The sequence below is a fragment of the Musa acuminata genome, chromosome BXJ1-7, assembly GCF_036884655.1.
Source record: "Musa acuminata AAA Group cultivar baxijiao chromosome BXJ1-7, Cavendish_Baxijiao_AAA, whole genome shotgun sequence".
Classification (NCBI taxonomy): Eukaryota; Viridiplantae; Streptophyta; class Magnoliopsida; order Zingiberales; family Musaceae; genus Musa; species Musa acuminata.
In genome coordinates, this window is record NC_088333.1 from 9897782 (window position 1) to 10008694 (window position 110913).

General features: G+C 39.2%; 15 protein-coding genes and 1 long non-coding RNA gene across 22 annotated transcripts in view; 5 read left to right on the plus strand and 11 right to left on the minus strand.

Moving 5' to 3' along the window:
• The window catches only part of LOC135583406 (uncharacterized), a 5658-nt gene extending 2428 nt beyond the window's left edge, over window positions 1-3230 (minus strand). For both annotated transcript variants that reach the window (XM_065191818.1, XM_065191817.1), the window contains exons 1-5: window positions 2617-3230; window positions 1449-1655; window positions 1031-1273; window positions 158-224; window positions 1-73 (exon numbers count right to left, since the gene is read on the minus strand). The exon at window positions 1-73 is cut by the window's left edge and continues 110 nt beyond it. In XM_065191818.1, the coding sequence (XP_065047890.1) occupies window positions 1-73; window positions 158-224; window positions 1031-1273; window positions 1449-1655; window positions 2617-3141 (1115 nt within the window). In that variant the 5' untranslated portion in view covers window positions 3142-3230. The remainder of the gene's footprint in view (window positions 74-157; window positions 225-1030; window positions 1274-1448; window positions 1656-2616) is intronic.
• A 6461-nt stretch (window positions 3231-9691) lies between these two features.
• LOC103991520 (homeobox-leucine zipper protein HOX4) lies at window positions 9692-11594 on the minus strand. Its single transcript, XM_009411008.3, has 3 exons — window positions 10885-11594; window positions 10406-10770; window positions 9692-10318 (listed from the first exon to the last, which is right to left on the minus strand). Exons 1-3 carry the CDS (start codon window positions 10928-10930, stop codon window positions 9902-9904), a joined length of 828 nt encoding a protein of 275 aa, XP_009409283.2. The 5' UTR covers window positions 10931-11594; the 3' UTR covers window positions 9692-9901.
• An 8957-nt stretch (window positions 11595-20551) lies between these two features.
• On the plus strand, window positions 20552-26097 carry LOC103991521 (probable bifunctional riboflavin biosynthesis protein RIBA 1, chloroplastic). Of its 3 annotated transcripts, none has more exons than XM_009411010.3 (8): window positions 20552-20640; window positions 20786-20894; window positions 21459-21825; window positions 21935-22156; window positions 22771-23093; window positions 24217-24346; window positions 24572-24868; window positions 25663-26097. In XM_009411010.3, exons 2-8 carry the CDS (start codon window positions 20845-20847, stop codon window positions 25909-25911), a joined length of 1638 nt encoding a protein of 545 aa, XP_009409285.2. In that variant the 5' UTR covers window positions 20552-20640; window positions 20786-20844; the 3' UTR covers window positions 25912-26097. The 3 variants fall into 3 exon arrangements, with proteins under 3 accessions (XP_009409285.2, XP_018684299.2, XP_065049972.1); XM_018828754.2 differs by having other exon boundaries at window positions 20558-20683; XM_065193900.1 differs by having other exon boundaries at window positions 20558-20894.
• A 387-nt stretch (window positions 26098-26484) lies between these two features.
• Window positions 26485-42988, minus strand: LOC103991522 (uncharacterized). The gene is made up of 16 exons (XM_065191819.1): window positions 42830-42988; window positions 42433-42481; window positions 40499-40592; window positions 39146-39324; window positions 36050-36100; window positions 35163-35219; window positions 34238-34358; window positions 31793-31859; window positions 31646-31687; window positions 29959-30064; window positions 29025-29135; window positions 27574-27645; window positions 27390-27491; window positions 27194-27240; window positions 27068-27095; window positions 26485-26869 (listed from the first exon to the last, which is right to left on the minus strand). Exons 2-16 carry the CDS (start codon window positions 42448-42450, stop codon window positions 26777-26779), a joined length of 1188 nt encoding a protein of 395 aa, XP_065047891.1. The 5' UTR covers window positions 42451-42481; window positions 42830-42988; the 3' UTR covers window positions 26485-26776.
• A 2385-nt stretch (window positions 42989-45373) lies between these two features.
• On the minus strand, window positions 45374-48553 carry LOC135680142 (disease resistance protein RGA2-like). Its single transcript, XM_065194129.1, has one exon. The coding sequence runs from the start codon at window positions 48551-48553 to the stop codon at window positions 45374-45376; it is 3180 nt and encodes a 1059-aa protein (XP_065050201.1).
• A 5047-nt stretch (window positions 48554-53600) lies between these two features.
• Window positions 53601-55045, minus strand: LOC135678716 (uncharacterized). 2 transcript variants are annotated; one of them, XM_065191821.1, is made up of 5 exons: window positions 54862-55045; window positions 54687-54758; window positions 54543-54613; window positions 54226-54419; window positions 53601-53887 (listed from the first exon to the last, which is right to left on the minus strand). In XM_065191821.1, the coding sequence occupies exons 1-5, from the start codon at window positions 54909-54911 to the stop codon at window positions 53753-53755; spliced, it is 522 nt and encodes a 173-aa protein (XP_065047893.1). In that variant the 5' UTR covers window positions 54912-55045; the 3' UTR covers window positions 53601-53752. The 2 variants fall into 2 exon arrangements, with proteins under 2 accessions (XP_065047893.1, XP_065047894.1); XM_065191822.1 differs by having other exon boundaries at window positions 53601-53884; window positions 54862-55038.
• A 1166-nt stretch (window positions 55046-56211) lies between these two features.
• On the minus strand, window positions 56212-58357 carry LOC135678715 (transcription factor bHLH94-like). Its single transcript, XM_065191820.1, has 3 exons — window positions 57317-58357; window positions 56590-56997; window positions 56212-56484 (listed from the first exon to the last, which is right to left on the minus strand). Exons 1-3 carry the CDS (start codon window positions 57785-57787, stop codon window positions 56380-56382), a joined length of 984 nt encoding a protein of 327 aa, XP_065047892.1. The 5' UTR covers window positions 57788-58357; the 3' UTR covers window positions 56212-56379.
• A 1746-nt stretch (window positions 58358-60103) lies between these two features.
• On the plus strand, window positions 60104-61596 carry LOC103991852 (E3 ubiquitin-protein ligase ATL6). The gene has a single exon (XM_018828700.2). It carries the CDS (start codon window positions 60299-60301, stop codon window positions 61517-61519), a length of 1221 nt encoding a protein of 406 aa, XP_018684245.2. The 5' UTR covers window positions 60104-60298; the 3' UTR covers window positions 61520-61596.
• A 1173-nt stretch (window positions 61597-62769) lies between these two features.
• Window positions 62770-67678, plus strand: LOC135678718 (uncharacterized). Its single transcript, XR_010515056.1, has 2 exons — window positions 62770-62977; window positions 67024-67678. It is a non-coding gene; the product is annotated as an uncharacterized LOC135678718 (long non-coding RNA).
• Window positions 65285-71553, minus strand: LOC135678717 (protein DETOXIFICATION 27-like). Its single transcript, XM_065191823.1, has 8 exons — window positions 71181-71553; window positions 69855-70396; window positions 68977-69063; window positions 68275-68331; window positions 67067-67305; window positions 66686-66804; window positions 65694-65780; window positions 65285-65604 (listed from the first exon to the last, which is right to left on the minus strand). Exons 1-8 carry the CDS (start codon window positions 71418-71420, stop codon window positions 65536-65538), a joined length of 1440 nt encoding a protein of 479 aa, XP_065047895.1. The 5' UTR covers window positions 71421-71553; the 3' UTR covers window positions 65285-65535.
• Window positions 71554-72810: 1257 nt separating this feature from the next.
• LOC135678719 (pentatricopeptide repeat-containing protein At5g27460-like) lies at window positions 72811-76502 on the plus strand. The gene is made up of 2 exons (XM_065191824.1): window positions 72811-73165; window positions 74299-76502. The coding sequence occupies exons 1-2, from the start codon at window positions 72830-72832 to the stop codon at window positions 75571-75573; spliced, it is 1611 nt and encodes a 536-aa protein (XP_065047896.1). The 5' UTR covers window positions 72811-72829; the 3' UTR covers window positions 75574-76502.
• Window positions 76503-77870: 1368 nt separating this feature from the next.
• LOC135583433 (uncharacterized) lies at window positions 77871-81461 on the minus strand. 2 transcript variants are annotated; one of them, XM_065191825.1, is made up of 6 exons: window positions 81127-81461; window positions 80924-81022; window positions 80763-80804; window positions 80470-80599; window positions 78734-78835; window positions 77871-78226 (listed from the first exon to the last, which is right to left on the minus strand). In XM_065191825.1, the coding sequence occupies exons 1-6, from the start codon at window positions 81361-81363 to the stop codon at window positions 78120-78122; spliced, it is 717 nt and encodes a 238-aa protein (XP_065047897.1). In that variant the 5' UTR covers window positions 81364-81461; the 3' UTR covers window positions 77871-78119. The 2 variants fall into 2 exon arrangements, with proteins under 2 accessions (XP_065047897.1, XP_065047898.1); XM_065191826.1 differs by having other exon boundaries at window positions 78182-78297.
• A 7326-nt stretch (window positions 81462-88787) lies between these two features.
• Window positions 88788-91647, minus strand: LOC103991531 (cyclin-D4-1-like). The gene is made up of 6 exons (XM_009411021.3): window positions 91161-91647; window positions 90574-90660; window positions 90351-90449; window positions 90066-90267; window positions 89869-89990; window positions 88788-89773 (listed from the first exon to the last, which is right to left on the minus strand). The coding sequence occupies exons 1-6, from the start codon at window positions 91470-91472 to the stop codon at window positions 89549-89551; spliced, it is 1047 nt and encodes a 348-aa protein (XP_009409296.2). The 5' UTR covers window positions 91473-91647; the 3' UTR covers window positions 88788-89548.
• A 6052-nt stretch (window positions 91648-97699) lies between these two features.
• On the plus strand, window positions 97700-100851 carry LOC135678720 (uncharacterized). The gene is made up of 5 exons (XM_065191827.1): window positions 97700-97938; window positions 98076-98671; window positions 100159-100263; window positions 100350-100421; window positions 100506-100851. The coding sequence occupies exons 1-5, from the start codon at window positions 97794-97796 to the stop codon at window positions 100575-100577; spliced, it is 990 nt and encodes a 329-aa protein (XP_065047899.1). The 5' UTR covers window positions 97700-97793; the 3' UTR covers window positions 100578-100851.
• Window positions 100852-101151: 300 nt separating this feature from the next.
• LOC135678722 (uncharacterized) lies at window positions 101152-106493 on the minus strand. 2 transcript variants are annotated; one of them, XR_010515057.1, is made up of 6 exons: window positions 106286-106493; window positions 103995-104072; window positions 103564-103636; window positions 102249-102322; window positions 101305-101477; window positions 101152-101208 (listed from the first exon to the last, which is right to left on the minus strand). XR_010515057.1 is itself a non-coding variant. In XM_065191829.1 (5 exons), the coding sequence occupies exons 1-5, from the start codon at window positions 106394-106396 to the stop codon at window positions 101406-101408; spliced, it is 408 nt and encodes a 135-aa protein (XP_065047901.1). In that variant the 5' UTR covers window positions 106397-106493; the 3' UTR covers window positions 101221-101405. The 2 variants fall into 2 exon arrangements, 1 of the variants encoding a protein (XP_065047901.1); XM_065191829.1 differs by lacking the exon at window positions 101152-101208 and having other exon boundaries at window positions 101221-101477.
• A 218-nt stretch (window positions 106494-106711) lies between these two features.
• On the minus strand, window positions 106712-108473 carry LOC135678721 (mitochondrial uncoupling protein 5-like). Its single transcript, XM_065191828.1, has one exon. The coding sequence runs from the start codon at window positions 108169-108171 to the stop codon at window positions 107200-107202; it is 972 nt and encodes a 323-aa protein (XP_065047900.1). The 5' UTR covers window positions 108172-108473; the 3' UTR covers window positions 106712-107199.
• Window positions 108474-110913: the final 2440 nt, after the last annotated feature.

The following is a 110913-nucleotide window of genomic DNA, read 5'->3' on the forward strand; positions in this document are numbered from 1 at the left end:
TGATTTGCTTTTGAGGAATTTGACGACTTTCCATGAAAATCTTTTTGAGAAGCAACACTACAGTCTGTCTTTCCTGCATATATTTCACTTGAGATAAGATGGAATGGTCTAAGCACATGACATATAGTTAATATAATACCAGCAGCACAAAGGAGACCTGAAGCTGATATATAGACTAGCAAAATGCTGTCTGAAGACAATTCTTCACATATTGTAGCAGTTACCTGCAAATAAATCATATAAGCCACCAAAAAATTGGTCAGAATATGGAAGTACAGCATGATGTACACATATACCTAGCAGATACACACCAAGGATGTTATTAACTTATTGTATTTTAAAACTCAACAAATTAGCGAGCTGACGATAACAGTCAGACTACTAATTTAACCCCCTCCATTCTTCTCCGTCTTCATATAGAATATCCATCCATGCATATAAATCATAATTGTGTTCTGATTTAATTGACACTCTAGTTGTTCAACTATTGTAAGACGTACAAGGATAACTGGCTTTCTTTAGAGAATTTAACTGGAAAGGTTCTTGTATCACTCATTGGGTACTAGAGGTACCAGTCCTTTGCAATTGTAAATGCACACAAAGTTTTAATAGAATGGTTGCACATGCAACAATATAAAATAGTTACTGATCTTTCCTAAATATCCTGCAAACAGAGCACCAGATCCAGACCTTAGTTTTAGAAATGAACTACATTGTTATTATTGAGTTCTAATCAGTATGCAAGATCCAGCAATGCTTTTTAGCTCTGGTTTCAGATCCACTAGTGATAGATTGAGTAGCAATCCCATTCATTGGCTTCTTTTTAAGGTCTAGATTCAATCCAATATCATTGTAACATGAATACCCATAAAATGAAACACCAAGCAATCTGAAGCGATTGTTTTAGGTCATACAAACAGTAATAACCAGAGATGATGACATTTGCAATAAAAATGGATGCATTAAAAATGGATGCATTAAAGATGGAATGGAAAAAACAATTAAAACTGGTAGCACCCTTAATACTCACTGCAAGCAAATGTGAGACGGAAGGGTGATAAATAACTGCTTTCCGTGGGTTTGGAGGCAAATCTGGATCCATCAGATCAGCAGCAAGATTTATGTCAATTAATCCAGATGTTCCACTCTGATCGCTAAAAGCACCATTTTCACACGATTCTTTTTTAGGAAGTTGATAGGAGGATCCACTGGGTTCCCATTCCAAACATTGTAGCATTCTGAAAGTGTCCAGAGTAAGTTCTGCAAGCTTAATCTGAAAGCATGGACAAGGAATTTTACACTTTGTAAGTATCAATGCTCTATAATTAGATCCAAAAATAGTTTGCACTTTCCTCTAATGTAAGATGTAAATATCAAATGATCCAAGTAGGTAAGTTATTGACGAGCGAACACTTGTTCACTCTGCTGAATCATAAACACCAACAAACCTCATTTCGGCAATAGCTTGTCAGCAAAGCGTCTTGCAGTCTCAACACTCTATTTGCATGAAATCTTGCAATATGCGGCACGGAAGATGGATGGGCATCAAACATGACATTGTACCTCAAAGGCCTGGAAATTTTTGAAGATGCATCAGCTTTCAGAAACCTGGATATTTCTTGTGCCACTTGCTTCCATTCTTTAAAGTTTGTCGCCTGGGAAGTAAAAAGGACACAAATATGAGAAAAACACATAAAAGGAAAGTGAATTATATCACTTAATAAACAAAAAGAATGACTCAAATCTCATTGATATAGCTAATATTATGTATATAGCTTAAATATTCAACAGAAGGTACATTTTTGGTACATAAAAAAATTTAAAATATTATAAATGCATAAATGACATATGTACAATTTCTCTTATTAAATAAACTTCAAAGAAAATAAAGCTGTCAAAAAATCTACCATTTGGAAGAAAGAGAACTTTAAAGGAGTTTGGCACCAGGAACATGTGACTTCTTTAAGAAAATGAGTTTGTCAAATTCATTGGCATCAAGTTTGTCGCCAGACCATTTCTCTAGCATGTAAAGCTTAAGCATGCACTGTAAGAATCATGGATGATTTATGCATAAACATTCAGCCGAGTCGACAACCAAATGGCCATGTGGTCGTCAGGTTGACCTATATCAAGGCTTTTGGTTTCAAATTTCAGAACAGAGAGGTAATGAAGGGAGTAGAATACTAGGCTGGAACTATTTCTCCCTGCCTCGAAATATGACGAACCACCTGACGAGAACGAAGATGCTTCAAGAATTAATTGAAAAATGCATGAAAAAGAACTTTTCCATCTCGAAAACAAAATCAAACACTATTTGGAAAAGCACCACGAAGAGGCAATTATCAGAGAGAGAGAGAGAGAGAGAGAGAGAGGAGACAGAGGCAACGAATTATGAGCTGATGTCTTGGATTAAATGAAAAATTCAGCGTAAGTAATTGGCTGTTTCTCTAGAAACAGTAAAGACTGTCTAAATGCTAAACCTTTTATTACTGGTCTATCAGAAAAAGGAAAAGAAGGTTTTTGTATATCTATAAACTACAAAATTGGAAGCAAAATTCAAAAGAGATACTATATAGAAAACAGAAGGAACATCACAAGAACCAATCTTTTAAATACCGGGAAGGCGGCCTTTGACTCCTCCACCAGAGCCCTAAACCGGTCGGCGAGCTGCCTGACCTCATCAGTCCGATTCAACAGCAACGCCACGATAAGGAACCGCACGTAGAACCTCAGCTCCTTGTACCTTAGCTTGAGATCGGGCGCCGAAGCCGCCCTCTCCGCCTCGAAGTACCCTCTGCTCACGATCGCCTCGTAGAAGACGTAGGCCTCTAGGAGGAAGCGGACCTCGCTGGTCCGCTGATACTGGCCGTAGTAGAGCTGCCCAATCCGGGAGGCGATGTCGCCGATCTCCCATCGACGGAGGCCACCGGCGAGCAACTCGCGACGGCGCTGCTGCTGGAACTGCCAGAGTCGGGTATAGGCCTTGAAGGCCTTGCGGCAGTGAAGGACGTGTAGGGGCCCGCGGGCCCAGGGAGGCAGGTCGCGGACGCGGGCGAACTTCCGGTCCGCGGCATGCACCAGCGACAGGAACTGGGCGAGGTCATCCGAAGCCACGGCGCCTCTGTCGGCCTCCTCAGCCATGGCGGTGGCTCGGTCGCGGCGAAGCAACAGTAGTAGAAGGAGAAGAAGGCGTTCTCGTGCAGTCTTTTTTAGAGGCGTTATAAAAGAGAGGTGTCATAAAAAGACGGGAGACGACGGAAAAGAAATCCGGTTACGGTGCCCCGCGGTTCACTTCAAGGAAGGATGAATACTTACTTTCATGTGGAACCTTGCTATTGGGGACCACTGCTTCCTCCACTTGCTTTTAGAGTTGCATTGCTTTCGTAAGCCTCTTTATTTTGTGTTCGTTGAATAGAGTTGCGAGTCTTCCGCTGAACCCCCAAAAATATTTCTCACCTGTTTATCTCGCCAGTCTCTTCTACCAACTTCCTTGGAGTGTGGATAAAACCATGGGACCCTTCCAATTCCGAAGCCGGTAACCACGCGGGTACCAAGCGATTGGTGGGAAAAGTAATGTTCTTTATTCAATCGGAAGCTTTGCGTGCTTCCTTTACTTTAATGGTGGATTAGAGTACCTACTCCTCAGAAAGAGCAACTTCGTGTTAATATTTTAATGGATGCTTGCATCCAAGTAATGGATCCCAAAACTATTCCAAAATTGAAATCATAGGATTCAGCTCATGGAATAAGTGATAATTACCATGCAAATGCAATCATTAGAGTTCCGCTCTTGATTAAGTGCCTAATATTGTAACCTACTTTTAATGTTATTGAGGGGGAAATCATTAATGAATCGATATATTAATAAACAAAAATATAAAAGCATATACTTTGAAGATTCAATTAAGAGCATACAATGTTATAAATCGATGACGTAAATTCTGATTAATGTCACAATTCGCGTTGATGATTGCCTGAGAAAATGTCACATCACATTTATTATGATGAAGAGACTTATATAATCCACCTCATATAACTGAGACTTCAATCGGACGAATGGCACAAACAATTGTAACGAAGTTTACAATGGATTTGTCTGTTGACCTATAAACAATGATGGAAAAAAAAAATTCAAATCAAAAGTTTTTATCTTTCCTCTTCCAATTTTAGTATGGTCAAGAAATCAGTATATTTAAATATTTAAAATTAGGGATTCTATAAATTAGAAAGGATACTATTATTATTTTTTTTTTTTTGAGAAATCGTCTAACATAAAATATTTAAAATATTGCTGATATTTTCTTTAGGTTAAGAAAAAAACAAAGAGTAGGTGGAGAATGGCGATGGGTTGTAAGGTGGCAAGGCACGTGGGCGGTGGGATGAAGCGCTTGCAGAGTTGATGACACCTCCGTTGGAGTCTGTGATGATTTGGATTCTCCCTTGTCTTTATTTTATCTATTATTTTATTTTATTTGGTTTTTCCTTTGACTTTGGTCGCTGTCTCATGCCTCCTCTCTTTTTGTTCCCCCCCGTGGGGCCCGAGGAGTTCATGTGAGACACATCGGCCTCGGGCGGGTGCGAAACACCCGTACACCTTTCCACGTGGACTTGCCGTGCTTAGTTTCTTCTGATGTCGCCGAGGGAGCCACGTAGCGTGGGGCAGAGGAGCCCAGGGAGAGACGTAGCCGCGCAGTTATCGGGTCGGATCTGTTGGGACCCGTAACCGAGTCCGATGGCGCAACGTAGGACCCAATAATTGACATGTCATCCGTCACTACCACACACCATGTACCAAATACATTAGATCTGTGTGCCACATTTTCCAATAGTGAGTTAAAATCGGGACACAGAGCAGAGATCACGTCCATTTAACCGTTCCTATCAACCATGCACTTGTCTCAATTTGGTCTATCTGTCTCATCAATGTGGATGTCAATCTCAAAGCAACGCTCCATCCTTATGAATCGTCGACGGAACCTTTTCCAGATCAAGCGTCTTAAGCAACCACCCGAACTTTGATATGAATCATCAATAAATCGGTGGTTGGAGAGTATCCGTTACATCTCGTTGGGTCAACCTCGACATCAAGGTCAATGTCGATGGACTCGTGTCGTTGACCACAACGCCCAACTACTCTCAACTTATTTCCTTCATGCTTCCGACACGGACCAAAGTAGGTCTTCTTGCTTAGTCAAGAAACGCTGTTATAAGTCAATCTCACATCAGAAACCTTACGATGATTCAGCATGATCATTTTGGCCGGTCCAAAAGTAAAAGCCGCATTGGCACGAGCTTGACTCGTGCCCCTTAATGCCACTGGTCAAAGTAGCTGCCAAAGGTCAACAGACACGGGGCAAATATTCAAACCGTAGGTCAGCTGACATCAGGATGGATATGTATTCCCAGGAAGTCAACTCGAATGTTCAATTTTTTTAATGTAGATATACTTACTTTAACATTCATCCAAATACTCACATCGATCACTTATAACCGTGATTAATATGAGCTAATTTGAATTGTTTTAAAAAATATAGAATAATATTTTGACATTACAATAAAATTCGAAGGATATAAATATTAATCATAATGTTTTCAGAGGGGTATACGTGTGTTTGTGTGAATTAATCCCTCAAAACAAAATAGATAAAGTGATGGAGGGTCTGCCATATGATGAGGATCCGACGGCAGTGATGAAGGGAATAGAACACCTGACAGCTTTCACACCTGCCCCTGTTCTTCGGTTGACTTGGCATTTCTGCTACGTGGCCGACGACGACGAAGACAGCCAAACACCATACGCCAAAAGCCACGTCTTCGTCGCATCCGTCCAACATCTTCTCGGGTGGCTTCTAAAGTGGTTCCAGCGGACCAACACAAACGCCATCATCACGGAGTCTCTCTCCAGGCTCGATCATGATCGAGTGGGTGTGTCATCGCTGTGTTTCTTACAGCCCAGAAAAAGGATTGGTGGGTCAGTGGAGTTAGTGGAAGGCACTGGGGTAGGAGAAGGTCTCTCCCACAAACGAAGCCAAAAGCAGACATGGCCAACCTAAAGGAGATGGGGGAGATGGTGGCACTTTGAGACCTTCATGTCTCTTTAACCTTTTTGCAGGTCAAAGAGAAGTGATGAAAGATGTTACAGCAGTTCAACCATTCATACTATATTATCATTTTTTTTTCTCCTCTCCACCTGAATTCAATGAAAAGAAGAACTTTCGTGGGTTCATAACTTCAATGATACTCAAGGGGACACAGAGATGTCAACGACGATGTCAGTGGTGTTGTGGTGGCCACGACGATGGTGGTGGCAACCAACAAGGTGTATGAGTGTGATGGAGAGTAACGATTGCTTCTTCATGTCATCTTTTCTTTCTTCCCTCCTTTGTCTCGGTAATTTTATAATCATATCCTGTTCCTGTGCTCGTTGGTCCCTCTTCTCGATCGACGGTCATTATACCACCTGTTTTTCGCATGCGAGGCTGATCGCTGCTGCTGCTTAAGTTCACGATTGGCGTGACAACCTAATTCCCGGCACCATCTCTCTCTTCATTGATTCTCATCTCCAGCAATCGTGAGGTCACTCTCCCTCACCTTGTTATTGTTGGGTAGAAGTGCCCAGGTGAAGAATTAGCCCAATGCATTGCCTCTTATAATCTATCTAACTCTGTTCGATCATCGCATTCAGGATAAAGAATTACGGAATTAAGACAGTAAACATCATGATGTGAGCAAACATCACCCATACTAACATCGATCTGTTCGAAGTTTATTCTTCTTCGATTTGTATCATCGATCTGTATCACCCATACGGAATTATTTTGTCAATTGAATCTCAAAATGATAAGCAAAGCCATTTTAATTCTTGTATTATTTGTTTGATTTTTTTCTTCCTCCGTCTGGATCAACAATATCCTTAATCGGACTCTTTTTTGTCGAAATAAAGAGAAAGATTCCCACTGAATGCAAGTCTGGAGAGGGTCTTAGTTCCTCTATATATTCAATATAAAATTAGTTCCTTAGTATGGTACTTTGAAAACTATTTTTTAGTCTATTATCAAGCAAACCTGCAGTTGTTTTATATATAATAAATTTCAAACTCTCTACATTCACAGCTTCTTCTGATAACAAATTTGAATGGTTAGACCCCATTTCACCATTGCAATCTCATGATTGCCAGTGCAGTTTTTGACCTGACTCCCTGCAGCAAGCAAATTGCAATTATGAACACTATAGCAATCCAATTTGAAAATCTTTAGCAGACCCATCAAGTTTCTCATTTTATATAAGATGAATAATGGACACACTTCACATCACCTGTTTCATGACTTGCATCATTTCATTGATTATTTATAGGAAAACATTAGAAAAGAATTGTTAGCACTAAAATCTAAAGTATTTTTGGAACACTTCACTGTTGATTTACAAAAACCTGGCGCAAGTTCAGCTCCTTGAGATTAATAGAGTAGATTCTTCTAGTTTGCATGCTACTTCATGGTCAGATGATGTTTTTTCTACAGAATTAAGTTCAGAAAGTTTTTGGTTTGGTAAATTCGTGGAGAAGGTGCATGTCTAATCACACCCATAGATCTTGTCTGTCTTAACGATCTAAGGGGATTGAAATCAGGTCAATTGTTGTTTGATTAAGATGAATGATTGACGGTGCTGGGACCCTGTCGGGGACTCCATTTTGACAAGAACGGGAAGCTCCTCATAGCTACTTGGGAATCAGTATCATGTTTCGGCTGCAGGGAGTATCCATTTCTCCTGTCATTATATGTTTGTACCTTTTCTAAAGCAATTAGAAGACGAATTTGAAAGCTTTGAGGTACACTGGAATGATGCCAAAAGCCATGCATTATTACAGAAGCTGCAATCTACATGCTCAATCTTGCTCTTGGATGCAATAGGCAAAACCACAGTGCGTTCCCTGAGACACCACGATTTCATCAAAGCAGGCATGCACAAGAAGAAGCAGAAGAAGGCAACTGAGACGTGGCCCGGGGAGGGAGGCGCTTGGCGGAGACGAGGAGCTGTGCTACGTACGATGGCTCTCCTGTCCCATCCTCGCCGTGCGTGTCCCGTTGCTTTCCGCCAGTTTTTCCCCGCTTGTTAATATGCCAAGGGGATCCCACCCTGCTTTGTTCTCTCCCCTTGGTACGACGGGTGACGGTCTCGTGTCCATCGGCGATGTTTGGAGTCGGACAAGGTAAGCGGCGAAAGCCAACGACGCGTCCTTTGTGAGGGGAGGGCCCGGCCATGACCCGAGACAGTCCACCTACCGCGGACCAGAAAGCTCTTCTCTCTCATAAGAGCTGCTCGTAGGGGCGTCGGTGAGCCCGGCCGTCGTTGTCGTTGCTCTCTTGGCGTTGGTTGCGTGGCGCAAGACTAATAGATTGTAGCATATCGGGGTGGGGTGTTGGTGGTTCTCTTCCACGAAAGCCATCGCTTTCTCTCTCCCTATTCTCGCTGCCTGTTGCTGACTTTTCTTTTCTCTTAAAGGATCATGTTTCCATGGCACAGAACTTACTGAGGAATTATTGCAGGGCGGGTTTCAATCAAGTTGGATTTGCATAAATCTTACGATTCTACAAAGATGTTGGTTCACTAGTAGAACGTCTGTTTGTGTCAAGTCCAGTGTTCCCAATATCTATGAATGGTGGACTTGTGGGGTTGGTTCTTTTAGCTAGAAGAGGAGATTTGCGACAAGGGATCCTTCTCTCTGTAGCGTGCATCAGAAGACGGGTTGAATTGACAGCTGAAAGGAATCTTGATTTCAGCCGAAAAAGCAATCAGTGAGTAGTATTTAATATCTGCCAAACAAGTGGGATACAACTGCAGTTACCAAGGAAGGATCTGTGGCTTTTTTACATCAAATAAGAATCTGATTGGTGCAATGGGTCCATAAGAGTGTCAGTCGAAACAAACATTACTTCGGATCATGAGATTACCAAAGTAAAATCATCAAAATTGGATCTTTAATGAGCCTTACTGTCACCCAGGACCTCGAAGATCGAGAGAAAAGCTCGTAAATTAGTGTGGTCCGAGTACTGTACACCAAAGCAATGTCTTGTTCTACGGCTGGCCACTCGAAATTGACTTCTGACACAGGACAAATTTTGAGAAATAAAAATGTTTTGTCACCGAAAAGTAAGACACGATTCTAAACTTGCATTCTGATGTTAAGAATGTGAAAACATACGGAAGAACTTGGGAGATTTGAAACAAGGGTTGTTTTGTCAGGCCAAGTTTTCTTCGAAGACTGACCCTCAGAAGAGGGAGCTGCTTGAAGCATGAAATCCTATTAATTTTGTTCCTTAAGAACTTGTGTTTGATTGTTTTTGAGCTGTAGATGGATGAAGTGACTTGTTTTGAGCCTGATATGTAAGCATTTTCTATGCAGTTCATGTACACACCAATTCAATTTGCAGCCCATGAGGATTTTCTCTTAGTATTGTATATTTTAGAAATCATTAAAAGTATCTTTTTGTGGATTTTGTAATGGATACTCAGTGAGAGACCAAAGTAAATAAACTCATTTAGTTGCATAAATAAATGAGACTATCTATAGTATTTATCATACTGATCCAAGATGATTTAATCATGTAGCCCAAAGTAAAATGTGCCATCTAACATATTCTTCACGAAGTAGCAAATACGTCAATAGATTAACTCACAGATGGCTAAATTTCGATTAGAAAGTAAAAGATTGCTCGCTTAATTTTTATTCAGATAGAAATAGATCAAACTCTTCTCTTCTTTTGGGTTCTAACAGTCGCCTCCCTCCCTCTTTCTTCGGTAGAACATTAGGAAACCTGCATACATGTTCTATATACAAACATTTTTCCATTAGACTCCCACCATTTCAATCTTATTATCATCCCCGTCCACCGTCGTCGCCACCTCAGGTCCAGTAGTACCAATTGGGGAATGGAGTTTGGTCGTAAGAGAAGAAGCTACTGCCGCATGGCTCGTCCCCGCCAAGAAGCTCTTCCGTCTTCATGGCATGGTTCTGATGATCAAGTCCTCCAACTGTTTTCATCGTCCTCGAGTCCAGGTTCAGCAGAGGTGGCGGAGAATCCGGGAAGGACGAGGAGTTTCCATGTCCGATGCCTGCCGCTGGCAGGATGTTGGAGACCGACGCCGACGACGACCGCCCTCGGGGGCTGTCCTGGTCGTTCAGCAGGACGGCGCTCGAGTCGCTGTCCGAAGACCCGTCCTTGGCCAGCGGCTCCTCCGGGGCCGCGGCCTTTTCCTCGGCCTTGGAGGTCATCGCTTCCTCCTTGTCGGAGGCGGTCAACTTGGTCTTCAGCTCCTTGATCTGCGCCGCCATCAACATCATCAGAGAATTCAACCGATCGTTAGTTTGCCTGTAAGTGCTTAAAGATCCTTTGATCGGCCAGCTCACCTCTGCAATCAAGGACTCGTTGTCACGGCGGAGGGCGTCGTAGTCGAGGCGGAGCGCGTCGTAGCTGGCCTTGAGGGCGGCGTAGTCGTGCTCCAGCTGCTTGGTTTTCCACCGGGCGCGGCGGTTCTGGAACCAGACGGCGACCTGCCGGGGCTGGAGCCCGAGCTCCTGCGCCAGCCTCACCTTCCGCTCCGGCTCCAATTTGTTGTCCACCTCAAAGTTCTTCTCCAGCGCTCTCACCTGCTCTACGCTCAGCCGGCGCTTCTTTGACCCCCGCTCCCCGCCGTTGCACATCTCCTCCTGCTCCACGCCGTCGTCGTCCTCCAGCCCGTCCATGAACGACTGGAACATGCCCCGCTCGTCTCCTAGATCAATTCCACATCAGAAACAAGAAAACCAAGATGAACTTACATCTACAAGCAAGCACGCTTCCAGGTCACACAACAAAGAATTGCGATCAGAAGAAACATGTCAAGTACCAGCGGGCATCGACGGATGATCCGAGTAACTGAGCGACCTCTTCATACTCGCTCACCGGTTGATGGTTCACAAGAAATTCTAGTCCTCAAGAAGCAAACACAATCACTTCACACTAATCACCTTGCGTTTGCGTTCTAAGGGAAGCGGGGAGGTAAGATTACACACAGCAGCAGCGGTGGGAGCAGCCGTGTGAAGAACCGACAAAGAGCAGAGGAGGGGGAGAAGGGTCTCTTCCATATCCCCTCTTCTTTCTCCTTCTGGCCCATCTCCTCTCCTTCAGAGCCCATCAGTGGAGATGCATCTCCCTGAGGTCTGAACTAATGGAAGTTGTCATAGATCAACCGGAGAGGAAGGAGTGGAAGGGAAGAGAGAGAGGAGATGAAGTTGACAGGGATAGCTGAGGAAGGTGGCAGAACAGAAAGCAATAGATTCCCTGCCACCATAAATAGAAGAGTAGCAACCTGGGGTCCGACGGATGACTTGCGCTAGAGCTGAAAACAAAAATGAAATGAGCCGCGAAACGAAACGAGGCTCAAATGCATATTCCCTTTCTTTTTCTCTCCCCCCATCTCTCGCCTGCTGCTGCATCCAAAAAACCATGGCATGGGTCAGCTAGCTTTTTCGCTTGACCTGCTTGTCATGAAAAAAAGCCTCTACTGTTAATCTTCGCAAAATGGTACTCTTTATGATCTTAAAACGTCATTTCCGCACGAACTTGCTGTGAATGATAATGGCATTCCAAGTCTCTTGCGTTTCTTCTTTGGGCGTGTCGATGAAGGCTTAAAGCCAGCAACTGCGGTAATCCCCTCATCACCGTCGTCGAAGCAGCAGCACGCGCAGAGCACCTCGCATTGAATTCGGTCTTTACGCCACTGGGTCCCGCCCCTCACCTAACGTGGGCCATCGAGGTGGATTCGTGCCTCTTCCTGATTGGGAAACACGCCTATCATCACCCATGCCGCCTCTTATCTTCTTCGCTCGGCCCCCATGCCGTGCACAGAGATAAGGAGGCCGGGCGAGGTGCATGCATGGCTACCTCCAAAGACTCCAACTCAATCATTGTCCATCGACTTATTGTACCGTCCAGCGGTGCAGAGGCTCCCAAGTCCTCACGGAGGTGAAATGGGAATGCATGCATGTGAATGTAATGTTGCATTAGAACTGAGACATGCAAACACCGAAGGTTTTTTGAGTGTCATGGAGCAGACAAATGGTAATGGCCACATTGGCCCTATCTTTTGTTGGCCACTGATGTGGTGACACTTCCTTTCTGATCCTATCCGCCTGCGATGACTTTGGATCTTCAAAAGGAGAAGTGAAAACGAACGAAAGGAATAAAACTGTCTAAGCTTTTACTCCTTTCACAAAAGATGAGTCAAAAAAACACACAAGTAGAATACATGTTTCGGTCAGCAACAAATATTCACCAAAACAGAGGCCAGCATAGTCATCATCTGCGAGCAAATCGAGTTTCACATATTTCCTAGCATTAATAGTTTACTGTCCACTTCCTTTCTAATAAGTCAATATCATCTGATGAGTTGTCGACATTGTCAACTATACATTGCTGAGAACTATATGAGCTATGAGTTAAAGAAACACTTTTAACACTACGAAGGTTGTCTATTTTGAGAACCGTAAGATTTCGTCTACTCAAATTAGAATAATCAAGCTGACTTAGAAATGTAGGCAATTCATTAATTCCCATGAAGATTCGGATGCCGTCAGCGTATCGAAGAAGAAGAAGAAGAAGAAGAAGCAGTCAGCAGTTTTGGTTGGACGGTGGAAATCGTGATTAATTAAGAAAATTGTTTTATTATTTATTTATAATGTTAATATTCTGAAGGATAACGACATTGTGATGTCAAAATGTGCGGAAACAGAAAGAAAGATTATTTCTAGTGACATATTATTGATCTAATATCAAATCAAATAGAAAAAAAAAATCAAGATAGAAGGTAAAAAAAAAAACTTAAAAGATCTTGAATTATTTTTTGACTTGAAATGAATACTTAGACTTAGATGTATTGTATATGTCATCTATTTATAGATATAGAATAATAATTTAAATCAAGAGACTCTTATCTCTAAAATTTTATCTAATCAACAGCCACCCATGGCTGATGAGGTAGATTCATCTGGTCGGAGACTAGCCAATTATGTAGAGATGGCCAAGTTCTTCAAATTGTAGTTTGTAGAACGCTATAATACGCCAAAGTTCATCATTTTATTGCCCCACCAGCTTTATCTATACTTCTTTTTCATAGCCCTACAAACTCTATCTATAGTTCGTTTTTCGGGACGGACAATCTGTCTGACATAAGTGTATCTCTAACTAGCGACAATCATCGAAGATAAAAATTTAAAATTTTCAAAAGATAATATTTTTAATCTTAATATTCCATTACTCTATACTCTTAGAGATAAGTCCCTATTTACTATGAAGATCTTTAAACAATTATTTTGAAAAAGATTTGATAAAAATATATATGATATTATCTTTACTCTTAGATCTCTATAATATATATGATAAATATATATTTGATAAAAAGATAATATTTTTAATCTTTACTCTTGATCTCCGTAATCTCAATGACTCCTTGAAACACTTGTTTTGGATAAGATGATGTTTAATTTCAATATGCTTAATTATTACATGACAGATTAGATTTGTGACCAATGTTAAGACACTTTGATTATCATATTATAAAATAATTAATTTATTAATTTTATAATAAATATCATTGATTAAATAAAATCTTATAATTTACTTTGGTTGTAAAAAAAAGGATCTCATGATGTTTTTTATTACATCATGAGATATAAATAATAAAATTCAAGATGTACATGTGATTTTCTTGGGGATTACATAAAATGACTTATAAGACTAATTGACAATGTAATATTTGATCATATAATTATTAAGTAGATAAAAATATCAATAAGAGCACAAAAGGATTAAGGGTTAGAAAGAACCTTACCATTATTACAACTTAACTTTATATTGGCATCAAGTGGAGTAGAAACCTTTTTTACTTTTGTTAATTTCAAATATTTCAATCATTTTTTTTACATAACTTGTTTGAGAGATAAATATAAATTCTTTTGTATTCAAGATCAAGAAAAATATTAAGTTCCTCCAAGACTTTCATAAGATGTTCATATCATCTATATATAGAAAAACAATAATTTGTATGCTTGTTTACTTTTTAATAAACAAGTTAGAATTTGAATAATAAAAAAATATAAGCATTGGCTAATTTTTCCATACCAGCTTTGAGTGCTTGTATTAACCCATAGAGAATCTCTTTGAGCTTATAAATATAATTTAGTTTGAAAATAGAAGTGTACCCAAGTGGTTATTTCACATAAATATTCTTGTTAATTTCACCATATAAGTTAGTTTTCTTCGCATTAAGTTATCAAAGCTTCTATTTAAGATTACCTACTAAAATAATCACTATCATAGCAGGTGTCACCTTGGTCATAGGATTAGAGGTTTTCTCAAAATCTTCTTCATAATTTTTATAAAACCCCTTGCAACAATTCTTACGATCTATACTTTCATTTAACTTATGTTTCATCTTATAGACATATTTGTAAGTAATTAGGTTTACATTTGTAGGCTTTGGCACAATATCTTAAATTTTATTTTTATGAAAAGCTTTTATTTGTTCATCCATGGCATTCTCCCATTCCTTAACACCTTTGTCTTTAAGAAAGTAGGTTTAAGATGATCAATTTGTTCAGAAAAGAAATAGCAATACATACTTTATTGGTTTGACAATTGTTTTTTCTTATTTTCTCAATGTTGAAAATTTCTTTTTATGAAGATTATTATTCAATAAAAAAAATAGAAGTAGATATATATGAGAAAGAAGATTGAGCTAAAAATCATAAAAGCACAAGATAACAAAAGAAACTCAACCATAGTTTTGAACATATATTACTTTCACTATTACGATTGATATTTTTCAAAAGAAAATTACTTATGAAAGATAATAAATTTTTTTTTTATCAAGCACAACATCTCAAGTTACCACATACCTATATGTTTATGGATCCATATTTTTTAGCATTTTTTTCTTGTTATTGTAGCCAATAAAAATGTATTTCTTAACTTAACATCAAGCTTGCTTCTCTTTATATCTATGAAAGAGAACTAAATACTCTAAAATATTTAATATTTAGTTTTTTTAATCAAAATAAGCTCATATAGAGACTACATATTGATTGGATTAAAAAAAAATTGATTAATAACATAAATTACACATATAATATCTTCTACCTTTAAGCTTTGGATAAATTCTTTACATAAAATCAATATTTATAAATCTTCACGAGATATCAAGTCTTTTATTTTTTCATATCATTTTGTTATGGTGTATTCGTCTTTATGAGTTTCATTTTGATGTCATCCTCTTCACAAAAGGAAAAGTATATATTAGAAGTGAACTTCCTACCATTATCAATATGTAATTTTTTAAATTTTTTTAAAGAATACTTTCAACTATTAACTGGAACCTTTTGAAGTTTAAAAAAAAACTTTTAATTTTTAATTTATAAAGTAGACCCAAGTGAATCTTGTAAATCATCAATAAAGAGATATATATAACAAGAACTTGAATAAGATAAAGTTTGAGCATAGCCCATTAGAGCATGATGAATAAGCTCTGAGAAAAACTTACACCAGTGATATATTAAAAGATTGTTTATATGCTTTGCCATATTGATAACCTTCACAACCTTTATTACTACCAAAAGTTAGTAAGATTGAAAAGTCTATTAATTAGGCTTTTTCATATTATGATCTTTAATTTTAAAAAAATTATAGGATCAAATCTACTAGATTGATGTATAATCATTTATACTCATGCTATCAATATAAGGGTTAGATGCTAATTATATATATAAATATTTAACAATTTTACTAGTATATACTATATCTGTATTTAATTCTTTAATATTGTAAAAAAACTTAACTTCATTAGGATTAAAAAGAACATAATCTCTAGCATTAACTATAAAGATTTTTCTTCATATTTGGAATATAATATACACTCTTCAATGTAATATAATTATTATTTTTAATATTATGATGATGTCTTTCTTCTCCACTTGGTGAATAGTATGTATTATTAGCATGATAATTATATTGTTACCTTCATATTATCGAAAATTGATAAATTTGATATCATCACCAATGAGATGATGATCACATCCTGAATCAACTAACTTATCATGCTTAAAATTGATAGATATCATAGCCTTGGTAGTTTTAGTTATAAAATATTTATCCCAATTTTTATATGTAACATTGGAATAATCTTCTTTATTTATAATATTTTCTTCTTTGATTTGATAATTTTTCTTGATGTGACCTAACTTGTCACGTCTATAGCCTTTAATTTTTCTTTCGATTTATATCATTGTTCGAAGAAGACTCTAGCTTGCTGTTAATATATTTATTTTTTATTATATTTATCATTATTTTTTTATTTATAAAAAGGTTATCTCCATCTCTCATTTGAAACAAAAACTCCCTTGATGATCTAAGCATTTTTTATAAGCAAAAAAATATTTCAATTTTATTAAGGGTGGTTATTGAACTCATCCTTGAATAATTGTATGATATTTTTTTGAAGACTATGAATAATATAATATTTCATTAAGTATATCTAGATTTAAGAATGATATATCTAAATATAAATTTTTAATATTAAAAAATAACTAAAAATTTGATAGATCACCTTAGATTAAAAAATAACTAAAAAATATAAATTTTTAATATTAAAAAATAACTAAAAATTCAAACTAAACTATATTCTTTTTATTGATCAAGGCATCAAGAATTATTCAAATCTCTAAGCCTGATTTGCAACCAGTGTTTAAAGAGATTATGAGAAATATATCTCTTTAATATAAATTCAGTTTTTGCATTTAATATCCTCTATCTCTTTGTGACGTCTCTACCTATAGCATCTATTGTATCGTCATCAACTACATCACATACATCTTCCCCTATGAGATAAGACTTTAAATAAGTTTTTCAAATATTGAAGTTAGACTGATTAAAAAGTTTCAGTACCAAATTTACTAACTCAACTATTATAATCCCCGATAGAAAAAGATTATCTTCTTTATCAAGGTGATCTTGAAATACAGATTATCGCTTGTGTAATTTTGATATCAGAGAAAGATCACATGTAAATACAATCCTTTCTCAAATTATAATAACAAGGTATTACCATATGAAACTAAATAAGAAAGGAAGAAACTAAAACAAAAGTAAAAAAAGAAATTAGTTTAAACTTCTAAAAAAAATGTTGTTGAACTACTATTTCACTTTGAGCCTTATAGTCTAAACACTTAGATTTAGATAAATTTATAAATATAGATATCATTAGGTGTAGAATAATAATTTAAACTAAAAGGTCTTTATCTTTAGAATTTTATCTAATTTATTTATTTTAAAAAATAAAAAAAATTTAAATTTAAATCTTTCAAAAAATAATACTTAAATATTTTTAAATATTAATAGCTAACTCCGCGTTTAAGAAGTTATGTCTTCATATTAAAAAAAAAAAAAAAAGACATGGATTGATCCATGCACATTTAATTAACATAAGAAACCTGCCCTGGTCACATCTAGAGAAGGATCAAGTAGATCAAATCTTTATGTTTCCTTACCTTAGTGATGTTTAATTAGGAACATTAATAATTAATGACAAGCACAGCTATCAGATCAGAACCATTGCAGCCATTTCAGAAGCTTGCTTCAACCCTCAGTACAAGTTCTAATTAAATGCTCATGTCTTCTCTTTTTTTCCAAGCCAAAGTAGTTTATCATAGCATGTGACTGAGATTTCCTGTGTCTCTTTCTGCAAATATTGTGTTGAAGAGAGTTGAATCACTAGAGCAAGCTTTCCTACATGTTCTATCTCATACTTATTTCACATGTTGCACTGCAGGTTTCAACTTCAGAAGAAGCAGAAGTGAGAGGAATTGGATGACAGGATCATCTTGTGAAGTGTCTGTATCAAGGGTGACCACTAAAAAATTCATGTTGACTTCCAAGATCAGATAGGTGGAGTCTAACTAAAGGCCACACTATGCATGAGTCATTATGCTCAGTTTCCGGCATATAATATCATACGATGTTATATTATAATTCATGCATAGCATGCGCTTCATTTAATTATATAATTCTACCACTTATTTAAATATTTTATGGTGGTCATCAAAACCCAAGAACTGCAACCACAGGTGCAGCATCTCAAGGTGTTTGCATCTGTGCCTCGACACTCGCATGCATCTCCATGATCTACTTCCAGTGGAGCAGACTCTGTCTCAAGCTTTCCATTGGCCAAGTGAGACGTGATTAGAATCTACTAGTTGATCCCCGACCCACCCACAGTGTTTGTCCATCAAAATGTTCCTTCTCTACAGCATCTAAATCTGTTCATCACTGCTGCTACCATGCAGCAGTTCCTATATTGTAGCAGACCCACACCAGTTCACAATTTCCCCATGCCCTTAAAGTGAATTCATCAACACCAGATAATTTACCTATTATCTTGATAAATCTTAATTATCTTTCCAAAATATTGAAGTTTGCATCATTATCGATGATGATAGATCCATTATAATCCTGTAAACAAACTTGATTGACTTCACACGTCTGATCTGGAACTAGCTCTCGAGTGTCACAAGGCTAACCATATGACTGAGTTCATGAAGATGAAGAGTGTTGCATAAGCACTTGTAGTTATGACAAAGGATCATCGATTGTTTTCTTGGTAGCTTTAAACTTAAATCTTATATACTCGGTTCTTACTATAATAGTATAAAACACTTAATGTTTATTTCCATTACTGAAGCTTGACATTGAACTCGACAAAATTCTCATCGATCAATGATCATTATGGAAGTTCATCTAAATACTACCGTGAATTCATTCATCGATTCAGGAGATCCTACAACCAATCTAAAAGAAATGTGTTCATGGAAGAGAAGAATCGAGAGGAAAGTAATGCACACTCCTTTCATGTCCATACGTTTCCAAGGTGGGCAACCAACGGGACCAAAGTTCACATCTTCCGGCCACCCACAAGCGATCATTCACAGTCGAGCTTTGGAGCCACGTACAAAAGCTTTCTCCCAAGGTCCAAAGCCATGGCTCTTTTCTGCTCACCTATTGATGGACCCCATGGGACCACCCTACCTAGCTAGTGGACTCCTGCACAATAGGAAGAGCCAGGCAAAGTAGAACGGAGAGGAAAGAAAGGAAAGGTGGGGATGTCAAATGGTGTTCCCAGTAATAAATAGACTGGAAGATAAAAAAAGATATTACTTTCTTATCTCTCTTGGACTGGAAGATAAAAAGTTCCATCTAGCTATGTCTTCTTACACGCACAATTTCCTTGGAAAAGATATTACTTTCCTCGAACTATAAGGTTCTTCTGTAGCCTAGAAACTTTTGGCACTTAAGAACACAGTCCACACCAATTTTTCATGACACACACACAAACTTCTTGCAGTAAGAACTCCACTTCCTTCATTATTACTTTGATTTTCTTCTTTAATTTGCAGCAGACAATTCACTGCACAGTGCATGAGAGAGTGTACAGAGACTTGCTAGGCAGGAATATAAAGTAAAATAAGCATCAGGAGTCAAGAACAGAAAATAAAAAGACCAAGTTAAAATCGACAACATTGTGCATGCAGTGTGACCAACCAAGTGTGTCGGACCAATATTTTCCCATATGCTATCTCAAAATCACCAACTAGGGAAGACCATGTGACTCATTATCACCATGGCAATAACCAAATTAAGGGTCATTAGCATTCATTCTTGTCAAAGACATGATGAATAAAAGAGTTGTCTGAATATAATATTGTTGTTTTCGTCAGGATCCTCGTTTCTGATGAGATGATTCAGGAACACTATGGTGTGGGCAGATTGTTCACCAGCCACTGCAATCTGCACTCATAACTAAGCTTTGTTTTTTTATTCTTTTATTTTAATTGCCCACAAAAGATTTCTATCTTTTGGTTTTTTTTTTTATGAATTCAAAAAATAAAAAAAAAGATTTCTATGAATTCATTCTATCATTAGCAGATATTCTTGTAGTAGAAGACTTCTAGAATGCATTTCTGACTTAAAAATATTTTTTTTTTTTGCCTTTCTCATATGTAATTTATAATTATTTTTTACATATTCTTTATGGCTTGACAGTTATTATTATTATTATTTTGAAAACTTAATAATTTATTTAAGAAAAAAAAAAAAAAACCTATCGCGTGGAAATGGAACCTTTTAATTTAGTGCAGATCATGATCCGGCGATACTGCAACAAGTGTTAAATCATCCGAAAGATCATGATCCGAATCACACTGTGGTGGATTGCTACCACATCGTACATACCAAATACGTTGCCGCAATATCGGTCTTATGGGTCGGGCCCACCATCAGATAAGGTGACCCTCACAAACGTGGTCGAACTCACCGTGTTGTTAAGCCAGGAAAGGTTCGCGGGGCCCACTGATGCAACCTCTATGAGCTGCGATAGGTAATAATATATTACGTAGAGGTAACGCGTGGGCCGTATGGACGGACGCTATATATACGTTATGTACTCTGCCATTTTCGAACCCCGTGAAAGTTGCCGCCCTCTCTTACGAGCCGTGGGTTCTCGATCGCCACCGCCTCGCCGCCGGTTCTGCGATTGAGCCAGAGAGGCGAGGTGTACTTGGTAGGGATTCTTGTGATTGATGTATTTGGAAGCGTCCAAGATGGTTAGGTCTTTGATTTTTGGCGGTTTTGGTTCTGAGGTTTGATGGATGTTTGAAAGATATTGAACGGATTGTGGAGCTGAACGTTTAGATTTGGTTTTGCAGGAGGAGGAACGGGACAAACGCTTTAGGGAGCCGCTGGTCAAACGAGGTGACGCTCGGGAATGGCTTCTGTCGCTTCTTCTTCTTCTGTCCTTGTCTTCTTTCGTCCACGGTAAGATCTGCTCCCGTCTCTCTCCGTCTCCCTCTCACATTTTCTCTTTTTATGTTTATTATTGCATTTAATTCAAGAATCTTGTGAATTAGCAAGAAATCCCATGTTAATATCCTTTTTTGAACTTGTGGAGGGTTGTGTATGAAATTTGGTGACTATATTTAGTTATGTGTAATGATTTCTGTATTTTTGTGACCTATTAGAAGCTTAATTTATTATGTCATCCAAGATATTCTTGCATTGTGAAGTTGTAAGGCATACATCTTGCATTGTTGAGGCCAATTTCCGTTGATACAAACAAACAGCGGAACAAGCATGAGAAAATGGCAAAAATAAGGTAGCTTGTAGCTTGTAGCATATACAGTCTAAGTGCCAAATCAGTTAAGCCCATTGGTACCGGAAAACAAAGGGTCATTTGAATTCTTATCTTGTTATTCTTTTTTTTTTTTTTGAAATGCATGCATGGACTCAGAACTTTTTTGATAGAACTCATGAAGCAAAACTGTGAGAAATTGTCCCCAGTGGTTCGCTGATTCATTATTTTCTTGTCCTCACCATAAACAGGGTGCATTGTATTTCAAGAGGATCCAGCTCTTTCAAAGAGTTTAGAGGGTTTTACTATAGTGAATTTGCAGTAAATCAAAGGACTTCAAATGGTTTCAGGAAAGCTTCATGCTTTGCTTTAAATGCAGCTGTACAAAGATCTAGTGAGGGCAACATGCTGCCAGGACAAATTACCATTATTGAACAGGGTTGTTTAACTGCTAATGCCATGCTTCGAGGAGATGCAAGTGCCCATGGAACAATTGCTTCTGATATGACTCCAGCTGTTGATGAATTTTCAATTGGAAATGGTGAACTTGATTTAGATTGTCCTACTGAAGGGTTCTCCCCTATTTCAGAGGCCATCGAGGACATCCTTCAAGGCAAGGTTTGTCTTTATGATCATATTGTTGATCAAATATATTGTTTTCTTTCAATTTGGCTCCAGCTATTTGTTCTCCTTATGATTTATGGCTTATGTTTGTTTCTTTTTGCAGTTTGTGATTGTTGTCGATGATGAAAGCAGAGAAAATGAAGGAGATCTTATAATGGCTGCACCTTTGGTAACACCAGAGGCCATGGCTTTTATAGTCAAGCATGGGACTGGAATTGTATGTGTGAGCATGAAAACAGAAGACCTTGAGAGATTAGAGCTTCCTCTTATGGTTTCAAATAAAGAAAATGAGGAGAAGTTGTGCACTGCATTCACTGTCTCTGTGGTATGTTATTTTTTTCATTTGATGGTTGATGGTGCTTTTCATTAATAAGGATGAAATGCAGGTACTCATAGAAACTAATTATTCACTTAAGCTTGCTACAGTGACACCCATTTGTATAATCATTACCTTCAATGTTAGTATCCTTTTAGAACTGATGGCAGGAATGATTATAGACTGCCTCTGACTTTTATATTCAATTTAAGGAGTCAGATCTTCCTCTCCTTTTACGTCTTGGGAAACACATTTCATGGCTTTTGAAGTTTCAACTATTCTATTCTCTCTCTCTTTTTACTCTCAGGTTGCATAATCAATACATCTGTCTAGTTGTCTTCTAGTTTTATTTAATGATTCCGAGGTGTATTTTTCTACTCTGTCAAGTAATTGGTTGTACTATCTCCATTAACAAGGGTTGTGTAGGTAAAAGTGTCTGATTTAAGTTTCTTAATCTGGGGTTGGTGAGTAGGTTATATTCACCTTTAAAGATGCTAATGCCTGCAGACAACTACTTTTGATTTGCTTATAATAATTGATTCTTGAGTTATAAGTTCCAATTATTCATTATCATGCTTTGGTTTGTTACAATTTTACATTCTGGTGGAACTTGTTATTTTTAGGATGCTAAAGAAGGTACAACCACTGGTGTCTCTGCTAGAGATAGGGCAAAGACGGTTAAGATGCTTGCATCAGCTGATTCAAATCCTGAAGACTTCAATCGTCCTGGCCATATTTTTCCATTGAAATACAGGGAGGGTGGGGTCCTAAGAAGAGCTGGGCATACAGAAGCATCAGTTGATCTGGCTATGCTGGCTGAGTTACCCCCTATTGGAGTTCTGTGTGAGATTGTTGATGAAGATGGTTCCATGGCTCGGTTACCAAAGCTACGTGAATTTGCAAAGAAAGAGAATTTAAAGATAATCTCAATTGCAGATTTGATTAGGTACGCTATCTTTTTGTCACTTGCAAGATGTCATCATTATCACCATTGGTGTTGAACTTTGCTGGAACATAGCAACAATAAAGATTAATGCATTGCATCTTAGGTCCATGTTGGTAATGAACGGACACCTTGCAGGCAAAATGTTACTGATCCATGCTGCCTATTATGAGCTATCATGGCCTAATGTGCATGGAAGCAAACCCTGGTTACCAAAGTAGTTGTCCATTGAGCAGCATAAACATGTATGATCTTTATATGTCTCTAGCTGATGTTTTCTTTAATCTAAAATTTCAAAGTATTTTTAGTTAGGAATACTTTCCATAAGAAGTATCAGAAAACAGCTTTGATCATTTATTGGAAATTCTTCTGTTAAATAATATCTCTAGCATCAGCTGTTTTTTTTAATTGCATTTTAATGGATTATATTGAAGACTAAAATGCTTCTTGCCCTGTCTTGCTGTTTATTCACTAAATAATATATATTCTGCCGTTCCATCTTAGTAAATGCTAGGTCATTTGCTGAGTAAACAGCTGCTTTTGATGTGTGTCATGTTCTAGTGCTGTTTGTCATGACACACATCAATGGAGTTGTGAGGCTGGGATCTCGGGGAGAAACAACTGATATTTTAGCAGGTAAATTAATGCCTCATATAGCAAAGGAATCGTCGTATGCTCCAGAGGATAGATTATTACGAGCCATACTTGGAATTCAGGTATCCACTGTAAAAGAAACTTATCTAAAAGTATCTATAGGTAGAAGAGGTTGCCTTAATATTGGAGGTGAAATGGATTAACATTAGAAGTTGGAATCTCATTCTTGATTACTCAAGAATGATCATAACTCCTACAGATATATTTCATTTGATGTTGGAACCCTCCATCTTTATAACTGAAAAATATTGTATACTATAGTCAATAAAACTCTTTTTTGACTTATACCGAGTGGAGTATTAGGAACAATAATTGGACATACGTTGTCATGCTGGATTCATATTAACTGTTGATGATCTATGTGCCATGAATGTAGGTGCTTCAACAACCCTTTTTCAGTTTGTCATCTTTTCTTCTTTTAATTAAAACCTGTGATAAATTTTAGTGTTCTGACCATGGGATAATATGACAGATATAGGAGGAAAAGAGACAAGTTGGTCGAACGTGCTTCTGTTGCACATTTACCCTTGAAGTGGGGCTCTGTTCAGGCCTATTGCTATCGATCTCTGCTTGATGGAATGGAGCATATTGCTATGGTGAAAGTAAGCATCCTTAATAATATAATCTTAGCACCAGTTGTATTTGTTCTTATTGCTGCTTTGTGAAACATCAGAATGGAATACATTCGGAGCTGAACCTTTAAGTCCAAATAACACTGAACTGTCATCCTCTTATCATTATAGTGCTCATGTTTAGCTGCTTGTGCAAACTTACTAATATTTCCTATATTAATTGACATGTAAGCACTAGATTTTCAATTTAAACAGGGAGATATTGGAGATGGCCAAGATATCCTTGTAAGGGTGCATTCTGAGTGCCTTACTGGTGACATATTTGGATCAGCTAGATGTGACTGTGGCAATCAGCTTGAACTGGCCTTGGCAATGATTGAAAAAGCTGGCAGAGGTGTGCTGGTATACCTTCATGGGCATGAAGGAAGGGGCATTGGCCTTGGTCACAAGCTTCGTGCATACAACTTGCAGGATGATGGGCGTGACACTGTGGAAGCCAATGAGGAGTTACATTTGCCTGTAGATTCACGGGAATATGGCATTGGTGCACTGGTAAGACAGAAAATAGGCTAAGCTTTTTTATCGTGAAAACGTAGTAGTTTCATTTTATGCCCTCTAGATTACTAAGTTACCACATAAGGACTTGTTCTACACTTTTGAAATCTATTCAACCTCATGATTGTTATAGTTTCATATCTCTATGTCGAGCAATTTCACTATCTCATCAGTATTGTTATAGTATTTTTCACTTTGCCACATATATGGTGGAGCAAATCAGCATGGGGGAATTCTGCTGATTTGCATGGGCAATGTGCCAGCCGGCACATCTCCGTTGGATTCTCTCATACCATAATAGTGCTGTATCTGTCTCGTGACAGCATGGCCGGCATGTGGATTCCTTGCATTTATATTTTCTTACACTAAAAAAGATGTGTCTTTGTTGCTTGAATTTATGAGTCCCTTTAAACTTTTAGTGTCAACTATATACCATGTCTTTTGCCTTTTTTTTTTCTTTTCTGAAGTATTGCATGCACCTGATTTGCTTACTAATATCCAGTGCCCTCCGGCATTCCTTATCTTTTACCTATACAATGATGTCAGTTTTAGCTGTATGACTAAAACCTAATGTTTTGTGTTAATTCTTTCTAGTTGTTCTGTAAATCTCTATAGCAGTTTTGTGGTAGAACCATATACATTTGAAATGGATGTTTCCCTGAGACCTGATTATGTTGACGACGATCTATTGTTGAGCTCTCACATTGATTTCCATGTGGACTTACTATCTATTGATCTCTTGTTCTATGGCTTTCGACTAGTGCTTTCCAAAAATTCATTCCTTTCTACAGATATTACGAGACCTAGGTGTTCGAACAATGATACTGATGACAAACAATCCTGCCAAGTATGGTGGGCTCAGTGGCTATGGATTCAGCATCTCTGGGAGGGTTCCCTTGCTAACTCCAATTACTAAAGAGAACAGAAGATATTTGGAGACCAAAAGAGAGAAGATGGGGCATATATATGGATATGAATTCAATGGTCAGCTCAGTAATTTCATCGAAAGTAAACAAGCAAACGAGTTCGATATAACATAGCGTTTTGTGTTCCTTATTATTTTTTTGCCATATTATGTTTGGCAATATGTTAGAGCATTTTGTCATTGATTGTTATTCATAACATATTGTTTTCCAGTATTAGTATGCTACGGATTCGTCGTTTGGGATGTAATCATCCTTTGTAGAACATTTTTGGTGTACCAAGTATCGTAATATCATATGGGTTCTTACACGAAGACTTTTGGTTGTGACGGACTGTCTAATCAATCAGTATTGTCTTATTTTGTAAATATAAATTAGTCCTTGTCAAAGCTAGCAATTGGTCTAAGAGTGCGTAAAAATGTAGTTTTTAATGATTGAGAGGTGTGCATATACGACATTTGTATTATTACTACGATAAAGTATGTCTTGTGACATTTGGAAAGGTGCAACAGAAATTTCTCCCTTGGATTATCTATCTTTGCTGCTCTAAAAGAATTTATGTTCTTAGAGAAAGAAGCATGGTGAAGGTAATTTTAACTAACTGGTAAGGTTCTCTCTTTATCAATATGCAAAATACTGAAATCAAATATCACCTTCTCTTGGATCCGAAAGAAACACAAACTCAGAATCTGGGAACCAACAAAACCATAGATTAATTTCTCAAAGGTGTTACAATATAAAGTTGATTTTGACTTAGCAACGATGCCAAGCGTTGGGCTATTGATGGCCCCTGGAACAATATGCACACAACTTCCTGGTTGTGCTTTTGTTTTCCTACTCGAGCAGCATACTAATACAAAACTGATGCTGCAGCCTAAAGAATCTTGGTGTGAGAGAAATAATGGAGATTAATGAATGTCTAATCTGTGTAAGAAACTAATCTCATCAGTCGGGCCTTGTATTATACTTTTGGCTAATCATGTCATGAAGTTATGGGAGCACAGCATGTAGAGATGTCAACACCTGCAACCTCCATTGCATTGCATACCCACTCTGGGACATTACCTTTCGGAAACTGTAAAAAACAAAAAAAGAAGCAAGTTAGTGCCAAACCGCCTAAAGCAAGATCGTAGATATTACGCATGATTCATAATTTTTTTGTCATTGCCTTTTGATTGAGAGAAGTTTAATGAGGAATTTAAACACCACAAGACAAGGAAAAAAGAGGGTTGATGGAGTATGTTTCATAGTGGAAGTAGGAAAAAGAACAGACCTGTGCACGTAAAAAACCTCGTACAAACCTGCAGAAGAGAGTATAAAAAATAGAGACAATTAAATCACAATGCTGTTTTATGTAAATATATATGACACTGCATTGGGAAAAAGAATTACAACATACTCTGGAAATTGGCCCTCCACTAATGATGTGTGAAGATCCTTACTAAGCTGCAGGGGGAGCATTACCAGATATTAGTTGCAGGAAACTGATGTCAAAGAAGTACATGCACATAAACATTGTAATCTTGTCACATGCAATGATATATCTATATATGATCAGAAACATATCTCAGCTTCGAGACAAGCAGTGTCTTTACCCTCATCATATATGACAAATTATGATAGGACACTAGCTGGGAGCCCATTGCATCTTTTGTGACAAGACAATGTAAGTAAGCTCGTGTATAATTTCTACAGACCTGCAAAGAACAGTATCTGGTCAATTCCACGGTGTAATAGTTTTTGACATTATTCATCAAGGAAGGTCAGATGGAGCCTTACCATGCATGTACATGTTGAATCAATAGGTCGTTCATCGTTGGCCATGGCTTGGTTTTTCAACCTCAAAACCCCCTGCATAAGGAAGAAACAAAAGCACAATCAGCTCCTTCATAAGACAAAAGTAAAAGACGATGGAATATTGCAATTTGCAAAATATCACACTGAGATACATAAAAAATAATTGCCAAAGTGATCTAGATGAACATGCTCCTGGTTAAAGATTTTTTGACAACATGGTAACTGGATCATCTGACCAGAGCTAATCCATATATTTTGGCTTCTGAGATAGCAAGGAAACACAAAACTACATTGACAGTGGCAGAAAAGTATGATCGCAACAATTACAAATGGAACACACAATGAGCTTGGACTAAAGGATAGCTTCATTTGACTAGATGCCACAGCTCATCCACATACCTTTCCAATTCAGTTGATCAATGTACAATACATCACACTATAGTGTGTATTTATTTACCCATCCTACCCTCTAAATAAGAAAAGGCAGCACATTTTCAGGATGCTCCTGCCAATGTGGAAATTTAGAGAAGGCCAATGCAAGAAACCTTGTCACTACAAACAGAGAGATTGATTTCATGAGCAGAATCCTGGTCACCGAAGTTACAAAGCAACCTTTCCATGGCACCACGGCTTGCTCTTTAGGAATTCTTAGTCCAGATATTTAGATTTGTGTCAATGGAACTATGCATGCATTGTTGTTTCATTCAGATTCATGTGGTAGAATATACGACTTAAACAAATGAATATGGCAAATGGAGAACAACAGACAAAAAATCAGTACCCTGAACAAAGTGAGCAATGCCCGATGTCTTGAATGAAATTTCCTAATTCCTATATGTTTGGTCCTTTCTAAGGAAATCAATTTCGCATAGACCAGTCCATACCGACGGGTGTCTACTGGTCCATGCATGAACTAGTATGCAGACCGTCCTATTTCGGACTTTCCGGTCTAGTTTTTTGTTTAAGCATTGTTTTCTTTTCTTTTAAATGACCCCTCGCCTGATGCTCTAGGGTTCTGGCTCCTCACGAGCATCTTCTCTCTATTGCCCGCGTGCTAGCTGCCTGCACATCCGACAGTTGCCGCCAGCCATCCACCTTGTATCCGATACATCTCCTCTCCTCTTCTTTCTCTTCTTCTTTCTCTTCCTTCATCCTACCCCCAGTAGACTGAAACCATGGTATGTTCTGGCATATCATAGGTCGATACACTGAAATGGACCAGACTCATACCGGACTGGCCATGGAACAGCTCTGATTCGGTAATTAAAATTGAAAACCTTGTTCCCAGCTTCTACTCTATTTATCTGATCTTTGAATCTTAAAGCAATTTTAGAACATAATATTAAAAAAATTCTAGTGTATGAGATTTTTGGCATGCTTGTGAGATAATAACCAATATTTACATGAATTGTAAAAAAATTTAGCAGGCTAACCTCAGGAACAAGAGCTGTGCCAAAACGAGCAGTTCGTGTAGGATAAACACAGTCATACATGTCTGCACCTAAAGCACTGCAAACTACAATATCAAGTGGATAGCCAACACCCTGTGAATTATTTTCATGCCGAGGAGTAAAATATATAAGCATACAGATCTTAACTAATCGAAATGCATACAGACACATATCAAACATATGCAAATACAAAAAAAAAAATACAGATCTTAATATATTTGAGCCTGCAGAGGTACTCTTATAAGTATGTAGAAAGAGATGTCCATACACGTAATCTATGTTTCATGTGTATGTGGGGGGATGGATCCAATTTAGATCATCAAATACGAGATCCAATAAATGGACATCTAAATTGGTGATTAACTGTACAAATTGAGCACGCAGAGGTATTCTTATCGAGTATGGAGAAAGAGATGTCCATACACGTAATCTATGTTTCATGTGTGTAGGGGGGGATGGATCCAACTTAGATCATCAAATATGAGATCCAATAAATGGGCATCTAAATTGGTGATTAACTGTACAAATTGATCTATATCCTCCAAAATTCCAGATTTCACCAACTGAAAACACCTTAGGCATCAAGTCACTGAAAAAAGTGTGGTGCTTCAAACTAATTATTTAAATATATGACAAAATACCCGGAATACTGATCATGATATAAGCATCTTAATCTTCAACATGTTTGGTATCATTATATAGCCTTCAAATTTATGATGATTTGGTGACTATAAAAGGAGCTTCCAGAATTTGCCAGTCTTGTTCGTTCTAGAAGCTAAAGATCACTCCAAACAGTTCATATCAACAATCTATATTTCAGTTTCATTGAACCTTGTGTTTAAGAATTCATCCACGAATCCATATGCACAAAGCTGATCTTTATTGAAAGTGAGAAAATTTGATTTAAAAGCTATACCATCACATATCGGGGTTTATCTTCTGGTAATGCAGCAGTGCACTGTGCAACAACACGCCAAAAAGAATCTTTATCTTCACCGCCTGCAAGACCACCAATAGCATAGCTGTCACAGTAGGAAGCAAGATTAGCTGTTTGTTGTCAAATGGCTAATCTTCTACATATAGAAATATAGGTTGTTGTATGATAAATAGAAGAATGAACCAATTTCAAGCCAGGTATGTACGACAAAAGGCCCAGATATCCAACACCAAAATCTTTACTAACATGGGATTGTTGTATTTTCTGAGACTGAACTTGGACATGCTTGGGTTTGTTTCTAGAAACTCGGAAAAACCTAAGTTTGAAAAACACAACCAAACTCAAACTCTTGACAAGTTCAAGTGTCAGGTCATATACCTAAAAGTCTAAAACTACCCCAATACACTATCCTTTCCCCTTTCATTACAATATTATTTCTTTCTTAGGAAACTTTGTCACACTGCACCTCTCACTCTCGAAAAGCTTGTTCTCTCCTCTCTTGCAAGCTTTGCAACAAAATTTGTGCTTCAACCAAACTACAAACCGATTTGAGAGCTAAACCGTGTCTCTTTCTAGTTAGTTCTATGGATTGACAATTATGATAAATTGGTCATACTGGGCAATAGGCAATATCTATGATAGCACATCCTAACTAGGGCACAGACCACATGTATTGATGCTATAGCATTCAAGAACCATAAAGTTTTCTTGCATGACACAAGTAAAATATTCAAATTGATTCAGTGGCTTAAAGTTAGTTTTAAGGCTTCTTGAAAGATATGTTATAAACCAAGGTTTATTATATATTGGCTAAATTGCTAAAGGTTTACCAAGTTAAATATTTGCTAAATCCAAAGGTTAGCTAAACCAAAATTTTAAATGCCAATTGCACTGATTTGTACCTGTGAGGTACTGATTAGTCCAGTTAAGTACCAGTTTCAAAATTTATAGCTTGATACCAGTACACATACTGCCCAGTTATAATTTTTTATTATTTGATCCTGGATGGTATGGGTCAGTGTATTGCCTGTCATACTGATCCAACAAGTCATGGAATTTGGTATCAGACCAGTACTAAACCTTGGGCTGAGCTCTCTATGTTAGTAGCTAGCATTAAAATGCTAAATTGTGATTAGGTTGGGAAATCTAGGGGCGAGATGTAAATTTTAATAAAGCAAGATACAAACTGAAATACCACAAAAAAAAGTGTTTGAAGTGAGAATTCCTCTTAAGTGAATGATTGCCTCAATTGAGACCCACATAAATTTAAGACTACACATTGAGAAGAATCCAAGGAGATGATCTGAAGATGGAGCATTCTAAGAATTTCAACTTCTCCAAATTTTCACAATGATTCAGAAACTTTCAATTAAAGAGTGAACAAGTATAGTAAATTAGTTATAAAGCAAAAAAATAGTCAAGTCATAACAACTTAAGAAGCAAGGCATGGAAAAAAATGAACTCTGTTGTTTCAAACTTTCAGAACTATGGTATATGTAAAGAGTTTCAAATTTCCACATCTCTAGCTAACAAGACTGTCCTGATTCAAATTAGTGAAACACAACAATTCATGTTGCAGCTATTTGGGGTTATCTTAAGTTAATTTAAAGATTAAACACAGTAATAACAATCAGCAAGAACTTAACATGGATGATGTTCAGCCTACCCTGGTAAATTGCGATCCACCAAACCTCTGACACATATATCTCTGGAAATACAAGCTTATTAGTATTGATTTAACTCTACAAGATACAAAAAGGACATACATTAAATTTGGTTGCATGCCATCTTTCAAATGCACTATACAGCTCACCTCAGAACTGGATCTAATCCTCCTTGAACAATTCCAAATAAGTTCTGTGCATCAGGTCTCTTATGAGCTGTTATTAAATGTACCCAGCATATCACAGTAAAAAAATAACAAATTTACTATTAAAAAAAGAATTATTACAAAAACTTGTGTTATGCTTTTAACCAAAAATAAGTTTACTTGGTCCAAATGCACGAATACATGAATACGTATAGCAAAATATACATGAGAAATACATACGAGATCATCAATTTGTGTAACTTATTTATGATATACTGAGATCAACAATATGTATGATCATTAAAATCTTAAAGTCTCCTGCTCTTCACTATTTTGTTTAATAAAAAGACAAGCTTTGTGTCCCAGTCAAAGAATAAACACGAGGAATTCAGGAGAACCAGTACAGCAACCAAAGAATTAGTATCTTCAACAGATAATATTGCAAGTCAGCTACGAGTACATACAATGTGATGATAGTTACACAAATCCTATGATTTGCTGAATGTAGTACGACCATTGTCCAACCAAAGATACTATTTGATTGGGAAGTACCAACTGACCTATGATCGAACCGATGGTGTGCTCTAGTGAAAAAAGAAATGTTATAATGAAATTAATGATTACAAAATAATACAAAAGCATTATTTTGTTGCAGTGACTTCACATAATCTGTTTCATGCATGATAGTTTTATATTTCAAAAAAGCAACATTTTGTTTGCATATTAAAAGTGTTGTGAACAAAAATTTGTCGATAATAGATGGCTAAATTCTTCTACAAGTTATGAATGATGCAGTTTCTCCAACTTCTTTAAGCCTATATTTGGTACTTCAAAAAAAGTTGAACAAGTAATGCGAAAGCAAATTTTTCTTGGTGCAGTGACTTCACATACTGTCTTTGGCATAACAGTGTAACATAAACTGTTTAAAAAGTTTCTTGTTTCTAAACAACTTGATGTGTCTTGTTTGGGTGCTAAAAGTGTGAAAGATTGACAATAATATATGATATGTATTGGTCCGAGCATGCACCAGGATGTGAAATGGGCTGGTTTTATCTGTTCTTTCTTTAATGGGTCTCTTATTCCTTTGAAGACCCTGATGCCTTTAGGGCTTGTGTTTTGCAAGCCATCTCCCTCTCCATGTCACCCTCTCATCATCTGCCGCCACCCATCCACCCGCCTCTTCTCTAGTAGTACTTCTCCTCCTCCTTTCTCCCTTCCTTCTTCCTTCTCCTTTCTTCTTCCCTTTTCCTTCCCACCCTCCCAAATCAAACAGTATTGTGGTACATGCCAGGATTCCATGTGTCGCAATGCCAGCATGGACCGTACCGACACTGGTGCAGTCAATGACCAGTATGGGTCCAGTACCCAAGATTGCATTCAATGGTTTTAGATGTTTATAATAAAGCAGAGATCTAAAGCTAGAACATTTCAACAATAAGAGCAAGTAAATTGCTTGCTCACTCTTCTCCTATAGTTTATTCTTTTTCTTTCTTTTTGTGAAAGTATGGTGAATTTTACCTTTAAACATCATACAAATTCTAGTACATACCTTGCACTAGTGATGTTCTGAACAGGGTTTATTCAATAATTGTTGTGCAATTAATCTCACTAAAAGGTTCATTAAAAAAACACCTATACTGCCTCCTGCATGTTTGCAATAAATGGAAATAGGCTTTTAAATGAAAAATGGATGGGAATTGCATGTTTGCTTATACCCTCATTCTATTTAGCTAAAGATTTCTGCATTTATGCTAACTTATCATGTTGATGTGATTTATGATCTTAAGCTAACTTATACCCTCATTCTTTCAATAAATCCCTTCAAATAAATTACAATTTATGATCTTACTGCCTCTTATTAGACTTGCTGTGGATGTAATCAAGTTTTTTATCTTTTGTTATTATATCACGATCATATAGACCAACTTCCTTTGACCATTAGCTGTCATCTTTCATGTGTTATATAAACAAAATCAAAGCAATTAATACATCAATTTTTGTATGTTAGGTTTCTGTTATTATTTAACAATAACAAATGTTTGTGAAGCTATCAAGCATGCACTATATCCTTACTGCAAAGCACTTTACTAATATTGAACTATATTATTTTCTATCTTTTTTCTTCCAATTTAATTTTCTGTTACTTTTCATATAATATAGACCTAATCAAGTGTATATTTACAAATTATACCAAGCTTATGTAATTAGCAACAAATTTACACATAATTTTGCGTAAACATAGTGATAGTAGATGCCAATCTTGATGTTCTCCATTCTTTCTGTGTTTGTTACCTATGATTTTGCAAGGGCTAGGTGTTAGTTAATACTTCTGTTAAATACCACTACATATTAGTTCAATACATTACAAACGGCGAACATTGCTTTGATCCGTCCCATCAAACATAATAACATATTCAAAAAATAAATCATCTTGTAAGTTGAGCATACCAGCTATACATCTATCTATCCAACGAAGGGTACGGTACATAGCTTCTTCAATGCGCGGACCAGTAATGGTTGTCTTCACAACATCATCTAGTGCCATGATAATATCAGCTCCAATCTTATTCTGCAATTTTTTTTGCAAAGTATAACATATGATATATAGTCATATACACATATAAAGAAGTCATTAAATTAATAGGGTAGAAAGAATTAAGTATTCATGGACATGAACAAGCAAAGGTTATGAAGGGAACAATAACTGATTAATCACTCTTGCATTTTGTAAGATTGCCAAAGAGTTGAACGACCATTATTGGCAACCTTACATGCCGAGCAGCAACACTTGGTAATGATAACAGTAACCCTAACAATTTGTTGTTTAGTTACACATTCTCTCAAAAGAAACCTGTGAATCACCACCACCACTATCTCAAAAGAAACAAAGTATGGACACAAAAAAATATATCTATCATCCTTTGCTAGACTCAAAACCTGCTTGCATCATAAAATCCAAATGAACCAACCCTTCAAACCAAGAAAAAGGAGCAAAAATTCAAGGAAAACTATAACCTAAAACTCAGAACTTGATCCAAGGTTGGGTTAACTATAAAATGTGCACAAATTGCTGGAACAATTGTTTACCACTCCAGCCCAACAATCCCAAAGCAACACCCATAAATGCCACCCAGTTGCTGAATTAAGTTATCAATCAAATGGAATTAATTAAATAAAACTTGGGTTACAAGTTACAACATTTATACTCTATCAAAAGGACAGTAGGGGGTATTCAATTTGTATAAGATCATGGATAAGCCTGTCAGTGCAAACAATCAAATAAGAAAAAATGGAATATAAATATTAAAAGTGATGCCACTTGTAGGACTAAAGCACAAAACAAAAGTTTAGCTACATGCTAAGGTTTACCTACTTGTATTTGTATCGACTCTTCAGGTGTTAGAAGCATAGGCTTTCCATCAACAGGAGACTGACATAGAGAAGCAATGGAAAACCATGTGATTTCAAAGAGAAATATAAAGCAGTTGAAAAAAAAAGATAAAAAAAATAACTATGTTAATATTTATAACAATGATTATATATTTACTAAAGCCCATCTGGTACAGGAATTTGAAATTATGAGATTTCTGTAAAAGTTCCAAGTAGGAGTTTTTTCAAGTTACAAACAAGGATTGAATTGCGTTCAATAGTGGAATTCTAAGCATGCATAGGCACCTTTAGGATTAAAATCCCGAGACTAAGAGGGTGAAATATTGAGTTTTTGTCTCAAATCAAATCCCCACACCAGACAGTTTCAGAATTCAAATTGATTTGGGGTTAAGATATTCTGGCGATGGAACTTCTTAGGCAGGAGTTAGAGGTGTTCAGCTAAAAACTCTATCAAACCCTCACACCAACAGAGTTTCAGGATTTAAATCAATTTGAGGGTAAAATATTCTGAGGATGGAACTTCTTAGGCAGGAGTTAGAGGTGTTTGGCTAGAAACCTAGGGATTATAGGAAATACCTATGAGATAAACATACAAAACGGGCCCATATGTCTTAAAACTGTAGAAACAGAGCAACAAAAGAAGCCTGTCCAACTCTTTAATAAAGATTTGAGTGCACAATCAGTACCACTGCATCACTTTTTTATGCATTTTTCATAATAACTTACAATTTTTATATGCTTAATAATTACAATTTCTGTGATGCATTAATCATTACAATATTCTTATGCTGGAACAGTAATCGTTATTTGGATAAACAATGCATCACAAGAATCAATAATATGATTTATTAAATGAATTTCAATTCTTACCTGAAATGTCACGCCCTGCTCAGTAATGTCAGCCAAATGCAACAAGGAAACCTACAAAAGCAGTACAAGTAATTTGGTCAAATTTCAAATCTAAAAAATAATTAGCAATCAAGGCCATGTTATCTTGTAAAACTAAAACCAAACTGCTTTCTATCACAAAGATATTTATCTAATAAGCACTAATCAAGTCGAGTAAATTCTTCAATACAATATAATACCAATTCTACTGGAGAAAAATATACAATAATAGACAAGTATACACGATGATGAATCGAGCCAAAGACATGACATGTTGTGGCACATGCTTAATACAGAGAGCTAAACTGGATATAGAACAACTTTCAATAACCCTTCTGTTTAAATTAGGATTAGCCTAATTGTTGTCTAAAGAAAAAAGACTCGACCTTCATTAGTCACCATATTGAGCACTGTATCAATCAAGACTTCCATTAAGCTCTTGAATACTAAGGTACACAACTAAAGAGGCCACAGGTTATCAATTAAATTTAATCCATAAGATAAAAGTATCCTAAGCTTCCTATCCATGGTCCATTGGGTCATGTGACACTTGCACAGGCACATGCAAATGCTATGTTAAACTACCAGACATTAATCCAGCAGGTGTAAGATTGGACAGACAAACATGTTAGGGATAGCATAGAACACGTTATGTAAGGATACTCGGCACTAAGCCCAGTTTTGAATCGAACCAAGACATAATTCCCAGTTTGATCCTGATCAGACTGGTAAATTCCAATTGGCTTGGCCCAGTCAGACTGCTTTTTAATCATTGACTGCAACTTCAATATCTAGTAGATAGACAACTTTAACCAAACGTTTGATCTTTTTGTTTATATAGCAACTAAAGTGAATCAGTGTTAGGAACTACAAATCTCTTTAAGATAACAGATCAACCCTTTAGATTCGTTCTTTTGCTACTGAAATATCAGTGCTTATATACATAATGCTGGCCATCATTTACTATTATATTTATCGGCTTCTCAAAATTTACAATGGAGAAATTCAAATGAATTTCAAGAAACCTCATTCTAGAAAATATGCTATATTCTTGATTAATCAAGTGAAAAAGAAAAGGATTTTATAAGGAACAAAAAGTCTTCAAAATAACTCACAAGATACAACAAAAAAAGCATCTAATAGTGGAATTCAATGTACTTCTTCTGGTTCATCAGCACTAACTAACCGGTCTTATTAAAAGTTAAGTACTTTAGTCTCTTTACAAAAACTCACAAAGAAGAATTGGTTTTTATTTAGCAAAAATTAACTATATTTAGGTTGTTTAGTAGTCATAATACAAAACAAAATTTTGGAAGAGGATATCCTCCAACAATAGTAGTATAGAGGATGCTAGTCATAGATGCCCTGCAAGCCAATCATGTGAATGATGACACGTGTGACATGATACACATTCTTTTTGTTTATTATATTATTTAGCATTTTATCACTCTATATTGCTTGTTGCATATACGCATACATATATTGTGATGTCCATATATTTGTGCAATAAGAATCGGATCATAATGAAATAATGACAATGAGACCGATTCACCTTTAAACATAGACTACTCAAAAGGGGCATTGAGATAACCGGATAGATTGGTGTGATGTATACTCGTCCATATGATGGAGGCAGTTGGTCTCATAGCTGCTCGTGTGGGGACACTAGGGCTACAATGCAGGTGCTCATTGGAAAATGAGTTCACTGATTTATCCGCTCATGGAATGCTAGATGGTTAATGATACCTCATTGTTAGATAGTGATTTTGTTGTCCCAGTGGTGTACCTAGCCCTTAGACTTAAGACACCAAGGATGTCCTGTATGGGGACTCCACTCTTTGATATCCGACTTATAGGTTTGGAAGTTTCAGATCTAGCACGATCGGTCATCGGGAGTGACAATCAACCTTACGAGAGCTATTGAGTATCGATAGAGAATCATCCGCTCTTGGTGTCATGAGAAAAACATCTCATGTGTTCTTGCTCAAACAAATCCCTGGTCAGGGTCATTCGGATTGAAAGAGAAAGAGTTATCCGGAAAAATCCGATTAGAGCGAAACTCGAATAGAAACCGTATGGGTCTGACAGCACCATACCCGGTATACGATCTCTGGGATATTAGATGGATGAGGGACTATAGATACACGGTAACTAAGAACAAACATGTCCAAAGGATTGGATTCTCCTGTATCGTTTGAGGGCTGGAGCGCAGTGGCTTAATACGTCCGCAGTCGATGAGTCGAGTGAATTATTATGAAGATAATAATTCACTGAGCCAGAAGGAGTTCTGATAATAATGACTCACAACCAGCTCGATATTAGGCCTAGAGAGTCACACACATATGGTAGGCATTGCGACGAGTAGAGGTTCAGATATGAGATATCCGCCGGAGCTCCTATCTTATTAGATATCCAATAAGCCCATGAATTATTGGATCCTATGGATGAGATCCAATAAAAGTCAATGAAAGATTATTGGATAGAGATCCACTAATCTAAGAGGCTTTGATAGTCGGATGAAGATCCAATACCCAATAGGGCAGGATCCATTATGGTTAAGTAGGCATTAGATCTCTATAAATAGGAGGGAACCAAAGACCCATAAGCTAGAGGCTTCTTGGTTGTCACTTCCTATTCACCTCTTCCCTTCTTCTCAGATAGTAGATATGAAGATTTGAGTAGTGATTTGAGGAAAGTCGTTGCAGCCCTACTGTGTGGATCACCGCTAGAGAGGAGGACGCTTGACCTCATTCATCCTCTCCTATAGATCTATAGGGATTCAGGGATATACGATCTCCCTAGGTAAAACACATCTATCTCACATGTAGATTTAAGTTTCGCGGGTTTCACCAATCTTCACATAACGATGAACACCTTTTTAAGAAATTTATGCTTTTGTTTTATGTTTTTCCGTTACGCATATGATATCACCCCTAGATTTCCCTACAGAGGAAATATATAAGTGTAACATTATACAAAAAAACATAAATAAATGAAATAAAAAGTGATGCAATAACTGATCCAAAGAACCAAATAGGGCATTTTAATATGTGAATATTGTTCCAGGAGATTGACAACCATTTGAAAACCACCCGAGTCAGTAAGAAGTGCTCTTTTCCAGTTCATGAATTTGTGAAGACCGCCCAAGTCATCGATCAACTCAGCACCAGGACGAAGAGCAAGGTGATAGGTATTTCCAAGTATGATTTGGCAGCCAATTTCCTCCAGCTGGTTATTAGTCAAACCCTTTATTGTACCTGCCAAACAAACAATAAAAGAGTTAGATGTACGATAGGAATCACAAAGAATTGCACATACCACACCACCATAACAGTGGCATGAGGCTCAATCTAATGATGCACCCTATGTAGTGCTCAGGGCTTGTCATAAAGTCAACATACACCCAATGGAATACAATTTCAGGTCATTAACAAGACACCACCCTGTGATGTTATACTACAGTAGGAATGCTGACTGTTATGCTTTAGTAGCACAAGATCAAGCCACATTAATTTTAAGTGAATAAACTTGCAGAGTTAAGAGTCAAATTTATTTTTAAAAGCTATTTGGGTATCAAGCGTGATATATTTTTGCATTCATCGCACATTTAAGTCATAAATTTAAAACAATCTGTGTGACTTTTCTTAAATTCAGTCAACCATGATATACGAGACAGCCATGCTACATGAATTGACATAAGTGTATATAATTTATAGTTTTATACATTGTCATTCTTAAGTATACACATAAATGATAATTACCCCATCCTTTTCCTAAAAGAAAAAAGAGTAAATCATGCATTAAATTTTTTTTTCATTTTAACTGTCTGACAGAATGTGTGACTACATTCTTATCTGTTAACTTGTATTTTTTTCTAGTATTTTCTGTTAAAGAGTAGCTGAAGGTTTCCACATTTCTAGGAAAGTTAAAGGATTCTACTACTGTGGAGTGGTTGCAAAATTCCTCATTATTAGGAGTGTTCCTAATGTAAGAATAAAATGAGACAGAAACTTGTCCATCACCAGAAATATGCAGCAAGGTTCCATATGATAACTTCATTCACTCCGTTACCACACCAGCTTATGAAGCATGCACCCCAATAAACAGAATCTATTACAAATTTAGCAGAAATAAGATATCACAATGCAGTTGCATAAAAAGCACATAAAAGAGTATATGTCATTACAAGAACACTGTCATAAAATCAAAAAAATCATAACTGAACCTGGATGGTATTTCTTCATAATGTCATTACAACTTAAACAATTTGTACAATAAAACACTCTGAAGTAGAAAAAAAAAAGTGAGCTACTTCATATAGAGCTGGAAAATGAGTATATGTTTAGAGCATCTACCATAAATTACAAATAGTGTTGCCGAAAAAGGATTTCCAATTTAAAATACAATGTCGCAGAATTGTGAAAATCATACCTTGAGTTCCAACAGGCATAAAAAGTGGTGTTTGACAAATAAAGTGAGGGAGTGTTAATCGTGCTGCACGAGCTCGGTTAAATTTTCCTAGCACCTGGAAATATAGAAGATTTGGTGAAGGAAAAATACAGATAGCGAGGCAAAACTTGTAGGCAGCCCTAAACTCATTCACTAAAAAACAATACGAAGGTGATAGAAGAGAATGTGTAATAAGTGCTTTGAAGAAGTCTGTGTTGATACTATTTATCTAGTGATGGTTGGTTAAACCAAGTTCTATCAACTTCAAACTTTTCCTGTCCACAAATAGTTATAAACATAACTTCTTCCTAGTAAAATGTCACTAAGAAGAAAAAAACATTCCAGCACATAATTAATGTGGATTTATCCTGTTAAACCTACTACCACCAAGACGACAGTTAGAACTTCACCTGTCAGCTATAAAGACCACCAAAGGGTTGCAGAAATGAAAGAACAGGATGCCTGTAGTTCAGTTTTGTTTAAATTTGGCTTAGTGCTACTCTTAACAATTGCCCATCAGCCCTAGTTAAGCTACTCCTGACCCATAATCGATTGGTTAAATGGTCAACAAACAACCCAAAAAAGTCAGATCTGGTTCTATTCAACCTATTATTCTCAGATGAAAGGACAACATAACCTGACCTATTCCTTCCCTAGTTTAGGGTCACCTAGAACTACCTTTTAATCAATGAGTTAATTATTGCACAACTAAAAATTTTAGAATTTGAGTTTCACATTTGACCTTGAGGCCATCCCAATTAACAAGGCAGTTAGGTATGTGGATAAGCCAATAGCAAAGTTTTGTGAAAAAATAATTTAAAATTAGTTCTAAAGTTAACAAAATTGTAAAAAAAATTATACTAAATTTTTTTAAAAAATCCCTAATATTTTAAATTTTAGTTTCTAGGTTCTAAATATTTGTTGAGAATTATCTTTTACCAAAACGACATCAAATTAAAAAAAAAACTATTTTAAATTTTAGGAATATATGAAAATTTCCTTTATTTTAATAAAAAATTAATTGATTTTATCTCACTGATTTATAAAAAATCAGTTAATTTTAAGAATATATAAAAAATTTGGTTGATTTTATCTCACTGATTTAATTCAAATTATATGATAGGTCCTAATGTTATCACCCTTGGTTGATTTTGATCCTGTTCCAATTTTACAAACAAGTTAATTTTAAAGTCTACTATGTTTACCAAGGAATAATAAAAAAAAATTTATTATTAAGCATTAGATTTGACATAACATTATTTCCATGATGGATTAGTGTTTATCAAACCTGTTTAAGCACTTATAAGCATATTATGACACATAAAACTTTATATCTTTTCCAATAACTAACATAAAATTCTAGTTCTCTGTTCCTTTTTCAGGACTATCGGCATCGGCTACATTTTATGGTGCTTCACAACATAGTTTCCCTGGTGGAAAAGCCGACCAATACCTACTCTTGTATAATATTTTTTTATTTTCATCAAACTTTTTTTTTTAGTTTCAATCGTTTACAGGTACTCAGTCCTACAATATAGGGTCTGCATCAATTCACATATTTCTTATCGTTAACCTGAGAAGGGTCCTTTCAGAAGAAGAAAATGTATTTATTTCAGAACTTTGCTGCTCCTGGGGATTTTTTTGCTACACCTATGGACAACGAAGCAGCAGAAGTTGATCACGTCTAGTTCAGTATTCAAGGATCTTCATCAATAAAAGAATAAAATATGTAAATAACAATTATTTATAACCTATAATCATCAATAAGATTATTAACAGGAGATTCGAACTCGCTCAATAAATTCATCTAGACCAAAAGAGTAATATTACGCCCCAATCACTTATCCATGTTAAAAAGAGGATAGCGGTAGAAGACCATAATGGAACAAAATGTAACACCGAAATCGACCCATTACCTCAAATTTAAGCGCCATCTTCAAGAAAAAACACACAAATGGCTTCACTCTGCAAGCGGAAACCCACGTAGTTAGTTGTAAAGATGCATCCAGCGGAGAAGCTTGTAGTTTCGTATAAAACAAAACACAAACAGAAAATCGCATAAAGATATCGCTGCGCACGTCCATGGAGAGGGACAAGAAAATAATACAAATAACCCCAACAACCCATAGTCAAAACAGAAGCAAATGAAACATGATATTAACATCATGAACGCCACAACAGTGACCAAAAAAGGCAAGAAACCTGAAGTCAAAAAGAAAAGAAGCATCTTTGCAACATTTTCTTGAAATTCTATCGAGGTGCCAAGCATCTGATGCAAGTTGAAGAGAGGATGGATGGAGAAGGGATCCAAACCTAGCGTGAAATCACAGCCCTTAATGTCGAAGAGGAAGTAGGAAGCGGGGACGCCCTGAACAACTCCCACTCTCTCGCTCTCCCCTTTCGCGGTGGGGCTTCGAAAGCTCTCGCGGCGGCTAAAGCCGAGGAAGAACGATGGCGTTCGAGGTCGAGACAACGGCTCCATTATGTTTAGCGCGAGGAGGATGGACTGATCTTGGCCGTTCCAAGAGTACTCCCACTGACACCCTTGGTTTTTAGATGAACGGTTCTGCTTGTTTAAACCGAAGACTCGTGGTGGGTCCCACCAAGTGGTGCCCACAGTCGTCGACCAATGGGTTCGTAATGCATTATTCATGCGTTTGCTTGGATTATCTTGTGAAAGGGTTTATATATCTATTTTTGTAAGGTTTGAAAATAGTATATTTGTCCGTATAATTCTTATTAAAGAATGTACATCAATCTTTCAGATACACCCTTCCTTTTAATATTCATCCAAAGCTTTCATTATTAGTTAAGAAAAAATATTCTGAACATAAAATCTAAAAAAGATTTTTAAAATTGTTTATCATCATATCTGGCTTGTAAAGGGTATTAATGTCGCTTGAACAATCAACCAAGTATCTAGCAAAAAAAACAAAGCAGCAAGATGCATTGCAAAGAGAGTATAAGTGAACATAAAGACTTGCATCTAACAACGACGACAACCGAGCAATCATTGACCAACATATGCTATGTGATAATCCCTGCTGTAAAGGGCAAAAAAGAGTAGGGAGGATAGAATTTTATGAGGTTGTAATTGTTTCCATGACTTCTGAACTCTGTCAAGATGACCCTGACTATGGTTCTTTTCAATATCTCGAGAAATATGATTTTTCATGGTGCAATAGATTCCTTTTGCTGTTCATTCTATGAGCCTCTTGTTTCCTTCAATATAGTTCATGGCTAGAAAGGGGAGCTATATCCACTCTTTTTTCTGCAAAGACACAAATACAATGTGTAAATGAATATATACAGATCTAACAAATTTCGTAATGATGAGCATAGGGCAAGAAAATTGTTGTAATCCATGAGCAACGTTAATTTTAGACCTTAAAGAGAAGGCAGCTAATTTTGGAGAAGTTTCATGAATTAGGCCAAAGCTGAAAATTCTAAGCAGAAAAGACAGTAAATTCCTTAAGAACCATGAACAAGAACTCCAAAGATGACATACGCTATTAATAGCAAAAACAGAAAGAACCAGATGAATGTTAAAAGAATGTCAATGATTAAGCAGCCACATGATTTCAAATCATTCTTTACAGAAAATAAGATGGAATCAAAGGCTCCTGAGACATGGTAACCTGGCTGATGAATGAAGTATGCCAATCTATGTACCTATGAAGCTGTCGGATGAAGGTACTTAAATGATAAAACATGGAATAAGATCCTAACACAGCCTTTAACCTATAATTTCTAGTCATCCTAACATTTTACTGAATTAGATCAGCCAGTAGGTGCAGTTTGGGGGAAATTCCTTTGTGCTTTGTTAGCTATGAGGGAAACTGAGACATGTCAGGCAAGCAAAGTCAAATGGTGACACTCGTTATTTGCTCCATATTTTCATGGTGATCCAAAACATATTCTTATTAGCATTGAAGCATTGTTTCAACAAACAAAATCACATACTATGACAAAAGCTCCACTAAGTTGTTAGATCACCACAGACAGGGAACAAAATCCTGTTAATGCTGGATATGTTAATTGTTAATTCAATGCTATGTCAATCAAAAGCATCTGCAGTGTCCTCAATGAGGAAATGATTTGTCTAGTTGTGGTTCCAATGTTAAACAAGGGATTTCAAATCACAGCAGTGAAGTGTTTGTGCTGTCTTATGATAAAAAATATATATAGTGGACAAAACAGCTACTTACAACACACAAGCATTCATGAAGATGTTGCTGATGATATGGATCAAACAGTCATATGATTCTTTCAAGCAGGTTAGATCTTTCTTTACCTAAGTTCAAACAGACCTTCTAGTTTTACTTTCCAATAACTTGCAGTATTAAATTGTCATATAGAGCCACTTTAGCTAAACAAAATAACCAAAATAAACATTATATTGCAATTCACTCGTGCTTTATGAACCAGATGACATTAAATAATTTAAGATAACATGATAAAACTTAATTTGTAGGAACCTGCTATCTACATTGGTTGCTTTCTATAAAGAAATAAATGATGCACTTGCTTTTCCTTGCAAAAGATTCAGGAGTTTTTTTTTTTTTGTTGAAATTAATGAAGAGAGAAATTTTCTACCTGAGAGTGAGAGCAAAATTTATGTAGCATTTTGAAATGAATTTTTTTCTTGATGTGATACTGAAAAATAGGATCATGGAAACTAACAGAAGTGGAGATTATACATCAGAGAAGGGAAACAAAGGTGGTTTTTGCATGAGGCACTCACAGAAGCATACTAAAGCTAGCTGGACAGGATGCAGCTTTCCAGTAACAACTCTAAGCTTGGTGGTGGTGGTCATTGTAGATAACAGGCTGATCTCTGAACTATCTGCGTAGCATTCATGTTGATTCGATGGTAATGCAAGGAATATGTGCAATCTTATGCCAATCCTCGCCTGTCTCTCTCTGACAACGGCCCTCTAACTGGGAACATCCCCTGATTTTGAGATTCTGCAATGGCAGGTACTGCATCCACTCTGGCAAAGCAGTCAAACTATGGCTTGCCTCTATTTCCAGATGGCAGAGGGAGGTGAAGAGAGAAGGAGGCTGCTGATCCCTTCCTTCACCAAGAGATTTCAAGTTACTGTTATTTATCAGTTTAAGTGATTGAAAAGATGGGATGTGATGCTGCATCAAACTCTCTGGCATACAAGTCAGTCCATCACAACTCCCAATTCTTAACAGCTCTAGAACAGTAAGGTTTTGCAGTCCATCAAATGCAGATGGCGATGCTACGTAACCACCAAAGTCCAATGACCGTAGCTTGGACAATCCCTGTAGGCTCCTCGCTGATAATAGATTCTCGCAATCCTCAATAACTAATGACTCAACTGAAGGTGGAAAGCATGGTTCTACTTCCAACTTTGGGCAGCCCCTTGCAGTCAACATTTTAAGACAAGGAAATAGCATCCTCGCATCAGTTGTTTCATTTGTTGGACTTGTAGACCATTTCTCCATATCTGGCATATCAGATATCTCAAGTTGAACTAAGGAGGGGAATGTGCCGCCATTTCCATACAACTCAATGCCAATTCTCTTCACACCAGTAAGCTTAATCAAGCTTAGTTCCTTAAGAGATGGCAATAATCCAAGCGGTGGAAGGCATTCACATTTTTCAAAATCTTCCAACTTGATTTTCACCAGATAAGGAAAAAAGGAGGACGATGGTTCTGTGTGATCCGTCAACCAACCTGGGAACCTGATTCCTGGAAAAGTTTTCATAGTCAACACTCTTAGATTAGAACAAGGCTTAAGTTTCTCAAGTACATCATCTGCCGATAAGGATGCCGCTCTCCCATTAAATTTTACCATCCAACTCAACTTCAAAGATTGCAAGCTCGTCTTTGTGAATAAGTTTGCTTTCAGAGCTTCCATTGGATCATTCACATTATTGAGATTCTTGATCTTGAGCCGGCCTCTTATCAAGTTTAGTTGGTCAAGCTCATTGATCCTACGCCCATCCTCCATGCCAACAATGAACATTGGCAGAGTTTGCAGGTTGCTCAATTGTCCCATACCAAGCAGCATGTGAATCAAGTTGCTGCATCCTGAGATGTCAAGATGTCGGAGGTTAATCATGTGCCTCATGCTTGCAGGAAGCTTCTGAAGATGGTAGCAATCTTGCAGGTTCAATGTCTGCAAGTTGTAAAGCCTAACAATGTGGTTAGGTAATATTTTAATTCTGGTACTTGACAGGTCAAGGTACCTCAGATGTTTTAATTTGCTTATTCTACCAGGCCATACTTGAATTTTACTCCCACCAAGACCTAGTGCCCGTAGATTAGGTTGAGTTGATATCATATATGAGACAAAGTCCATACAGTTCTTATCATCTACATAAGCAAACCACTGTTTTCTTAATAATATGAATGATCTTAATTTTTTCATTTGATATGTAAGCTCAGAAGCCATTGGTAGCTTCTTCCGATAATCATAGACTAACAATGAGTAGTGACTACTGTTGGGGACAATACTTTTCTTACCCACTTCAATGACTGAAGACTCAACTTTTGTAACACTACACGCAAGATCATGCACTAAATCATGCATCTTACACTTAACTATGTTGTCGTACTCATCCTTCTCTGTCACCTCAAAAAGGGATCTCCAAACCAAATCATTGAAGTATTGGTTACCAACTGCTTCAGCAAGCATCGAACAATCATTTTTTTCAATGAATCCTTCAGCATTCCATAATTGAATTAAAATCATTCTCTCAATTTCATAGTCTTTTGGAAATATTGAACAATAAGCGAAGCATGATTTCAAATAAGATGGTAAATGATTGTAACTCAACATTAGAGCAGGTAATACTCCATTTTCATCTTCGGGCAATCTCCACAATTCACTTTCACTGATAGCTAACCACTGGTCGACTTCCTTTTTCTTGCTTCCCATCAGACTTCCAATAGTCTTTGCTGCTAGAGGCAATCCCCCACACTTTTCAACGATCTGCTTTCCTATTTCCACGAATCTAGGTTTCTCTTCTTCCCTAACCAACCTAAATGCCCTCTGCTCGAACAAGAGCCAGCAATGTTCAAAAGATAACATTGGCATTTTGTGCAGCGTGACTGTCCCCATGATTCTGGCAACTGTTTCACTTCGTGTTGTGGTAATTATTTTGCTTCCTTGCTTACCACATCTAAGCAAAACCTTCAGATCTTCCCAAATCATTCCGTTCTCATTCCACACATCATCTAGCACAAGTAAGTACCTCTTCCAACTCAGTAATGCTTGAAGTTGAAGCTTTAAGGCTTGCAAATCACTGTAATTTCTTGGAGATCTGACAATAGACCTTATAATTTCAATGATACTAAAATTTTCAGATACATAAACCCAAAATCTACCATCAAATTGTGACATTACCCTCTCATCATTGTACACTAACTGCGCAAGCGTCGTCTTTCCAATTCCCCCTAGTCCGACTATGGGAAGAATCGATAAGTCCTTCTCATTGTCGACTTCAAGCAGAAAGTTTATTACCTTCTCTTTATCATTGTCTCTTCCGTATACCTCAGATTCGACAACAGCAGAACAAGTTTCCCTTTCATTAGCCCCGTGAGACACAGATCCCTCGTTCAAGTTGAATCTATTCCTCTCATCTGCGATTTCATCCAACCTCGCCCTTGCATCCTTTCTCCTGTGAACCATCTTGTGTCGAAGCAACATCGGATTTTTAGAAGAAAGGAAATCGCGTACCGTTCGACAGATGCGACTCCGGTCTTGCGCCCTCCGCCGGAGCGCTTCGGTCAGCAGGTCGTCCACCACATCATCGGCATCGAGGGCGGCGTCCTTGAGCTTGGTCAACCAGCCTCGCAAGGCTTTGTTGGTGATGGGTTGCTGCTCGGCGTCGTCGAGCACGTTCAGGATCGTCTCCAGCACGCTCTGCAGCCTCCTCGCGTCGGCCTGGACGCTTCTGCACAGCCCCCATTCCTCGAAGAGCTCACCGCCCAGCTTGTTAACCACTACGCCGATGAATGGAGAGGCGACGAGCGAGGCCACTGCGATCCCGGCTACCATCGTCGAACAAAGACTGTGAGGACACCGCAAAGCTCAAAGCTAAAAGCTTGTTGTCTCCTGAGGCTACCGGACGCAAATAAATGTTCGACCAAATGACGGAGGAGACTTTTGGCTTGGACTTTAAGCAACGACGTCACCAAGAGGAGATGCAAGTAGGGTAATTTATGACAAGGAAGCAAGAGACTGACCGAGTCAACCCCATCGTCAAACCACTCCGTCCTTTTCTTTTCTTTCTGTATAAGGTAATTTTTTTACATCTTTCATGACAAATGACAAATATATAACATAGAAAAGGCACATTCTTTTAAAAAAAATCTTAAACTTTCTTCTTTTTTTTTATAGGGTACCCCTTGAATTACTATTTTGTAATCTTCTTTTTATTATTTATAATATTTTTTAAATATTTTTAAATTATATATTTGTAAATGAACTTAAATAACCTCTTTTCATCTTTTTTTTTTTTCTCTGAGCGCAACGTTGACAAGGAGCACTTGGAGAAAAGAAAAAGATAAAAGCTATAATATTATGGTAATAAATAGTAAAAAAATATTATTTTTATAAAAAAAATTATCAATAATATGAGTTATCAATAATAGAAAGGGACTCTAAATAATAAGCTTTTTTTGGTCTAATATAGCATTCCTTATTTTTTTTTAAAGATGATATTACTTCTGACCTTTCACTCATTACTCTACCACCTGTCGTCTCCACCCTCATCACCCCCATGACTGTCCTCATTTGCCTTCACCCTCATCTCATGTGGTGCTCCCTTGTTTGCCATCGCTATGATAGCCCCTACAATAATGACCTCCACAATGACATTCTTTCCCCAACTTTCTTTAATAGAAACACAAAAGTTATCACAATAGGACGAAGGGAGGGAGGTCCTGTTACGCTATGAAATCCATGGGCATCCACTATACGATATATGTGATAACCTTGCTACTCCCTTTGTTACCTCCCTCAACCTGTTGGGAAATCATAGGGGGCGACATCATATGCGCAGCGGAAGAACAAGAAAACAAAAATCCCCTTTTCCCAAAAAGATGTTCATCGTCGTGCGAAGATTGGTGCGCAAAATCCGCAAAAACACAAAACTGCGTATAGAGATTGTGTTACCTAGGGAGATCGTATATCCCTGTTTCCTTGCAGATCCTTAGGAGAGGGTGAAGGAGGTCAAGCGTCCTCCTCTCTAGCGGTGATCCACACAGTAGGGTTGCGACGACGCTCCTCAAAACTCCAGGCCTACTCTGAGGGGAGAGGGAGAGGAGAATAGGAAGGGCAAGCAAAGACTCTAGCCTATGAGGCTGTGAATCCCTCATATTTATAGAGATCCCGTGTCAAACCCTAATGGGTCCTTCCCTAGTGGGTATTGGATCTGCATCCAATAAGACAAGGGCTCCGTCGGATATCTCATATCCGAACCTCTACTCATCGCAATGCCTACCATATGTGTGTGACCCTCTAGGCCCAATATCGAGCTGGCCATGAGTCATACCTATCAGAACTCCTTCTAACTCAGTGAATTATTATCTCTGTAATAATTCACTCGACTCATCGACTACGGACGTACTAGGCCACTACGCCGTAGTCCCCAGACGATACAAGGGAATCCAATCCATTGGACCTGTCTGTCCTCAGTTACCATGTACCTATAGTCCCTCATCCATCTAATATCCTAGAGACCGTATATCGAGCATGGTGTTGTCAGACCCATACGGTTTCTACTCGAGTCTCGCTCTAATCGGATTCTCCCGGAGAACTCTTTCTCTCTCAACCCGAATGACCCTGGCCAGGGATTTGTCTGAGCAAGAACACATGGGATATTCCTCTCATGATACCGAGAGTGGATGATCCTCTATCGACACTCAATAGCCCTCGTAAGGTCGACTACCACTCCAAATGACCAGCTGTACTAGATCTGGGAACAGCCAAACCTATAAGTCTGGTATCAAAGAGTGGAGCACTCATACAGGACATCCTTGGTGTCTCAAGTCTAAGAACCAGATACACCACTAGGACTACGGAATCGTTGTCTGACAATAAGGCATCATCAACCATCCAACATTCCGTAAGCGGATCAATCAGTGAACTCATTCTCCAATGAGCACCTGTACTGTATCCCTAGTGTCCCTACACGAGCAGCTATGAGACCAGCTGCATCCATCATATGGACGGGTATACAGCACACCAGTCTATCCGGTTATCACGATGTCCCTCTCGAGTAACCTATGACCGGGATTATTTAGGATATGTGTTTAAAGGTGAATCGATCTCATTATCGTGATCTCATCACGATCCGATTCCCATTGCACAAATCCAAGGACATCACAATATATATGCATTTATGCAATAGTTATAAAGTGATATACGCCAAAAATATAATAAGCAAAAAAAGATTCTGTATCAAGTCACACGTGCCATCACTCATGTGATTGGCTTGCTGGGCACTTATGACTAGCAATCTCCCACTTGACCTAAAGCCAATCACCTATGTGTCTGATCCCCATCAGACCCCTGTGACGCTCAAAGACAATCTGAGACAATGGCTTTGATAGTGGATCCGCAATGTTATCTTCGGATGGAACTCTTTCCACTGCTACATCTCCTCGGGTCACGATCTCTCTGATAAGGTGGAACCTCCTCAGAACACTTCTGATAAGACCCGGGTTCCCTTATTTGAGTAATCGCCCCATAGTTGTCGCAATATAAGGAAGTCGACTTGTCGCTATCTGTATCGACTCCCAAATCTGTGATGAACTTCTTCACCCAAACTCCCTCCTTTGCTGCATCTAATGCGGCAATGTACTCCGCCTCTGTGGTCGAGTCAGCAGTGGTATCTTGCTTGGAACTCTTCCAGCACACTGCTCCTCCATTCAAGGTGTACACATACCCTGAATTCGACTTGCTATCATCGACATCAGACTGAAAACTTGAGTCAGTGTGGCCTTCAACCTTAAGGCTATTACCTCCATATACTAGTAAAAGATCCTTAGTCCTTCTCAAGTACTTAAGGATACACTTTACTGCTTTCCAGTGCTCCAAGCCTGGATCCGCCTGATACCTGCTCGTGACACTCAGAGCATGCGCTATATCAGGCCTAGTACATAGCATGGCATACATGATAGACCCTATTGCTGAGGCATAAGGTATCATATCCATGTTCGCCCTTTCTTCTGGAGTCTTTGGGGACATACTCGTAGAAAGCGATATCCCATGTCTCATCGGTATGAGACCTCTCTTGGAATTTTCCATGCCAAACCTTTTGACAATGGTTTCTATGTACCTGGACTGGGCGTGGTCACGAGGGCCATGCGGCCGAGTAGCATGACGCAGGCGGGCAGGACGCACAGACGTAGTCTCGGGCACCATGCGGCCGAGCAGCACAACACAAGCGGACAGGCTGCACCGAGGTGGATCTCGGCAGTGTGTGGCCGAGGTGCTCGGCGTAGGGACCGTGCATGGGGCCGAGGCAGCAAGCTGCGCCGTCAGCCGAGGAGCTGACGCGGGCTGGCCATGCATGGGGCCGAGGCAGCAAGTTGCGCTGTCAGCCGAGCAACTGAGGCGAGCGACCGCGCATGGGGCTAAGGCAGCAGGCTGCGCCGTCAGCCGAGGAGCTGACGCGGGCTGGCCGCGCATGGGGTCGAGGGGCCGAGGCGCGCGGGCTGGCCGCGCGCATGGGACCAAGGGGTCGAGGCGCGTGGGGCTGAGGGGCCGAGGTGGCAGGCTGCGCCGTCAGCCGAGGAGCTGACGCGGGCTGACCGCGCATGGGGCCGAGGCGCGCGGGTTGGTCGCGCGCGTGGGGCCAAGGGGCCGAGGCGCGCGAGCTGGTCGCGCGCGTGGGGCCGACGCGGGCGGGTTGGCCGCGCGCGTGGGACCGAGGGGTCGAGGCGCATGGGGCCGAGGAGCCGAGACCAGCCCCAGAAGTCATTGTTGCTGGTGCAGGTCGACTGTAGTGGAGCAACCTAGGAGAAGGCTAATGTACCGTCATTCCGGGCCCTCCTTCTAGCGCCAATCTATTATGGTAAATAACTTTTTTAGCCGTGGCCTCGGGGCCGACACGGCTCATTCAGGGGTCCGAATGGCGGGGATCTTGCATGGTGTGCCTTGGGTCCTTTTGGTGGCCGATCGCGGTGATCTGAATGTCCCGTCAGGGGGAGAGCTCTGCCGCAGCGTCGGGGAAGAGGTAACCTCGTCTCGCACCTGCACACTGGTCGGGTCGAAGGCTCAACCCGACCCCTCCGACGATCAAGTTAGCGACGTAGAGAGGGTCGTGGAAGAGGGAGTGCTTCTGTGTGAGTTGTGTCCCCCCCCCCCTCTTTCTAATGAACGAGAGGGTATTTATAGGGAAGCATTCTGCTTCCTGAGCTGCCCGCTTGCAGGGAGTAGGCTGGTACTCCTGACAGTAGCGATGCCGTAGCGTGTTGGACTTGGCTTTTGCAGGATATTAATGTGCCTCGATCAACGTTCTGATCAATTCCGAGGTGTGTGACGTCACCTGGAACAGCTGACGTTGTCCTGAGACTATTTGCCATTTTTACCCTTATCAAGAGGTATTATTGTGAAAGAGGATTGAAGGAGGGCAAAAGTGATGAGGTCTCGCGGTAGAGCGGAGACGATAAGGCCTCGTAATAGCTCGTCACAATGGGATGGAAGTCGAGCGTAATTTCATCTTTTGAAAAATAAAAATATTTTGTGAAAATAAATCTAAAAGAGAGTACTCTATAGGAAAAAAGTAAAATTTTAGAGTTTTCACTTTTAGGAATTTGCTTGCATAGAAAACATATTCTATTGTATTCTTAACTATACGTATTTAAATTTGCATTTATATTCATTCTCTCAATCAATTTTATACACCACCTGTCAATATATTTTAGACTAATTCAACTCATCATCAGCTTAATTCAGCCTGGCTATATCAGGCTTGGAAAAATCCCAAACCATTGGTGAATCATATGGCACAGGTGCAGCATACGCGATCTGGCATTTGGCTGGGGGAATTCTTCCACATTATTATTAGAATTGAGGCAAAATTCCTGCCAGAGACTTGAGAAAAATAGATAGCTTATTTATCAGCATGAGGAGTTTGTGAACAGAAACTTAATATTATGTACAGAAAGCATAGGAACTATGATGATTGCACAAAGGAGTACTTCTGAACATTCAATGTTCATGAAGATTTTACAAACAGATAGCTCTTCATGTGGCTTTTGGCTGATCCACACCTGAATTGATCGGGGTCTCCTGTTCTTGGATTTCTTTCTCTATCTCTTCTCCTTTCTCGATGATGGGCTCAACCATTGTGTCCACCTCTTCCTTTACATGATCAACCTGCTTTGGCCAGGGAAATAGAAGGCATAAATGCCATCAGCATCATTCATCAAAATATTAAGAACTCCTCTTTTAACTCTGTAGTCTATGTAAAATATGATATACCATCTTCCTGAGTGATAGAAAACCGAAACCCATATGATTGAAGTCAATGGTAAAGAACATGATCATGCAGATCTACAACTTAGCATAAATCTTCAACATTATCCTGTTACTATTTTCTCTTTCACATTCATATTGTCCACTAAAATACATAGCAGTGACCTCATTAAATCTGAACAGATACAAACAAATAAGAGTGATGTTCATTTGGGAAAGAATGAATTATGATCGCATAGTACCTTATGAATGAAGGCTTCAGCTTCTTCTGCAGCCTTCTCAACTTCTTCACAGATCTGTTCGACCTGCACGGCCTTGTCCTTGAGACGTCCACCGTCAGGGAGTTCATCGGCAACATCGGAAGCTATCTTCTCCGTCACCTCAGCGATCTTCTCCGCAGCTTCTGCAGCACTCTCAGCAGCCTTCTCTACGGCATCTAGAACACAGAATCCCTAATCTCCGAATTAACGATGCTAGTACAAACAGTGAAGGAAGGAAACATGGCTAAGATGTACTCTTATGAATCTAACTACTTGGATTCATTGTATGGTTTGAGCACCTTCTCTCCTTAAAATTCTCCTGTACAGGGGCACAGCAATGCCTACAACTGAGCCCAACACCCATCTAGTCCTTTAAGAATAATCACAAGAACCTCATGAGATTGTCGCAAACAAGGGAGTGCAAGTCGAAACTTGTCGCTTACCACGCTGAGATGCTGGTTAAAGGAGTTCGAGAATCAGATGATCCAGCGACATCGACATCAGTGTTCGTGCCTCTACGTTAATCATATTGCAACCATAAATATCGACTGAAAGAAGAAAAGAAGAAGAAAACACAAAAGATGCCAAGTAGTTTCTACGGAACATCGTCTCATATACTTAGTTTCCACTTCAATCCATTCTTCGGTTTCGGTGCTGGAAGTCTGCATTGCTGGTTTCTCTATGAACTGATCAAGATCAGTGGGAGGTTTTGGATCATGGGGCTTTGTAGGTTAAGCCTTGTTGTTTGCTCCTCCTCTCGGATTGACCTCATCGAATGAGCCTTCAATCAATCAACATAGACAAGTTTTCGAGTCTGTAGGGCCCATATCTGTCGGTGACGTTACTTTTGGGTTCCGGCAATCGAGTACGTGTGACATTTCTTATCGGGAAACGCATGAGGTCAAGTGACTTATTGTCCATAGCGTAGGACGAGAAAATGGCTCAGCTGTTTCCTTCTGACAAGAGATCACTTGTACTAGAATATCATTGGATCATAACATGGGACCCATAGAGGTGAATTTGATTTGAACCAATGGACCGTCGTGTTCGATGTACAACCTGCCCATACAGATACAGCGTACTGGAAACACACCCAGCCACTCTGAACGTGCGTTGCGTGAGCAAACCAGCTACCCAGTGATGAAGCTGTACACACTCGGACGGGATACAGGTCAAATGACACAACTAGCTCGTCGAAACAGTGGGTCCCGAAATCAGATCGTGCAGTTAGAAGTGATGACAGTGGTGGGAGTAGTATTGTGTCTTTGGATCAACGCACGAACTACGTCCAGTGTGAACGCTAGACAACATCGTCAAACACCCAATAATGCAAGAATAATGAAGATTGATGGGGAGCACCAAACACCAAATAGGCTTGCTTACCAGTGACCCACCAACACGTGGACTCTTTGTTTCTCTCTTTCTTTTGATTTCTTAGATTTGATCACGATATTAGTAATTTAACTACATCAATTAATACCAAATACATAATTTTAGGCCATTAAGCGTCGTGATACATCCTACTTTAATAATATATTTTTCCGCATTGATTTACTTACTGAAACAGCATATACTTTTTTTGTGCGTAGATATTCTAATATGTATACATTTGTTTTAAAGGGTGACGGATCAACATCCTCAAATCCTACGTTTTCTTTTATTTTCTCGCGCATGCAATATGGTACAGATAAAAATGAATCAATGAACGCCATGAAGGATGACACCTTGTAGGACAGAAGAAGTGGGAATAAGCAGTCGCACAACTCTAAGAGACCCCTATCGTTCTGCATTCCTCCTTTCAGGTTCCTTTTTTGGGCTCACAGGAACCCAACACTGTCCTCTGCCATCAACACGCCATGATAGCTTCCAATAAAATACAACTAGTTTCTTACAAGGTGACGTAAATTTCGTCCTCCTTGGGTGTGCACTCTTACCTTGAAGAAAGCTCTTAGAACAGGTACAGGAGCATTTGATCAATAGGAGTCTTCTTCTTGGATTTAGCTCATAGAAAGCTCACTGCTTACAAGCCTTATAATGGTCCTCACCAAGTTTTTGAGGAAACAAAGCTGAGTTTGGACTAAGGGCATTTCAGCAACCAGAAAACAGGATATTAGACGAGATTATGAGAGGCCATCATCACACAGTAAAATCAAAGGCAGCATCCTGCTGAATCTTCGCAACCATTTGGTGGACTGCTGTTGCAATCTCATCCGCCGATGTCAATAGGCATTCATCTTCTATCTATACCAATCAACAACAAAAATAGCACAGAGTTCATCATCAGCTGGCAACTCATGATTCCGAAGGAAATAGCAGGGAGTGAAAGGGACCTAGGCCTCGCTGTACCTTGAGGCTGAAAGAGTAGAGGACCATGTCAGCAATGGTGGTGACGTTGAGGTGGAGAGTTGTCAGGTGGAGGCTTTGCAACCCCACCACCATGTTCTGTAGCTGCTTGGGCCGCCGCGTCGAGAGGACCTTGAGGTTGGCATGGGTCTCCACCATGGTCACCTCTACCTCTGCTACTACAGGCGAGTGGTTCTCCACTGCAGGTTCACCGGCGCTGTCATCGGCGGCAGACTTTGCGCAACAAGGGGAGTTCGATGAGTATTGTGGGAAGGAGAAGAAATCAGCGAAGGGGGAGGGGGAGGAACTGGATCGCTGCTTGACCCTCTTGTGAGCTTCGAGAGAGTGGACGAACTTCTCGAGTTGCTTGACGAAATCTATTGCGCCTCCAACTATTGACGCTTGATCACCCTGTTCGTGTCGAAATCAACATGATTTCAGAGTTGATGAGCGTAGTTCTAAAAAATAATCATCGGAAATGGAATTGGCATTGAATCTGAAAGCATGTGGAACGAGACTGCTCGTCTTTTTGTTCACTGTTGCAAGACAGATTCTTTGCCATCAGACAAACCAAAGAACACAATTTACCACCGGTTGTCCTTGCCATAAGAACTATTGGATCGAACTGAAAACTAGCAGCAGAGGATTAAGTGCAACCTACGATGGAAGTAGTTCGTGATGCTTTAAGGTACAGAAGCCAGAAGAAGTAGAAGGGTTAAGGGAAACGGACCCTCTGAACATAAGAGGCTGGCATGAGTGACCGCAGCACAGCAAGGTACTCGTTTATCTGCTTCCTCCGGTTGCGCTCGACGGCGATGTGGGCCATCCTCTGATTCTCCACCTCCTCCTGGTTCTTGAAGCTCTTCAACCGCCGCTTCTTTCTCCGGCGTGCTGCCAATCCTGGGCTAACGTTGAAGGCGTCTTCGGTGCCCGTCTCCGGTGATGAGGAATTCACATGGCCATCAGCAGAAGCTTGCACGATGGAGGAGCTCGAGGTGTCCCACGGCCCACGCGTTACATCCTCCACCTTCCTTTCTTGCTTCAGTCCCCTCCCACCTTGATCGCCAGCACTACCACATACCTTCCCGGCCTCTGCTACACCACCAAAGTCATAGCGCCAAACCTCCCCTCCCTTCTTGTGCAACTCCCTCACGTCGCAACCAAAGAGGTCTTGCGGGAACACCACGGCTTCTAGTGCCATCTTTCTGCTGCCACGGCACTATCTATTGGTACAGAATTGAACGAAACCTTAGACAGAAGCACGGCGAGGCCAAACTAAGGTCGGGGGAGGGGCGCTTTAAAGGCCTCGGTGGAAACAAGAACACAGCCCAAGGTTGCCAGTTGAGGTCAAGAAAGGAATGCACAGCATCGAGTAACGAGGACACCGTCGTTAGCTGGGTTTAGCTAAAATTAAAATTCAAAAAGCTGCAACTCCAAAAGTGGATGAGATCAGTCGCTTCTATTTTAATTTGGGAAGAAATAATAGTTTGGTTCGTAGTGAGGGAAGAAGAGAGGACAACAGGCTTCAGAGGCTCTTTCGGGCAGTGAGGCCAGTCCAGGCTGCATCTGTTGGTGCGGAGTGTGATCAGGAGAAGAGTCATGTGGCCACCGTCTCAACTTGGAGATGACAGCGCAGGAGCCCCTTCTCTCAAATTCTTATGCAAGGTCCTTTTCCCCTGGACGATTCCTTCCTTTCTCGGGTCATAGATATCTGCAAAGCTGCATGACATGACCCGTTGGTCTTTCTTCCATGCTCAATCAGTCAGACTACTACATCTTTGAAAAGGAACCACAACACGAAGGTAAGGTCTCGAAGGAACAATAAAATATGAAAGTTTCCTCAGTATGTATTTTAACATCATAAAGTTACTGATTCCAGCTTTTTGGTGTCAGCTTGTTGTTTTCAGCAACGTAGATAAAATCTAAGCTTATCGAGCCTGTTCTTGGTTACTCTGAGCTTTCAGTTCTCAGAATGAGTAGCTGCAATTTGCATATTTGTTTAGCTTTCATATTTCGTTTCTTTTGTTTCCAGCGTATCATCTTCTATGGAGCGGCCTCTAAACTTGAGTTGCCAGTGACAGGAACAAACCAGCAGCTTGCCTTAGAGGGAGTATACCTGTTCAGAGTTGCAAGTTGGAGTTGATGGCCTGTATCGATCCTCGTTTGTATGTTTATAGCGATAACCTTCTTTCTTTAAGCGATATGCAAGATCCAGGAACGGACTAAAGAAATGGGAGGGCTCGCAAGCGGGCTGCCTTCTCTGTCCTCGCCTCTCTCTCCTGCAAAGAATTCACCATGGCGGAGAAGTGCAACATAGATGCTTATTCTGATCACAACCTTTACGCCAATCACGAGTGCGATCATTTCTTTAAGCAATTCCTTCCGACAAGATTCCCGTCACGCAGCTGCACCAGATGGCGTATTACGTGGGCTTTTCTTGGGTGAAGCCGGCAATCATTCAAAGTTCGGTCGTTCAGCTCCACTGCTCGCATTAACAATGGCAGAAAAGTTTAAGATCTTGGCTGTGACAGCAATTAACTATATACAAGGACATAATGTATACGACAATGAGGCTTAGTTATGTGGGTAGATCCTTGTATTCATGGCAGCAGGTTCAGTGGCTACACTGTGATCTCAATCTTCTACCTTCCTCTCCGCTTTGCTTCTTCTCGTGCTCAAAATTTTGGTTGCCACTCTCTCCGTTCCAAGTGTCGATCTAAACTACGCGAAATTATGCGGAGAGAAATCACACGTTTCCAGCATCTATGTTATGAGATAGCTAGCTCGTCAATTTAGATTTAGGTTCGAGCAAAGATGTGTCTGGTCAGCTGCCTTCCCATTTTCCCATCTCACGCCCAAACGTCTGATCTAATGGGGTCTTATCGATCATAATGTTCCACCAACCTCGATCGATCATGTCACCTCACGACATGAAGAGGTGGGACAGCAACTCAACAGCTTTTAGATTGCTTGCGCTGCCGCCTCGACTTGCCCAGCTTTCAGCTCTTATTGCTTTGATCGACTTGCCGGATCCCAAACACACATATATACTATATTCTATTATTTAAATAATTAATTTTAAAAATAAGACTTAAATTTACAAATATAGCCAATATAAAAATGACAGGAGATCGACTTTTCTTTTTGAATTTTCGTATTTGTGCAACCAAGTAAAACTGATACATCCATCTTATCCGATTCGTATGCGTTTGGTCCCGTCGATGGCGGCGCGTTTCGGAACCGCCCATCTTCGCCGTCGTTCCTCGTCGTATCAATGAGATACGCCAACCAAATTCATCACCCGGAGCATCCCTCGCTGATCAACCATGCGCACGATTTTTAATTCTCGACTCCCCCTCATCACATCCGTCCATGCCCAAACCACCAACGGGTTCCTGTGGAAGGTTTAGGCCGGAGAATCTAATTCCACTCAATTCAAACATGTTGTCGCACGTGGGGCTTCTCCGATGCGCAGAGGTGCTGAGCCCCACATCAGCATCAAATGATCACGCGAGTAAGTGTGGCGTTCGATATCAGTGGGAGAGTGTCGCTGGACACAACTGAAACCCGAGGAGTCGTAGCGGAGAGGAAGTCTACACTGACCGCTGAGGCTTCCTTCCTCCTTCCCTCCCGCCTAGCCTTCATCGTCTCCTTATAATCGCCTCCTGCTTCACCGACACAACCGTATCTCGCTCCTCGTACTGCGTCCTCGATGGCCATCGCGGTCGTCCTTTCCGTGCTCCCGCTGCTCCTCGCACCCTTGTGCGTCCACGCCCAGCCGTCGCCGCCCTCCGGCCGCGGAAACAACAGCAGCAATAGCTTCTACAATTATGACGCCAAGTTTAACCCCGCGATGTCCATCGTTATCATCGGCATGATCAGTGTTTTCCTCTGCCTTGGGTTCTTGGCCATTTACATCCGATCCTGCACCGGCGACGGAGGGGACCTCGGCGTGTCCTCCCCCCGCTGGGCAGGCGGCGGCTTTGCTCGGTCTCGGCGGCAGCAGGGGCTGAAACCCGAGGTGCTGCAGACGTTCCCCACGCTGATGTACGCGGAGGTGAAGGGGCTGAAGGCAGGGAAGGGCGCGCTGGAGTGTGCGGTATGCCTCAGCGAGTTCGAGGACGACGAGGAGCTCCGCCTCCTCCCCCGCTGCAGCCACGTCTTCCATACGGACTGCATCGACGCCTGGCTCGCTTCCCACGTCACCTGCCCGGTCTGTCGCGCCAACCTCGCCGAGCAAACCACCGACGGCGGTCTCGACCCGCCGTTTGTTGCCGTCCCAACGGCGGGCATTCATCCCGAGTCCGCTGCCCTGCCACAGAATCATGTTGCAATCCCCGTGGACCCTGCAGGGGCGGAGGAGGAGGAGCGGGAGGCGGCCAAGGAACTAGCGCGAATTGGAAGCCGGAAGCGGGAGGCTCGGTCGCGATCCGGGCGTCGGTCGCCGAAGTTCCCACGATCTCATTCGACCGGGCATTCCGTGGTCCGGTCGGTGGAGGACGTGGACCGGTACACCCTCCGGTTGCCGGAGCACATAAGGAAGGAGATATTCGCCGCCCGGAAGCTCCACCGTTCAGCAAGCTGCGTCGCGTCCCCAATCGCGGGGGAGGGAAGCTCAAGGAGCGGGCACGGTGGCGGCGGCAGCGGCGGCGGCGGCGGGGAGGGAAGTAGCCGCGGATGGTGGAGCTTCCGCCCTCGGAAGTCGGACCGGTGGCCACCGTTCTTCTTACGGACGCTGTCGGTGAAGGTCCCGGCGTGGGTGACGGGGACGAAAGGGGAGGGCGAGTGCTCAGTGCAGAAGGGGGAAGCGGAGGGCTCAGTCAAGAGAAGGGTCGCGGCCGTGAGGACGTCCTTGGAATGCCTCGGAGGCGGAGGCGGCGGAGGACGAGACGATGACGAATCCCCGACCAGCTCCCTGACTCGGCAAGTTTGACCGTGTCGAGATCTTCATATTCTTGCTTGTTGACTTGGTTCCAGTTTACACTTTATATAAATACATAAAATTGCATACATGAGATTAGCGTGGTTTACTAAGAGAAATTGTACATATATCCTATCTTATTCTTATGCTGGTAACATACTATTGCGCAGGTTTGGACCTCCTTGTGTTCTACGAATGCACTATTATAACTCATCTCTCAGAAATGTCAGCTATCTTAAACAAGTAGAGAAACATTGTATGACATCTTTCCGATTTATCAATATCGTAGCAACATACTTTGTTTCCTCACGGTGAATGAAACGGCGTTGATCTTCGCAAAGCATAAACCGGAGCGTGGTCAACGCGTTGAAATCTTAGTGCTTCCAAGTTAAACCAGCGACGTATATATGCTGAGTAATCCTACGTGTGATCTTACCTGCAGCACAAAGTCGATGAATGCTTTCGTCACAAACCCTATAATAAAAAAAAATAAATAAATAAATAATTTGAACCATTAAAATAAAATAAAAAATAATGAACATACATGAATAAGTCAAAAGTTTGAACTCTTATGGGATTAAGAGTGTAGTCTTATATCATACAGAATTAAAAAAAGGGGATCAGATTTGATCCAAAATCTAAAGTCAACCTCTCCAATCTAATATTGCCCTCCAGACAAGTGGGTTTGTATGGATAATATAATAAAATCCTAAGGCGTATTACTTGCTCGATAAATAAATAGCAATTTCGTGCACTGTGCGTTCTTGTTGATGCGTAGAAGCAACGTTAAATGGCCCTTTTGTTTACCCTGTCAACGTTTATTAACTATAAGAATAACACGAAAGAGGAAGTAATGATGGGGACGAAGATCATGATAACATCATCCTTTTAAGGGAAAAAAAAAGATGCTATATGGAAATGAATAAAAATAGGATGCTAACTGAGAATTTGTAAACAATAAAGAGCTTATTATTCTTATATTTTTTGGGAATTTACCCTTTTTTACTATTAATACTAACTAATTATATCAACTCTTCTAATTAAACTTTGTCATCTCAACTACACAATTATTTATTTGGTGCATGGATCAATAATTATGTTGATGAATACAATTCAAGATCAATACAGGTTCAGACCAGATTCGGAATTGGATTTCGCAATCAGGTGCGTGCATTGCGATTCTTTTCGGTCAAAAGCTCAGATTCATCTTCTATGTCAACCTCGCGGTCCTACCCAAACACTTCAAGTAAAGGTATCGATCGTATCGCACGCTGTACTTTGGCTTATTGTCATCTTCGAGGGCGGGCTACAGCTATCCGTCACCCAGCTTGTCGACGTAATCTGCTATAACAATGCAGCGAAGAATCCCGTAGCATGAAATGCCGGCTGTGCTCGGCATTCTCGTGTCGAACAATGGACTAAAACACCGTGCAGCTCGTTCTCGCGAAACGGCTGCATTCCGCTGCCATCGTAAGTCTCTTGCCGCTGATCAAACGAACTGTCCTCTTTGTTGCAGATTTAGATTAATGAATGCTGTTTCATAAACGATTCCTAGAGATTGTTATCAAAATCGCATAGCAGATAGGGTTCGACTGCAGTTTATTGGCTTTGCCTTTTCGTAAACTCTGCTACATGCCGTTCTGTTGCCTTTTTGTTTTGCGTTAAATGTGTTTGTTATTATGCCTCTATAAGCATATAGCTTCCTTGCTTGTCCCATGCTCTAGAAATCAAAGCTTGCCAAACACAGGTTTGAAAGAGGACAAACCAAATCTTGGACGAGTTACTGGAACAATTTTTGGAACTGGTGAAATTGCTTGAGTGAGTGTAAAATGTTCAAGCCCATCTTAGCGGTTTAATTTCCCCTGGTGTATCCAAATGCAGGCTAGTACGAAAATTCTTGGTATTTGTTTCTTTGAGGCTGCACTCTGCATCCTATAGGATGGCAATTGGATCTTATGGAATTCTTACCCATTACGAGAATAACTAATCAAACAGGCTCGTGTGAGTAAGAGTTCCCCAAGTGCCTCCTTGCATTGCTTATCCTATCCTGGGAGTCTCGTTATATCAGTACTTAGGACGGACCCATTGTCCAAATTCATGGGCAACCAAGTTGTCTAAAGTAAAAAAGGTCAATAGAATGCTTAATCCAACCTTGAATCATGGGAAAAAGGAACATTGTCATCATTTAAGAAGCGAGGAAAACTTCTGCATTGATCAGGTTTTACATATGCTCATGCAATTGTTATAAGTTCTCCAAGTTGGCTGTAATTTAGATGGTATCACCTAACTACGTGACTGTAATCATATGCTGTGTCATCTCTTCGGTCTTCACAAAAGTAGTTCATGGGTTATAGAGGCAGCAGTTAAATGACATCTGCATCTTAGGTCTCTGATCTTGTATATTGCTAGTTAGGTAAACCATGTCTCAATGGTCATAAACAATAAATATGGAGATATGATTTTCTAAGATTAACTTATTCTACATTAGGAAATACTTGTGTAGAAATCATGTATGGAGTTCCTTGAGATCTGACCTAGGTTGTCCATCTGAGGAAGATATTCCCTTTCACGAGATTGGTCATGGTCTCCATTCCGCTGGGGTGCAGTTACATATTTCTGTGCTAGTGATGCAAATAAAAAAAGAAAAATTAAGAATAAAAAAAAAGGATAGAGAAGCACTACACAATGTTCATGCTTTACTTTATATTAGTTGTTCTGCTCGACTCTAGCCCAAACTATTACATGATGCTTTTCTCAAAATTGTATTCCAAAGGACTTTCTGTTAGGTGCTTTATTCAACCTTAGCCCAAACCACCACATGATGCTATTCTCAAATCTGTATAAAAAACAGCTCTATTCTACCCTCTGTAGCCCAGACCAACACATGATGCTTTCTCAAGTATGTATAGGAGCACTAGGAGGAGTTGGTATTTGATATATAGGTTGAAAACTTTTGCACCATCTAAATATATAAACTATATCAGTTTTTCTCAGAGGGTAATATTTATTCCGCAATGATATACACTCAAATTATTTAAATATACTAGTACATGCATGCATGTTCATCTGCCAAGGGATGGAAATTAAGATTTTCACTAAAACTGGAGGGTGGAACTTTGCTTCAATTATAAATAATAAAATATGGTTTTGTGCCAATTAGAGTTTTTCATTACAAAATCAAACAGGTGGCTGATTTATCAACATTCAACCCATTATTTTCTTCCATTACTTTCCAAAGTCATTATTTTATCATGGATCTTTGTAAGTACATCGAAAATTTTCTCTGAACAATACTTTTTCAGTGACACTGTGTTGCTTTCTTTTGTCTTTGTAATGACAAGAAGCTAGAAAAATCACATCCTGAGGTTAAATAAATTAAAGTATATGAATGGGAATAGAGAGGGAAGAAATGGCTGATTTTATTTATAGCTCAGATTTAAAAGACAAGATTCCATCTTCTTCCTAGATAACTAGAAAGAAGGATGTCAATCAGGTAATTAATCATAAGAAAATTTTCGTAAGAAATATCACCAATTAACAGGGCAGGAGGTCTGCTACAATTATATAATCGCCAGTACTGTTGATACTATTACATCACATTCTTTTATTAAGAAGGTGAGAGACATCCTATAACAGCAAGTTTTATGTTGTTGGATCCATGTATTAGCGGTCTAACATAATTTCCATGACAGAAGAGTAAAGAAATTGCAATATTCCTTTTTTAGAAGAAGAGGAATTACAATTGAGTAAGAATATATTAGAATGGAGATGTAAAGTTTGATAATTATGGAGCAATACTCAGAAATCAGAATAGTGGATTATTGCCAATAGCTGTCCATTGCAATACTTACAAATCCATGGAGTTTAATATGCAAGAATTCATTGGCTAATCATATAATGATCTCCTTATTTCTAGATGCTTCTTTTCTTACCACTTGTTGCATTTTTATAAAGTAAATATAATTTTCTCCAAGGATAACTGGCAATCATAGTTGACTTTAACAATTGCCTGATCAATTTTGTGCTGTTCAGGAATTTGTACGTATATCGTCGGCTGCAACTGACCATTTCTTTACACGGTCCCTTGCTATCATTGCCTGGAAAATAGATGGTCTACATGAAATGTCTCTGAAACAATAAAGACAACTCAAAATGTATGGCGGACGATTTAGATGGCTGGTCTTACCTCTTTATCCCAGTCACATCGAATGGTCAAAATGGCCAATATCAATGTCTGAATGCCTGTTCCACCAATCATTCCAGCCCAAATGCCCTGTTATAAGAAAGTTTAGTTGGATATGACTTAAGAATTAAGATAATATAAGGCCACAAGAGAAAATTGTGAGTATTTAACATGATTTCCTAATTTAATAGTTCTCACATTGGATAGGAATTGACTCTCTTTGTGTCAAAATTTTCTTTTGTGTAGTTGTTCCTATGGCATCTTAGTGACATCGATATCCACTATTACCACTATTTGTCAGACATGAAGTTTTTCTTGATTATATTGTCATTTTATCATAGACATCACTGACCATGATTTATGTTTGTTCATGTTAGCCTTCTCAGATTCGCTCAAAAGATTGCCTGAACTGGTCAGTTTGAAAGATTAACTGATCCATACATATAAGAATCCTAAAATAGTATAATAAGAAGACATGCATGAATCATTCAACAAAAGTTCCCATTATTAATCTAACCTAGTATAATATTAACCAAAATCTTTTAATCAGAAAACAAATAACCAACCCAAGCTAAAGGCCCTGAAGAAATTTGGAGCAAGATTTTTCCCTTGGTTCAAACATATAACTGCCATGCTTCTAAAAAAATGTACAGAAATCAATTAAGAACTGAATATTCTGCACTCATTTGTGCTCTGATTTTCTGTTTAAGATGCTTATATAAAGTGAAAAATAACACTTAATGGTGCATGTAATTTTTATTTTTATTTAGTGATTATGATATTTTGTTTTCTCTTGAGAAACATGATTTACTAATCTACTGCATGGAATGGATTATCCACCTATGCAGATCATATTTTACATCTCGCATTTTTTTTAGGAAATATATGTATGTTACTGATTGTTACTCTCTCTTTGTTGTCCATCATCTTACCCTCATGACAAAGCTAGTTGTCTTACATAGCAACCAATAAAAGTAAAGAATAGTGAAACATACCAGAATGCCAAGTTCAAAAATCCACCCTAGAATCAATCCAAAAGGGATGCCAATGAAGTAGTATGTTCCAATATTCACAAATGCCACCAATGCTTGCCACCCTGACCCAACAGCAACACCTTAAGAAAGATTCTCATACAATTAGCAATCCATGAGCACTGCTGGAGGTAATGATTGGGTATTTTATTTACTAATCATGCGTTAAAGGTTCATTATTTTTTTAAAAAATGAGCTCAAAATTGAACCAGATCTCCTTACTTTATTTCTCTTTTTTGTTTTTGTAACTATTATCAAACAGTAAATTAGTATGCTAATTTCATGCCTTTTATTTTTTTCAGGTAATCTTAGATGCAAGAATTACATGGCAGAGGATCTGCTCACCAGAAAGAACTGGTTGGACACTGTTGAGAAGAATGCTGAATGCCAATAGGATACATAGCCTGTTAACAACCTCCTGAATGACTTGACTTGTTGAAAAGATAAGAGCAATTTTGTCATGAAAACCGATGATTAGAGACCAGAAGACAAGGCCAACAGTTGTAGATGTTGCCACAGAGACAATGGTAGCAAATCTTGCGCCTTTTCCATTGCCTGCTCCAAGCTCATTAGCAACCCGGACTCTTCGTTCTCACCCAAAAGTAAGCATCAGTGAATTACGTGAAATCAGTTTATATGTACTACTCTTGCTTCAAAATGACCAAGTGCTACTTAGCAGGAGGGAGTAAATAAGAGTTCAGATCCAATATAAATTAATGAAGGGACAAAACTGATTTGTTAAAACACCTTGGATGCAACTTTCAAACCTAGAGTTGTCTAGTATGATATTAATGCTTGTAACTAGATATTCGGCACTTAATACTCATGTGTGCTGTCGTTTGAACTTATGACTCTCGACATGATACCCTGTAGAATCTGCAACAAGCAAATCTGAAGCATGTGATACCAGGAAAAGATTGTGCAATAATGTTATTGCTTTATCTAGGTTCTAGCGTATGTTGAGTTGAGGAATCTCATCTATGTTGATAGCAAGCATTTATTTGTAAAGATTGCAACTCTAGTGATCATTGTCAAATACATTTACCTTAGCTGACAAGGCACAGAGGAAGAGAAAATCTGGCATAAGTGAAAAATGAACTATACCACTGCCACATGGCTGGTTAGAATCCATATTTACTTGTTTGACTGAATGTAATCTATCAACATTAGCAACTTTAAGTCCTATAATATAGTCCTTAACTTCGAGTGGTGGAACTTCCACTATGCGGAATATATGATCCACCTGGAGGGCAACTGAAAGACATGCTCTGTGCTGTAGTGGGGGATGTGATCATGTGAGTACACTTGTCTAAAAGCCTCAAGTCAGCAGAAGATTGTTACTGTCATGTTGGATAGATTGTTAACCCAAATGCTGTAATTAATCTAGCAGTTCAATGCATATGTGAGAGAAGATGATCCAAAGCACACATGGATTCTGTAAATGAGGTTCATGACTTAGGTGATAGGAGACTATGGATTTAATCCCTTGAAACTTTAGAAGGATGATGACCTAAAGCTGGAGGAGGTAGACTAAGTGAAAACAAACAACATACCCTGTGCCAGCAAAGAAGGCCAATGGAATCATCAGCTCCCAGGAGTTTATATTCATGCTGTACAACCAGAAAAAGCTTGTTCAGATATATAGACTCAACTCATCTTGCCACCAGTATAATTATATTCATGTTGCCTCATACTTATATCTGAACCAGAAAACATATTGGTTGAAATCACAACATGGTGAAAAGACTAAAACTGGTTTTCAAAACAATATATATAAATAACCTTTCAGAGTTTGAAAACAACATATTTGTCCTAATAAATTTTGATGTAACACCCTTCTCATATGCCTCTTCCAAATATTATGATCCTTTGCATAAATCCTTCCAATTAAAATTCATAAAAAATTAATCACTGCCAAGTATAACTAGTTTGAACTTAAAAATATATATAAATATGTAAAGTGCTCCTACTGTATCTGTAATCAAACTAAAGAGTATCAATGTCATGTAGAGTTTTAATTAAACTGATAAAGATTAACCACAATAATATGTATACAAGTTTTTATAATTTGTAGGGATGTACATGCTAAACTTATATTTAGTGGGACATATATTATTGTATGTTTGTCCATTTATTGGATGACAGGGCATTTTAATTTATTACTGTGGTGGCATTAAACTCATTTTGTGTGTTTTATATAGTATTCCATTGACCCACTCAAAAGGTGATTGTAACACAGAGTTCATTCTTCTCACCAGACAGAGAGAGCATCCACAGCTATTTCAGCATTCTTTAGATTACCTGCCAGTAGAACAAGTATCCTGTAATACCAGTTCTCCAAGCTGCTCAACAAGAAATAACATAAATGTTGAGATAATAGAATATAATAAGGTCATCAAAAGTTAACAATTACTGCAGTAGGCTTAACTGAAACAGTGTCATCTTTCTTTAGCTTGATTTGAAAATATGGCATTTGAAACATGTAGTTTTGGGCATGCTCTAATTAGTGTCAGTCGCATTAATTATTGGATGACTAAGAAATAACATCAATACACAAATGCATAAATGAATGTACTGATGGGTAGAAGGTTCTTCTCTAGAAAAAAAAAAGTGAATATAAAGTTTTTGGAATCAATTTGAGAACAATTAAGAGCAAGTCAACAGTGATAGCAATAATATTATCTTGATGATGCCACTCTTTTCCTCTTCAAACGTTATTAAAAGCTTAAAGCAATGCTTCTCCAAATTTATTTCCTAGCTTGAAACCCATCTCTGTAATACTTCTCTCGTGTGGTACTTTGTTTTTAGTGAAAGTCATTGATTTGTCTTTTATTATTTGAATTTAATTTGTAGAATAAGACTTGTATGGTTTTTTGTTTTGTTTTGTTTTGTTTTAGGGCGTTGTAAATCCGAGCATAGAGGGACCAAAAACAAAGGCTATCAAGGAGAAGTAGATAACACAAGCTGAGAGATTATATATGTATGTCTCATTGATTCAACTATGATCCTCCAACCTAATGCAAATTCCATATATTTGTTTATGCAAGCAGGCACTGTGCACGGTGAGTTCGAGCCATGAATGGGAAAGGAAGAGAAGGAACATACAAGAGATGGGTAAACAAAGTGGAAATACCAGAGCATGACACCGGATGAGACCGACAGCTTCAGAAACCCCCACAGCTCGGCGAATGCTTCAAAGGAGAAGCCCTTCCAAGTACGAGGACAACCCCCGCAAACAACGTACCCAAACTGACCCACCACCGCCACCCACCAAGAGAAGTCGAGCGTCAGCGTGGCGACGGTGAGCCCCAGCTTCAGCTTCTCCAGGAGCAACCAGCTGACGAGGACGTGGACAAGGAGGGCGAGGACGGTGAAGGCGGCGTTGATGGAGTTCTTCAGCTGGCACTGGAGGAACCTCTGCAGCGGGAACAGGAAGACGAAGGAGAAATGCATGGGCAGCAGCCACAGCGAGAGGTATCCGGCCTGCTCTGCTATCTCCCGCGACTGCCCCAGCAACTCCAGCAACGGGGTGGCGTACAAGTACAAGGGGAGGAGGAGGATGGCGCAGACGAAGAGCACGACCCAGGATCGTTGCATGTACACACCCAGCATGTGGTACCGCTTGGCCCCGAAAGCTTGCCCGCACAGCGTCTCCATGGCACTCGCCATGCCAAGCTGCGCGGGGAGGGACCATGTTAAACATCCTTGATATGAAACCAAGCATGCAGGTACGTGTCTACGTGTGTAAGTATGCATGTATACCGCGGCACAACTTATCGACGGGTTTGATGTAAAATTGTGGAATAGGTTGTGAAAATGGATGAATTTTATATGATGAATAGGGAAATTTTTTTAAATTATATACTCAATTTATGCAATGATCAATTACTCAAATCCTAAATTGATTGGGTTTTTATCGAGGATGTTAATCTTAGACTAATGTAAGCTTAATCTTGGAATATCTTTCGAGTGTAAGTATAATTGAAATATCTTTTGAGTGAAAGGTTTTACGAGAGAGTCTACTAATCGAAACGATCGATAATATGAAGTGAAAAACAAAAGATTATTTTATTTAAGGGAAAATAAAATTAAAGAATATAGATGATCGTTGAAGAGAAGTAAGGGAACGATCGAGAGTTCCTCTGATATCATATAAAATTGAAGAATATATAATGAAAAAAAAGGATAAATTTTATTTATCAAAATATGAAATAGATTTTCTTTAATCATGCACTCAAATCATATAATCAGATCAATTATTTAAATACTACATTAATCAGATTGATTGAATATTCCTACGTTGATCTTCTATCATTTGCTCCCATAAATTTTATGGCAATCAAAAGATTATTTTGTGGTTTTCATATGCATCGTTGTCGTCGATGGCCAACTCCGGCGAAACTACTAGTTTTTCTTTCCCTTCTTTTCCGAAGGACGTGAGAGAGATGAGGGTGCATACCATAAAGCCGAACGCAAACGACGCCACCACAGTGGTGGCGATGGAGAAGGACGCCAGCTCGAGATCACCGACGTGCCCTGCGTACGCCTGTGTGATCACGCACATTCCATACAAGGCGAGCCTTCCGATCATCGACGGCCCCACCACCGCCCACAGCTTCTTCGACTCCTCCCACACTCTCCTCGCTAACCCCGTCCCACCATTTGTCAGCAGAGGGACGCTCTCCTCTTGGACCTCCATGTCTCATCTTCCTCCGCTGGTTCCACCGTCCTGTTTATAGACAAGCTTGGAGCCCCTTCAGCGAGAGCTTTGACTTCTTTCACCGACCCTGTACTATCAAACTTGGTTCTAACCTAACCGGAGGCCATGGTAGGTAACTATTGAGATTAGTACTTGCAGTGGCTTCATGAAGATTACCAATCTCGTTGCGTCCCAGAAGATATAGTCCGGGGAGAACCCAAATCAACGCAGTTGTTGTCTATCCGTGGGTCGTCTCGGGAGTCTTATCGGTGGCTGTTCACACACATGGTTCCATGTACCTTACCGCAATCAAGTCCGCTTCAGACAACTCTTTTTCCACCTACAAAAACATCTGCTTTCTTTTCAGTGATCGAGAGAAAAGGTTAATCTTGGCTTCGTCGTTGCAGAAACAAAGATACGGTGCCATCCAGCTTACCGTATCTGATAAAACATGAGCCAACCACAAGCCAGAGATGGCAACACTCTGAGTTGGTTCAGCTTTCATGATAAAAAGAGAGAGAGACTTGTCATATGTACTTGCATTACATCACCAAGGAGACAAAAGATACATATCCTTAACATCTTGATTATATATGTTCCTCTAATTGGACAATGTCAACATTTTCCATATGCCCAAAGCCTTTGTCATTAGGAAGGAACTTTTGGGACGCAACAATACTGTCATCAGCTGTCACTTTCCCGTGAAACATCATCCGAACTGCTCATTGTGATCGACGTTTGACTTGTTGTGGGCGTGAACACCGTGACCTCAGTGAGAACGATAAAATATTATTACAAGTAAAATAAGCATTTCAAGGAAGCACTGATTGGCATAGTTTTTAAAATAAAAAATTGTAAATATGATATTGAGAGCATCAAATTAATGTTAATTTTGTCTTCTTTCTAAAAAAAAATCATATTTTGTGGTACTCCAATATGGGGTGGTTAGATGATTCAGCATCATTAATAACAATTTATAGAGATTAGTGTTTAGATAGACTAGTTATGGATTATCTTATGTAATTAGTTATTTATAGTATTTCGAATCTTATATTTTTAAAAATTATATTAAGATCCCTATACTTACGAAAATAAAATATTTAATTTTATCTTTTTTCATATTGTTGATTATACTAACGAAAATATCGCACCGGTAAATCTTATGATATTTTTATCAATAAAATCGATAACACGAAAATAAATCGGATTAAATATTTTATTTTTATAAATATAAAAAGTATAATATATTTTTTGGATTAGAATGCTAAACATAACTAATAAGATAATATGTAATTTGTCTAGTTTAAACCGGCGAGGCACGGACCGGATGTCGACTGGACCGGACCTCGCAATAAAAGCCGGCCCGCGGATCAGCCCGAGTTGGGGCGCCTCTCTCGATCAAGGGGGACATGGCCACCGCTTCCCTCTTCGCCGCCCTGCTCCGGCGATGTTGCTCGAGAAACCCTAGCGCTCCCAGCCTCCGGACCTCACCGTTTGCCTTACTCGAAAGCTCTCGGCCCTTCTCCTCGGGCCCTCCGACGAGCGAAGTGTTGGCCGTCGAAGAGGGGACCGCCGCCTCCGAGGACAATCTCCGGAGCCGAATCTTTCGGCTCCGATTGCCTAAGCGGAGCGCGACGGACGCCCTCGACAGATGGTCCGGAGAGGGGCGCACGGTGACGGCGTCGGGGCTCCGCCAGATCACCAAGGACCTCATGAGGTCGCAGCGCTACAAGCACGCCCTCGAGGTAGGATTCTGATCCAACTTTTCGTGTTTATCCAAACCTCGAATTTCTCTGTGGGTTGAATCGTGGAGGTGGAAGATAAAAGAAAAGTTGGGATTTTTAGGACCCGAGAAGACGGCATTGCGAGGGATACTGATGTAGCATCCATCAGTTGATGTAATTTTCTTCTCTACCATCTTTCCTGGACTTATGTTCGGATTTTTTTCTTGCTGAACCTAACTAAAAGATAAGCCAGTGAGAGTCGATAACTTATTATTTCCTCATCATTTTACATGCCGGTCTGGACAATAAGCAAATGTTAAATGAAATATTGAAATCTATAAGACTGATCTCACAGAAAATGACTAGCAGAAATTATATATGCATAATTGCTTCCTATCTCATGCTTGAATGGTTGAAGGAAGCTGGGGAAGTTGTTGATGACTGGAGGCAAGCTACAGCCCAGGAGTTTGACATCCTCTGATTGCAATAGGCTATTTGAGGTATCAGAAAAAGGCTGGATTGGCCAATAAAGCAGATAAGTTCCATGAGCTGATGGTTCACAAGGGTTATGAACTTACAAGTAGCTTTTTGCTAAGTATATTCAGTAAACTGTAGAGAGTAAGATGGTGCTTGTCAGAAATCCATTTTGTCCAGAAACCTGGAAAAAGGACATACTCAACTTCACATTTCGCTTGTTGTTTTTGTGCCTTAGAGAATTATGATAGGTTAAATATTAAGTATATTAACTTTACGGAATAACCTTATTCAGCTTATGAGTTTTATCTTCCTTTTAAATATCATCTTATATTTTTCAGTGTAATTTTCTTCTCTGCCATCTCTACTGGATTTCTGTTCTAATCTTTATCTTAATAAGATTAAGATGCATTGTTTGTTTGCTTGTTTAGTCTGGAATATGATGATGCCACTTAGTGAATAACTACATTCGCCTGTTTACAATTTCCTGCACTTACACTCAGGTTTTCATTGATATGCATTTTCCCTATCATACTTCTTTGTTGTTTAATGCATGTATTAGAATTACGCACAGTTTTCTCTAGTATTCTGGTTTCAGGCAGATCTTATTTAGTTTACTGTTAAAACTAACAAAGGTTGACATATCTGCCTAAAGGATGTTGTGTCCCCTGAACATGCAGATTATAACATGGATGGATTCAAATGGCCCTTTCCAATTATCATCCTCAGATCATGCACGCAGACTTGATTTGATAATTAAAGTCCACACTATAGCTGAAGCTGAAACTTATTTCAAGAAGCTAACTACCAGTGCTTCAAAGAAGGCTGCAGCTTTTCCTCTTCTACATTACTATGTGAAAGCAAGAGACTTGCAGAAAGCAGAGTCCCTAATGTCTATGCTGCAGAATTGTGGGTTGGCCGTGGATGCTCACCCTTTTAATGAGATGATGAAGTTGTACATGGCCACAGATAAGTTCAAATCAGTTACTCATGTAATCCAGTACATGCTACGCTCCAAAATATCTCTTAATGTTCTTTCGTACACCCTTTGGATGAATGCATGTGGTAAGTTGTCTGGTATTGCTTCTGCGGAAATGGTTCTGATGAAAATGATAAATGACAAGAATGTTGAGGTTGGTTGGAGCACATACTCAACTTTGGCCAATATTTACACAAATTCTGGATACATTGACAAAGCATATGATGCACTCAGAGTTGCTGAGGAAAAGCTTTCTGTGACAAAGCGTCTTGCCTATTATTTTATCATGACTAACTATTCTGCTCTGAGTGACAGGGATGGGGTTTTGAGATTGTGGGAGTCCAGTAAAAAGGTACCTGGTAGGATAACTTGTGCAAACTACATGTGTGTGATATTATGTTTGGTGAAAGTTGGTGACATTCGAGAAGCTGAGAGAATCTTTAGGACATGGGAATCAGAATGCAGAAATTATGATGTCAGGGTTTCCAATGTTCTTCTAGGAGCTTATATGAGGAATGGATGGATGCATAAAGCTGAGTCATTGCATCTTCATACTTTGGAGAAAGGTGCCCGCCCAAATTACAAGACATGGGAGATTCTGATGGAGGGATGGGTGAATAACAGGCAGATGGATAGAGCTGTGGAAGCCATGAAGAAAGGTTTCTCTATGTTAAAAGATTGTCAATGGAGGCCTCCAGCTGCAATCTTGATGTCCATTGCAGAGTATTTTGAGGAGCACGGCAGTGTTGATGAGGCAAAAACATTTGTCAAGGTTCTTCGAGGTTTGGGCTTAATGGATTTACCCTTGTACAAGTTGTTTCTCAGAACACACATAAAAGCTGGGCAAGTTGTTCCAAATATTCTTAGGATGATGGGACAAGATCAAATAGACCTGGATGAGGAAACTCTATCACTTATTCAACGGATGAGCAATGTCAGCAGCACTGTGGATGATGATTTTCTTTGTCAGAATTGACAATTTATTGAAATTAGGCGTGCTATAATTTCAAGATGCATCCTAAGAAATAGGATCCTTGTTCGTGATGAAAGCATCATCTACTTTTTTAGGTGAAACAGGAAGTGAAATCTCAAGGTTATTTCTCAGACCAGTTGCAGTTTTGATACCCTCTTCAAAAGCATAGTTCTTTGCAGTGAAGTCAAGCAGTTACACTAGAGATTATTGCAGTTTTGATGCACTATTCAAAAGCATAGTTCTTTCCATGTAACCTTCCTAATACTAGAATGCAGCGAAAGGGTGACAGATGCTTTTAAGCAGATTGAGCTGATAGCAAAAGGGTTCAGGAAGTCATTGATCCGAACACTGATTCGAAGGCAAGTATTGTTAATTAACTAAATTGTTGTCATATGTGGCAAACAATAGGATCCAACCGAAGGCAATATCTGCAAGCTAATCATCTTTCATCCAAAAATCTCACCAAATTTTTTTGAAGGCCATCATGAAGCTCCTTTATTGCCTTGAATTGTTTCTGCTGTCCGAGAATACATTAACTCTTGCTTGCAAGCATATGGTGGTTGAGGTCCTGATGAAGTACATAATCATGGAATCTTCTCTTGTGGACGTTTTGCATTGGAAATAGGTGATGCCCTTCTGAGTAAGGATTTCTTGGCAAGAGAAAGTGATTCTCCTAGTTGCCTTGTTGAAATATTACTATATGATACCGAATTTGGATTGTTGCAGCTACCATCTTGTGTATATAGCAGGATATTGCACTTCTGTCAGATTTTAGGAATCAAGAGTGCATTTGTTGCTCGACTCCTCTCATGTTTGTTTTGATTCTCTCACTGTTGTTCCAAATTACATAGTGATATATGATGCGTTTGGAAGTCACTTTTGAATCACTTTTGATTCTTTCAATGCACATTTCAAATGTGTTAGCAAGTCCATTTTGAATCGCATTTGACCTGGATATTACATTGTAAATGTTCAAATACTATGCTATCTCAAAGGTGACATGAACATTTTAACATTTATGGGATGCTAATATAATTTTTCAGATTCTCAAAGTATGATATTATCTAAAATCATAAAATTATCAATATGAGTTAGTGAGAAATTAACATGACTTATGTCTTCTACAACATATAATTTTATTTATTTTTAAAAATTATTTTATATTTATTTATATGATCATGTTATTTACGTATGTCATATAATTTTTTTATAAGATTACTTACATTTATCAATTATATTTTTAATTAAAAATAAAAAATTTATTTTTGAATAAATATTTAAAATATTAGAAGGATAAATTTGTTACATAATATTCAATGAAGTTTAGAAATACAATTTTGTCAAATACAACTTATCTAAATACATATTTAAGATGTAGTTTTCATTTATTATCAAATATAAAGCATTTTACAATTGTACTTTCTCTTAAGTACTCGTGTATAAGAGAAAGTAGAGGATCTAAAATAAATAATTAGGAGAGTCATTCACATCAAAATCATATCTTAAGGAATTTTATCATAGTTGGATGTTTTTTATTGATCGTTAATCATAATCTAATTACATCTATACTATATTTTACCTAATTAGATAAGATCATATAATTAAAAAAAAAAACGATGTTGTGTTGGTAGTTCCAAGTGGTTGAATGTTCTAATGGTTTGTAACAGACCCAATTTCATTCACAACAGGAAGCCAATGGATTCCATAGTTAAAGACAATGTTTTAAATCTCGATTTGATACCGATTTCAGTAATTGGTTGGATTTGATACCATGCTGCTATACTTTTTAGTATGGTATAGATGGAACGGAGATGTATGTATGGTCTGATACCGATCTTTGGTTGGATTGGTAAATAACTGATCGATACATCCATCTAACTGTGGTTACTACAAAACAACAGACAACATTCAGATCCTCAACAGATGCATTCAATTCAGTTGACAGATGGAAAGTTGCTAAAACTGAAGTCCTTCGTGCCATGCTCAAACATTGTAACTCAAACCCAAATGCCAGTGATACTTGGTTTCCATAGAAATGGTTAAAGGCTATATTATCCGTGGTAGAATGCTAATATTTCCTGGTGTTGCCCCATACAGATTCATTACCGTATAGAGACTTCAACATTATTCCCAAACTCGTGGCAGACACTCCGGGATCAAGTTATCATCATGAATGTTCGAGCTTAAGATCTCTCTCTTTTGTTAGCTTGTAACCATAGGTGATTTTTTCTGTCACCTATAATAATAAGAGAGCTGCACATGGATACCTTTAACTCAACAATAATAGTGTCAAGAGGAAATGGAGCCAAACAGTCATGTATATAGATAGGCCAAAGGTAGATGCTTCCGACTTGCATGATTCTTTAGACCATGAATTTGCAAAAGTAAAAACAAAATTCTTTATATCTCAACACACGTCTACAAAATGAAATCTGATAAGTACAAAGTATCAGATTATTGGACTTCAGTATGGTATTATCCTGTTTAAAATAATAACTTTGTCGTCAGCTTTCACCATCTTCAGCAATTTGAACTTCAACAATAGTGAATTAACTCAAATGTACTTCCTCATGCTTATCAGTACATGGTGCATCGCGGGGCAGATCATTTTCAATCTTCTGCAGAAAATCACGCATTGTCTCCAGACTTTTATCATCTGCAAAACCAAAAGCCAGACTTTTCGAGTTTAAAAGAAACTTTTTGTCTCTGATGGAAAGCTCAGAAAATCTGGATTAGAATTGATAAGCTCTTTGTGAAACATATCTACAATGTAAGTTACAATTCAACTAAATCACAGTTTCAGTTTCCCATTATTCACTGGATGAGGCTATATCAGTGGAGGACAGATAAAATTGTTCCCTGGATGAGACTATGTTAGTCAGGTGTCTCCCAACCAGAAGAATAGGTCAGGATCCGAGAGACATGCCCAACCAATAGGATAATGCAACATTAGACTATGCTATAGTCAAGTTTGATATTGTTGCATTTCAGTTATGTCAATTGAGTCACAGACTAAATCTGTGAAAAACTAATATAGAAGGCTGTAAATATATACCCCTTTGATGGAACAAGAAATCAGAACGATCAAGGTGATCCATTAAAAAGTCAACTAAAACAGTAAAAAGTGGGCAGTGAAAGCAGAAATGAACATGAATAAACTCACCAAGCCTAGGGACAGTGTGGCCCTTGGGATGCCGGATGACGTATGGATTTATAAAGGAATCTAATAGTGCTTCACCATGCTTTTTTAAGAAGTCCATGTCACCTGCAAACAAAAAGGAAAAAAGTTCCAGGTCAGCGTTCTCTACACATCTCTGCCTTTCTTTCAAGTTCATTTATGAAGGGCATAGTAAATGAGATTCATTCCAATGTACATGAAATGCATGCCATTGCTCTCATAAAAAGAAATATGTTTCATAATGCTACTATAATTATATATTTTTAAAGTTAATTCTTAGATAACAGACACAAAAAACAAGTTGCTTCTCATATATGGGACTAGAAAGAACAAGTTATCCATTCACATGATCCTAGGTTTTCGTTAGATGATCAAATGCAAAAAAGAATAACTTGTGTAATGAGTAGAGACTAGCTAACTGGAGCTGAACCTTTATATCTACTTAATTAAGTTATATGATTAATTGCAAATTAAAGTATATATATCTGGTAATAAATGTCGCTTAGAAAAGTTAATCAAAGTCCTTTGTGCAGTTTATCATCCTTTCATGTCCTTCCTCCATTCGGGTTTTATGCTAATGTGTTGTCTGATCAAATGACAACAAGAAAAATTAACATAAACTAAGCCAAGATACTCTGTTCTGAACATAGCACATGTGCATTATCTACCAATTCCACAAATGAATTAAAACCTGACGAGACAGTTACACATCATTTGTCATTGAATTTTGCTTATGAATAACAAACATAAAATTTTTTGTGCTTGAGCTGCCAATAAGATCAATCACATAAAGCCACATGAAAAAAAAAAAAAAATCTTATGCATTAGTCTATTTTTCTCTCTGTCCTAAAGTAAGAAAATGTACTATGGTAATATCAAGCAGATCCAGTGGTTATTTAATCATCAGCCTGCAAATAGCATGTCAATCATCCGCATAATAGATTTCAATATAATAGGAGTTAATGCCACCAGCCAGATATGAAAGAGAAGGTAAGAAACCTTACAATGGTAAGGCAATATAGGCATACAAGGATAAAGCTAATTGCCTCCAGATTCAGCATTCATACTGTGCCTAAAACTACCTTTCTTATTACAGCATCATATCATATCATATCATAAGGTGACAATATTAAAGAGAACATTCACTCTATCATAAATAGAAGAATCGAACTAAATTGTCTCTACTCAATTTCCTTCTATTGGGTGTGAGCTCAATAGCTAAGTGGATTAAGCAAAAGAAAGAAGAGCATCTTTCACCAGCAAAATTTGTTCACATCTGAGCTAGTTAAATACATATATTAAGCGCATCAATTAAAGTGAGACTTCAAAATATTATTTTTTTAAAAAATTTAAAAATGGTTTCTCTTTTCTTACTCGTTGACCTCTATGATAAATCAGAATTTGGGCCAGGGGTTTACCACGGATGTGAACAATTGACCTACATTGTCACACTGCGTGCATCACACATGGTCGTACCCCCAAAGGGACCCATTGCCCACCATGAGTTGAACAGGACTGGACCCTTTGGACCCGTATGGAGTCAATGACAGCCGAAACAAGGATCCTTTTTCCTACCGTCAACGACTTACCCACTTGCCGACCACCGGCTCATTGCAGACAAACACGGAAACCACGTGGAACACACACGTGGGTCCATTGCTGCTCACACTACCAATGCAGCTAGTTCACACCGGATAGTGTTGTTGAGGCCAGAGTTGTACCTAAAAAGTGGAGCGACGTGCAATCGACAGCAGACGCATACGCCTTCTCGGCCACCGCCGGCGATTGGAACTTCGCCCCTCCAATTATAACCAGATGCTTCACCTTCGGTACCCTCGTCAAGGCCGACCCCTATCGGTTAATCATTAAAATTCAATACATTAATTACAAGAGCCTGAGATTATATATATTGCTCCTAACAATTTTTCTTGGTAATTTAATCGACACAATTTGTATAACATTTTCATTAAGCAATCGACGAATAGGAAAAGCATTTCTCATATTGAAAACGTACCCTCGCTTGAAGACCCACGAGTGCCGCCGAGAGAATCGCACCCTAATCGTCACAAATCCACTATTCGATTAAAATATGTCCAATCCAACTCTCAGTCTCTCTCTATATATTCGTGTATATACTCTAAGAATAAAGGATCGAATTGAATTAGGAGATTTTACTTGAGAGAAGCCCATGAGGCCATCGAACGGTCCGTGCTCGATCATGAGGTCTTCGATGTAGGCGAAGCATTTATCCAAGTTCCTGTACTCCAAAAAATCCTATTTTTTTTGTGCACAACGAATTTAAATAAATCAAAGACATTAATTAGGCGAAAGTTAAGGGAATGAAATTGAGAATTGGGGAAGGGGGAATGGAGTAGTACTTTATCGAATTGGAACCACTCGTAATAGGGAGGAGGGAATATGCCTTCGACGTCCGACTTGCCCTCGGCGGGAAAGGGCGCGTCGGGGAAGACGAGGTCCAATCGACCGATTACCTCCTCCGGCCACTTCCCCACCACCTGCGACCGCATGATCGCGCCGCTGGTGCGGAAGCCATGGAGGCACAGGAACCTCGGCCTCCGATGGTTGGAGTCGATCGCGGCCCCGAGGCTCCCCATCGCTGACTCTCGCTCGCTCGCTCCTTCGCGCGTCGCTTGCTTGCTCCGTTAAAACAGGAGGCGCGCACAAAAAGGCCTTGTGATGCTCCGGTTGGACCGAGGAAGGGGTGTTTAACGATGCGCTCCAGTTGTGATGCGCCGCGGAGTATTTATCATGTGCTAGTAGTCTAAAGAGCATCCGAAGTCTCGCCGGGAAAGGCGATGGGTACAGCTTAAGTTCTGGTAGTTCCGCGGGATACCGCTAAAATCACGCACGAGGACGATGGACCGGCGAAAGCGGGTAAGAGGCGCTTCGTGACGTCACGGAATCTGTAGACTGGTCTAAGAGATATACTCTTATTCTTCTACCTGTCAACGGTTCACCCGCTGGACCACCTTCATTGGAATTGGTTGAACGCTCGCAGATGTGGGACCCACAATTAGGCAGTCAAATACGCCAGCAGGCGGGTGATAGGAGCGAAGTGCAATTTGTTGTCCGAGAATGCTTCATCTCACGACTTACATCACAAGCAGACGATGTGGTCAAAGAACGAAGCAACCACCGACCACCCCAAGCAAAGTCGGGAAGGGATTCGTCCGTTGACCGTTTGCCGACTTAATCGCCTTATTGCTCGTCTGATTTGATTAAATTATAATTATAATTATAATTTTTTTAATCAATCGAGTAGACAGCTTATTTGCAGGATTTATATGTTTAGGATAATTTACTTGCGACTTCTTTGGTTTCTCAATACAGAGTGTTTCTAATTTTATTTTTTTATTGTAGAGTAATCATTTTTTTATTCCAATATTGTTCCTATAAAGTGAATGGTTCATTTTTGCCACCTTCTCAATTCAGTTCAATTCATTCATTCTATTTTCTCTCATAAATGGATCGATAATTTTTTGTAAGGACCAATTTAGTTTTTGAAGATTAAAATAAAGATTTCTCAAGAAGGCTAACGGTGGTAAAAGACGAAAAAAAGAAGAAATTTTCTAGGTAAATCGTCATTTTTCTTATTTCATTTCTTGTTTTATATTATTACTCCTTTTGCTCCAAAATTATCAAGAAAAAGATGCTGAATTTTTTTCCCTCTCCCTATAAAGTTGATTCCAACGTAAAACTTCAAATCTTTTTATTCACGGATATATAGCATTCTACAATAACTATTGTTACTTGGAACCTACCACACTGTATTAGATGAAACAATCTCATAATATTTTCAATTTGTTCTAAAAAACACTACCACATTGTATTAGATGAGACAATCTCATAATATCTTCAATTTGTTTTAAAAAAACTCCATGCCACATGTTTCAAGATGAGAAGCACGATCACCTCCGAGTTAAGGAGGAAAGACCTTCCTCAAGAGTAGTAAGTGGGGTTTGTGTAATAATAAGTAATCTTAGGGTTTGACTAGTATTTTTATTATTTAAAATAATAAAATAATTTAATTAATAATGTAAGGATAATATTGAAAAAAAAGGGGTTAGGGTTTTAGCTCATCTCTATTTTTCTTCTTTCATGTTAGATACGTAGAGCTGTCATCGTACCAACAATAGCTCACCCTAGTCGAGATAAAGAATCCTATATTTAAAGATGAAGTGGGCAACTAACGATGTGCCACGGACTTAGCTGGTTTTGCCTAAGTCGTGTGGTATCCTTGTGCGTCCGTCTGTAAATATCAATCTCCCCGAAACCTCTCATGGTTTTTTAGAACCTATAAAAGAAAAAATGAGATAGAGAAAGCGCCTCACTCGGATCCACAAGCAAACATTTCAGGAAACACTTTATAAACAAATGCAAATTACACACAGACTTTACAAGCTCTGAACGGTTGCATAACAAATGGTTAAAATGATCCACTACAGACCGAGTATTTCTTACAAGTGTCCACATGACATAATCTTTATTTACAAATCTATAACGACCACCAAACCCAACTAAAATGGGGTTGTTAAGCCTTCGATCGTCCCTCTATATGTTGTACAAAGCATGAAGAAACCAAAAGACACGAACATATATAAGCATTACATCAAACATCCTGTTTAGACGTTTATCCGTGATAGAGAGGTACGATAGGATTCATCATTTTTCTCATATTTAGATTTTATTATTGATATTATCAAAATATAGATTTGACATCTATAGTATTAACTTATAGTAGATAAGATTTTTTCAATTGCATAAAGAAATCTAGTTGTTTTGTTGAGAGAAATCATCTCTCCTATATAAATAACGAGAACATATCAATAAACTTTAAGTAAAAAATATATCTTCTATAATGATATGCATACGGAGGATATACCAAAGAGTTGTCTATGACTTTTGTTGTTAAGGCACTCATCGTTATAAAATTACTTGATTTAAAAATAAAAAAATGAGAAAGTAATTTCTATTAAATAAGCAACGAAGGATGATCAAGCCAACGATACCATGTATCAATTGGAGCTGTAATTGAAAAGTGAATAATGGGCTAGATTATTTGTAGAGTTAATGATCATTCATAAATATTGTCTCTAAGATATCTCTGTGATCAAATTCTTGACCAGAAAATAATCAAGAAAAAATTTAATTGAAGTAGAAATTCATAATCCATATTAGAAAAGAAAATTTTGGAGTCGCCAGCATCTTATTTTTTATAGAGGATTTTACACGTAATCAAAGATCGCAGTAGCATTTGTGAAAAACCTCAAGATAATTGAGACGTTTCTACAAGCCAACAAGAAGATGCATGGACACGTACACCATCGTTAGCGGTGAAAATTCTGTCGCTTGCTCTACCTAAGTATCTTGCAGGAGAGACGGCTTGGCAGCGATGCCACAAACTCCCTTTCCCTTCCCCTCCCCTCCGGTAAACAGTAGATATTTCTGCATCAGTTTGCCGCTGCCTTGGAGGGATGCTTGTGTAGTTGCTTCCCCTTTGACTTGCATGTGGTAGAAAAGAACTTGCTTCCCCTTTGACTTGAGTTCTCGGTAGTAAATATTGACAGATTTTTAGCGGTCTTTCGAATGCTTCGAGTACTCTAAACTGCTTTGACTTGTCCAATTCTATTAAATAAACCGATTCTTTTATGTAATATAGTTTAGAACAACCTGTGAGTTGCTTCCTTGATGCATGATCTTGAAGTTAATGCAGGTGGTCTGCAATACCACGCACAGCAGCCGAACAAGATTCTTTCTTTTCCGCAAGCGAGCATGGTTCTCCAATAGTTCAGTTTAGGGAACTCTCGTTCTGTATTCAACAAGAATATTGCTTTTCACCGCTGTCTAATCTCTCTCTCTTCATCTTTTTCCCACATTATTTCTCTGGTTTATGTTTTATTAGTTGTAACATATGCTTAATTTTCACAGCCCGTAGCATAACAACAATCTCCTCATGCATCCAATTATTCTAGCTTGGAATTCCTTATACTGTGCGACCTTATCTTAATTAGTAATTAAGCAAGCGATGATGTATATATATAATTAATTAATTAATTAATTGGTTAGTTAAAGATCTAAGGGTGGTAAACCTTCAAATCAACGAAGGGATGATGTTTAAGTCCACTCAGACGGAGACAATGAGGTAGTATGAGCAATATTCATCAATAGCCTTATAGGGGGAATTATAGAGAAAAATTTTATTAGATGATTTTCTAGGATAATGTGGTCTCATCATATGATAGATTAATATTAGATAGTAAACCTGTGACGTGACATGTGAGATGGTATTTAAGTCAAGCAAAGATATTATCTACAGTGAGGTTTAATCTCCTTGGATTTAGTATGTATTTATTCTATCTTAAAAAAGTATGTGACATATGATATATCTATAAAAATAATAATAATATGTGAATATGAGGACATAATGTATATGATAAGTTAGAGTTTTTCTTTGTTCTTACAATTATTGATTTGATTGCATGAAATGCATATGCATTTTTTTTTATCCTTTTCACACATGTTATTATTATTATTATTATTATTATTATATTTATGGTATGAATAGTTATAATGAGTTTAAATCCTTGTTTATCCAGGGAGGCTTGTTTATTTACTGTATATTTTATTTAAATACTCACCTCACTCTCTTATTTCCATCAGTAATTCATTAGAAGATATATGATTGATCTAATAGGATAGGATATACATCTAGCACTTGATGTGTCAAGAATGATTATATGATAAAGTTCTATTGAAATTAATTATTTTTAAATAAAAATATGACTTTGGATATATGAAATAGTTAGGTGATACTCATGTAATGTAATAAGCATTTATCTTTTTATTAAGTTAATCTTTTAAATACAAAGTTTGTTGTTTTATGCATAGATACAGTGCTTATTAGTTTTCACTTGCTTGCCACTGAATTAGATTAATTATAAATAAATAAATTATAGTCAAACTTAACTAATCTAACTTGTCACCATCCGATGGATTATCACATCTCGGATTTCGAGACGTGACAGTTTGTGTGACCTCAGATTAAGCAAGGTTTAATCAATGACATTTCTTTCGTGATTGACTCCGGAATTGACTTTTAGCAGTATCCTTCTCTACACTTTCTTGTATGCCTTCATCTACCTTCAACCATAAGAAAGCATGAACCGCTTCTGCTTACATGAAGTACACATGCACATCACGTAATGATTTGCCGTATTTTGCTCTGTCTACGTTAACACCTCTTCCAAAAGCTTAAACTTCCTAGCCCTGCATCTAAAGGCTTGGTTTTGTTTCCTCGAGCTCGGTAAGGGCAAGTCCAATCTCGATGTCTTAGTTAAAGCCGGCAGCGGCAACCTCTCGTGCGCACGCGTTTGCTGTTTCTTCACAGGCTTGTTGAGAACCTTCTTGAGGTGCTGTGAAGTTGCACCTCCATGCAGCTTTACTGTCAGACCTCGCCCGGTGCTATTAGTGGAGAAAGAGAGAGACCGGTCTTGATCCATGGTGGACTCTTGCGCAGCAGACTTGACTCCATCGTCACTCATGCACCAGTTGCATGTGCTGTATCTCTCGAACTTTGGGTAGAGACTGCTGCAGTATCTGAAAGGAAAAAGGATCAAGAAAACATCAAGCTTCTCTGTCGTCATGGGGAGACCAGACTATCAGATGAATCCACATTTCGTATGTATGGGTGCTTGTAGTGCGTGATACTGAAATGAGCTATATCGATAATCAAAACACGACACTCTTCTTACTTGTGTTGAAGCCTAAAATTGCAGACTTTGCACCGAAAAAGATCTTCGGAGATCCCGACATCGCCGCACATGCAGCAGGCAAGTGACGCAAGCGGTGAAGAAGAAGCAGGACTTCCGTTCCTTCCCATTCTACTTTTCTTCTCTTCTTACTGCTCGGAATTAGAAGGCAAACACAAAAAGGATGATGACAACAGTGTGTGGAAGAAACTCCGACAACTTTGGATGGAAGTTGGGGAAGATGACAGTCTTTATAGTGTGCACAGGCTTCCGTGTGGAAAGGAATGAGAGAAGAGGGCGACATGAGAACGAAGACAAGGAATGTGGACTCGTTGAAGGAATGTGGTTGGAACTTTCTCTATTCCTTTAACGTGCAAGTCACTACAATGGATTGAACGCAAGACCGGGAGAAGTCGGTGTTCCGAGGAAGGAAACCAGGAAAGACCGCGTATGCCACGTCGGTTGTAGTATCGGTCAACGAAGATACGCTACGAAGTCAGTATCCTATCCCCGTGGGGTCTACTTAAGAGCGGAGTAGGACACACGGCGAATTAGGGGGATTGGCCTGTGACTCCGATGCTACAGCGAAGCATCAATCGAGACAGTCCACGCATCTCAAAGCGTGCACGTGGAGGCACGTCGCAATTTGAGATCCGTGCTTGGAGTAGCGGACGGCCGGATTTCCATTTTGCTCCATAAGTATATTGACCATGTCTAATTCTAACAAACGTATTGTGTTTCTTCGCGAGTAAAATGTTTATATTAATACATAAAATATTGTTATTTTCTGTTGGGATCGGTTTGAATCAATCATAGTCATCATATCGAAATCTTAACAGTGCCTCTGTTCGATGTTTTGGGGGGCAGTTCTCATCGGTCAGTGGTCACAATAACTCCGCGTGGTCGACGTGGCTGACCTGCAAACATTAACTGTGGCATCATCGCCTTCATGATAAAATCTGGACCGGTTGGAGCTGCACATTTATTCCGAATGCAATCACTGAGTGTTCATCGTAAATGCTGGGGCTTCATGGCCGAGGCATCCTACACTGCTCTGGTCCCTGCACCACATCATAGATACTTGGGCGGCATCAACTGTTTGTCTTATTTCGACATGGGGAGATGGCCTGATGGGTGGTCATCGAGATCGATATTGTTTACAGCTATCTTCTTGTTATTGATGTCAAAGAAAACAGGCATTCAGAGAAAGGAGCTGCTCTTGTCCTTGCAGACTGGTCCTATAGGCTTGTGGTCTTCTTAATCCAGCTCAAGCTGTTTTGAGATGATGTCTGTCCATGGAAGGTCTTCTAGCACTTGAGATATGCACTAGATCAGTAGATTACTTAGTTTTAGAACAGAATGAGTATCCAGCATTTATGTATCAGTTTCCAGTAGCTTGCTGCACTGATAACACTTCAGAACAAGACAATGTTCTTCCAACAAAGAACATATAGGAAAGAAAAAAGAGAAAGAAGGATAGATTGGAAGTGTTTAGTTCCTTCCCAGTTCCCACCATCATCATCTTGGTTAATTAGTGACAATAAAAAGCTAGTTTTATCAACTACATTCAGCACTCTTCTTGTGAATGTCATATACCAACTGGTTAACCAGAGTTTTGTTGTTCATGGCCCTGGCTATTTTCTAGAGATAACCTGCAGAACTTGTGTCCACGAGCAAGTCCTTCAATGGAGCTGCCATTGAGATGTCAGATTAAATCTACCTAGTGACTTTCCCATAGCTGGATTCGCCTCTGAGATTCCTCAGAGAAATTAGTCTGTAGGATTTCTAACATATTATTTGCTTCCACTTTCCCTACTTCAGTAGTGCACATGAAACTTATACTCAGCTAATTTACCTCTGGAGCATGAAAAGTTGCCAATGGTAAAGATCAATCATAGCATATGAAAGAGACTGGTAATCACTTCCTGATGGTACAGTACATCAGAAAAGCCACCCTCTCAAAAAATAAGCCATACAACCTCTGCAGCTCTCACCAAAGGCTGAAACATAAATGAGAGCGGTGGCAGACCAGTCTACTTGATTTCTGTGAAATCATTGTCGAAGAGGACACCTAAATCATAACAGTGTCACAAGAGAATAGTGGCTCGAGATTTTAAGCTCGTCCATCTACTGTAGAGCATCATAATGCATTCAACAAGATGTGGCTTGTGTTGAAGATAAGTACACGATGAACATAGTGCTCCTACATACCTACGTAAATATGTGCACAGATGATCTCAGTACAAAGTCCATGTCATTCATCCTTTCCGATAAATATATATATTTTTGCACTAGAAATGGAAATGTACACGAGTTTAACTTACAACACTCTCAGTAGATCTGAGTCTGCACTAATAGGAGCTGATTACAAATGACAGAGATGCTTTGACAGAGTGAGGCCCAAAGAAAACAGACCAGCAGGGAATAATTCTGTCATCCTTTGGAATTGTCCCAAGATCTTAAACAAGAAACTGAAACTTCCAAGATGCTTCCTCCACAACTATGTATTAAATATTAGATTCTCTTCTGATTGAAAGCTTTCTATGTTGTCTCCATAAGGCTCTTTTCCAGCACTGGGAAGCAACTTCCAGAGTCCAATTTGACAAATAGTCAAACAAAAAAGATGGCAGACACAAGAAATGCAATATAACATTCATCAGTTCAATGTCAGTGACCATAAACCTGTTGTTTAGGAAACCACTTCTCTCCTCAATTATTGGGTGGTCAGTTTGATCACAAAGACAACCATTTTCATAATGTTTCCCATGAAAGAAAATTGACAAATACCTTAAGGTAGGTAGCTGGATCATAGTCTCCTCTGAGTTCATATTGACATCTGAAGTCTGATGATTGGCATAAATAACTGGTAGCACTACCTTTCCTCTTATTTGTGTTTCTGGTGAGTCATGCATGGCATCTTTTTCCTTTTCAAGGTCATGACTATCTTAAAACTCCCACTTAAGATGCCAGATTGTTAGTGTGATGGTAGCAGAACCTGACAAGCAGATAAGGAGTGGACACCAAGCTTCCTTCATTGCCTGCTAGGTTTCCTCCTCTTAGTAGCTGAAGAATTATGATGACTTGTTGCATGTGACTCGACAGTCAAATCATCATCCTTACAGCTCAAGCATACAGCACTTGACACACCAATTGAGCTTGGTGGCACAGAGGAAAATGATATGTTATCATTTCTTAGTGGTCTGGATCTCATCAATTCCATGTCCTTGATCACTTCACAGCATCTCAAGACTTTCTCCTGCAAGCCACAGTTCACCAAATTAAAAGCTCTCGTACATGAAAGCAGCTTCTCAGATGAAAGATACAAGGAAGTAATACTGGAAGCATGTAAACCTTGGCTACTTGGAGGCAACAAGACACCGCCTTCTCAACATCCACGGGTTGTCTCTCTCCTGAAACCAACAGCGTAATGGCTGCGGCAATTTCTGATGGTCTGAATGCTAAGAAATCAGCCCCTGCATCCCAAAAGCCTCAGCTTCAGCCATACAAATACCTTCTTTGGTAACAGATGCATCGATCAGGAATTCTACCTCTAACTGTGCTCAAAATGAGTTCCATCGATCGAGAGACCACCGTTTTAGTTGGCGCATTGCCACCGCTAAATTTATGGAGGAAGAAATCGATGAAAGAGAAAGGAGTCAGAGCTTGCATCCTCCATTTAAGGGTGCTCAGAACCAGGAGCTCCATTCTCTGGATAGTCTTGGCCTCAAACACATAGTTTGCCTCACCTACCTGTGGAAGAAAATACAGACAAGTTCATAAAAGATTCAAAGAAATATGTTGAAGAACTCTTCTACTTTTGAAGTCTTATCTACCTGAAAATCCAAGGACAAAGGGACTTCGGTTTCCTCCATTTTAGCAGCCAATGATAAGCAGGTCACAGATAATAACTGTGTCATCCAAGCCTTGCCTTTCTATAATTAAAGCCAGAACAAGCGGAAGCAGATTCATTAGATGGCATCAAATGGCCTCACAATAAAAGCAGTCTGTACAATGCGTGCAGTCTTATCTAACCAAGGAAGATTAGATTGTTCTTACGGGTAGCTCATAGTTGGAGAGGAACCGATCCAAGTAATTTACAGCTAAACAGGCACTCAGTGGTCCAAAATTGTAGTGCGCATGAACCTGTTCAATGCATCGCAAATGCCATTAACCAGAATGGAGAGCACACAATTCAGATGGAAGAACAGGAACACAGAGCACAAGAAAGATCAACATCACCATCGCTAGAAAAAAAGGTCATGCAGAACCAAAAGAAAATCTATCACAGGACCAAACTATTGAAGTCATGCGCATAACCAAAATCGAAGGCAGACGAGGGAAAATGGAGATAACGAGCCAAAAGATCGCATTAGATATCAGAGCAAAAATAAAACATGAAAGATCTAAACACAATGCAAATCCAAAGCCCACTTGAATAATCATGGACCGACAGAAAAATGCACAGAACGTTATCATGGCATCGATGCAACAAAGCAAAACGAGTCCACAGCCAACAAAAAGCAAAAAAAGCAAATATTATGTTGATGTGAAACATCAAAAGGCAGCAGCATTTGGTTATACCATCTAAGGAGGTTATGATTCTGAAAAGAAGGAAACTTGAGACCACAGAAACAAGAAGCCACCTTCAAAATCCGATCAATGGTATCTGTCCTTATGGACGAGTCCGATGCCCCAGACCGCAACCTCTCAGCGTAGTCCTCCCTCGGCATATGCTCGGATTCCCTCTCGACCAAAGAGGCCAAGCACTCATCCGATTGCGGTGGTATATCCGTGAGGGGATCCCCATAAAAATTGCGTCTTTTATGTTCGGAAAGCAAACTAATCCTGCGCTCCTCTTCACAGTCACCATCATCTTCATCATCAAAGCCTAGGACGCAACTGTTGTCCTCAGCGCAGAGGAGGGCAGAGGAGGCATGCTCACAGCTTGGAACCATTGAGATATCAAAAGCGAAAGACAAAGGCAGCGGTAAAGATCGAAGCTTTCCTATAGAGAGAAGGTCCTTGAACTTCCTCCTCCCTCCTCATTCAAATGTGGCTCCTTTTCACCGAGAAAACGAGTTCAAATTTAGTAACAGTATCGGGAGAAGAAGTGGAGGAGGCGAGGTGGGAGAATGTAGGCACTTCTGCATAGAGACGAGGCAAGGTTAAAGCTTTATAAGCCAGTGGGTGAGGAGAGAGAAATGTCATAAAAACAATAGATAGGTAAGGTGGATCATGGAGGGAGATAGTGAAAATAAAAATGGTGTCTGGCTGTAGGTGTTCTTTTTGGTTGTAGGATTTTGGGTTCCGTGAGATATCTAACGTTTTAGGGAGAAGAATGATGTTGATTATTAGTGTATTACAGTGATGTAATAATATATTGAAGGGAGAATTTGGTTGTGCACGATATGTTTGGATACAATCCATCAGGTTACAGAACAAAAGCGGTCACAAACTATCTGTTCCGAAATGAATTCCCAACAAAGCGAGAACAGTTCTGACTTCTAAGGTGCAGAACGATCAGATTACCTCAAAATACAATACATCCCCATGCTTGAAGACAGAGAGATAAAGCACTTGATAATGTTTCTGAAGTATATATACGTCTCTCTCATGAATACTAAAGTGAATATAGAGGTAGGTCGGTGGTAAATCTACCGGAATCTGGAAATGTTAGATTTGGCAGAACAGCTCTATCTACATGTCTTTAGATGTGCGCATTTTTAGCACATGAGCAAGGCATGAAGGCGGTCAAGATGCTTGCTTAGATGGATAAGAGTGAAAGGGACGTTCCCTTTTGTTTGGGGTCTTTCAAGGTGAGTTGAAGGGGTGTTCATGGAGAGAGACGTGGAGGGAATCGATCACTGATGGGAGCTGGGATCTGGTCTCTCTGTTCACTGGTCTTCCTCCCTTCCCTGGGAGTCGCGCAGATGACCAGCTTCTACTGCCGTTTTACTCGGCGAGAACAAGTCTTGCTCAAGGTTGGGCTTTTCCCGTTCTCAATGCCGTTCCGGATGCATAACCCTCGGCCTTTTACTTGGACAAATCTGTAAGCAACACATGGTTCTTGGGTTGACCATGTTCTTCTCCTTGGAGGAGGACCACACTCTTTGACGTCGTAATGCAAGCTCCCATCGCAAGGATTAGATCAGAATAGCTTTGTTGTCTTTAAGCAACGTTAAACCCATGCGTAACAGCGAGAGACCGAATGCTGTGGTACCACTGCCACCATTTGTGTGCCGTGGTTGAAGGTTGCTTCCCCTTTCGAGTTCGCTGTCCAAGGTGGAAGTACTCCAGATGAGGAGAGATCAAGCTGGCACTGCCATAAGTGTTCATGTTTCCTCTCTTTGGCACTATGTTCTTCTAGCTGAGATGCCATTACTTCAACAGAAGCCGAGGCATTGTGCAGTTCATGTGCCGTCGTTCAAATCATTGCCTTCATTCTTCTCTGGGAATTGAGACTTCATTCTTCTGCAAAAATCAAGGCATTGGTTGTACAATCCATATCGAGCTGTTCAAACCTTGTATTGGCATTCTAAAATAGCTGGTACTGTTCTGTTATTTATGTCCAAGGAAAGCTTAAATGACTTGTGGAGATTGCATGTTTCAGCTACATGATTCATGGGAGTGAGCTTGTGTTTGATATTTGATATTATGTACATTATTTTTCTTAGAACATATATATGATATGATGCACAATGCCCAACTCTGGATTTGTTTTCTGACACCAAAAACACTGCTGCTCCAGCAGTTTATGCATTTATCATCTAAGCATCAGTGACATATTATGTGCTTAGAATGAAACAGATCATGCATTCTCGATGACACTAGATCGGTCATGATTATTCCCTTTGGTCTGACTGGGGACAAACTGATGAGAAGCACTTTGCTCAAATGAAGAGAATCCTTGGAGATCATTTTTGTTTTTCCAATATATTCATTTTTTGATGTGCACAAACTATCAGATGAAATGGACACTACAATGCCAGGGGGAAAACAAATAGCCACAGGGATGTGTCTACATTTTTTATGTGTCTTCTTCCAAAGATACAAGTGGTCCATCGAACATGATGGTGAAGATCAACCGAGGATTTGCTAGATCATCAGCAATTCCAAGAGCCAAAAGCCAATATTAACATGAACCGATCTTTGATTCGTGGTCCATCTCTCTATATCAACCTTTAGCTTGTGGTCCATCTCTTTGCGCTGCGCCTCCCAGCTCTCATCACTCTCCATGTCAGTGCTCCCATCGAACAGGCTTCATCTGTAAGTTCCAGGAGGGGTGAGACTATTAATTAGGGTCGTTCGTGAAACCATATGTGAATCGCTGTCGTGGAACTCCGGCCAATCTTCTGCTGCTTTTTACCTTGTTTGACTCTGGAGAATCTGACATCACCATGTATGTATGCATGTAAACAGGTATTTAGCAGTGCACGACAGGTATTAAGCTTTGTTTCTTGCCTCTTTTTTTCTTTTGTCATTAATCGATTGATGTGCATAACATGCATCTATGAGCTTCCAACTCGTTGGAAATCAGGTCAGAGTGCAATGCATCCACTCTCAGGTAATCTTCTGATCGGAAAAAGGAAGTAATGATCAAAATGAAGATGAAAGAAGTGATCTGATGAGCAATGATCAAAACGAAGAGATGAGATGATCCGATGGAGCTCGGTAGCTGACCTCTCATTATCCTTTTCTCCTTATTGCAATATCTGTATGTTTTCTCCTTCAGAGCACCAAACCAAACTGCACCCACCGAGTAAGTCATTTTCAGCATCAGCTTTATATACTGGATGTTGATGCCACCGAGATGGGTGACTCCTCAAGAACACCAGCATCAACAGTTTTGTTCTTTTGTATCCATCTCGTTTCTCGGGGAAAGCAAAAGACAGTTTCCTACTGGAGTTCGAACAACGAGCTCTCATGCATGGCCCAAATTGAATCATGGGTCATTTTCTGTACCTCCTTTGTTTGATCTGGATCTGATCTCAATAATTTTTCACGAGCCAGATAGGTTCAAAACCGAGCTCAGTCCTGTTCCATTACATGACATGGTATCAATCAGTGGCCGCACACAGAGCAATCCAAAAAGGAGGTAAAAATGAGGCACACACATTTCTTTTCTTCTTCTTCTTCTTCTTCTTCTTCTTTTTCCTTTTGATCCGAGTTCATGTAGGTGACTTCTGCGCAGTGCGACGTTTGATGAGCTAAAGGTCCCCAAATCTTCTGAGCTTTGATTCAGCTCACTGGAGATACTCCGAAATTATTATTTTCGGTCCCCTCTTCCATTATTATTCAGCCAAACACTTTCAGTTTGTCACAATTTCTTGAGAATGGACCACTTATCGGTATATCTTATACCTTCTCTAAATCATGCCATTTCACTTTGGACTGCAAGAACTAATCACCCACCAATTACCTCAGGTGTTCTCTTTATTAACTAGCTGGATTTAGGTGTTTCAGCTGGGATCGATGAGAAAGAAATGTGCTAACTACATCAAATAACATGATTGTTTCTTCAGCTGTCCTTTCGCAAACATAATACAACTTATTTGAAGAATCAACAAGTAAGCAGCAAATTTCAAAGTTATGGCCCTGAAATCATCACAAGTGATGCTGCCAATCTGTGACTCCTCACAAGTATGATGGAGGAGATAAACTATCACATGTACGAGATCTTTGACCTGCAAGTTTGCCACCTCTCCCCCTCTCATAGATTATTGTATTTATATCATCATGTTGGTGTCTTGCTCATTTAAGTTCAACAGGGAGATTGTGTCAAGTAAAAACTTGCTCATTATAGAGATGAACAAACAAGCAATCAATTCATACAAGTTCTAAGGCTTTTTAATGCACCAAAGGGTCCCCTTTTTTCAACTAGCAGTGAGTTGGGTCTCACTGGTATCATCCGTGAGAAAATTCATGTGAAAGATTCTTACAATTACAGCTAGGAGGCTTGCAGGCTTTCTTGATGGAGATGTGCCCCTCTATTTCCTGTAGAATCCATCTTTTTCTTCCTTGGCATTCTTTTTGGAGTCTCTTTTAATGACCCAAATTCCAATTTGGTCAGAGGCGGGGAAGGCTTTAACCATGCCTGTAGCATATGGCCAGACTTCCATTCTCTCTCTCTCTCTCTCTCTGTCTCTCTCTCTGTCTCTGCTGTCTTCTGACCTTTGGTCCTGATTGCTGGTGGGCAGGAGTTACTCAATTTGCCCCCCTTCTTAAGGACTTTCTTTGGTCGGTCCAAGAACTGTGCTTTGTCCCATGCTAAGACTGCTTTAATCCGTGTGTGTGTGTGTGTGCAGTTAATGGAACATAGCTGCATTCTTTTCAGTATCAGTAAGGGTAGAAGACAACCATTTTATTGGCTGGACATCTCTCTCTACCCCATATCCAACTTGTCTACAGATTACTTCAACCAAGACATGAAGACGAGGTCAACATAACAATACAGCGTCGGTTGCTGTCCTCCTTCCCCTTGCTAGATTCTCCCTCTTTGTTCTCTTATCCTCTTGCATGATCAACCATGTCCTGGCATGTTTCCTTTTATCATTTTGCTGTCTCCTTTTTCATTCTACTACTCATCGATCAAAGGAATCCAAGTGCATCAATTTTAATGATTCGATCAAATTAAACTACAATACCTGTGCAACTCTTGGGGACCAACATGCGCATGAACAGGAGGAATCATTCAATCCAATCCAATCAGCAGGATGGCTTGTCTGTATTCTCTTGGAACATCCACACACATGCAAGCTATACGTAGATATCATCCAGGTTCCAAGGTCAACAGTGTCATATGGATACTTGATAGATCTCCATGTCCAGTCCAGGATTTGACATCGTACTTGTGTCATGAGCATCCGTGGCCGATACATATCCACACTGTTGAAGAGTCAACGAGTTCATCGATTTGCCTCGTCGCTGTAGACTTTCTTCTGGTTCGTCCAAGGCGAACTGTTTCTTTGTTTCAGTACAAGATTGATTTGATTTGATCCCTCCCTCGGTGTTGCTGCTGCTGAAGCGCAGCTGTGGCTTTCTTTTCTCCATCACTAGACATAAAAGACACCATTTTATTGGTTTCACCTCCTTCCTTTCTTATTTTTCTGCATGTAATTTTGTCGTAGCAATAGAAAGAAACCCCAAACTGCGCCATTCCGTGGGCTAATGTTAACCCAAGATTCGAAGTTGTGCGGCCTAATCCAAATAGAAACTGGGCTTCGACCGGCGCTACATTATCGTGCCGACCCCCACGTATAATGCAATCCTCCATACATAGGAAATATTAATATTAAGAAATTAACTTAGAATTGGTTCCTCAAAACAAATATGGAATCCAGAGTTTTTATTTTTAAATAAATATTATAAATCAAAATTTTATTTTTATGATGCTTTAATAATTGTATTATTTTTCTAAGAATAAAGTAAAGAGCTTTTGTTTACAGATTTGAGATTTTTTTTTCGACGAAAATGACATTCAAATATAGAATTCTATGATAAATTTTTAAGATCTTTACTAGTTAAATTAGCTGACACCTTTATATTTAAAAATATCGATCGTTCATATTTTTTTTATTTTACTTTATATATTTTTATCCTTTTTAACCATAATTTAGGTTTAATACCATGATACTATTTGACCACATGTCTTTTAGTATTATTGATTGAATATATAACGATCGAAATATTATTTTTTTTATCTTTTTTTTGTTTTTGAGTTATTTTTTTAAATATATCATGTTACACTTTATATTTTTGCCATAAATTATAAGGTGAGTTGCCATTAAATTTTCACCTTTTTCATATTTATAATAATTTCAATATAAGATAAATAAAAATAAATTCTCATATATATCTTAAATTTGTTGAATGACTTACAAAATAAAACCCAGTATACAAATACATATTTCTTTGTACTGAGGGTATCCATATTTTTATTTTGTTCTTTATTGGAAAGATGTTTAAATCATTATTAAGGTTTGCACTATTTATCACAATTAACAATAACTTATTTACGATATTCTAATGATATTTTTATAAATAATTAAATATATTATTTACTTTTTACTTATGTATGTATGTGTTTATGTATGTATGTATGTATATACACACAAAGCAGGCAGTAAGTGTTAGTAGAGCAAATAAGAATACACATCCCACATTAAATGCCAACGTTTTCGTCATGCTGTTGTACGCCGCCCTTTTTACCCTCAGATAACTGAACTGCAGCAAAATCGCCGCTCGCAGCGCCGCCCAAACACACGCCTCTCTTGGAAATGGAGCTCTCCTCGCCTCCCCGCAGCCTCCCTTCCCTCCTCCGCCGCCCCTTCGTCCCCACCATCTCCCCTCTCCTTCTCGTTTCGTCTCACCGGCTCCCCAACAAGTCTCTCCTCGCCTCCCGCTCCCCCAAATCGGTTCCTGGTACTTTGCACAGCTTTTGCTGCTTTTTGACTTGTTTTCCCACTTCTTTAGGGGTCATTTTCTTATCCGGTGATGATTTGATCTATTTGACGACGAGTTGAAACCCCAGGGACTCGTTTTTCTGGTTCTTGATGCAGGATTGAATCGCTCCATTGGTCGCCCGCTGCGGGCCACAACCTCGGGCGAGGAGGCCTCCACGACCGTCGTAGCCGATTATGACACACCGAAGCGGGTCGTAGGACCTTCCGTTTTGGTGAATTCGTCTTCTGCTGAGGAAGACGTCCCCGATGAAGGTGGCGAACACATTTCTGAGGCTTCGGATGATCTGTTACCTAAGCTCAATCTCAAGGTGCTATCTTCGCCCTCAGCCTCGGACGAGGAGACCTCCACGACCGTCGTCGCCGATGATGACACACCGAAGCCGGTCGTAGGACCTTCCTTTTTAATGAATTCGTCTTATGCTGGGGAAGACGTCCCCGATGAAGGTGGTGAACAAATTTCTGAGGCTGCGAATGATCTGTTATCCAAGCTCAATCTCAAGGTGCTATCTTCACCCTCAGCCTCGGACGAGGAGACCTCCACGACCGTCGTCGCCGATGATGACACACCGAAGCCGGTCGTAGGACCTTCCTTTTTAATGAATTCGTCTTCTGCTGAGGAAGACGTCCCCGATGAAGGTGGCGAACAAATTTCTGAGGTTGCGGATGATCTGTTATCTAAGCTCAATCTCAAGGTGCTATCTTCACCCTCAGGTTCATGTGTACTTTAACTGTGTCACGATGTTTGATTGTGCATTAAGGAGTACTGCCTAGGCTATGTCAGTTTTGGGCGTATAATCTAGTATTTGAAATTAGTCTTATGTTATTGATTTTAGCTTGAATCTGATAACAATAAGGATTGCAAGATGTTTCTGAAGCATGATGAATTCCCATTTATCTGTTGTCGAGTTGTGGTAGAATAGCCATACTCTAAATCCTCTAGTCTTATATCAAGGTTGCAGCCCTGGTTGTGAAGAAGCTAAAATTTGCCAATTTGTCGGAATTTTCATGTCAGTAGAATCCTCAGGTCCACGTCACTAGTTTGCCTCCTCACCAAAATGTAGATCAGGGTTGTAGCCCCATTCTTTTACTAAATTTGTATGTTTTGTTTCCAGTCCAGCAATGTGTGCCTTTCTGAACATGTTTTTTTTTCTTTTCATGTATGTATATGTGTGTGTGCGCACGTGAGCGCATATGTGCGTATGTACATACAACAAACCACTTTTGTTCTTAAGTTGAATTGGCATTGTGCATTACATGATATGGAATCTTGATAGCTTTAAATTGTTTATAGCAATGAATGAGAATTTGATTTAGGCATTTATCTGTTGCTTAAGAATCTGGAAAACATCTGAAGTACTCAGTGAAAGTGCCATTTCATCTTGTTACACTTGTAGGAAATTTTAGGCAACATAGTATCGTACTCCAACTAATGGGTGGTTTTATGCCAATCCTGTCATTCGAGCATGATCTACAACCAAAAAATTTATATTATGTGTACATTTGTACTATTGTAAAACCTCAATTTCATAAAGGGATATTTAAATTATGTACCATGGGGTGTATTAACCAAGTATTCGTTTTATTTTGCACGATTGTTTAGGCAATGAAAGAAGGTTTTGTGTGCTGTAGATATATTTCTTAGCTGTGCTGCAGTGGATTTAATATTATGACTTTTCAAAGTTTCTTTTCTTGTGTCAGAAGTGAAGTACCTTTGTAGTGTATACAATATGTTTTATTTTCGTTCTCACTAAATTATCTTCTCTGTCTATGGCAAACAAGTTTGGTTTATGCTTGTGTTTTGGTGGTTAATTTAATGAATAGCGATTAGGTACACGATCGGTAGGACTAAAGAGCACTTTGAAGTCAAATTGCAGAGAAATGCCTATGAACTATTTGAATAAGAATGTCTACTTTACAATCATGTGACTGAAAGCAAGAAATACTTGGAATTCCTTCTCCTTTGTTATATTAATTTTAAATATCAGAAAAAGAGAATAATTAAGTGACTGAATTCACAACATCAATCTAATCTTTGATCTCAAATTCTCTTGCAAGATAATTTTTTTTAGTTTGGTCACCCTGGTGAAATATTTCTCAACATTGTGTCATTAATCCTCGACTGTCTCGGACTGTTTGTCGCTCACCACTTATCAGTCAGAGTATTGCTTATGATGTGCAGATGGACCTCGAAGACACTTATACGATCCTATTTTATGGAGCTGGTACTCTTGTCACATTGTTGATTCTATCAGCTATTATTTCCTCCATTGATTCCGTCCCTTTGGTATGCTTTCCTACCTGAATCGCTGAAACATGGTTTACGTAGTCTTAGTCGTCATTTATATTTATCCGCACCATTTCATGGAACAGTTTTCCAAAGCGATGGAAGTTTTTGGCCTTGGGTTCACAGTCTGGTTCAGCTTTCGGTATCTGATCTATAAGGTGATTTAGTTCCTTTTACCAAAGAGCTTTTCTGCAAGACTTGTGCTTTGTGTTATAAGCATCGTTTTTATGATCGATTTGCAGGAAAATAGGGATGAGTTAGTCTCAAAGCTTGATGATCTCAAGCAGAAGATAGTAGGGCCGAGTGATAACTGAGTACTTGGGGTAGTCGACGCCGAATGCAAGATCAGCATAGTGTGGAGTCAGGTATACCTAAATAGTTTAGTGACATGTTTTGCGGTGGTTTACCGAAGTGGATATATCCATATTTTCTCTCTTCGTGATGAGCCTTTTAAACTCTGAATGTGGCAATGGTGGCGTGAATCAGACGGTCTGTAATATCCAATTTGGAGATGTTTGACCGGAAACTATTTGGCAACCAGTTGACTAGAATTTGTTACTATAATATCTCATGCTGTGATTGAGTGTTTGTTCTCCCTGTGTATTGAAGATCGAGCAGCCTGTGTTTAATTTCTTAGGATGCACATGAATCACGGTTTTTCTTGTTTTCTGACAGTGAAAGAGAATTTGTGGCTTGTGGTCAGCAGCCGTGCCGTGTTCATCGATTTTCCACTAAAATTAGATCCCAGAAGTTGGCATCTTATTCGACTCCTCCTACATAATCCATCACGAGATGTATATGTTTATGCCCCCTTTCTTATATACCTTTTAAACAAAGCATCGAATATGATTCGGACGTAGGAAGGGCAGCGGCTTGCGAGCACAGAGCTTTGTTGGTCGAATGCTTGGTTTCTTGATTGGTCCCAACCTGCCCAAACAATCAAGTCTGCATGCCAAGGACACAAAAGTCTGTTTGTCATCAGCCTTCAGCAACAACTGAGACGACATTGAAAATTTTACATGCATCTTATCGTATGCTTGCCGTTTTATATGATCCACTTGAGAAATGTACCGCACTTGGTCGAGAAATCACATGATAAGTCTCTTAGCTTCTCCAGTATTGTTCCACCGCTTGCAGTTGATTCACCATATTGGATATCTAATGCCAAGGCCATTGCATGTTAATATCAGGCCCTTGTATCGGTTCAGGTATTCCTGAAATTTTACAACATATATTGTGATGCCGGAAATGAAGAGAACCAAAACATTGAAATTTGAGACTACACAAGCATATAAAAAAAATAATTACACGACCGGAACGATGTGTTTCATGGAGATTTGACAATTACAGACTTGACCAAAATATTATTTTAACCTCTCACAAGGAATTAGCAAAGCCAATTTCCATCCTTCTCTATGATAGTTCTGAGTTCTTTATGAAAAAGTTTTAGGACGCCCTCTCCCACTTTTTATTTATTTATTTATTGTTGGATTAGACTACTTGGACATTTGGAGAGGAACTGGGAATTGAAATCAACATACCAAAAACTTACAGCAGTATGGTGAGATCAGGCTAACAATCTGCCAATATAAGTTTAATACACTATAGTTCTATGATCTATCCAACTACAAGTTTAGCTGCAAAAGATTTATATCTATAGGCCTCCAAAATGGAAGACCAGATTAAATGGAGACAATATATTGAAAATGGAGACATGCTCTAATTAGCTAAAAGCTATATGCTCAGTTTTGTCCTGCAATCTTTTGGGTCACTTCCAACTAATTTGCTAGCAAATGAGGTCAAGCCAGAAAAGTCAGCTTGAATTTAAAGTATGTTGCAAAGGTAAGAAGCTACCCATTACACTATTTTAACTTGAAGTTCTTATCTATTTAATTGGGAAAAATTTTGGTGTAACCAAAAATGCCATGCAATATGCATCATCAACATCTAAAACAGGCAAACAAAAGGTGGGCAGATATGCTTACAATAGCATTATAGTCTTCGACTACACAGACTCCCTTCTCATCATACTCTCGCCTTTTGACAGGATCACTTAAAACTGTTAAAATAATGCATTTTGTTCAGAAACAGTGATCAGGCGTACTAATGATAAAAATAGTAATGAAGAGAGTGAGATCAATGCTTAGCAGGATGCATTCTGTCCTCAGAATTTTAAACGGGCCAGATAATTAGATAGCATCTCTTTGCTAGTTGATCATTCATCAACCTATACTCGATTATTAGCAATTAGTGCAAACGAGATGATTCTTGAGATAAATAACTCCAGTACAAAGAATCGATCTCACGCATGATAGGGAAACTCTGAAAATCATTCAACATGACAAACTGATTGACGAGGCACAATATGTGCGGAGTGTCTATAAGTTAATGCATACTTCATTACTGCCAACAAAGAGAATTTTTTGCATACTTCATGAGAGTCAACGAAGAGAATTTATTGACTACTTCATCACAGTCAACAAAAAGAAGCAATAGTTATTATATAAAAAAGTAAGTTGATAGCTAAGATTAATTGCGAAACTTAGCTAATAAAATTACAACAACTTAATGCAAATAAATCTGAAGGATGCACAAGAGATGAAGGATGCCATCATTGAACCACAGAAACATTTATTTCCAGATTGAGAATGAATTAGCATTATTTAAATATGATAATAAATGTCATTACTTGAAGGTGTTAGCTAGTTTAGCTGGTAAAGACTTTGACAATTTATTGCAATGTCCTAGATTTATATCCCACCTTTGCCACTTATCCTTTGCCAAAAAAGAAAAAAAATCATTATTTAAAAGATCTTTAAGATAATACATCGAGAAGAAGTATGTGCTTATAATCTTAGAAAAGTTTATATTGGTCATCCCTTACGTCACTAGATTGGGGCACATTTATCATGTTTATGAATTTTTATAATTTTTTAATCAATGAAGAGGACAAGCTGTGCATCTAACAAACAGGAAGTGTGAAAGAAAGCGAAATTTTTTAGAGTATTCTGATGGAAAATACTGCAAGAATTCATGGATGTTACAGAAAAGTGCATCAAATTTAGGTACAGAATTTTGCAACATGCTATCAGCATCAAAGTAATTGAGATCAACAAAAATCATCGTTAATCAATCATAACCTTCCTGGTTGACTCACATGGTGTTGAACTATAAAGGCTAGTCCACTTACAGGAAGATCTAAGTTATTGGTTACAGATTTAAGCTCCTGCAACCAGGAAATGACCTTCAAATTTTCCTAGACCAGAAAAGATGTACTTTCATTGATGGTTGAACACATACCTTTGTATGCCTCGTTAATTTCTTGAAATCTTGAAGTAGCACTTTCCTCCTTTTTCTTATCAGGATGCCATTTCTAGCAAAGAAAAAAAGGTAAGAAACTTTCTGCTGTAATTAGACAATTCATATATGAATTCACTATTCTCCATGGCATCTAAAACGTGTTTCCACAGTAAAAAATAGAGATGCACCAAATAAGCTTTATGACATTGCTACCAATTAAGCTTCATGAAAGAATGCAAAGAAAAAAGATTGTTACCCAAAAGGTTTTACAATCCAGTTCTTTTTTCTTTTTACTTTTAACCAAGGCCAAGAAATGGAATTGTTGACCACTGGGTCTTTACCTAACACAAGGTCATGCTTAAATAACAGAATGCTAAATTTACATGCTCAACGTCCATAGGAAGTTAAAAGATCTATTAGATATTACAAACCAATGCCAGACGAATATAGTTGGAACGGATTATTTCTTCAGTAGCATCATAATCAACTTCCAGTATCTTGTAGTAATCCTAGACATGAAGAAACAACATCAATGTTAGTACAAGAAATTAATAATGGGCATACTTATGTCAATTTATTGAAGACAAAAGCAAGTCTTGACAAATAATAGTAATAATACTAAAAGAAACAAAATAAATAAAATAAACATTCGAGAACTTCTTAGCATATAAGACATCCTATAGTAGATACTCCTATTCAAGAATATCACTAATCACAAAAGATTATGATTCACAAGGAACAATGACACAGATAACAAAGTGAAATCAAATTAGAGAAAATTCTTATGGTGCATAAATAAAAATACACATTTGAGAACTTCTTCGTATATAAGATGTCCTATGGTTGATACACCTATTCTGGCACATCACTAGTCACTTAAAAGATTATAATTGTTTTCTGTACCAAACAAAAAGGTCATAATACTATGGTCTTGCATAGATTCTGATGTGCTGAGCAATAAACAATTAAAAATGCCTGATGAGCAACGTGTACAGATATATACATATATTTAACAATTATGGACATTTTGCCCATGAAATTTACATAATTTATCAAAAATCAAAGATTTCGCCATAAGGGATGGGAACATTTGTACTTGGCTCGTCAGACCAATCAACTCCGACCTCAAAAAGAGGAGCAGGCATAAAAGATTTGTTCGAACTCCAGTCCGGAAAAACTCTTTTGTTTGGTTAAATAGCCAGCATAATTTACATATTGAAATTGGATGTACAAGATCTAAGTATTACAATTTTTGAAGCCTATTTAAAGTTTCATTTCAGTCGACTGGCGACGTATTGCTCCATATCCTGAAGGGGACATTCTTAAGTGTATGCATTTAACAACGTCTCTATTTTCTTTTTCTTCTTCAATCTACCAGGTTACGCTTTCCCCTCTATCTGTTCAGAAAATTTCCCATGATTCAGCATCAAACCAGATACCACATCCATTAGTTGAAAAACCAAGAATTTTCTGGTAAAGACCCACAGAAAGTGAAAGCATTCCATGAAAGACTGAAAAAGGGGTCCTAGATGTGTCAAAGAAAGATAGATATACTATAGCAGCTTCAGGAAACATCACAGGCTACCTGCGCTAAGGTATCAGTCATGCCAAACAGAATAGGAATTGTGGCCAAAAGTTTAGGGAAAAGAAAAAGGAAATGAAGAAAGAAATCCTCATGAACGATAACTAAAACAGTCACTGGGCATTTTGCGATTCTGAGCATGATCAGAACCTGTTGCAACTTCTCAACTTGAGATATGGGTGAGTATTAAATAAAGTTGGGCATATCTTTATCTAAAAAAGGAGTTCAACCAGAACATTGATGAGTAAATATTGGCATAATTTACATTCTACAGCATCAAACAACAAAAATAATAGTAATAGAAACACATTTTGCACTGCCACTGCAGCCTAAACTTGCTAGATTCAAAAGCTACACTTCAATAAGAGCTACCATTCACGGCAGTATATTTCAGATTTGGGGCAAACTACAACAATGGTAATAGAAATACATTTTTTTCCTCCAATTTCATGTATTAAACAATCGCTGAATAAGCTACATTTTTTTCATGTATTAAACACATTCAAAAGCTACACTTCAGTAAGCCTAAACCGCAATCGATTTCATGTATTAGCACGACTATTCAATAAGAGCTACCATTCACCTGCAGTATATTTCAGATTTGGGGCAAACTAAAATAATGGTAATAGAAACACATTTTTTTTCCTCCAATTTCATGTATTAAACAATCACCTAATAAGCTACATTTTTTTCATGTATTAAACACATTCAAAAGCTACACTTCATTAAGCCTAAACCGCAATCGATTTCATGTATTAGGACGACTGTTCAATAAGAGCTACCATTCACCGGCATATATTCAGATTTGGGGCGAACTAAAATAATGGTAATAGAAACGCATTTTTTTCCTCCAATTTCACATCATAAACAATCGCTGAAGCAAATACTTACTACTTTTATGGAAAAATATATATATATATCTTTCCCCCAGTGAAGTAGGCAGATGAACCATTTACCTCTAAACAAAACCCTAGAAGATCCCAAATCTCCCAGAAAGTAGCCTAGAACAAACAATATACCAAAAAAAGGGTCCCAAATGTCTATCAACCAAAGAATCGACCGCGAGTTAACACGATGGCTTGATTTCTAACCAACAAATACCATAAATGACAACGGAGGAGGAGGTCGATTTAGGGTCACCTTTGGCTTGGACAGGAGGGAGAAGAAATCGAAATCGACCGGAGATTCTCGCTGCTCCTCTTCCTCCGCTTCTTCTTCTTCTTCTTCTCGGAATTCTTCGTCCCACCACATTCTCTATGGTGGCGTGGCGGTTTCGGATTCCAGGAGGCGGAAGGCGAGGAACACGGCCGCGTCGGAGAGGGGAAATTTGGTGACTGCGGTGAGCCCAGAGTTAGCCACGCACACCAACAACGGCTGCGTCGAGCTTGCCTGTCATGGCCGAGGCAGGGAACGCGCTTCCCTCTCACCAAACATGGGGCCTACACACCACTTAGTTTGCATGTCTTAATCAAACCACCAAACACAGACTGGTCTTCTGCGATTGCAAACTCGTGCTGCATTATTAATGAACAAAAGAGGTTCTTTTTATAAGGGACATTCCTTACGTTAAAAAACAATGCTTATTTCTGTGGTTTATCGGCATAAATTATTGAGACGTAAGTAACATTTTTAATGCATTCACTGCTTTTAATGCCACATTGGGATCCCAACAACGGTCCCACCACGACTTGCTGTTTAACCAATCGCTCCAGTCCACGAATGCTTCGTCCACTACGAGTTTGGCTTTGCTACCTCCACGAAGCCATCGGATATAGACACAACGCGTGCAGTCGCACCAGTTCAAATGTGGGGCGACCAAAGTGTTGGGCTTCCGTTGGAAGCATCTCTTCCATGTACGTCACTTCTTTTCTTGTTTAACCATTTCTTGATGGGAACATCCTACGGATATTAAGGAACACACAATTTTGTAGTATTCGTATGGAGCTGTAAATAAGACTTGGAATAATCTGTCTAATTGTCGTCGTCATCATCAGAGCCGTTCATGGAAGTAATTGTGGCGTATCGGTCGGGCGTTTGAGACCAGCGAGTGGCGGTCAGACGTCCTTGAGCAGCTTGCGCACCTGCTCGAGCGTGACGAAGAGGACGACGGTGAAGGGGCCCTGACGGGACACGGTGGGCACGAAACCCTTGTACAGCGCCATGGGTCCCTCCGCCCGCACCGTCTTGAGGGCGCAGTCCACCGCCCCGGCGTAGGGTGCCGCCGCCCCTTTATCCACCTTCATGTTCATCACCCGTGTCTTCACGACGTCTACAGGGTTCGACGCCGCCGACGCCACCAGCCCCGCCGCGAAGCTTGCCGCCACGTGCGTCCCCAGCCCGTCGGCCCCTGCCCCGCGCCGCCGAAGGATCGCTTCCTTCGCCTGGTCGTACGTCGCCAGCTGCGACGCTGTCACGATCATCGCCCGGTTCACCGTCAGCGACGACCCCCGCCACAGGCTCCCCACTCCTTCCTGCCGGACCATCCGCCCGATGGCGTCGAGCACGCTCCGGTAGTTCCGGCGCTCCGCTGGTGGGAGCCGCCCATCGGCCTGCATCCGGACCATCGCCACGTCGGCGGGGTTGCCGACCGCGGCGCCGATGCCCCCGGCGATGAGGCCAGCGGCAACCTTGCGGTGGAGCGGGATGGACCCGCCGTCACCGGGCGCGGACCAGCGCTTCTTCAGCATGTCGTAGAGGCCCATGCGCGTGGTGGAGTAGAGGGTCTGTCGGAGGAGGGTGGCCGAGACCCCGGAGAAGAGCCCCGCGGGACCCTCAGCACGGAGGATCTGCGCGCCCACCGCGATCGGGCCGGGGCGCCGTGGCGGGGTCAGGGCAGGATGATGGTGGCGGAGGGTGGTCATGCCGGTGGCCCCGCGAAGAGCGGCAGCGGGACGAAGGGCGGAGACCGAAGGGCTGATGGCCTCGCCTTGGAGCTGCATGCGGACCTTGATGAGGTCGAGAGGATGGGTGGAGCATCCGGCGACGATCGAGGCGATGCCTCCTTCAAGGAATCCTTTGAGGCCCATCTCTTGTTATGTGGGGAAAAATTACACCAACCAAAGAATAATTCTCAAGGTGGCTCCTTTAGGCGTAAAGGGTCGACAAAATCCCAACTTTAGGCAGAATCGAAGGGAAAGCAAGCTCCTTCCGCTCGACGTGGCAGGGAAAGGGAATTCTACGACTACAACAACAACTATTACCAGTTGGAGTTGGGGTTCATCTCACTGGAGACAAGGAGATGGGAGTGGAGGGCGAAAGCTACGGAAGAGGAGTGCGGGACGCTGGGCCGCTGAGACATATGCTGCGGTCAAGTGCGAGTTAGAGGCGAGGCGGTGGGAGGGTTATTTATAGCATTGGCAAAGCTCCCAATACCACACGAGAATAGGAGAGGACGCAGAAGGAAACAACGGTGGGGAAACGACCGGTGACCGAGAGTGGGAAGGGTTCTTCTTAATTAAATTTGCTTTTGTGGCGAATTTTACTTTTGTTTCTAGAGAAGCCCGGCCTACGATTTTGGAATAATTGTCCCTGTTGCCATTCATGGAGGTCCGATCAAGGCCGTGTAGCGAGGATCGAACGGTCGTTCATGCGACGCCGTGGCCCTCCACCCACCATAGGTGGTGGCGCGACGGGTTCGTCGCCGCCCCCATCCACACGTATTTTCCATGGCGTAATTTGCTGTTCGTTTCCGACAACGTTGGGGATGCCGCTTTCGCAATGACCGTCCGCCCTCCACGCGAACGGCCGTTGCTTCGGCTATTTGGTGGGGCCCGGAAGTCCGATCGTCACCACCTCCGATGGCGGGCGGAACTTTTCTTTTAGCACAAGGCGTATGTCGACCATCTCACCTACACGATTTTTCATTGGAAATTCCCGTGGGCTCCACGAAAAGAGCGTCATTACATCCAACGAGAATACTTCCGAGTCTTCAGTACGTGGTTTATCCGTCTAATACGAGGAACTAGTAATAGTGGTGCTACTTGGAGATAGGAGCGAGACAGCTTCCGAGTCTTCAGTACGTGGTTTACGTGTGAGGAACGGATTACGAGGCATGTCAGTGACGGCGCGACCGTAGGAACACGGTAAGGCCGGGGAGCTCTCGGAGCACCGGAAGAGGTGGGAAGCCCGTATGGACTTCGAAACGTGGAACTCGACTGGTTGACTTTGACCGTGGTAAACGATGTGATACTTGATTATTTAACCATTTAATCTTTACGTATTATGTATTTATTATTATTGTACATCCAAAATCTGCTGCCGGTAATATATTAATGGATGTCTCAAGAACACCGACAAACCGTAAGCTAATATAGGTCTCTTGCAGCGTGTTTAGTTCTATATAAAATAATATTTGTTTAATTTAATTAATTTTTAAAATTATTAATAATTCTATAAGAGAGTTATACTTATTTTTTATGAATTAAATTATTTATTATATATCTTTTTTAATAACTGAACTTCTTTTATCATAATTATTATGATCAAATCTGCATTAAAATGGGATGAATTAGTACGTACTTAAAAATTATATTGAATCGAAAAGCTTCGTAATGTCCGACTAAAATAATGAGGAAGTAAAATAGTTTATAATAAAGATAAATAATAAATAGAAATGTAAATCGATTTATAGTGGTCTTCCTTCCATGAGCGAAGACCAACTACCCTTTTATAATATTTTTTCCTTTTCACATGTTTATGAGATAATATTTACATGTTACTCTTTTACGAGTAATCCTTCAGACACATCCCTTAGAACTAATTATAAGCATTAGAAGGAAAGAATTCAAAGTTTTAGTAGAGTTTACATAGTTTTTTCCTCAAAAATTCTTACTTCTTTCTTTCTGCCAAAGTGGAGTATTTATAGGCTCTAAGTGGTTTAAAAAATGAAGCTAAAAATTTAAATTCCTGAGTCATCCGGGAACGGGCGGGACCATCGCCTGCACTGAACAGTACCACCACTTACAGCTTAGCACTGGGAGGTATCATCGCCTAGCGGTACTACCACTTGACAGCCTCGGAGATTGAGTTTTTTGAGTTTTTCAACTCGCAGACGGTGCCACATTGGGTCACTAAATGAGCCTCCCAATGGGCCCAAATCAATCAAAATTAAGGCCCAATTAGCATGACTACACCAAAAGCTAACTCAATTAGCCCTCTAAACTTTGATCTTAAATAAATGATTACAAAGCATAAATCATTTGTTCGACATATCATTGGTTTATCCGGTGCTTCGTCCGATCCTTCGGCATATTGCCCAACCGATAAGTTGACTCCTGTAAATTTCGATCTCCTAGGAGCAATGTCTGATCCTTCAGTCTAATGCCCGAATTCAGCATGAAGCTTTATATTAATATGTCGATCGATCCTTTAGCCCGACATCTAATTTTTTAACATATTCACTATGGCCTTCCTTATGCTTTTAATCAAATTGTATCTTCTTAATCGAAGCTAGTCCTATATTACTCAAAATGCATATTAGATTATAAATTCATCAATTGACTTCATAATCAAAATCTGATATTCAACAATAATTATATACCTCCAAATTATCAAAATTTTTAATTATGAAATCACATTTCTAATCCACTTCCTAAACAAAGTAATGATATATCCATGAGCCAATTTCTTTTTATAAAATTAAAATCCAAAGATAGCCTTTTTCCCTTTTCTTTTACTACCATATATATATATATATATATATATATATATATATATATATATATATATATATATGTATATGTATATATATATAATTTTAGAATATGCAA

Excerpts from the sequence above, each read along its gene's own strand:
- LOC103991520 (XM_009411008.3), bottom strand. The coding sequence starts at position 10,930 with ATGAAGAGGTCGCTCAGTTACTCGGATCATCCGTCGATGCCCGCTG. Across the intron at positions 10,771-10,884 it reads TCATCCGTCGATGCCCGCTG|GAGACGAGCGGGGCATGTTC; the intron begins GTACTTGACATG and ends GAATTGATCTAG. Across the intron at positions 10,319-10,405 it reads ACGAGTCCTTGATTGCAGAG|ATCAAGGAGCTGAAGACCAA; the intron begins GTGAGCTGGCCG and ends ATGGCGGCGCAG.
- LOC103991521 (XM_009411010.3), top strand. The coding sequence starts at position 20,845 with ATGGCTTCTGTCGCTTCTTCTTCTTCTGTCCTTGTCTTCTTTCGTCCA. Across the intron at positions 22,157-22,770 it reads CTGCATTCACTGTCTCTGTG|GATGCTAAAGAAGGTACAAC; the intron begins GTATGTTATTTT and ends TGTTATTTTTAG. Across the intron at positions 24,869-25,662 it reads AATATGGCATTGGTGCACTG|ATATTACGAGACCTAGGTGT; the intron begins GTAAGACAGAAA and ends TCCTTTCTACAG.
- LOC103991522 (XM_065191819.1), bottom strand. Across the intron at positions 27,492-27,573 it reads ATTCAACATGTACATGCATG|GTCTGTAGAAATTATACACG; the intron begins GTAAGGCTCCAT and ends TGTTCTTTGCAG. Across the intron at positions 26,870-27,067 it reads GAGGTTTTTTACGTGCACAG|TTTCCGAAAGGTAATGTCCC; the intron begins GTCTGTTCTTTT and ends TGTTTTTTACAG.
- LOC135680142 (XM_065194129.1), bottom strand. The coding sequence starts at position 48,553 with ATGGTAGCCGGGATCGCAGTGGCCTCGCTCGTCGCCTCTCCATTCATC.
- LOC135678716 (XM_065191821.1), bottom strand. The coding sequence starts at position 54,911 with ATGCAGACTTCCAGCACCGAAACCGAAGAATGGATTGAAGTGGAAACT. Across the intron at positions 54,420-54,542 it reads GAGAATTTTAAGGAGAGAAG|ATGCCGTAGAGAAGGCTGCT; the intron begins GTGCTCAAACCA and ends TCTGTGTTCTAG. Across the intron at positions 53,888-54,225 it reads CTGAAGCCTTCATTCATAAG|CAGGTTGATCATGTAAAGGA; the intron begins GTACTATGCGAT and ends CCCTGGCCAAAG.
- LOC135678715 (XM_065191820.1), bottom strand. The coding sequence starts at position 57,787 with ATGGCACTAGAAGCCGTGGTGTTCCCGCAAGACCTCTTTGGTTGCGAC. Across the intron at positions 56,998-57,316 it reads CAGCCTCTTATGTTCAGAGG|GGTGATCAAGCGTCAATAGT; the intron begins GTCCGTTTCCCT and ends CGACACGAACAG. Across the intron at positions 56,485-56,589 it reads TCTACTCTTTCAGCCTCAAG|ATAGAAGATGAATGCCTATT; the intron begins GTACAGCGAGGC and ends TGATTGGTATAG.
- LOC103991852 (XM_018828700.2), top strand. The coding sequence starts at position 60,299 with ATGGCCATCGCGGTCGTCCTTTCCGTGCTCCCGCTGCTCCTCGCACCC.
- LOC135678717 (XM_065191823.1), bottom strand. The coding sequence starts at position 71,420 with ATGGAGGTCCAAGAGGAGAGCGTCCCTCTGCTGACAAATGGTGGGACG. Across the intron at positions 69,064-69,854 it reads TCATCCGGTGTCATGCTCTG|CTTGGAGAACTGGTATTACA; the intron begins GTATTTCCACTT and ends CTTGTTGAGCAG. Across the intron at positions 67,306-68,274 it reads GCCTTCTTTGCTGGCACAGG|AGTCCGGGTTGCTAATGAGC; the intron begins GTATGTTGTTTG and ends GTGAGAACGAAG.
- LOC135678719 (XM_065191824.1), top strand. The coding sequence starts at position 72,830 with ATGGCCACCGCTTCCCTCTTCGCCGCCCTGCTCCGGCGATGTTGCTCG. Across the intron at positions 73,166-74,298 it reads GCTACAAGCACGCCCTCGAG|ATTATAACATGGATGGATTC; the intron begins GTAGGATTCTGA and ends CTGAACATGCAG.
- LOC135583433 (XM_065191825.1), bottom strand. The coding sequence starts at position 81,363 with ATGGGGAGCCTCGGGGCCGCGATCGACTCCAACCATCGGAGGCCGAGG. Across the intron at positions 81,023-81,126 it reads AGTGGTTCCAATTCGATAAA|GATTTTTTGGAGTACAGGAA; the intron begins GTACTACTCCAT and ends CAAAAAAAATAG. Across the intron at positions 78,227-78,733 it reads CCACACTGTCCCTAGGCTTG|ATGATAAAAGTCTGGAGACA; the intron begins GTGAGTTTATTC and ends TTGGTTTTGCAG.
- LOC103991531 (XM_009411021.3), bottom strand. The coding sequence starts at position 91,472 with ATGGTTCCAAGCTGTGAGCATGCCTCCTCTGCCCTCCTCTGCGCTGAG. Across the intron at positions 90,450-90,573 it reads TCTCCAACTATGAGCTACCC|AAAGGCAAGGCTTGGATGAC; the intron begins GTAAGAACAATC and ends CTTTAATTATAG. Across the intron at positions 90,268-90,350 it reads CTTTGTCCTTGGATTTTCAG|GTAGGTGAGGCAAACTATGT; the intron begins GTAGATAAGACT and ends TTTCTTCCACAG.
- LOC135678720 (XM_065191827.1), top strand. The coding sequence starts at position 97,794 with ATGGAGCTCTCCTCGCCTCCCCGCAGCCTCCCTTCCCTCCTCCGCCGC. Across the intron at positions 98,672-100,158 it reads TATCTAAGCTCAATCTCAAG|ATGGACCTCGAAGACACTTA; the intron begins GTGCTATCTTCA and ends TATGATGTGCAG. Across the intron at positions 100,264-100,349 it reads CCATTGATTCCGTCCCTTTG|TTTTCCAAAGCGATGGAAGT; the intron begins GTATGCTTTCCT and ends TTCATGGAACAG.
- LOC135678722 (XM_065191829.1), bottom strand. The coding sequence starts at position 106,396 with ATGTGGTGGGACGAAGAATTCCGAGAAGAAGAAGAAGAAGAAGCGGAG. Across the intron at positions 103,637-103,994 it reads ACTATATTCGTCTGGCATTG|AAATGGCATCCTGATAAGAA; the intron begins GTTTGTAATATC and ends TTTCTTTGCTAG. Across the intron at positions 102,323-103,563 it reads AATTAACGAGGCATACAAAG|TTTTAAGTGATCCTGTCAAA; the intron begins GTATGTGTTCAA and ends TTATTTTAACAG.
- LOC135678721 (XM_065191828.1), bottom strand. The coding sequence starts at position 108,171 with ATGGGCCTCAAAGGATTCCTTGAAGGAGGCATCGCCTCGATCGTCGCC.